Source organism: Apus apus, chromosome 23 (assembly GCF_020740795.1).
Source record: "Apus apus isolate bApuApu2 chromosome 23, bApuApu2.pri.cur, whole genome shotgun sequence".
Taxonomy (NCBI): Eukaryota; Metazoa; Chordata; class Aves; order Apodiformes; family Apodidae; genus Apus; species Apus apus.
The window spans coordinates 3422517-3547874 of record NC_067304.1 but is presented as its reverse complement, the minus strand read 5'-3'; the positions used below and the strand labels follow the sequence as shown (position 1 = coordinate 3547874).

The window sequence follows — 125358 nt, the reverse complement described above, 5'->3', positions numbered from 1 at the left end:
TTCCTGTTAATGGCTTTCAAATGTTGGCATCCCTGGTGGGTGCCTGGATATATATATATATGTGTGTGTGTGTGTGTTGGCTGCTGGCACTGTCTCTCACACACAGCCAACTCCCCAGCTCCCAGATATTTAAGCTAACTCCATCTCCTCTCTGGTTTCAGCTGCATTTTTAAAGAAAACAACTCCCACCAACTGCAGCAGGAAATCACTATTTGGGTTTATGAGGCACCTCTTCCTGACGAGCCACGTGGAAAAGGCTCTGCCTGCTCTGCAAGGCAGGTATCTCTGTGCTGCTGGGGCAGCTTGGAGCCTTGGCATCCTGTGCCAGCCCTCAGCATCTCATGGCCAAGAGGGACAAGGTGACACTTGAAGGCCACTCATGCAATGGACTGCAGCTTTTGCTAGCAGGAAAAAAGGGAGATGCTGGAGCTGGTAGAGTTTGTATCAGCCCCGTAGATGAAATACAGTGGCCATAAAGGTGTTAAAAGTGTAAGATATGTTATTAAAACAAAAATAAAGCTGCTCAATTTTATTAGCCACATTTCCTAGTTCAGGTCCCTGCTCTGCATGCACAGAACACCTAGAGTGGAACTCATAAGTAGGAGCCCAGTGGATGTAATTAGCCCAGCAGAAGTAATTAGACCTTCTACTGGTGGTGCATGAGAGCACAGAGCTGCTAGGCCAGGATCTGGCCCTTCCATGCCCAGCCAGGGCTGTCATGCTTGTCCTGCGTGTCCAGACCACACACCAAGTGCTTCATCAACCCCTCTGAAGAGGTTGTTTCTCCCTTGTGTTTTCCTGACCTCTTTAATGCTGGAAAAGTCATCTGCTCCCTGCAGGACCTGATCCATCCGCTCCTTCCAGCCACTGGCTCTGTCCTGAGCCCAGCATTGCCCAGGAGCTGAAGGCACCTTTGGCTGGAGCCCATGGTGATGCTGAGCTCTGGGATGAGCTTGGGAAAGGGAAAACACTCACCAGGGAAAGATGGGGTCCGTGTGTCTGCCCAGCTGGGCTTCACCCTTGGTTTTCTGCCTCTGAGCAGAAGGGTGAAGGGGTTGCATTAAATCAAGCCTGGTTGTATGTGCCTGTGTGTGTACACATGCATATGACCCCAGGGGCCACTCCAGATGTCCTGCACATCCTGGCTTTGTCCCTTGTTGTGTCTCTCGGGGGTCTTGGTGTTTATCTGGGGGCAAAGCCCCCACCTGCCCAGGTCTCTGGCAGTGCATGAGGGTGAGGAGCTCACCAGGCTCCTCAGCTCCTCCCCAGGGGAGGGTTAACACCAACATTTCTGCGTTTCCCTTCTCCAACTTGGTAGCAAGGCAGAACGTGGGGATATCTGGGCTCCGTTTGGGTCCCAGCCTCCGAGGCTGGCTGGAGGAGCCGGCGCTTTCAGGCAACTTGCCCTTTGGCAGCAAAACCCTCCAGCATTTGCCAGTTCTGCACTGCTTCAGCTATCGCTGAGCTCAGGCAGCTTCTGCAGCCCCTTCCCTGGAGACACCAGAACTTTATGGGTAATATCTGCTGGCAACAGCAGCACAGAACTGTCCCACCCTGCTCCCCCTGACCTGGCTGCTGTCAAGCTCCTGCTGCAAGGGAGTGCTGGGGGTGCCAGGATGGCAGCACCCATGGGTCTGGCCTTTCTGGTCATGCTCAGCTTCCTCCTGGAGCTGGGGAGCTGCTCTCCCCCACCCTGTGGCACATGGGCCCCCATAACCAGGGGACGGGCAACTCCGAGGGTCCCCCTGGATGGGTGCATCATGGGGACACCCCAAAGTGACAGCAAACGTGGGCTCTCTGGCAGCAGGTGTGGTTTCAGAAGCCAACAAACCCTTTCCTGCATCCTGCAGGCACGTGGGGAAGCTGTGCTGCCCTGGGCAGCAGCAGTTGGAAGCCTGGGGATATTTTTTCTTCCTTGACAATGCTGGCTCTTGTGCAGGAGGCTGAGAAGTGTGAGATGGCTTGAAGCCACCTTCCAGTGCCATTGTGACACCCCACCTCAGTCCCAGCCCTCAAGGACACAAGGGACCCAAAGCAGTTGCTTGTGCCAGCACAGGCACTGGGATTTTTCCATCATCAGCTGCTCACACTTCTGGCAGGTTCGGGATCAAAGACGAAATCAGCTCAGACCAGATCCCGTCCAAGGAGTGGGAAAAAGTGATGCTGCTGGGCCTGCAGCCTCAGGCGGGTTTTTTGGGGCAGGGTGAAAGTGAGGAGAGGAGCTGGTGGACCCACAATGTTAATTCCTTCCAGCTGTTGTCAGCCTGGCAGGTTCTCAAAGGAAGTTTAATAGACTGCAGCCGTCTCCCCCGGCCCGTCCCCCCATCCCCACGCTCTGCAGAGGCAGCCCAGCAAAACCTGGGATTACATGAGCTGCTGTGGCTTCCAAAGACCTACTTTTATTATTCCTTTGGCTCTGAAAGTGTTTTCGTGTGTGTGTGTGTGCAAGCACACGCCTGTGCCATGCCTTTCTCTCACCCTCCCCCAGCAAAACCTGCCCCTTGGATCACAGGGAGTTAGAAGGGTTTCATGAAGTAGGAATGGGAACAGGAGCTGGAGACAGCCAGGGACTGCATCAACAGTGAGGAGGAGGAGGAGAAGACAGCTTTGTGGGCCTCCTTGCTGGAGCACTCCCCAGTCTGCCGTGTGAACTGGGAGGAAACAGGATGAAGAAAGTATTTGGAGTGGAAAATAAAAACCTTCTCACTTGCCTTATTGATCGTGATTGTGGACAGAAATAGCTCAGGCTGCTGAAAGCAATTCCCTACCACAGGAGCAGAGGCACATCCAAGCTGCTTGGATATGGGGCTTGTTCTGTGCAGCATCTTCCTATAGCACAGGGAGAAAAAGGGTGCCCAGAAACCTCATGGTGATGGGGAGAGCCAGTCCCAAAGCAGATGAGTTCCTCACCTACCTGCCACAGCTCCTGCAGTTCCCAGCCTGGTGTTGCACACCTTGCCACACACTGGCTGAGACTCTGGACATGCTCAGCATGGCAGCACAGACAGAGCCCTGGAAACACACAGTCCTGGAAGGATGTTAGTGATTAGACAATAAGCTCCTGTCATTAATACACCCAATGTCCTGTTCATAATAACTCACCAGCAGAATGTATCAGAGGAGCAGCACCAGTAGCCAGCTGGGATCATGCACTGCTTCTCCTGGGGTGACAAAACAGATGCATGTCACTCCTGGGGGACTTTACCACTAAGCAGCTTTAAAACAGCAACAACAGAGCAATACTAGTTTTTTAAAAAACCTGGGCTTTTAAGTGAGTTTTAGCCCCTTCCACTGAGTTGTTTCATTTAGATAACGAGGAGGCAGCTGGGCTGGGGAAGGAGGGCAGGTGAGCCCAGGGTGCCCAGTAAAGCCCAGCCTGCAAGGCCAGCATGGTGTGGGCACTGTGCTGCAGCTCCTGGCTCTGAGAGAACCATAAAACCAAGTGCTGGCAGGAGAGTAATTAGTTAAAACAGAACACATCTGCTGTTAATTAATTCCCAGGCAGGAGGGTTTAACTCTTGCCTTCCCAGGTGGTTTGCAAGGTGGATGGGCAGCATCTGCTTGTATCCAGAGGAAGGCCTGAACTTTGCTTTTCAAGCCCTTTCCAGAGATTTCAGTTGCTCTGGTCCAGCATTCCCTGCTCTGGCCTATCATTCCCACAACCCGGAACCATCTCTGTGATTTTCAGGAGCACGTGGGACATGAACAGAGCAGCCAGCCCAGCTCAAGGCAGTGAATGTCCCTGAGGCCTGGGTTAAAAAAGTGTCTGGCTTTGGCAGTGCCAAAATCCTGCAGGGCTGAGCTGCACTTTTGGGTAGCCCTGCAATGGCAACTGCTATTTTATTTGCATTTTTTTTCAAGGCAGCTGTCAGGAAAGTACATCTGTAGGCGTGATCATCACATACCTCAGCAGCACAGCACGCTCAGCAAAGAGCCCAGCTCTGCTCCCTGCCTCCCCCCTCTGCTGTCCCCTTGAGTTTCAAGCTGAGATGAGTGAACAGAGCTGCTGCACCAGGACCTGGTCCCTTGGAAGCAGCATTAAAAGGGTGTTTGATGCCAGGGCAAAGGGAGGGCTGGGTGCTTAGGGTGCACGTCACCCCCTTCCCATGCTGGGACACAAACACACATGGCACAGGCAGCCCACGGGACCCTCCTGCTCTGGGGGAATCTGTTCCCCATTAAGCAGCTCAGGCAGTGCAGCCCTGCCAGCTCCAACCTCCCTAATTAGCACTACAAGTGAGGCCAGGCTGGGGAAGGCCAGAGCCTCCATCCCTCCTTGCCAAGGATGCAAAGGGTTTGGAGCAAAACCTCAGCCAGAGCCTGTGGAAAAGCTTCCACAGACCCTGCAAGTGCTGGATGGGGCCCCAGTCCCATCCATCCCGGGGTGGGCAGTGATGTGCATCCCCCCCCAGGCTCAGCTCTGGGGCTCAGCCTGGGTGACTGTGGCAGAGTGAGGGCTCAAAGCCCAGATCCAGCACCCCAAGCCCTCTTGCCATGCAGGGGATGGAAGAAGGCTGCCTGCATCATCCTCTTCCCCTCCATGCACTTGTGCCTCACTGGGCTCTGACCGCCTTTAGCTCACCACTAAAAATAGGTTTCACAGCTGAGCAGCAGCTCCGGAGGGCAGGCAGCCCAGATCCCAAACCAGCCTGTGTCGCTGTGACCAACTGACCCATTTGGCCTTGATTTTTAAGTATTTTTCCCTCTTCCTTCAACTTCAGCCCTGGCAGCAGCCTCACCGCCCCGGCCCAGACCCCGAGGGACTGTGAGACTCCAGAGGGGAGCTGTGGTCCTTTCCCTGCACGGCACGGCCTGGCACAGGATGCCATGGCATACTTGGTGGTCCCACAGCAGCAGGAGCACCCAGGCCACCCAAATTCAGGGGGGCTGCCAGCTTCCAGAGCCTCACACCAAACCTGGGCAGCCAGTGCCCACCCCCCAGCCCTGCAGCAGGGAATTAACATAATTTATTCTTCTCCGTTAGGGAAGTCATGTCCCTGGGGCAGATGAAGCAGCTCATGGGCCCTGGGAGGAGCAGGGACAGTGGTGCAAGGGGGCCAGGGTTTGTCCCATGGCTGGGGACCCCTGCCAGGCTGCAGGACACTGGGACATCGACCCATTCGAAGGACAGGGAGACTCTTGCATTTCCCCTCCTGGCACGAGAACCAAAGCAGGAACACGCTGGGGCTGTCACTGAGCTGTCCCATGTCCCCAGAGCCAAAGGAGCCCCCAGAGCTGGGAGCAGGACAGGGGGTGCAGATGCAGGGACGGGGACATGGTGCAGCTGCGAGCAGCAAATCCCCTGGGAGTACCCTGTGGAGCATGGGATGCAGCAGCTGCTGGTCAGAAATGAAGAAAGACCTTTATTTACAGTAAAAAATGAAAGGCACACAAAAAAATATTAATAAAATACCATATCACTTTCATCCCCTTCTCCCCAGCCCTTCAATGGGGCGTTTTCCACCCCTACCCAGCCACGAGCCCTGTCCCCAGGGTGATGGGACAGAGGCCAACAACTGCTGGGGGTCATTTGGCACCAACCAACCCATCACCCCCCCTGGGACCCGTGGAGGGTCAGTAACATCTCGGCACAGCTCCAGGCTCTCTCCAGCCAGGGTGGCTGCCCTGGCCCCTGCTTCCAACCCTGCTGGCAGGGACTGGTGAAGGAAAAGCTCCTTCCCAGCTGGTAAAGTAGGGAGGGGAGGGGGCTATGTGTATTGCACTTGGCTGCTGATCTCAGCACCAAGGAGGGGTAGGGGCTGGCAGGATATGTCCCATGGCACGGGATCACACAGCCTGGCTATAGGCTTCAGCATCTCCCAGTGGGCTCCCAGCAGGGAGCAAAGCTCTGTACTTGGAGATGTCTCTGGGCCAGGGGGAGGATGCTCCACGACACCCTTGTGTAAAGCAGAGCACTGTCCTGGGGCAGCCCTGGTGGTGGCACTGGCTGTCCCAAACATTGGTGGCACCTGAGGGCTCTGTGGCACACGGGACGGGCACTCCTGCTCTCGGCTCAGGTGGCAGAAGGCTCCCACCATCCTTGGCAAACCAGCGTGGTGTGGGGACGAGGTAGAGCATGACGGGATGGCAGCCGTCCCCGGAGTGGCCCTACGGATTCACCCTTCCCCAGGCAGGATCCACACCTGGCCCCCCAGCTCCAAGGATGAGCTTTGCAACGGGGGGGATATCGCCCTCCTCCACTACCAGGCTCCTCCTTTTGGTGTTTCACACCTGGGTGTCCCCTCCGCCGGCTTGGGCTGGACAGGAGGGGCTGGGGGGGACCCGCTGCTGGTGTCCCCCCCTGGGTACAGCCCCTCAGGAGGAGAAGCAGAGCCCGCAGCACTCCATGCAGATCTCCAGGCAGTCGGCCGACTCGCAGCAGGCGTCGATGATGCCGCAGTCCATGTCGCAGGGCAGGTCGCAGTCGGCGCACTCGCCCGAGTTGCAGCAGCAGCAGCAGATGCAGGAATCCTCGGAGGTGCAGGAGCCGCAGGTGGCACAGTCCAGCACGATGTTGCAGAGGGTCAGGAACTCGCAGAAGAGGCAGGAGAGGATGCAGTGGACGCAGCAGTCTGAGGAGGAACAGGCAGAGAGTGGGCAGGGAGGGGGACACCGGCACCCATGGGCAGGCTGGGGGAGGCTGTGCCTGACAGATGGATGCTCAGTCCCAAAAAGGGTGGAAATCCTCTCTTGGGAATGAATGGAAGGGATGGGAAGAGGAGCTGGGAGTCAGACACTGCTCCAGGGGCCTCCCTCAATGCCCAGGGACATGCCCAGACCCCAAGAAAGACCAGTTTTGGAAGACATGTGATGACCCCCATTCAGCACCCACTCTGCAGAAGGCTGCCAGTAGGAGAGCTTGGCTGGTACCCAGATCCGAGGGTCCCAAAGGGCTGGAAGAATGGTACAGGAGAGACCCCGAGGGATGTGGAGCTGGATGAGAATGGCAGGAAAGGAACCCCCCACCCTGAGGAGAGCTGGTACCTTCTTGTGCCTCAATAGGGATGTGGGACGAGGCTGACTTGGAGCTGCCCTTGCTCTTCTTGCTGCTCTGGCTGTTGATGGAGTGGTGTGACTGCAGCTTGCGGGGGGGCTTCGCAGCGCTGGGGAGGGGGCGGAAGACCCCGTTCCCGGCCTCCCTGTTGGCACCTCCTGGATCCAGCCCCCGCCCGGGCCCGTTCTGCAGCAGATGGGTGGAAGGGCTGGGAGACTGGGGGGATGCTCGTACCTGGGGCTGGCCTGGGGAAGAGAACAGCACATTATCCCCGAGCCCCCCTGCAGTGCTCTGTTGGGGGGAAATCTGTGACCCCTCCCCTTTCACGGCATGGGAAGCTGGTTCCCTGCTGGACACAGGGTGGCCTCATGGGTGGATGAAGTGATGGTAACAGATGCCTGGTCCAAGAGGGTGAAGATGGCAATGCAGGAGAAAAGATGACTGGAGGGAAGGGGAAAGGCTCCAGAGAGAGGAAGGGATGAAAACAGAGCAATAAATAAAGACTTGTTGTGAAGGATGCTCTGCAACTGCCAAAACTCAGCAGAGGACATGGAGGAGGAGGACCCCTGGGGTTCCAGCACTGCTGGCACAGGCAGGATGGATGAAGCCAGAAAGGTCAAGTGCAGTGGGTGCAGAGGCACAGTGAGGCATGCTTCCCTCAAGCTGGGTGAGAAGAGCCTGTGGCTGCTTCCAGCTGAGAGCCACCATCCCGTGAGCCACTGTCCTCCCACCAGCCCAGGACACGGCACTGCTGGATGGAGCTCCAGGCCATCCCCATCACCCTCCATAAAGCCAGAGAAGATGAAGTATCATCAGAGAGCCAAGCTACTCATCTCCCCAGGACTGCCTGAATTGGCCGCTTGATTAAAGGGCTCCCCAGCCTCTGGCTGAACTTTTCTGCAGGAGGAAGAAAATAAATAATATCTGCTCTGTCTGTGCCTCCCTCCAGCCCCCAGACGCTGCAGCCGTGAGAGGCCGGCGGCCCCGCATCCTGCCGGGATGCTGCGGGAAGCAGGGCACGGCTCAGCCCATCGCTCCTGCCCGGCACCGTGTCCCCACGCTGCCGTCCTGCGGTGGGGACAGCTCTGGGAACGCAGCAGTGGGGAGGGGGATCGAGCAGCCCTCCCCCCGGCAGCGATGCCAGCTGAATCCACAAATAAAATCCTGCCCGCCAAGTGTTGGTTTTCCTCTCCCGCAGCAGTAAACAAGGGATGATTCAGGCGAGAGGCTCGAGGGCAAAGGCACCTCCGGCTGCTGGGAACAGGAGCTGCTTTCTGCAGGGGGGGGCTGGGGGGCAGGGGACAACGCCAGGGCGGAGGGGGCACAGACGGTCTCTGTCCTGCTCCCTCCCTCTCCGGCAAAAAAAATAAAATAGGTGGAGGTTAAAAAACCCACAAGTGTCCAGCTGTGCCCGCCGGGGCTGTGCTCAGAGGGCGGGGGAAGCTGAAGCGGGTGCTTGGGTGAAATGCTGCATCCTTGACCTGCGCTGGGAGAGGGACTTAAAATAACTGGAGCTGAGCGGGAAGAGCGGGCTGGAAGCAGGAGGGGTGGGGGAAAGGCAGAGAGGAGAAATGGAAAACAAATCTTGGATAAAATGGGATGTGTTCCCCCCACCACTCCAAAAAAAAAACACAACCCAACCACCTCCTGGGGGGTGTTGGCTTCCCATGCACCCTTCTCCAATGCTCTTGGCTGCCCAAGTGGCACCATGCTGGAGGGTGACCACAGTGCCCTGAGGATGCCCAAAGCAGCCTGGCCTGGCAGTGTCCAAGGGCAGCAAAGTGCAGTGCTGAGCACTGGGTTTCTCAGGAGGTTTGCAGCTGCAACTCGCTCCCTTTGGCGTTCTCCATTCCGCTGCATTCCTCAGATTAAACTGTTTGTAAATCTAAATCATGCTCCAGCTCCAGTGAGTGGCAGGGAAAGGCAGCCAGTAATCCCCCCCTCCACAACCCCCTAAGCTAGGAAAAATAGCTTCCATTTCTCAGGAGAGCCTTCAACTCACAGCAGCCTGAAGCTCTTATAAAAGAGACATCTTCAACCTGGGGTTGAGGGGGAGCAATGCATAAAAATTCCTAACGTGGGTGTCAGGAGTGAGGGGGACCTGCCCACCCTATGGCCCCCAGGGCTTTGGGGAAATTATCAGCCTTCAGCTCTTCAATGACCAAACCCCTCCTGGATGTTCATTTTGTGTCCCACACCTGAGGTAATGCTCCCTACAGCCGTGGTGGCCCCACAGCCCCTTGTTGCCTGGTCCCTCCTGACCTTACAATGTGTCAGGCTGGCATGAAAACACCCCCAGCACCCCCTCCACCTCCAATGGAGGAGCCCAACTGTGCTCCCCAGGTACTCCCAAAGGGGGGAATTTGCCCTCCCACAAGCGATGGTGCAACATGGAGCAACCTAGTCTAGTGGGAGGGTCTGTGCCCATGCAGTGGATGGAAACCAGATGATCCTTTCCAACCCAAACCATTCCGTGATTCTGTGGTGACCCCCCCTCCCATTAACAGCAGCAGCTGGGAGCAGGCTGCAAGACATGCCAGAGGCAGGGAGCTGAACCTCATTTCCCGGGGAGGAGACGGGAATGAGGGGGGGAAATCCCTGCACCCAGCACCCAAACAAGCCTGGATGCCGGTGGGCACACTCCCCCTGGCCCCGGGGCCCACGGGAAGGCTGGCGGGGGGCGGGCTGGGGAGGGGGCTGCGCCATGCAGGGTGCAGCAGGCAGCAGCGTGACTCAGAGGTGCAGAATGTCTGTGGGCAGCCGGCCCAGCTCCCAGAGGCTTTGCAAGGGCTGGAAGCCCTGCTTGAGGAACCGTGCGCGCTCCTCGCTCCACGTAGGCTGTCAGGAGCGCCCGGATCCTGCCGTTCCCCACCATCCCCCCCTTCCCACCCTGCTCTTCAAAGTTTGCAACCTCGTTCCCACCCTCCCTCTCCCCGGTGGGAAGCATCCATCCGCTCCCGGCCCTTGGAAGGGAAAGCTGCCCCGCTCACATCCCACAGGAGGGGAAGGGCTGCGTGCGGCAGGGGCAGCCTGGGAGCAAAACCCTTGGATCCAGGCTGGGAGCCAGGAAAGGATGGACGGAGCGACGCCGGGAGGGCCGGGCCCTCGTCCCCCACATCTGCCAGCTCTGCTCTCCCACTCCTGCAATAGGAGATGGAGCAAGGACACCCCGGCCCCCACCTCTGCTCCTATCCCACCCCTGCTCCTATCCCACCCCGGTATTTCTAGGGGCGGGGGCACCGGCAGGTCTGCAGCAGCAGAAAGGGGGAGTTGCTGCTCGGCTTCACCACCGCCCCCAGCAAAACCAGCTCCTCAGCTAGAGAGCCCGTCCCAGCCCTTCCCTTCCCTTGCTCAGGCTCTTCATCAGCCTCCCCCTTGCCCTGGATATGCCAAGGCCAGAGCTGTCCCGACGGGAAGTGTCTCCCTTTGCTCCAGCAAACGGCTGTTGCAATCCCCTCCTGTGGCTGTGGCCAGGGTGCCCAAGAGCAGGGGGTCCCCTCTCTCCTGCTGTGGGTTTGAGGGATGCTCCATCCCAGCTCCTTCCCCCATGGACTGATCCCTCTTCCCATCACAGCATTCCAGCAGGACCCCAACACCACCAAGAGCTCCTCCAGCCTCCCAGTCACAGAATTGTTCTGGTTGGAAAAGACCTTTAAGATCATCGAGTCCAACCATGAACCCAGCTCTACCAAGTCCAGTGCTAAACCCTGTCCAGAAGCACAACATCTGCATCTCCTCCCCCTCCACCTCCAGCCAGTCCCAAGGACAAGGACAGTGAGTGGCATCATGGCACTGCTGGATGCCACCCAGCACTTTCCCCAGCACCCAATGACTCGAAATCAGTTAAAACCTTTTGCTTTGATGTGGAGAAGAGCAGAGCAAGGAGGAGATGGCTTCCCACCATAGCTGCCCTACTAACAAGCCCCATTACTGATTAGACAGGAGGAGCCCCAGGTGCAAGGGTGTCTGGAGCTGCGGGTACTGCCATGGAGGGAAACACTCACATGTCACAGCTTCGGGAGAGCCTTTGAGCTCCGGGCAGGGACCCTTCATCAGGACTTTTTGGGACTCCACATCTTCCAGAGGTTCCTCCTTCTTCAGCGCCGTGGGGCGGGTGGGTGGCCGGGGCTCTGCCTCTGGTGTCTGCCTCGGAGAAGGGTGTGAGCTCTCACCTGCCTCTGCAGGAGGAACAGGGTTGGAGCTGAGCCCCCCTGGGGTGCACTGAGCCCCTCAGGTACCCAACCCCACTGCGACCCACAGACCATCCCCAGCAACTGCCAACAGCACCAATTGGTGCTTTGGGATTTGGGGCACCAGCCAAATCCAGCCCCACTTGAGCACACAGTGTTGGGGGGAAGAGCTGGAGCACTGTGAGGGATCTGGGGCTGGTGGGGGTGGTGGGCATCAGGGCTGCATTGCTCTGCAGCCACTCACCAACACCAGCAGTTTGGCTGTACCCTTCCAAAAACCCTCCAGAGGTCCCACATTCCTTCTCTAAAAAGCCAGGGCATCTGGTTACACTCAGTGGTTCAAGCTGGATTTTTCATCTCCCCTTCCCATGAAAGGGCCACTGTCTTCCCGGCCGGAGCTGGCTGCCACCTCCCCTCCCATTCCCACTTGCTCTGGGACAGGAGCAACCCCCGTGGGACCCCCTTGATGGGGCCAGGAAAACCTGGAACAAGAGCCATGTCATTCCCCGTGGGGACGAACGCCAAAGCCACACACCCCCTTGCCAAAATCCAGCGAGGAGAAGCCATAACCACCTCCTGCAGAGCCAGCACTGCGGGCTGGGGGGCCAGGTGCCCCCACAGTGGGGTGTCCAGGGGGCTGTGGGGGGGCTGCATGGTGCTCAGTGCAATGGTATGCCCCCCTACCCCCCACAAGCCCCCTCCTCCTGCCCCGTCCCTCTCCCCAGCACCCAGAATAGCAACCACTTGCACAACAGGGGCTGGACCACACTTTATATAAACACTAAATTATAGCTTGGGTAAAGGAGGGAGCCCAACCACCCATAATTTCCCTGGCTATAACAAGAGGTCATACATGCAGGCAGGCAAGGGTGGGTGGGGGAAGAGTGACCTCGGACACTTCATTATACTCGATATAACACGAGGTCCCAGAAGCAGGAGCTGGGGAGGATGGCAGGCAGAGCTCACGTGTTGTGAGAGGGAGAGGAGGGTCCCATCCACACCCTGGGGGTGGCAGGAGCCTGGACAGGCTGCTGCAACCAGCCTGGAGCCATGCTTGCTCAGCTCTGCTACGCCCCATGTGCTCACCCACCTGCCTCAGTTTCCCCACAGGACCATCCTCTCTGCCCTCCCCAGGATGGTGATCCAGCCTGGGGCACTGGAGCTCCTGTGACAGGGGCTTTGCCAGGAAGGAAAGTTCATCCTAATGCAGAGCCCTGCTCACAGCTCCCTGGTCTCCTGCAGGACACTCCTGCAGGCAGGGCAATTTTGGGGCTCAAGCAAGGGAAATCCAGCAGCTCCAGCTGTATTTTGCACAGCAACTTTGGCTCCAAATTCCAAGTGGAGTGGGAACATGTGAGCCTCAAGAAGGAGAAAACTCATTCCCATGCCCCTGGACAGCCTGGAGCAAAACAGGAGAAGAAAGCAAACTGACCTCTAGCTATAGGTGTTTGCACACAGACGTGGGCTACAGGTGAATATCAACCACATGTTGCTGCCTCCACATCCTCTGCCATGTCCCAACCTGGACTGGCCTGAGTCAGACTCAGACCTGCAGCATTTAGTCAGTGCATCAGCTAAAAAGCCTGTTAAAGCCAGACATGAAAACCCTGATGGTTGAGGAGCTCTAGACAAAGCCCTGAGTCAGGTGCCTGGTGCAGAGCCCTGAGGGTGCAGCTCCCAAGGGATCCCTGGGAATAGATCCCAGTTATTGGGCATCAGCTTAGCTGTGAGATTCCTGAATGTGTTCAGGGCCTAAAAAGCAACAGCCAAGACTCTGGGGTTACCCAGAGCAGCCCCATCATCACCAGATTCCCCTGCTCTGCTCTCACCCCTGAGGTCAGTGAGTGATTTTCACTTGGAAAAGGAGCTGGGAAATCAGGTGGGAGAGGAGCTGGCGGCTGCTGGAGCTCCAGCTGATCCTGCCTCTGCCACAGCCACCCTGTGCTGCCTCCATCACACCCCTTGCCCCCCTCCGTGCTATCCCAAGGGGATGAGGACAGGGATGGTCTGTTTAGTCCCTGAGCTCTGTGGGATGTTTCCCTGGGCTGCACGGATGGTGAACGTGCTGCTTGTCGACCAGTGAGACAAGGCTCGGCTTTTTGCCGTGTCCACTTCACACATATAATTACCCTGCACAACAGGAGGTCTCACACACAACCACAGCGATGCAGGGAGGAAGATGGCAATTAAATTAACTCCCACTGGAACATGCTGGCCAGAAGAAAGACCAAAAATAGACAGGGAAGAAATTTGGGTAAGCTGGTCCTTCCCTGCCTTATACAGCCTCGCATCCCTGTTGCTGCACTATCCATTCCTGCTCCCCAAAGCACACACAGCTGAACAGAGAGAGTGAGCAGGGAAAGAGGAGCAGGGGGGAGCAGCTCCAAGCCCTCAGCAAGGTGAGGCCACCAGGGCCACCTCTCCCAGCTGCCAGCAGGGCAGGGACCAGCTTCCTCCCATCCCTTCCACCAGAACAAGACCAGGCTTGACCTCAGTTTGTGGGGTTTAAAACCAACAAATCCATGCAAAACGTAGATGAAGCTCTAAGGAGAACTAGCTCTTGGGATGGGACATCCATCCCTTTCCTTGCCTGCACCCCTGTGGCAGCTGCCTCTTCCTGGCCGGGGCAAATGCACATCACACAGCGGAGAAACAGCCTGGGACAAGAGCCCAGGTCTCTGCACTCCTGTTCTGCACCACCTTTTGTAAAACACAAGGGAGAAATAAAGGTACCGTGGCACAGAGAGAGCAACTAAACATGACTTCTTTGTGAGACCAGAGATAATAAGGCATTTAAAAAATACTAAGCCAGGCTTCAATAAATCCCAGTGCTGCCATAAGGTACAGAAGATTAGGAAATCCAATAGATGTAGAACTACTTTCTTTGCCTCCTGGTTGTGAAGCCCAGGAGATTCACATAAGTCAGGTTTTCTGACTGTTCTCTCCATTTACAAAGTCCAAATCCATCCATCAAAAGAGCCCCAAGACATCACTGAGCTCCAAAGTCCACCAAAGCACCCCAGGAGTTGAGAGGAGAGAGGAGAAAGGTGCAAAGCAGCTGTGAGGTTTCAGTGGCTTTAACCAAGTATCTTGTAGCAAAATCAAATGCACAAAATGTCCCTCTGGGAGCACCAACCCACTTTGTACAGCCCAGTGTCTGCAGGAGCTTCTGGAGCAACCACCAGTTCTGCTTAGAGGGAAAAGTGTTTGTGCTTTGGCTGGGACATGTGCTTAATTCCTGATGAGCTTGCAGGACTGAGCTGACCCATTCCCAAAAAACTGGACAAACCAAAGGGATCAGCAGCTGGTGTGAACACAAACAAGAACTGCAGCATCTTACAACTCAGGGGACCTGTGGATTTCCTTCTCTGCAGCTGGTTGTTGCGCCCAGATTCTCCAGCTGGGAGGCACAGAGGATGTGGGGAGATGGAAAGCTTTTGGGTCAGACCCACCCAGGTTGTCCCACAGCTCCTGCTCAGCTTTCTTCAGCATCTCATCACCCTCACAAGGAAGAATCTCTTCCCAATATCTAATCTAAATCCAATACTCTGGGCTGTGCCTTCTGCTGACGTGGAGATGTTCAGGAGTCTCCCATCCTTGTTTCTCTCTCCCTTTAATCCCTCAGGAAAGGCTGGTCAGGGACAAGCAAATGTTGTAAAGAGACACAAACAGAGACAGTCTAGTGAGGCACTTGCCACGAACAACACGCTACCTTACACCAATATTTAGTTTGGGAGCTTTTTAATCTGTTTTGTGCAGATAAAACCCTCCTGTAATCTCTCCTGGTTTTCCTGTACGTGCTCCTGGCCCAATCAGGTGTTTGTCTGACCTCATCAAGGGATGTTTTAGAGCCTGATTAAGCAGTTTCAAGTGCAGGAGAGATGGCACTGAAGCAAATCCCTCCAATCCCATGAGCCAGGCAGGAGGAGAGGAAAGCAAAATTCTGGTTTGGAAGTTTGCTCAAGTGGGAAAAATCCAAACAGCTTATTTACATTCAGTCTGAAATTAATGCACCAAAGCATTTCAGATGCTGTGATATTCAGGGAAAGGAGGGGAAGGAGGAGAAGTGTCCAGAACTCCTGAGCATGGGACACATCCAGCAGAGTTTTGCTTCCTTCTCAGAAAGCATTTGCTCCTGTGTCTCTCTGCTCACCTGGGCAATGCTTGGGATAAACAATTCTGGGACAATGAGGAATCCAGTCAAGAAAATATTGGTTTCTATGAAAAGTCACTTACTTCCTAAATGCAAAAAAGCAAAACAAAGCAAAGAAACCCACAAAACCCCAAATAGCTTGCCAGCCTGGGAGTTGTTATTATTTGTTATTTATAGCCATCGGGTGGGTAGGAAGAGGAATTTTGGGTCATCCAGACAGGCCAGGAACAGCATCCATCCAGTCTGCCCGTGTTCACAGTTTGACCTTGGCTAAAAGCTCCTTTGGCAACAAACCCCTGATTCCAGGTTTGGGATGCAGACCCCGTGTGAAGGTGTCCCAACAAATCCCATCACCTGAAGGGTCTTGTTGACCCAACCAGCTCCTGCAGAGGAAGAAGAGACCAGCCCTGATGGAGGAATTGCTCCTACCTGAGAGCAAGGACAGCAGGATGGTGGGGGATAAGCCTTGAGAAGGGGTTTCAGGCAAGATAAGAAATAAAATCACTGCAACCACGTGCACCTCTGTCCTTGCAGAATGACCAGGAACTATTCCTTATGTAATAAAAATATATATTATATATATGTGTGTGTGTATATATATATGTATATATAAAGACAACATTCAGGACTGCAGGTGGAAGGGAAGAAGTCTCTCTAAGCCTAAAAAGGAGCAACACAGAACATCCCAAACACACCGCAGGGCCAAGGAGTGGAGAAAAATGATGGGGAACATCAAAGGGTCAAAGACCCAACCAGAGGCTGAGTCACTTTCCATGGACTTGGAGGAGCATGGAGCTGGCCCAGTGCTCCCTGGGCCCCCACTCAGACCCTCCGTGCTGGCCAGAAGGACATAAAAGAATGGTGCAGGAGGAGGTCCTGCAACATCCAGGATAATAAACAATGATCCTTGAAGCCTGGGAAGTGGCTGACATGATGCCTATCAGATCCAAGGAGATTCTGGGAATTACAGAGCAAGGAGCCACCACACTGTGCTGGGGAAAATTATGGAGAGTCTAATTAAGGACCACGCCAGTACAGTAATTGCATAACCTTACGGGGTCAAACCAGCACAGGTTCTGCCAGGGAAAATTTGTGTCTCTCTAACCTGCCAAGAGTCCTTAAAAAAAGTTAATTGAAGAGCAGATAAATGCGAGCTGGTGGACATCATTATTAACAAGAATAATAATTTGCACTTATGAGGTACTTTCATCCTGAGCTCTACCCAGCCTATGGTTTTAAGCCAGTGCCCATCATACATTATCCCATCTCCATGCATTTTACATTAGAACAGCCACAGCTCTAAGTTGACATGAAACAGAAGCTTATCTCTGCTTGGCCCAACAGGGAAACTGAGGTACATCAAAGGGAATTGTCCAAAGCAACGTCCTGTGGTGATGAAGCTTAAAACTTTGCAGTCCTGGTGCTCAACTGTCCCTCAGGCTCGTGCACTTGATAGATTGGGGTTTCTTCTAAGCTCAGACCCCAAAGCAGCTTCAGAGGAGCCTGAATGTGGCCAGGTAAAGTGCCTCACATGGGGAGCACCCTGGGAGAGGATGGGGTTGAGGTGAAAGAACTTCCCAAAGCTACTGCCTGCTCCCTGATCCACCCCAGAATCACAGAATTGTTCCATTTTGGAAAGGACCTTTAAGGTCATCGAGTCCAACCATGAACCCAACTCTACCAAGTCCAGTGCTTAAACCATGTTCCCAAGCATCACATCTACACATCCCATTGCAGAGTTGGGGATGCACCAGTGGAAAAACATCAGGACAGCACCATGGGGAGGAGAAAAACCTTCATACCAAGCCCAGCAGGGCTGCCAAAGATCAGAGCTGGCTGAAAATGTCTGTGCATGCAACTGTCATGGCCAAAACCTAAAGATTGGGATTTGGAGCAATAAATATCCCAATTATCCCATTGCTGCTGCCACACACAAGCTCATTTCCACTGGAACAGTCTGAGCACAGCACCAAGGGGGACATGGAAAGGGGCTGGTGGCACCAGGAGGGTCCAACGTGGCCCCATCCTGCACAGGCTGCCGGTGCCCGTCCCGTGGGAGGCTGCTCAGGGCAGGGCCTGAGGAAGGAGGAGCTCTGGGGGAAAAAATAAATAAAAAAATCAGAAAAACTACAGAGAATGCCCAGAGGACAGCTTGGGTTTCTGCAACTAATAGACTCCAGCAGGAGCTTTCCAAGGAAATTCAATAAGAAGCTGGAGCAGGAGCGGGACGCCGGGGCGGCGGGCAGCACAGCCCCCAGGGCTGCCTTTGTTTTGCTCAAAACCAGAAACATTTGGGGGAAAAAAAAAGAAAAAAAGAAAAAAAAGAAGAAAAAAGGCAAAACTCTGCCTTTTTAATGGTTTGGTTCCTTTCAGGGTTTTGCTGTTGTTGTTCAGAGAGCACGAAAGATGGAAGCATGTTCATCAGTAAATCCAAAACTTGGAAAGCAAAGCAGAAATGAAGGTTGTGGTGCAAAAAGTCTTTATCTGGGGTAAAAAAAAATGAAATCATTTCCTTTAGGGGTCTTTTTTCCAATTCCAGGATGTCTGCTTGCAAATCTGCAAGTAGTTTCATTAGAATCAGTGGTAAGACAAGCAAAGACCTTTTATTTTGACCTTGGAAGGAATTGCCTTTGCTTCTGCCCCCATGCCAAGGCTGGGCTAGGTCCCATTAAGGGGTACCCAAGTGATGGTGGCACTGACTCCTGCCCAGCATGGCCCACTCAGGGCACCCCTGGGTGCTCAGGACCCCAAGCAAGGTGGCAGCATCCTCATCCAGGTTGCTGGATCCTGGTATTTTGGGCAAGCAGAGCAGAGCTGCTGGCAGCTCTGAAAATTTTGTTGTTGGGGCTGCAGCACAGAACAACTTCCCACCTCCCGTGACATCGTGGGGCAAAAGCTCCTTGGGACTGGGCACAAGGAACTAAAAGGGAAATAAAAATATGTGTGTGTGTGTGTCTTGTCCCTGCTCAACTCCAAGCAAATTGCCAGAGAGCTGCCAGTGCCTGCAGCTGAGCCAGGGTACAGGGGAGGGGACACAGAGGAGGGGACACAGAGGAGGGGACACAGAGGAGGGGACACACAGCAGATGTCCTGCTGGGAAGGGAAAGAAGGGAAGTGGGAGTGAGCAGAGTTGAGCCCAAGGGGAACCTTTTCCTTCTGGAGATGAATTTGCCTCCAGCATCTTCACATGGGTTTGCTTCCCATGAGGAAAGCCCCTCGCCCACTGCCCCTGTTCCCCCTCCTCTTCCTCTCCATCAAGGGAAGGAAGGACAAAAATAAACCCATCAGCCAAAGGGCTTTCTGTCTTCTCCTGCTTTCTGTTAATTCCTCAAAAAATTAATTATACCCCACATACTCCACACAGACAATCACCTCCTCTCTCTGAGGCTTCTCTGCAAACTACCTGTGGCTATTTCAAGGGTTTATAATTTGCAACGTGCCCATCCCTCCCTGGATGGGAGGAGGCTGTGATGGTTCCAGGCCCATCTCCAGAGATGCCAAGGAACAAACTCCAGGGTTTCATCTCAGGCTGGGAAACGGGACCGAGCACAACCAACCCAACCCTGCCCATGACACATTAATTTGGGCCAAACCCCTCCAGCACCTCAGTTTCCCCAGTCATTTCACAGGCATTACCAGATGAGCTGGTCTTGTTTGCAAAGCACTGGAGGGGGAATCAAGCAAAAATTCCCAGGCTCCACGGTGCGTGACAGAAACCCTGGATGCTGCCCAAGGGATAATGGCTCCTCAGCGAAACGTCACGAGCAGGAAAGACAAACCCAGGCCCTGTCCATTCATTGCTCACAAAAAACCCCACAGAACAACCCAACAAAACCACCATGGAAAGGAAAGGAAAGGAAAGGAAAGGAAAGGAAAGGAAAGGAAAGGAAAGGAAAGGAAAGGAAAGGAAAGGAAAGGAAAGGAAAGGAAAGGAAAGGAAAGGAAAGGAAAGGAAAGGAAAGGAAAGGAAAGGAAAGGAAAGGAAAGGAAAGGAAAGGAAAGGAAAGGAAAGGAAAGGAAAGGAAGCAAGAATTGAAAGCTCCAGTTGTGCAGCTGGAAAGCTGCTCGCTGAGACACGACAGGGATACTCTCTTGCTGTGGAATTTGGCTCCTGGAGCTTGGGGAAACTGAGGGTGTCCTGGAGACCACTCTGCTGCCCCCCAGCTTTGCATGCTGCTAAAGGGGGGTCCAAAGGAGGCAAATTTGGTTCAGTTCTGCTGGGGTTCACAGAATAACCTTTTTTTTTTCCTGACACATTTAACAGATTCCTAAACTACTTTTTAAAATCATCCACACTTGATCTCACAGTAGCTCCTCCTAACCCAGGCTGGGGACAAGTTCCCGTGCCCAAGCTTTTCTGCACCAGGTCCGTGCGTTAACTTTTCACCATCTCCCACCTGGAGAGGAAAGTGAATGGAAAGAAACCCAGAGAAACGAGCTCCCCCAGCCCCTGCCTCGGCCCCGGGACACGGCTGCAGCACAAAGTAAAACGGGAAGCGGAGCCTGCAGCATCCAGCTGGAAAAGCAGGGGGGAGAGAACAAGAGGATGTATTCTCCAAAACTTGGGCCCAGCCACGCTCTGGGCCAAAGTCACCACAGGGAGAGATCCAGCTGTGCCGAGCCTGGTTTGGGTGCATCCCTGTGCCCGGGGCGGCCGCAGCTCCTGCCCGCCCAGCCCCGCTCCCCGGCAGCCGCTCTCAGAGCTCGCAGGGAGCAGGTCCCGGGGTGGATTTGGCCCCTTTTGTGTCCGGTCCGACAGCACACACAGCCGGGGGTTTCACCCCTGGCCATCAGCTTCCTGCATATTTTTTTTTTTCTCTCTCTCTCTCCCATCAGGACTTTTAACGCAGTTTCCGCGCGTGAACCTCGGCGGGGACCCAGCACCCCAGGACACCGGCGCGGGTCCTCACGACCCCCGGCAGAGCCCCCCACACCGCCCAGACAACCGAGAGGGCTCAGCTTTTGCCCCGTGGAAAAAGTGAGGATCCCCAAAACTTTCCCACCCACTTCTCAACAGCCTGATCCCACATCCCGCCCGAGAACCCCAGGGAGCCGCTCTGGAGTAGGGAAGTTGCCCCAACACCCCCAACCCCCCCCCCCCCGGGGCTGCGGGACAGCACCCCAAGCCCTTTACCCCCGGCTCTCGGGGGGTGTTTTTAACTCCTTCAGCTTGTGCTGGTCCCTGCCCGTGCGTCTGGCCGAGTCACAGAAACTGCTGCAAAGTTTGGTCGGCGAATTCCCCCCGGGCTCGGGGCACCAGCTGTACCCCCCCGCGCCAGGCACACACACACACACACACTGTCAGGGGTGCAAACACACACTCAGCTGTACACAACCACGTACACACACACTTTTGCCTTCCCGGACACGCACACAGGCATCCCGCACCCCCCCAGCCGTGCACACACGAGCCACGCACACACTCAGCCGAGCACACGCGGAGTCAAGCACACACCGACCCCCCCCAAGCATCCACCCCCCCCCAGCCGTGCACACAACGACCACCCCAGCCGTGTTTACACGCACCCCCTGCTTACAGCCCCCACCCCACCCACGCACGCCCCTGCGGTTCACCCCCGGCCCCCCAGCCACGTACACACTCTCTCCTCCCGCACAGTCTCCAGCAACTCACCCCCCGCGGGACAATCCCCCGAGCCGTACACCCACATCCCCCCCCAGCCGCGTACCCCCCAACCCAGCCGTGTTCCCCCCCCCGAGCCGCACACACACACACACACATCCCCCAGCCGAGCACCCACACCTCCCCAGCCACGACCCCCCCCCCCCCGGCCAGGAGTTTCCCCCCCCCCCTCTCAGCCATGCACCCCCCGACCCGACGGTGCCCGCACCCCCGGCACCACGCAAACCCACGCCGACCCCCTCCCCAAATAGCAGCAGCCCCCCCCCCCCCGTACCTGGCGGCGGTGCCGGTTCGGCTCGGCGGGGCTCCGGGCGGCTCGGCCGGTGGTTGTTGCTGGTCTGGGACATCGGAGAGGGGACAGGGGGGCTGCGGCGGGGAGAAGGGCTGCCTGCGGGCTGCCTGCGGGCCCCGGCCCCGCCGCCCCGGCCCCCGCCTCACCTGGGGCCCCGCGCCTCGGCTCAGCCCCGCGCCCGCCCCCGCCGCGCATCCCCCGGCCCCGCCGCCCCCGGCCCCGCCGCTCCGGACACCTCTCCTGGGCCGGTCGGGGGCGCGGAGTTGGGCTGGGTTTGCTGTGGGTTGGGTTTGGTTTTTGTTTGTATTTTTTTTTTAATCCCTTCTTTTTTTTTTTTTTTCCTCTCTTTCCCCCCCAGTTCCTTCAAAAAAAACCCAAAAAACACCCCAAAACCAACCCTCAAACACAACACGCTGCGAGAACGAACGAACGAACAAACAAAACAAGCGGCTGCGGCTGCCGAGCGGGAGGAGAAGTTTTTTTCGGGGGTTGGAGCAAAGCGGGGAGGGGAGAGGAGCAAGAGGTTCCCTGGCTCCCCGGGCCAGCCTCGAAATTGGCGTTTCTCAGCTTTGCTTTGGGCTGCTTTGCTCTGTGTTGGGTTTCTGTCCCCTCACTCCAAAAACTGGGGGGAATAGTGGGGATTAGTGGGTCTGGGAAGCCCACCCCCTCACCTAGCTGTGCCCAGGACCCTCAGGTGGGTGCTCCAGCCTGTTCCCTCTGCACCTCGGTGGGTGCTTTTGTTCCTGACTCTGCTGGCACCTCCTCAGGAAAGCCTCTGCCTGCCTCAGTTTCCCCAAACTGGTAAATGAGGTTCAGCTGCTCAGGGCCATGCCTGGTGCTGCTGGGATTGGAGGTGACAGCATCACTGCTGTCATCAGATGTGAGAGCAATGGTGTGAAAATCAGATTTCCAGCACTATCAGCACTTCCCAGGTGAACCAACCTGGTGGTTTTCATGTTTGCTCCCACGCTGTGTGCAGAGCTCACACAGAACCCAGTGGGACATTTTCAAAGCTGTTTTGATTTACGTTTTGTTTTTAATAACACCTCTGTCTTTTCCTGCATTGCGAAGTGTACAAAAAGAGGCTGGACTGCTCTGGAGCCTGGAGCTGAACCAGCTGGTACCATGGGGTGCTGCCCCCACAGCATGGTGAGGAGTAAGGGGAAGGTGCTGAGATGTCACCTCCATGGCCACATGTAAAATAAGTGGGTTGGGAGGGGAAAATGAGGCAGCCTGGGGCACAAAGTGGGACCAAATGTTCTCAGGATCCTTTGAAAGTTCTCTCAAAGCCAAGGAGATGGAGAGGGTCACAAAAGATCTCAAGAATTGGTCTGTTCTAGAGCCACCTTGTTACCACAGCTTATGGCTTTTAAATTACCCATCCAGGAGGAGCATTCCTGCCCCTTAAAGTCCTGCTGCATCCTCCTGAGAGCCAATCAGCACCATCCAGCCCACCTGGCTGTGCCAGGTGCTGCACACCATGGAAAACAAGGACCCTGACATGGACTGAGCCCTGAGTGCTCCATGCATGGGCAGTGGTGGGTGCAGCACCATGCAAGGCCATGCACCCTTCTTCCCAGCCACAGCTCTCTTCCTGCCACAAAAAAGCCCTTTTCTGTGCACCCTTGTTATTGAGGGTGAAGCACTGATTGACACCATAATGCCCCATCCCGGGGGAGGTCACCCCAGCACAGGTTCCCCCCCCAGGAGCCAGCGGCTGGATCCTTTCCTTCACCTGCCACAGCTCCCAGGCTGCAGCCCCAGCAGGACCCGGCCAGCTTTGCACAAGGATTCATTAAAGCCAGGTCCAAGCCTGGAACTGGCCGTGCTGGTGATGGCAAATGGGGCCACAGGGTGTGCCGGCCCAGGCGGGCCGGGAGGCAGAGCCTGTGAGTCACGCCGGGATCCCAGCAGCTCCAGGAGCTGCTGCTGCACATTCCTCCCTGTTTACCTGCTCAGACACCCTGAGCCCAGCTCACCCGGGCAGACGCTCCTCCCAGGCAGCCCCAGAGGATGTGGCACCACTGGTGCTTGGTGCAAGAAGGACCCAGCAATCCTGGGATTGCCTGGGACCTAGGGAAGGAGGAGGGTGATGCTTTGCCACGGGGAGGATGAGCTGGGTACCTGGGTGCCCTGTGCTTGGCTGAGGCCACGAGGCTGCAGAGCTGGGTGGGGATTAGCAGCACGTTTCCTCTGTGCTGACAGCTGTGCCTGATAACCCACCAAAAAAAGAAAAAAATTAAAGAGGACTTGGGAAGCTGAGACACAGCTCTAGTGGTTCAGGATCAACCCCCTGTGCAGCCCTGGTTTGGAGGGGGAAAGGGGCTCACAGACCCTGGTGGGAGCTGTGCCAGGCAGGGAAGGGCTCTGAAGTTTTTGGGGTAGGAGAGCAGTGGGGCTTTACTCCCAGCAACACCAGGGCCTGGGTGTTGCCAGCCCCACGGGCCATCCCACTGAGCCTGCTGTGTCCTGAGCAGGAGCACACAGCACCACTGCCCCTCCAAATGGAAGGGATCACAGAATTGTGTGGGTTGGAAAAGACCTTTAAGGCCATCAAGTCCAACGGCTTCTACGCGTAGAGATCCAACCTCGCAAAACAAGTCTGTGCCCTCCTTTCTTCCACCACCCATGTCCCTTTGCTGCCAGGCAAAATGCTGCCCCCCTACCTGCTCCTGGTGCCCTGGGGTTCTGCCCTCTCCCTTCGAGCCTGGGCAGGATACATCCCATCTTGGCACAGCAGGATGATGGCTGTCAGGGTGCCTGCTGCCTTCACCCCAAGCTCAGCCCTCCTCTGCCACCTCCTTGCTGCCTCCTCCCACTGGGGATTCTCTCCCACGTTCATTCAGAGGCGAAATTTGGCAAGGACAAGCTGAGGGCAGCAGGGGCCCAGCCCTCCCCAGCCTTCCCCAGCCTCTCCTGCTTCGCAGGGACAGCTCAACACGTCACCGGCAGCATCTGGCGGAGCGAGTGGCTCTCCCACGAAGGACCCTGGAAACAAACAAACAAACATCCCTCTGCTTTGCATCCCTGTTGCCCAACAGTGATGAACCAGCCTTCAGTGCCCTCCCTCGCTGCAGGGCTGCTGGACCCTGGGCATGGTGATCCCATGGGACTCCAGCCCCATCTTTGTCCCGGAAAGCTCTGGGGATGGAGGTGATCAGGGGGTGTGAATGAGCCTCGTCTCTCGTGGGAGTTACAATTTGTTCAGCTGTGCCAAGTACCCAGTATGCTAAGAAGAGCGTTTCTTCCCCCAAAGAAAAAGTATTTGTGTTCCCCAAGGTGTTGTCCCCTCTAAAGAAAACTCCCCCCAAGAGGTTTCAGCAGGAGGCTGGGGCTGGCAGGAGAGGAGCTGGGCACATCCTGCGGTTAATCCTGCGGTGATTACACCCGGATTAATCCAGTGCTACACCCAGGACTGCTGCACCCTGTGGAACGCTGTGGGAGCCGGCTGTATTTTGGAAAACAAGGCCATTTCTGTAGGTGTGTGACTGAGCTGACCCACATTCACAAACCCTGGCAGCAGCCACCCCTCCGAGCTCCTTGGCCGCCAGACGAAATCCACCCCAGTCCTCCCAGCTGCCTCAGGCTCCTCGGGGGGAGCAGGGTCTGTGTCCCATCACCCCCGCAGCTGCTGCTTCCCCTTCACCCCAGAGCTCCCCATCGCCAGGGCTGGGGAAAAGGGAGGGAGCAGAGATTGAAACCAGCGAAAAAACCCACCTCCCTGACCCTCCCGTCTCCCCCGATTTAGCCCTGAGCCTCGACTTTGCAGTTCAAAGGAGGGGGTTTTGCAACATTCCCGGCATCTCTCCCTCGGCAAAAACCCTTTGCAGTTTCGAAAGAAAAATAAATAAAGAAGAGAAAATGCCTGCAATCCCAAACCAACACAACAGCAACAACAATTTAAAAGAAAAAGCACCGAGCCCAAGCACGGCGTGTGGTTAACCTGCCATGAATGGGGCTGTAGATTTCAGCCTCAGCACAGAGCTGGGCTGTGCAGCCTGGGCTGTGTTTGCTTAGGGTCCAAGCCATAACCCCCTGATCTGTCTAGCATCATTACCAGGCTCTGGGCTCACACAAAGTCTCTAAACAAAATAACCTTCTCAAACCCTTCCGTGGGGAGAGGGCGCGGGGGGAGGAGAGGCACTGGGTTTGCAGTGAATGACCCCACTGTTTGAGATTTTCTGCTAAAAGATTTTGATGAGTCACGAGCTATTTCTGTAAATAATAAAAAAAAGAAAAAAGGAAAAAAAAAGAAAAAAGGAAATGGACTTTAAAATAAATAAATAAATAAATAGGGGGCCCCATGAGCATTCATCTTTTGAAGATGGAAAAATTAAAGACTTCCCCCCTCCCTTCCAAGCCATGCTTTGTCCCTGGGGGGTTGTGAGCAGGCTGCTATTCTGGGGGGGGCAGAGGAATGCAAGGGTCTGGGGAGCATGTCTGAGTGGCCCCACCACTGCCACCCATTGTGGCTGCTCTTGGGGGGCTGCTGGGGACCTCAGCTTGGGGGGTCCCCTCCTGATGCCATGTCCCAGCTGAGCAGGAGATGTAGCATCATTTTTGTGGGGAAGGAAACTGAGGCACGAAGAAGGGCACTGCTGAGGAGGATACGGGTGCATCCAGGGATGGGGAGGTGACAGCAGCACCATCCCTGCACAGGGACAGTGTCTCTGGGGCTGATGCTCAGCATGTTTCTGGGCAGGTTCAGAAGAGCAGATTTGGTTTTGGGGTGGGGGTGACCACCTGCTTTGGCTGCCCTGGAAGGGGTTCCTCATCATGGCGGGGGTTCCCAGCCACCCCGGGGCACTGCAGGCAGTCAGATCTTGCTGCAGGCACCAATAAGGCCCCTTTGTCTTCCCTCCCCATCCTGTGGTGGGGGGACCTGCAGCCCTGATGGTCCAGGTTTCTGTACAGAGGCTTTCAGAGAGGCTGAGGTGGCAGCAGTGGGTGCTTACACCCAGCCAGCACCCACCCTTCCCATTCCTGGTCTTTTCCCTCCTGGCCAGTGAAGTCACAATTATTCTTCCCACTGCTTTTGGAGACACCCAGTGCAGGGGGCTCAGCCCCTGGCCACAGCTTGTGCCTTGCTCCAGACACAATGTGATGCTGGTATTATGGTCTCTCCGCAGGGAATAACATCCCTGTGTGAGGGGCAAGAGAAAAGTTAAATCAGCTGCACAAAGTATATTGGAGGGCTGTTCTTCCAGGAACTCCTCCAGCAGCCTCCAGGCAGGGCCCTCAGGTGCTGCAGGAGTCTCCAGCCCCACCGAGAAACTGGGGAAGCAAAACAGGTGCAGAAGGGAGGTAAAAGCAGGGTGAAAACCCACTGGGATGGGTGATCATTGCAGAGCAGAGGGCTCTGTGTGTGCCCTGGTCCTGGGGTAGGGGGGATTCAGACCCATGGACCACTGACCTCCCCTAAGACATCAGCAGCTCAGTGAGGAGAGCAAACCTCAGAGCCAGAAAGCTTTGGCCACAACCCTTCCTGGCCCTGGTTGTTGCAATTCCTTAACGCTCACTTTGGAAAAAAACCCAGCAAACCAAACCAAAACCAAACTGACCACAAACACTCCCTCCTTCTTTTGTTCTTCTGAAAAGCCGTGCCAGCTTGATGCCCCCAGCTGGGGGCTCTGCTCCCGGCAACAAACCCCAGGCTTAAGGGATATGTGAAACTCTGCTGGATTTGGGGCAAAGCATGGAGCTCACCAGGGCTGGGGTGGTGGTGGTGGTGGGATCCTTCAGGATATGGGCTCCAGAGCACCAGAGAGGGAAGGGGAGCAGAGGGGTGGCTGCCTCCTGCCACTGTTTTGTGGGTGCATGGAGCTGCTCTGCAGCCAGGAGCAGACGGGGAGAAGAGGGTGGTCCCAGTCTCTTCCCCCCACCCATGTACTGGTTTAGCAATCAAACCAAGGCAGCTTTCATGTCCTTATCAAGAGGAAAAAAAAAACCACACATCAAAAAAGAGAAAAGAAACAAGAAAAGAAATATTCTAGTTTAAAAGTTAAAAGCTCTTTCTCCAAGTGTTAAATCCATCAAAGCCACATGCTCCCCCAAGTGACTGACCCTCTGTGCTCTCCCTGTGGGAGCTGCTGGAGAATGGGGACATTGGCCTCTCTGCCTTTTGTGCACCCATGGGTGCTGGCTCAGGCCCCCCCTGGGCCCACCCCCCGGGGTGAGGGGCTGGTGGAGGCACATTCTGGGCACCCCAGGAAGCCACCGGCGAGCTGGCTGTGGTTCCAGGAGCTTTGGAAAAGGGCCACTGGAAAAAAGATTAAGCAAGTTTGGCTGAGATGGAGCAGCAGAGGGAAAGGGGATGTAACAGACTATTAATATTGGCAGGGTCTAGACACAGCTGGGAGGCAGCCAGCAAGCTGGGCTGCCAACTGGGGGGCTGCAGGGAGGCCAGGGCCCGCAGGGGTGGCTGGAATCTGCTCTCTGCCCTGTCCTGTCCTCATCCCTGTCCCCTGTGCTGCTGCAGCTCTGGCTGGGACTCAGAGCAAGGATATTAAAGAAAAAAATAATAAAAGAATGCAATAGCCAAAAGCTCCTGATGGTGAAGCCCTGATGCCCTGGGAAGTCAATACCCTGAGGGGGTGCCAAAACTTCACTTTTTTTTTTTGTTTTGAAGGGGCAGATATTGAGGCTGCAAACCTGGGCCTGCTTTTGGAGCCTCGATGAGCACCAAGGTCTTCTGAACAATCCTCCAGTCCCCTGGCTGTGGGTACTGAGCCACTGGGAAGCTGCCTCCTTGGTCGTTGTTGCCCCAGGGAGAACTGGGCTGTTGCTCCATCCCAGCTGCAGGAGCCAGGCTCTGCAGAGGGCTGGCAGGGCCCTGTCCTGCCACCAGCACTTCAGGGAAAATTCCAGCACTTTCCAGGTTTCCGGGATGCAGTGTCAGCACCTGGAGAGGTCGAAGGCACCGGGTGGGTGCTGCCAGGTCCCCTCTTTGTGCCTCTGTCCCCCTGGGGCTTGGAGGGGATTGTACTTGAAACCCACGCGCGTGTCCCAGCTCCCCGTCAGTCACCAACCAGAACAGAGGCAGCCAGCACAGCAGCAACGATAGGTAATTTATTTTATTGCATTTTATAATGCCATTGTCCATACAGATTACATGCAGCTAGACCTACTGTACAAGGGTTTACCGTCTGCCAAAGCAGACACACGGAAGTTCAGAGTACAAATACACAGCAAGGCTATTTCCTTTATACAGCACGAGGGAGGCGGCAGCAAAGGCGGGAGGAAAAGGGTCACTTTATACACGTCCTCCCTCCCCTCCACCCTCCAGCCCCCCTCAAACCTCGTCCCACCTCCCCAGCATCCCCTTCCCACCCAGTGCCAAAGAGGACTGGGAAAAAAAAGAAAGGGGGGGGGGGGGGTTGGAATTAGGAGAAGGTTGTGGGCACTTCCCAGGGGATGGGGATGCTCCCAGCCTGGGCATTTGTGTCCCCCCATCCCCCCCGGGGCCATCACAAGCAGCCTTGGGAGCAGAGGGTCCCCAAGCCTCTGGCTCTGGCCTGTCCCTACCTTCCCCAACTCTTCCAGGACAAAAACCTAGATCCAGGGAGATCCTCTTGGGCGGTGAGGCTGGCCAGGTGTGTAAACAAAGCAAAGAAACCCTTTGGTTTAATGCAGGTTTAGCTGCTGCTTTCCCTTCACCTCCCCAGCAGCACCCCAGTGCTACCAGCACCCTTCCCTTCAAGCACTGGTTTCTGACCCCCTTCTCCCCAGGCTCTACCCATTCAAACTATTCGGGGTGAAAAAAAAAAAAGCAAAATAAAGAAAAAATGTGGAAAACTGAGTCATTCCTTCAGTGAAAGATACCAGAGAAATGCCTTTACTTACAGAGAGGTGCTCAACCCTTCCCCTCACAGAACTACTTGGGGGTGAGGGGGAAAGAAATGGGAATAAAACAAAAAGAAAATCTAGAAAAAAAACCTCAACAACCCAAAAGAACAATTCCTGTTGGTAGGTTTAAACCCAGGATATATATATCTCAATATATACAGACATACAATTCTGCCACACATCATGTTTGGTCCTTTATCCTTCCTCCTCCCCCCTCCCTGCCTCTGGCCTGTGATTGAGGTAAGATGCACAGAATTTTGTTAAAATTCAAACCAGCAAAAAATAAACCAGAGGAGTGAGTGGGGGGTGAGTGCAGGCAAGGCCAGGAGGGAACACAGCACCTGGGTTCAGCGAGGACTCTGCAGAGGCAGCTGGGCTGGGCAGGGGGTAAGAGAATGAATTAAAATTTACCCGAGTATCAAACTGGGCACGTTTCCCATGAAATTCACCCACCACGATTCCCATTACAGCAATGGTCAGGGAAGATGCATCACCTGCAGCCACAGGATTTCCCAAACCTGTGCATGTGTTTAAAGAAAAGAACCTCCTTTTTATTTCTATATTTATTTTTATATATATATATATATATATATATATAAAATATATATATAATATATATAATATATATATAATGTTCTTCAGAGCCAGGATGGTGGCTAATGACCTATAGGAAGGTGGAGGGAAAGGTGCCAGGTTGTCCTCAGGGAGGCTGGGGGTGATGGAAGGATGGTATACAGGGATTTTGGCTGGGCCCAAGGGGCTCTGGAGGCATTTTGGGGTTGTCCCAGCTCTGGGAGGCATTTTGGGGATGTTCGTACCTCTGGAAAAGCTTTAAAAAAAAAATAAATCCCCCCCTGAGCTGGAACTGCTGTGGGTGCAGGAGGGCTCGCTGGGTGTGCTTCCTGCCTGGACCACTGGGATTTTGCTCACATGTAGAAAAACAACAGGGGGTTTGTAGAGCTGCTAAAAATGAAGAGCACGAGGAAGGGGAGGAGAAGGGGCCCAGGAAGAGCAAACACTACTGAACCAGTGATCCCAAACTGGTCCCAAGCACAGACCCGTGGATGTGAGGAAGGACCCTCCAGTGAAGCATCCCCAGCAGTGGGGGGAGCCGGGGCTGCAGCACCCACCACCCACCAGCACAGCAGCTCCTGCACCCATGGGAGCCCCTGCAGCACCAGCTGTGCCCTCCTGCATAAGGTTGCAAAACCTCCTGTTCCATGGAAAGCATGAAACACACCAGTACTCGTAGTGCACCACTATGAGGCCACATCATTCCCAGTCCAAGCCCAGGTGGTTCCTCCCCAGGGCCACCAGGATGTCCCAGACACAATGCAGCAGCACAAAGGGTGACAACCAGGTGCTGGCATTGCCATAGAGAGCCACAACCACCCCTTGGTGGGAGATGTGACCCAAAAACCCAAAAGCCTGGATGGAGGGGGGCGATTCCCTCCCCGAGGGTCACCAGCAGGCCTGGGGGGGCTGCACCCCAACATCCCTCCCTGCTCCTTCCTACAAGTCAAGCAGCAATGAGCAACACCAACCTCCCTCCAGCAACACCTGCCTGCAGCAGCTGTAAACTTGGTTAGAATAATAACTTAAAATGAAAAGACTGGAAAAGAAAAAATAAAAGAAGGAAGGAAGGAAAGAAGGAAGGAAGAAAGGAAGGAAGAAAGGAAGGAAGGAAGAAAGGAAGGAAGAAAGGAAGGAAGAAAGGAAGGAAGAAAGGAAGGAAGAAAGGAAGGAAGAAAGGAAGGAAGAAAGGAAGGAAGAAAGGAAGAAAGGAAGGAAGAAAGGAAGGAAGAAAGGAAGGAAGAAAGGAAGGAAGAAAGAAAGGAAGAAAGAAAGGAAGAAAGAAAGGAAGAAAGAAAGGAAGAAAGAAAGGAAGAAAGAAAGGAAGAAAGAAAGGAAGAAAGAAAGGAAGAAAGAAAGGAAGAAAGAAAGGAAGAAAGAAAGGAAGAAAGAAAGGAAGAAAGAAAGGAAGAAAGAAAGAAGCAAGCATTTGGGGAAAACACGTGGAGCCTCCGACTCCCACGGCTGCTTCGGAGGTGGGAGTTTGGTTCGTGCTCCCCAGCCCGGGCAGGGTCTCTGGTGTCCGGCAGAGCCTGGAGGGAGCCAGGAACGAGCCGGGAGAGGCGGGAGGGGCAGCGCGGGGGGTCGGCAAAGCTCCTCCCTGCGCTCATTCCGGCAGCAGCGATGGAGGGAGATCCAGCAAAGCCGGGGCGAGTGGAGACACCTAGTGAAGGCTGGGCCCAGCACCGCGGGGGGGAGCGGGTTCCACAGGATTTTCTGGGATTTTAGGGAAAGGGCCTCTCTGCAGGACCAGCTGGCAGGGGGGGATTGTTGGTGACTTCTGTTAGTAGCCCCCAGCAGGCTGTGCATCCCCCCTGGGGTGGCTCCTGCTCCCCAAGGGTCTCGATGGCTGCAGGGGTAACCAGGGTCACCCCACCTCCGCAGGCACCTGGGTACCAAGGATGCAACAGGCAGTGAAAGGGATGTGCTGGGGTGACCCGAGGCATGGGCTCGCCCTGGGGACACGTGCCACAGGGCTGAAAGCCCCCTGGGGACATCATAGAGGTGACACATGGGGACACACAAGCACAACCTGCCAGGACCCACAGCTGAATGTTGCATTTTCAACCCAAAACAAAGCTCCTGGTACCACGACCCTGGCATGGGGCTGGGGGCCATGTGCTGGGGCAGCCCCCACTGCCAGTGTTTCATCCCAGAGCACCAGGCACAGGGAGGGATGGAGCAGCACTCAGGATGGCTTCAGGAAAGCCTGGAGCTGGGCTCAAAAACAAGAGCAGCTCCACATCCATCTGAGCAAGTCCCCTGAGATCCCGCTGAGTGCCAGCACAGCCAGAGCACCAGCCCAGCCACGCCAGGAAAGGTGCTGGTCCCTGAGGCCAGCACAGGAGAGGCTGCTGCTGCCAGCTGGGAGGAGCCCAGCGCAGGGTACCCACATCACCACCACGGAAAGAAAGAGCAGGGAGCAGAGGGCTGTTTGGTTGTGTTGTTCTCATTATTATTAATTTTTTTTTTTTTTTTGGCATCAATACCATCTGTTCACCTGAACTACGGACCTTCTGCGTCTAAAAATCTTTTGGTATCTTCCCATCTGGATGCACACACACACACACAAAAGGATAACAAAAAGGAAAAGATGGAAGCAGGAGCCCTGGTGGCAGCAGGCTCAGCTCGCCGGCCACGGCCAGGATCAAGGCCGTGGGGTTTCACCGGGGTCGGCTTTGCTGCCTCCCTGTGCCATTGCCCGTCCTCAGAGAGCTTGTCCTGGCTTCAGAGGAGGAACTGGGAGTGCAGGGGACCAGGGGCCTTTCCCTGAAGTGGAAGTTAGGCCACCAGCCATCCACAAATGCACTGGGAGAGGTGTCGCCTGCTGCAGCTGATGTTGACAGGAAGCAGGGAGCTGTGTCCTCGCTGCCCAGAGCTGGCAGGTGGCTGGGGACAGTTGTCACTGCTGGGTGCCATCTGCCCCAACACCAGCAGGACTGGGGGGCTCAGGGAGGGCAGCCAACCCAGGGTGGGCTGCTCTGCTTGCCAGATGGTTTAGCAACCTGCTGGAGGTGACAAAGCAAAGGGGACAAAGTCCCACCAATGCGACAGTCCTCGTCCTTCCCCAGCCGCGAGAACGATGCAAGCCCAACATCCAGACCGTGGCAGAGGACTCGTCCCCATTTCTGCTGTTTCTTCCCCCAAAGCTGGGTGGAGGCAGCATGTGGGCAGGGTCCACGGTCCCTCCTAGTGCAAAACCCACTGGGGGATGGAGAGACCACGGCGGGTTCCTGCCGTTGCCTTCCCTCCCCAGGGCGGTCGCTGGCAGAGCCCGGAGCATCACCAGGTGGCAGAGCAGAAGAGGGGACAGAGGTGCCTTCCACGTGCCCGGGGAAGGAAGGAGGGACCATTTCAGACAGAAACAACCTACCATCCTCGTTCACCAGTCACTAACCAAGGGAGAAGGGGAGAAAAAGTCCAGCTCTTGGGTTTTTGCTTCTCGTGTCATCCCCCGCGGCAAGGGTGGGTCAGTCACTGGGGCGGCGGCGCGGGGCAGTGGGGAGCGTGAGGGACGCGCCGTCAGCAACAGGTTGTTGCACCAAGGAAACCCTTTTGCTCTGTGGAAGTGCCTTTAAAAAAGGGGTTAACGCCGAAGGTCACCTTGGGGAGGTGGGAGCTATCGCTTGGTCTCCGGCCGGGAGGGTGGGAAGGGTTTGCCCCTCGGTGGGGAGGAGGAAGGGGTCCTTAGGACAAGTCTTCCACCGGCAGCTCCTCCTCCAGGTCCCTGTCGTCGGGAATCGTCACATTCTGGTTGGTGGTGGCCATCAGGGAGACGGGTCTGCTGTCATCCTCTGCCTCAGCTGGTTCCTCCTTCACGTGCACTGGATGGCTGTGGGGAGGGAAGCCTTTAGCCTTGGGGAGATGGTCCCTTTGGTCACAACCCCACCAAGCTTTTGCTCCAAACCCCCTCCTTCCTCACGCTGCTCCTCACCCAGGGGAAAGGAGCCACAGGAGGCAACAAGCAACTCCTGATGTGCCACCATCCTTTAGCTCCAAACCCTCCAGCAGCCCAGTAATGCCCACCAGCCCCTTGCCCCCAGCCAGGCTGACCTGTACTGCTGCGGGGACAGGCGGGGGCTGTTGCTGCCATTGCTGTTGACCTGCTCCACGGTGCTGCTCACGTCGTCGTGGCCCACGTGCAGCATCCCGCTGGCCGAGCTGGTGTTGATCATGGTGGGGCTGTTCAGCAGTGGGAAGCTGCTCTCTGCCAGTGCAGCCTGCAACACAAAGAGGCATGGAGGATGTGAGACCATGACAGAAAATGGGATTGAGGACTGGTGAAGGTTTAAGTGCCCCTGCATCCCCACCAGGGATGGGATTAGGTCCTTACCTGGTAACTTGCATTAAGTGCTCCGTAACCGAGTCCTGAAATCATGTTTTTGACTAAAGTTGGACTCCTGCAGAAAAAGAGAAAGTGGAACAATGCTCAGCTGAGCCCTTCTGGACCAAGGACAAGGGGTCTGGGGGCAGAGGTGAGTGTCAGAGCAGCTCCCAGGCAGTCTCCCATAGGAGCAGAGGACCCACCCTGTCATCTTTGGTGGCCTTCGCTTTTGGTACTCGTGCTCGTCGACAGTCCAGACGGCTCCCTTGACGTTCTCCACGCGCACGAAGCACTTGTGCAGGCTCAGGTTGTGGCGAACAGCGTTCTGTGGGCAGAGAGGGCAGGAGAGCTCACTGGCACGTCCCTCGCCCCCTGCCCGGACCCCTCCTCTTCCTCCCTGTCCTCCTCCTCACCCAGCCCCTGCAGGTCCCTATGGTTCCAGGCTGTCCCGGCCATGCCCACCTTGTCTACAGCCAAACGCTCCGCAAAGCCACCCGGGGATGCTGCAAACACTCGCTCACCCCCTCAGCACTGAGAAGCTTCAGGAGTTGAGGCCCTGAGCTGCACATGGGACATGACCCCATTTTGTGGCCCTCGGCCAGACATTGAGGAAGATGGGGACAGCATGGGACAAGGGACAAGCCACACCATCAAGGACCCGGGAGCAGAGCCACCCTCTCCACCACAGCTCGCTCGGTGATGCTCAGCAAAGCCAGCTAATCTTTTCCTTTCTTTTTCTTTCCCCCACCCTCCCTTTTTGGCCCTTTCCCTCCCTTTCTTCTTTACATCGACCATCTTTACATTTCTAAATGTAAAATAAAGAGACACACACGTAGGCAGACAGCGCAGCCCCGAGAGATACCAGCTCCCTTTTCCCCTTCCAACTCCCTGCCATTTGCTACTGCCCCTATTTCATTACCAATTTTAATTTGCCTCTAATTAAATCCTGTGTATTTTTCCGACTCACTTGCTAATCCATGAGGGAGGCAGGAGGCTGGAGTGGAATCTCTCCGAGCTATAATTACAAAGGGCCTAATCACGCCGGGGCTCTGCCTTTGAATAAATTTCCTTGCATTAAGGTTCTCAGATTCTCTGCCTTGCAAATGAGAATGACCCCAATTTCAGGAAGTTGGCCTCGGAGGGTTTTTTTTTTAAATTTTTTTTTTTTTTTTTACTTCGAGTCCTGATTCGTGATGAGAGACTAATTCGTTACGCTAAAACATTAACAGCAATTTAAAAGGTCGAACAGGGGCTGTATAAACAAAGGAGCTGGCCAACACAACAAGGCAAAAGGAGACACAAGGACTGAGCCCCCTCTGTGCTGGGAAGTAAGAGTTCCCAGAAACTCATCACATCGCACTGAACCCCCTTTTGCTTTTCATTTAGGACAAAACTAAAGATGGGCTCCTTCCCTTGACCTCCATCCATCCATCCATCCATCCATCCATCCATCCATCCATCCATCCATCCATCCATCCATCCATCCTTTGTGCCCGCTCCAGTGTCCCCAGCTGTGCCACTGTCTCCCACGCTGCTGTGATGGCCCCAGTGAGAGCCAGGTCACACACTGGCCAGCAGTGGGGACAGGAGAGCCAGCCCAAAGAGGAAACTTTACAAGCTCCCCAGAGCTGGTTTGTGGGGTGAGAGATTCATGCACAGTTGGTGCTGTCTGATGGGAACTGGGAACCCCTGAGTCACACCAGAAACCTGCTGGTCAGCAGCTGACCTGGCTCCTCAGGTGATGCTGGGTGTGGGGCAGAGCTGGGTCTCCAGGGACCAGCCCATATGCTCTGGCTAGGACATGCCTTGTCCTGGGGACTGAGGCATCCCTTGTCCTCAGCCCCTGGGCTGGCATCACCCAGAGAGGAGGGTCTGGTCACACTCAGCACTGGGCAGACATCTCAGGGAGCTGGAAGCCAGTGGGAACCCCAGACACCCCTGTACTCTCAGGCCAGTGATGGAGCAGGATGAGCCCCCAAGCCCAGCTCTGTACTTGCACCATCTCTCTGCCCATTCCCGGGGGTCTAAGGTTCATCTGTGGCTGGGTTGTTCACTGCCCTTGAACCCCTGTCCTCTGGCCAGCAAACACAGAACTTCCTCCCCTGGCCTGGGCTGGATCCTGCCCTGCGCTCCCCTTCCTCCTTCCTGTGCACACTCGGGACTCCTCGTCCAAACAAAGCCCTGATTAAAGGCAGAAGTGTGGCAAAGCTGAAACCTTTCCTGCACACAGAGACACAGCCCTGGCCTGGCAGCCCCCATGTCCCCCCTCTCCCCCCAGTGACAACCCCTGCTTCCAGGCACCAGCAGGTACGTGTTTGCAAAGGCAAAAGAGGAGATAAAATAAATCCTAGCACTGGGAGGATGTGATTCTGCATCACCAGAGCTTGGGATGCCCCATCCCCAGGGCTGGGTGACAAGCAGGGTGCTGGCCCCAGGACACAGAGGAGGTGCTAGGCAAGATCCCGCCCAACATGGGACTCCTCCCCCCCATGCCAGGGGATGGGTCCTTGCCTCATCCTAACGTGGTTTTTGTATTTCGACAGAGTATTTGTTCAGTGCCAGACTTGGCTGCTCTGTTTGCTTCTCATCTTTGTCTTTTCTAATGATGTTTGCTTTACACCCCCAGCCCTGCTCCCTGTGCCGTGCTGGGGGGCTCCCCGTGGACCCCCACACTGCACTGCTGTGGGAATGGGGCACCCACCTTGGCCCCCTGCACCCCTGCTCCATCCCAGGGGGAAGCTACAGCAGGAGATCAGGGAGAAGCTGCAGCAGAAATGATGGTTTTCCAAAGAGTGGAATTACATTATTTTTTCCTGTGTATCCCCCTCCTTCCAAAGAAGCCTGGTCTTGGACACTGAAAGTTGTGAAGGGAGTCATGCACCCCCCCAGCTCTTTGTAACCCCCTACCACATTTTTTGGTGGTGGAACAAGCAAAAATAAAGAGGAAAAAAAAAGGGAACCAGAAGGGCTGGGGGAAGCCCCTCTGAGACATCAACTCTGCCCTTGGGTAACACAGGGTGTGGCGTAGTCACAAATGAAAAAAAACCTAAATATTTATTCCTTTCAGCTAGTAAAAAGGAAGGAAAAAGGCATTTTCACCTGCCTTTATTCCACAGAAAGGGAGACTGAGGTATGGAGCAGGAAGGAGGCTGCCCTGGATGGCTCCTGCTCTGCCCCGTGGCAAGACACTGTCCTGAGAGCATTGATGGCATCCCTGGGCTCTCTGCCCCAACACTCCCCATCATTTCCCACCATCTCCCCAACCCGGGGGATGTCCCAAAGGCCCTGGCTGGGGCAGTGGGGCCAGCAATGACCCCAGGGATGCTCCCAGGAATGATCCAGGGATGCTCCCGGGGATGCTCAGCTTGCAGTGCCTCCCGCGTGCCGTGAGGGGGACTCCAGACTGACGCTGGGCCACGGGCAGCACCAAAAATGGCCCAGGAACCTCCCCTCCCCAACTGCTCCTGCCCTGCTCCCTCCCACCACCATCCTCCCACTTGGCAGGCAGGGATGCTCGGGATGGCCCGTGCCAAAGCCAGGGCCCACCCACAGCACTTTGGAGCCAAAACGTCTGTTACTCACCCAAAGTTTGCTGCAGAGAAGCAAACCCCTGCTGCAGGCAGCTCCAATCTGCAGCAGCAACACACGGGGGCCCTGGGCTCCAGAGTAACAACAGATCCTTCCCTTAACCCTTTCAAAATGCTCCATCTCACTTGCAACTCACTTATTCTAAATTTTTTCTTACATGTTAGTCTCCCTCTGTCCCTTTGCTGCTTGTTACCCTGAGCAGGACAATGCTGTGTCTTAGTAAAATACGTGCAGCAGGAAACAATAAATAAATCCTTCCTGGCCAGGGCAATAACTGCTCCTTCTCCCAACCACTCCTTTCCTCTCAGATGGCTTTTCTCGCTTCTCTCAGATGTGGTGATTTCTAAACAACCAAGGCAGGAGCAGCCCCAGTGCCTGGGCACAGCCTCAAGACACAGCCCCAAAACACACACACATCAGCCCAGGCCAGTGACAAAGGCTCCTCGGTGCCAAAACCTTTCCCCAGTACCTACCTACACAGCACCAACCCCGGGTGGGGGAGCTGAGGGGCACAGGCACCTGCTTGTGGTCCCACAATAGAGCCACGGGTGGTCCCCAAAGCCATCACCACTCTGTCCCCACAGACCAGCACCCCTATCTGCAGCCACCACTGAGACCTGCAGCACCTTCTGTTTCCAGCATGCTGCCCACCTCCAGGTTATCATTCACCTTGTTTGCTATCTCAAATGTCTCACTCTTTTCTCTGCCCTTCTCCCTGCTCTGCTCTATCCCCAGCTCCCCAGAAAGCCCCGGGTTTCTAAAGCACAGCCCTTTGCTGCACCCTATTGCATGCATGATGTGTCCCTAGAGACCAGGGATGCATTTTAGAGGGCAAAAACGTGGGATTTATCCACACAATAATTTCCTGCACCATTTCAGAGCTGTGCAATGAACTGGTCCTTTACCACAGGTGCCCGGATAAGCTGGACCATCTCCTGCAGCCCTGGGTGGGATGAGGTGAACCCTGGGTGGGACGGGGTGAGCCCCACAGCACTGAGCAGGGCTGCTCTCACCTTCCAGGTGGCTGTGTTCCTCCGGAAGTAGGCAAACATCCGTGTGAACCAGTTATAGATTTCGTTCAACGTTAGCTGCCTGTCGGGGGTCTCCAGGATGGCCTGGGAAACCAGAGAGGGACAAGAGCATCAGTCGCTACACCCTGTTCGAGTTTGATACCAGGGACAAGGGGCAGAAATGGGGGCTCAGCAGGTGTGGGAGCTCCCTTAGGACTGAGGAGCTTTGCCCAAGGTGCCCTGCGGACAGGTCTTGGGGTGCAGAGCTGAATCCCGAGGTGTGGGGAGCCACTCACCTGCCGGATGAGCGAGGCGTACGTGAAGGGCGGTCGGACATCGGCGTTTTTGTAAAACTCGTGATTCTGTGCAAGTTCTGGAGAGGGGACAAGAAACAAGAGGGGCAGGGGGTGAAGGGACCCACTTTGGGAATCAGGAACCGTGCAACGGAGGGTGCTGAGCCCCACCCTGGAGCTCACCTGAAGATATTGGGGTGCAGAACTTCTCCGAGTTTCTCCTGCGAATGGGCCCCACGTTGTGTAAAGTGGAAGAGCTGATGACGGAGGGGCCCTGTCGCAGGGGGGTGATGGGCGCCGTGGCAGAGGTGGGGGGATGAGGTAAACCATCGGGGAACGTGTCGGAAGTGCTCTTGGAGAGGGTGGCACTGGAGACCAGGTTCAGCTGCATGGGAGGGCAGAAGGTTGGGCAAGGCCCCGGCACGCCGGCAGCTCGGCGGGGCTGAGCGAGCTCAAGCTGCAAAGGAGGAAGTGAAGGGCTTGCAGGGGGAAACTTGCTGGGTTGGGCAGGGATGGGATTCAACCATGGGATGGGGATGCAGCCACCAGAGAGGATGCGACTGTGGGATGGGATGCATCCATGGGAGAGGGTATAACTTCTGGGATGGGATACACCCATCACAAGTCCGAGCTGGCAGAGCAGCACAACATGCTGACACAGGCTATGTTTCACTCCTGATGCCCTACGCCAGCACAAAGGACCAGGCTACATGTGCTAGAGCATGGTCAGGGCATGTCTGTCCTGGAGAGCCCATGCAGGACTGTGGTGACCATGTGCAGGGCATGGAGGGGACAGCACCCAGCAGCGAGGGGAAAAGGGGGGGGAAAGGGTGGCTGCCAGGACATACGAAGGCAGGAGGGGACACACGCTTACAGGTTGGCTGAAAGGCTTTGGCTCTGAAGGTCTCATGTGAAGATGGGCCATCATTGCTTGGAGACGCTCGCTCTCCTTTGCCAGCTGTGGGAGGCAAGAAGCAGAAGGGAGCAGTCAGGCAGTGCTGGCAGTCACCGTGGAGGTGCCACCTCCTGCCTGATGCTGAGCCCTCCTGAGAGCCTCGGCAGGACTGTGACTCTGCAGGGGTGCTCACGGGGGGGGCACCAGGGCTGCCGCTGCTCCAGCTCCACCTGTTCAGCCAGTGCTCTGGGTCCTGGTCCCCGTTCCCTTCACCTTCCTCCAGCCTCTGCCATCTCCTGCTCACCAGCAGCTCCCTGTCCATCCACCCACCCCTCTGTCCATCCATCCACCCATCTACCTGGACGCGCAACATCGCTTTAATTGCGCACTCCCGCCTGTTTACTCCCCAGAGTGCAGAGAAGGGTGAAATATTCACTGTGGCACCAGGAGAGATTTTGAGCTGGGACCAAGGCGATGGGATCTGACACCTGCTCCCTTCCCGTCACCTTCCCTTTCCACCACCACCCCTCAAACTCGGGGCTCAGCCACATCCCCACATGCTGCCAACTCCCGCCCAGCCAAACCCCCTCCTCAGGCAGGCGCTGGAGCCAGGAGCTGAGTGAGGAAGGAGTTAAAGGCAGGAGCCTGAGCAGAGTTTGCTGCAAGTTTGGAGCAGCTCGGGTGCTTTCTTGCTGTCGTGGTGCTCATTAGAGCTGACAGGTCTCCCCTCGTGATGCAGACGCTCTCCACCAGCACAGCGGGGGCTCTGCGCTGAAAACTTTATAATTGGTAGCTCTGGTGGCAGGTTCTCCTCTCTGCACACACAGCTTTCTGCTCGCCCTTCAGCTTCTCTTTTTTTTTAATTTTTTTTTTCCCCCCCTTTTCCCTCCCCTCTTTAAGCCCCAGTAATTGCTTTCAACCTCTCGCTCTGGCGAGGGAAGGGGAGCAGGGATGCAATCATGCAGCTTCGCAGCCTCCCCTGCCGAGGTTTTGCTGTGTCCCCCCTCCCCTTTGCTCACACTCTGACTGCAGGCTCCCAAGGCCACCACACTTGGTGGCCTTCTGCCCCAGGGCTGCATCCCCTGCCACGGTGCCCATTTCTGAGCACAGCAAAGGGACAAAACCACCTTGAGCTCCTGCTCTTGGCCCAACAGCTGGGCACCCAGACCCTGCCATGGGGGTCTCAGTGAGCAGCCCCCTGACAGACATCCCTGACCCATCCTGCTTTCCTCCTTGACCACTTTGAAGTCCCAAGATAAAAACTCTCCATTTTCCTCCCATTTTCCCTCCTCCCTTCTCTATTAACCAAATTACACACAACACGAGGGAGTTGGAGACACTGGGAAAGGTACTATTTAAAGAACTGGCTTTCCAAAAATAGCATCCCTGAAGTTGGGCTCCAAAGACCATGCTCAGCCACCAAAATAAGTGACCTGGTTTCCAGAGAGCCCAGAAGCCCTGTGGCTCTGGCTGAGGCAGAACATCTGGGCACAAGGGCTGGGGCACAGCTCCCATCCCCCCAGGCAGCATGTGCCTTCCAGACCTGTGACATCTCCTTGTACCCAAAGGGACACTTTAGGCAGGAGGAATAGCTAGTCCCTCCAGCCTTATCCTAATTTTGCAGGGGTGCTGGTACGGGAGAGGGAAGCAGTTTGAGGGTCCCAGAGGTCTTGACCTCCAGGACGTGGCACATGGCCAGCACTCCTGGGAAGGATGATGAAAATGAGCTCCCTGGGGTGGCTAGTTATTTCACTATGGTCCCTGACCTTGTTAACCACCTCCTGCAGAGAGCAGCCAAGGCACAGCACATGGATTTGGAAAGGAGATTGGAAAGCTTTTTAAGCCCATGTCCTTGGAGGCTGGTGCAGTACCCACCTGTATTTCCAGCTGCTGTACCACTTGCATCTGGACTCGACACTGGGCCGTGCTTCGATCATCAAGTGCATGTTCTGTATTGAGGTGTCTGGGGAGGAGAACATGGAGGTTTATGTCTGGATGTGCCCAAAATGTGGCCCCTCTGCTGGGGCCACACCTGGGATCAGCCCCAACATGCAAACATGAGGCACTGCCCATGCCAGGGATGCTCTGGCACTGCTGCCCAAAGTGCAATGAGCAGAAAGGAAACTGAGGCACGAAGGTGGCCAAGGAGACTGGGCTATGTCTCCTGCCAGGGCTGGAGGACGGCCATACACAACCAGCCCTGTCTGTGGTAGTCCCAGGGCAGGCCCATGGTGTTTAGGAGTAGCCAGTGGTTGATGGGAAGTCCTGGAGAAGGCTGCTGGCAGGAGACACCCAGGAGAACCCGAGGAGCAGGTTTCCAGGACAAAGGTGGCATTAGGAAGGTTTACTTACACCCTCTGAGGAAACCCCCAAAGGCAGAAGGTGACATTTCCAGGGTGCTTCTCATCCTACTGCTTTTGTACCTTATGTTTATAAGGTACTTTATGTTTGTAAAGCACAAGGACCTTTGCTCCTCACTGCCCTCCCACTTTCTCAGGGAGGGGAAGGACACCTGGCAGAGGTGAGCAGCAGGTGACAGGGATGCCACTTGCTGCAGAGCCAGGGACATCCTGGCATTGCCTTGTGGGTGTCCTCACTCCTGGACCCAGCAAAGCCGCAGCCTGGGGACACATCCAGCCTTGAAGATGTCACACATCTGGGCCAGATCCTTGCTGAAGTGAGTGCAAACCTACGGGGTCCTCAGTGGGGGAGTGGGACAGGTTGGATAGGGACATTGGGTGGCAAAGCAAACTACCAGGGCCACCCCAGGAACACCCCTAAAGGTGGCACCCGACACTGGGAAACACACAGGAATCCCAGGGCCGTGGGCCAACATTCTCCAGCACCAAGACTGAGATATTTCTGCTGAGACATCCCAGGAGAAGGTGCCTCAGGATTATCTACCCTCAGTCCGGATGTGGAAGACGGCGGGAGTCTCACCCAGCTGTTTGTGAGAGACTTCCAGCCCCAACTTGCACAAACAAGTTGGGTAACTGGGACCAGCTGCCAAGCCTGTACGTGAGCAACCCCTGCCAGTGCCTCAGCTGGCTCTACAGGGCCACGGCTGGACCCAGCCCCAGCTTCTCCCTGCACAGCAGACCCAGAGGACAGCTCTTCCTCCAGGGAAAAGCTATCCAGAGCCTAGGCTGTGCTGAGCAGGGATGGAAATGTCACCCACCAACCCTCCCAGGCCTCCCATAAGCCACTGCTCAAAGGACAAGCTGCCACTTCCCACGCCAACGCTGAAGCTTTCCAAGCTGCTCCATGGAGGTGATGCTCAGAGGAGGCTCAAAGCTGGTGCCTGGACTCAAAGCAAGGTCCACACTGCAGCTGGGCCCAGCCTCTGTGAGCTGGAATGCTTCCGTCTGTCTGTCCCACGCCTCCATACGTGCTGATGTGGGCAAAGAGGGGACAGAAGGACAGGAAGCTCACTCCTGCGAGCACCTGGTGTGCTTAGGGGAGCAGGCAGGTGGGACAGGGGGACCCTACAGCCCTGGCCAGCACAGCAATGCACCCCCAGCACCACGACCCGGCCCTGGCCATCCCAGATCCAGCTTCCAAACTGGAGCTTGCTCATCTGCCCCATGCCATGTAAACACGCTCGGAGAAGCGGGAGGAGATGCTGTATCTGGGTTCACCCCGTGAGTCAGCGGCAGAGAAAGGAGGACGCAGGAGCCTGACTCATTCCCTCGCTCAATGGCCACTAAGCAACGCTCCCCCAGGCTGCTTCATCTACAAGGCTTTTCCCAGCTCCTTCCCAGGGAACGAGGAGGCCGGCGCAGTCCAAGGGATGCTCCCACTGGATCCAGCCCTGAGTGCAGGGCAGCGGATGGGACCGGTTTGTAAGAACCCAAAACCTGGCTGCCGGGGAGCGAAGCGCGCGCCGGCGCGTCTCGGCCGCTGAGCAGACAGCCAGAGAGACGGGGCTGGGGGGGGGGGGAGGAAGGAGCAAGCAAGCCCGTCAGTTCCTTCTGATGTCTTTGCTAAAAATCCCAGCTACAAAGAGATCTAATTGCAAATGAACTAATTAAGTAAACCTCTGACGAAGCGTGAAAACAATTTGTTTGACCCTGACGCTAGCAGAGGGCTCCTCGACAGCGGAGTTAATCAGTCAGCGCCGGAGCCCACAAGCAGTGTCAGCGGGGCTGCCGCGCCGCCATCTGCTTCCTCCCCTCCTCTCACCCCCCAGGAGGGGAGCTGCAAAATCCCCTCTCCTGCTGCCTGCCCGCTGCACTGGGTCTCTTCTCCTCTAGCAGCAACCTCTGGTGTTTTCTACTTCCGCATGTAGACCCCCAGCTCAGACAGACTTTGGGGTGTCTGGACCTATTTTCAGGGTCTCCCCACTCCCCACGTTGTCCCAGCTCCTCCTTCCTCCAGAAAAATCTTCCCCAAAAAGGGGAGCAACTTACTTGACAAACTGTCCCAAGTCCTCACAGAGGGTTTCGCAGCCAGGCCACTTGCACTCTCCGTGGCCGTAGAGTGGGTGGGAGCTGGGGGTCTCTTCATGGGAAGAGCTACAGAAGACAGAGAGGGACTGTCAGATGGGGCAGCCACAATGCTCCATTGTTCCCATGCCCAGCCCTCGGGGACCCACTGGAGAACCTTTAGCAATGGCTCCCTGTCTTCCATGCACACAGCAAAACAGTGACAGGACTTGTTTATGGGGTGGGCAGAAACCCCTCCAACCCTTCCAAGCCCTCCCAACACTGTTGCCAGCCCCATGGGTGACAGATCCCAGCCCCTTCCACCCCTCCAGGGGTAAAAACACAAAGCCCTGGGGCCCAACCCAGCTCTACCTGTCCCTTCTCGGCGTGTGCATGGTGCTCTGTCCATTGGGCAGAGGGTGATGGGAAATGGGAGGCGAGACCTTGGCGGCTGAAAACGAGGTAGAGTTGGAGGTGTTGGTGGTGAGGTCGAGACCTTCTTGCTTAATGCTGTCCTCGACGGGCTGGGCGGCCGTGACCTCCTTCCAGAGCTGCTGGAGGTCTGAGGGACACACAGCTACAGAGTGGGGAGAAAGTGCTCACTGTCAGTGGGGAGAAGGAGCAGCACCCACTGGCACCATGCACCAGGCTGGCTCAGGACCTCCGGGCTCCCTCCCTGCCCAGCCAGTGCAGCCAAAGCTCAGGCACCCCAGGACAAACTGTGCACTGGGAAAACATCACCCGAGGCTGGGTGCAGCCCTCTGTGCTGGCAGCTGGGGGAAAGGCTGCAAACCCCCATCACGGAGTCCAAAACAAGCTGCCTGCAGAGCTGCACCCAGAGGGAAGGAGACCCCAGCTCCCCACACCCCAGCACCCCCCTGGCAAGAGGCTGCTGGAGACCCAATTCTGCACACACCCCAGCTCATACTCTCCTGGGCTACTCCAGCCATTAGCACAATCAGGCCCCAAACTTTAGACGGGCTCATCAAGAAAAGCAACACCCCAGCTGCCTCCCCAGCCCTCCCTCACCTGGAGTAGGAGAAGCTGCAGCCACAGGGTCCCCCCAGTGCACCCACTGTCTCGGAACGGGGTCCTTACCTTGGGGCAGGGTCTGCAGGGGCACAGTGCCCTGCCCCGGTGGGAGGCTCACCAGCCCCTGGCGCTGCAGGTTTAACAGGTGCTGCTGCTGGAGCTGCTGCATCTGCAGGAGCTGCTGCTGGAAGGCCAGCTGCTTGTTCCCTAACGGCTGCCAGGAGACAAAAGGGAGAAATCAAAGCGGGTTATTTCCAGCCTCGCAGCAGAAGCCTGGCAGGGGAGGCAGGGGCCCGGCAGCGAGCGATGCCGGGGGCGGTGGTCCCGTGTGCGCCCCTGTCCTGCTGCTCCTGCTGCCCGGCCCCTGCGCCGGACGGAGGCTTTGATCTGTCGGAAGAGGAGGGGAAGAAAAGGAAAGGGGAAGGGAAAAATAAAGCAGTGGAAAAAGAGAGGGAGCGGGCAGAGCCAGGGGCTTGTTCAGAGCAGAGACCCGGCTCTGCTTGCGAGGTGGGTGAACCTGCAAAGCTGAGCTGTGGGGTCCCATCACCGAAGGATAAGGGGCTCCCAGCACCCAAAACACATCCTAAGACTGATCAGAAGCGTAACACCATCTTTTTAAGGACACAGTCCCTGTTTGCAAAAAAATGACCATTAGAAGCCCTTTCTTAGTGGGGGGCAAAACCAACCATCCGCAGGGGAGCGGGTCTCCAGAGTTCCTGGCCCAGCAGCACCAGCACCAGTGCCCCCATCCCAACCACAAGCATTCCCCAGGTAGGTGACTCTCCTACCCACCCCCAGAAGCTGGCCATGCTCTGACGGGCATAGCCAGCCCTAAACTAGTTAGGCAGGATGGGTCCCTGGGGAGGCACCAAAAAATCCATGAGAATTAACTGAAGGGGAGAGAATTCAATTAGGGATGGGGACAGGCAGCTGCTAATCCGAGCCAGCCAGGAGAAGGGAGCTGCCCTGGGCCTGCCTGGCCTCATTAGCAGGGCAGGCATCTCCATAACCCCTTGAACCCCTCTGTTTGCACAGACGTTGTTTGCAGGTTGCAAGGGGCCAGGCTGGCAGGCAGTGAGCAGGCTGTGCTGGCCCGACCATCCCAGCAGCAGCCTGGCCCCTCCCTGTCAGCTCCCTTATTCCCAGCAAGAAAAGTGCTGGGGTCCCTCTCAGCAGATCAAGCCCCTGCCTTGGCAGAACACATTAGCCAAGCTTGTGCTCACTGCACTCATGAGTGGGGGCACTCTGCTGCCCCACTGCTTGGCCCAAAAAGAAGTATTTTCATGTCCATGTTCTTACTGATGAGCTCAACTTTAATAGGAAATGTCCTTTTATCATCTTCTGGTTGGTTCTGAGCATCACGGGGACTCAGGCACCTGGGGATTCCAGGGACCTGGCACAGCCCCACCTTGTTGTTGATGGTCCCCAAGGCTGCATCTGGCTCTCAGCTCAACAGGGAAGAGCAGACAGACTCTCCATGGCAAACTCAGCTCACGGCTTAGTTTGGAATCAGCACGTGCTGCTGTAACTGAAGCAACACCCTGGGCACCGTGGGATGCAAATGGGCCCCTGCAGATGCTGCAGGGCGAGGACGACCTCCAGGCCCTGCCCTGCAAAATCCCTGCAGTCTGCAACATAAGCCATGACAGCGAGTCCTGTCTAGGGCACAGTGAGAATCTAAATCTGATTTCTCAGCCTCAGAAGGATGGGGCAGGATTGTCCCCTCAGAGTCAGGTCCAGACCCTCTCTGGCTCTGCCTCAGTCCTGCACCTCTGATGTTTGATGATTAAGGCACAAATTGAAGCAATTTCTGCTCAGTGAAGAGAAATCCCTGCACTTGTCCTTGCTCCCAAGGAAGGTGCTGAGCCAGGAGGGCTTCAGGCCGTGGGGCTGGAGGGCACCATGGACCGTGATGGAGGAAAACAGGCAGGATGGACACACATGTCCTTGTCTTGGTTAGAAACGGCAGCTCAGATAGGATGGGATGGGAGGAGGGGATGGGATGGGCTTCTCCTCCTCTTCCCGTCTCTGCCAACGCCCTCCCCGGGGGCCCCGGGGCAAGCCCGGGCTCCTGTGAACACAGCCTCATTCATGGCACTTCCAGGCTGTGGAGCAGGAGGAAATAGGGAGCGGATGAAGTCATGAGGATCCCTAGGGCACATGGCCTGTGCCTCACAGCCCAGCTGGGCTCTCCTGACCTGGCCTCACTGGAGCTGCGGCCGGTGGAGTCTGACCCTCCCAGCTCCTCCTGCCCCATGTGTGGTTCTGGCAGGGACGATGCTGACCAGGTTGAACCTGCACCTTCACGTGCTTCAAATCCACATGCGCATCCTTCCAGCTTCACCAGACCATGAACACAAAGACCAACCTCAGGAATATGAGTCCTGGTGTCCAGTAGATGCAAAAAGGCCCAGGCTAAGCCAAAACAAGGATCAAATTCTCTCCAGGGAAGCCAATTTACCAGTCCCGAAAGAGTACACACTGCACTGCAGAACCAACAAACTGCACAAGCTCAAAACCACTGAATGGGATGGGTGAAGAAGTGCAGCACCCACATGCAGACCCACCCAAGAGCACCCATGAGCCTGGGTGCTCTGAGACAAAAGCTTGCCCTGGAGAAGGCAGGGCAGTGAGAGCCTGAATTTCAGCCCCAGTTATATCAAAAACCTCTCATCCAGCCATCACCCCATGTGCTCAGCCCTTGGCAAACCCCAGCCTGGCAAACACCAGCTGAGTCCCTCTCAGGGAGGACCCCCCAGCACCCACCAGAGGAGCTTGCTCTGTGTCAGGGATCCTGCATTTGGCTCTCACATCTCCCCATCCCAGTCCCACCTCCCGTCCCAGCACGGGGGCTCGGGGTCCGGAGCTTCGCCTGCGCTTGGCGTACATTAGACGCAGATGACTGGGTGCAGCTACCAGGGTAAGAGCTGCCGTCACTTTGATTTATGAGCACATCAGGAGGAGTTTCGACGTGACACGGGGGACTGACAGGAGCAGTTCATTAAGCTGACACCGAGGTTAGGCAGCAGGCAGCCCCCCTCAGCATCACCCCCCCTCCCCTGCCCCGCCAGACTCAGGAAAGGGACAAACCCCCTGTCTCCACCAGCTTTGGGTGCACACAGAGATCCACAGGATCCCAGAGGATATTGGGGTCTCTGCACCCAGATGCCACTTGCAGCAGCTGTGCTTGGAACGGCAAAGCGGCCAGGGACAGAGCGGGATGGCAGGCACTGGCTTCTCACTGCCTCTTGCCACGAGAGCAGGGGGCTGGCTGCCCAGAGCTGTCCCAGCCCTGTGCCACAGCTCCTTGTCCCCCCCACACCTCCTGACTCCCCCTATGCCCAGGATGCTGCTGGGGGCTGGAGGTTTGCCCTTGAACCCTAGTGCAGGAAAATGCTCTGGGCTGTGCTGCAGCTTAGCCTCATCCCGGCAGGATGCATGGATCAGCTGCCTTGCTCAGCCCCTTCCTCGCACTCCCCTCCGCAGCGCAGCTCCCGGCAGACGGTGGCCACAAAGCCCCCCCCCACCCCCCCCCCCCCCGCATCCTCTGGTACAGGATGCTGCCACCAGGCGCTTCCGACGCATTTCCATCCTCCGACACATTTCCATCCTCCACGCTCCCTCTTTTCCTGCTCTCCCCTTCCCCATGCCTGCCGGGGGACCTCCAGCCACGCTGGTTCTCCTGGGGAGATCTGAGCTGCTCCTCCATGAGATGCTGCTGCCTGCTCCTGGCACGGCGGTGACAGCACAAAGCCGTTCCCACCTGCTGATCCCCCTCCGCGCTCGCAGCCGAAGCTGCTGACTTACAATTAGACCGAGGCGAGTCCTTGAAATCAAGCAGAGGGAAAGCTGTAGGCGCTGGGTTTACAAACCCTTGCAGCGGGGCCGTGATTAAACACCGCCGCGGATTTCCATGAAGGAGCCGAGCGCCAGCCAAGAGCGGCTCCGCGGCGGCATCCCAGACACGCCAGCTATTCCCTGCGCCGTCGGGGGAAACCAACGGCATCGCCGTTCCCGGCAGGCACACGCTGCTGCCCGACGCAGGATTTATTAATAGCAGCCGCCCAAACTCACGGGTTGAAGCCAACTCCACAAAGCCCAACCGGGTGTTTTTTGGGAGGGGAAACGCTACGGCATCCACTCGCAGGGACCCTCTCGCTGTTTTTCCTGGCTGTGGGATGGCGACACCACCAGGAGCTGGACTTGTACCCCCTCAGCAGCATCTAATGCCCCTTCCCCCTCTCCGCCAGCCACTCAAGACTTTCGCAGTGGATGAATTTCTCTTCTCCTCTGTACCATTTAATTAAAAGTTAACATGAGCTTTTAAAACCAGGAGCCCGCTAAGCAAGCCCTTTGTTAGAGCTTAATTATATCCCCGCTCGTTGCTGCAATATAACATCGTCACAGCCAAGAGGAAAGTCCTTGAGGAAGCTCAGATTTATGCCTCCCCCGTTCCTGGAGCACAAGCAGCTACTCCAGCTCCTGGAGATGGCTCTGATAAAGCCTGACCCCGCACACGCTGTGTAAATACACCAACCTCCCGCAGCGAGAGCCTGGGTCAGAGTCTGTGGAAGGCTGGAGTGGGTGCTGGCCTGACCCCGAGCTGCTCGGGCTGCCCCTACTCCCCCACGGCCAGCATGTGCTTTGCCCTCCAGCCCCCATTGCAGCCCCCGAACACACAGTCTGGGCTTCAATACTCCCTTCCTCAAAAAACACGAGATGAATTTTTAAGCGTTGAGAACTGGTGAATGTCAAGTCAGAGTGCTGGATCTAAGGGTGACTGCAACGACCCGTCCTGGCACCCTGTTCCCCTGCTTGCTACCGATGCTGGGCTGGGGACAGGACTGAGCAGCTCAGCTTCATGTCCCTCTGTGCCTGGAGCCCAAGGAAAGCTGCCTGATAGTGATGCCAGACACACAACAGCATGCACAATGCAAAATACCCCCAGGCAAGTACCACGTGCACCCATCTAGGAAGAGAGAGGGGAAAAATATCTAAAGAGAAGGAAGGGAGCAGTGCTGCCTGCCCACTACCAGTTGCGGACAACCCCCAGCCTCTGTGCCACCCGCACGTCCCCAAAACCAAGCACTGCTGATAGAGCCACAAAGCCCGGGAGCACGTGACTATAGGAAAGTACAGCAAAAGCTGTTGGTAAAGAGAGTTTTAAAAGATTGATGCAGTCACCCCAGCATAAAAACTCTGCCGCCGCGAAACTCCCTCCCCAGGAAAGGACCCACCAGTGCTGACCCGGCCACGAGGGGCTGACAGTGTCACCTGCCTGAGCATCCCCCGTCAGAAAAGCCCTTTGCTGGCACCTCTGCCACTGCACACAGTGCTCGGGTTTTGCAGGATGGCCTTTCCTGGCAGGAAAAGCCCTGGCTTGGGTTCCCTTCTGCTTGCCAGGTTTTTGCTGTGCCTGCTCAATTGGAACAGGACTGGGCTGCCCAACCCAAGCCAGGCAAGGGCGGAGCCAAGCCTCCTCTGCCCCCCACCATGAGAATTATTTGGGGAGCCCTTGCCCCCTGCCAGGGAGGGTCTGGTGGCTCTGCAGGAGCTGCCAGCCCACACCCGCTGACTTCTCCATCCCACAGTTTCCAGATGTGCTGACACGGCGCTGAGAACGATGCAGCTCAGTGCACGTCACAGATCACAGATAGGGAGAAGGAACTCCCAGCACCTGCACTGGCCACCCTGGCACCCCCCCAGGAGCAGGATGCCCCTGTGTTCTATCCCTGCTGGCTTCCAGCCAGCTGCCCTGGGAGCTGGGGCTCACACACACCCTGTTTTGTGCTGGTCCCCCTTATATTTGCTGCCAGATCTGATGACCCAGAACCCATCTGCGTGAGCTCACCTCTTTGGGTTGCTGCTTTCCGGCTTGCTGCTGTGTCAATAGCTGCAGGTGAAGCTGCTCCTGTTGCTTCTTGTAGTATTCCTGCAACTGGGAGGGAGAGAGCAGCCCAGATTAGCAGCAGAAACACCCTGTTCACATCTCCCTGCTTGGCACTGCCCTGTTGCCAGCAACAGGCTGTGCCACAGCCATGCCAGCTCCTGGCATCATGCCGTCAGGGCAGGCTCCTGGCTGCAAGTTAAAAAGCAAATCAGCCACTGAAGGAGTCATGGCTGCAGGAGAACCCCTGGTCAGACACTCTTGGGTCCCCAGAGCCACTAAAATCCCCAACAACCCCAACGCCAAACTTGCCAATGGTTTTCATGCCAAAGGGTGGCCCTGGGTTTCTGACACTGGCCAGTCCAGGAGCCTCCCCACCTTGCCGAGCCCCAGGGAGGAGGGTCAAAACCTCCAGCTCAGTAATTCCTCTGTATCCTGGGGATTTTCCAGCTGTGCTGGGGGAATTTTGTTGGGTATGAAACACCAGGAGATGGGTGAGACCTTTGAGAGACTCTGGCAGGTAACACAGTGTTTCAGCAGGGGAGAAACCCCCTTTTTGGCAAGGTGGGACTCCAAAACACCCCTGGCAAGTGTTGTAAGAGGTGAAGGGCTCAGACCTGCATCCCCCTTCAGGGGCATCACAGGAAAGTGCAGGCAAAACCCCTCCTCAATTCATCTCAGTCAAAACTGAGGGGTTTGCTGGGCCAGTAAAACAGAGAAAACACCGCTGGGCTTGTGATGAGCCACCACAGAGGGTCCCAGTCTGCAGCAGGCAGTGCTGGGACCTGCTGGTGTTGATGCCAGCTCTCACCCTGGCCCCTACATAAACTGTTGGTGATGGATTTGCTGCAGGAAGGGGGGAGCAGAGGCACAGGGAGGTCAGCAAGACCTGGCAGCCCCCTCCCACCCAGCCTGTACCCCCGCACTGGGGCGACGGCGGCGGCTCAGGAATGCCCCTTTGGATGCTGGGAAGCCTTTATCAGCTCAGGGCTGACAGCGCTGACAGCAGCAACTTTGCTTTTTCTGTCGGTGAACAGGTTTGGAAAGCCTGGGTGTTTACCCGAAAGCCAATCAAAGCCAGGTCTCTGCAACATGGTCGAGCGAGGCTGCGGGAACATTGGGTCAGGGGTGAGAGGTGTGATGTTTGGTTTTCTTCTGGTGGAGAATGCGAGCTATTCCGGCCTGGGTTGTTTAATTTGCAGTCAAACGTGTTTCTTTATCCGGCTCCAAAGAGGCTCTGAGAAGGACCCACCCAGGGTAGTGTTTACCCTTTGTTCTTTCCCTGGGGCCAACCTTGAATCCTTATCAGCCTGTTTGGAGTAAACAGGTACTGGAGGCAGGAGGAAGGGTGTGGAGGATGCTTGTGGGATTTCTCCTTCTCTCCCTCCTGCTGTCAGGAGGTGTTTACCCAGGCAGACCTGTTTTGTTTCGGAGTTGAGGTTTGTTTTTTCACTTCTTCTCCTTTTTCTTCCCTCCCCGTTCATTTTCCGTGTGACAGAGCACTCTGGAAAAAGCTGAGTGGGGCCCTGAGAAACAAACCCACACACTCAGGTCTGGACCCAGACCCAGGCACCTGCCCCAAAGCCCAGGTAGTGGTCACAGGGGCTCTGCTCGTGGTCTGTGGAGCCCACAGCATTCCTCCACACCCCAGCTCTTCCCAAGGGCTGGGCAGCCTCAAACCAGCCCTCGTGTGGGAACTTTCCAGGCTTTGAGACCCTGACTCTGGGCAGCAGCATCTGGCTTTGCAGCACCAATAGCAGCTGCAGCTCTTCTCTTCCCTTGGTGCTGGACATGCTGGGAATCCCCAAGGAAAAAATAGGATGCAGGAGCCCAAGGAGGAATGGACCCATCTGCCTGCCCCCAGCAAATTCCAGCATTCCTGGACACCAGTGAGGAGGAATCCCTTGGCACAGGCCCAGTGTTACCTGTTGCAGCATTATCGCCTGCTGCTGCTGCAGGAGGGCCTGGAGCTGGGGCGGTGAGAGGATCTGCTGCATCTGCTGTGGTGTGATCATCTGTGGGGACATCATGGCCACAGACACAGGGACCTGTGGGGAGGAACAACATGTCACCACTCCCTATTCCAACCCTGGAAAACCCTCCCCAAACATTAACAACCTGCAAGTGCCTCCAACCCCGCAGCTCTCCTGGGGCATCCTCCATGCCTCCCATCCCTGTGTCACCCTCAGGTGAATCCCTTGGCCATCACTCTGTTCTGCCACTCCGAGGCCACCACTGGGGACATGGTGATGGCAGGGAGATGCCCCATGGTGCAGCTGGCACCAGGGCAAAGCGTCCTAAACCATGAGCCCCCTCCACCCTGAGGGCAGGATGCTCTTTGCCCACAGGGTCACCTTTAAATGCCATTTAGGGAACAAGGCATCGAGAGGAGCCAGCAGCACATGGGCAGCCAGCTCCAAACCGCAGCTCCCTCCCCTCCTGCAAGCACGGGAGAGGTGCTGAGCACTGCTCCTTCCCTCAGGGTCCCAGAGGATACAGGGAGGAGGGAACTACCAAGGGAAAGGGGGAAGATACCGATCACTTAAATAACTGAGCAAAGCAGAGCACAGAGGAAGAGGTTACCAGGTTTCCATAGACACATCAAAGCTTTACCTCCAGTTGACACCAGTAACTCATGTAATTACCATGCCAAATGGAAGGAGGGCTAAGAAAACCTGCCAACCTTTGGTTATCATATCATTGGGTTCACACCCCCACAGCAAAGCACCAGAGAAGGTGTCAATGATGGATCCCAGACCCACCAGTCCTGCCCAGGTGGAGCAACACTGCGTTCCCAACCATGGGCACCAAGAGCTGCCTTGGCCCAGCCCTCTGCCAACCCCACCAGCCCAAAGCCCTTCTTCCCAAGGCCCTGGACAGGGTTATGGCTCTGCTGTAGTTCAATAACCTTCCCAGATGTTCCCTTTTCCTAGGAAAACAGATAATTGCTGCTGACTGGGAGCAGCAGAGGCACTGAGCCACCAGCAGCCTCGGGCTATCTGAGGTGACCCCCGGGTGGAAGCAACTCCCTGGCACACGGGATGCAGCAGAGCTCGAGCCAAGCTTCCCGTGCAAGCCCAGAACCCAGTTTTAATCTAAAGTAGATGACTTCTCATCCCCTCACTCCAGGGTCTCAGGGACCAGAAACAAAGCAACCAACTTCAAAGCACCCAGCAAAGCCCAAAGGAGAGACTGCAACGCCCTCATACCTAGGACCCCCAGCAATGCCAAGACTCCCCAGTGTGAATCTGCTGCCCATCCTGGGGGCTGTCTTCCACCTCCAGCCACCCCAGTGGGACCCAGAGCAGGGCTGGGACCCCCAGGGGGACCCCAGGCAGTCCATGGGGGGTGGCTGGTGGGCCTGGAGCACGCTGACCTTCAAGGGCAATTACAAAGGCTTATCTGTTTACTCAGGCATTTTGCTGGAGGGAGGTGTCACAAACGAGCTTCATCGCCAGCGATGTCCCCCCTGCCCCGGCTGCCTTCATGTCAGAGTTATTGATTAATTGCTGCATGTTCACACCCAAGGGCTGCTGCTGGGGCGCCTGTGGCTGCACCAGGGCTCAGGAGGGTGCAGGAGCATCCCCAGCAATGAGTTGTGAGGGCTCCAGCGAGCCAGGAGAGGCCCAAGCACCCCCCGTGGCACCAGCCCCTGGGAAGAGCTGCCATTCAGGTGCTCGCAGGCAGCTGTGCAAAACCCTGGGTGAACATCTGGGATGGAGAGAAGCTCGGGAGGACGGCGAGAGGAGAGGGAGTGGGGTGCGTGCCTGCTCACTGGGAGCTAAACATCCTGCTAATTTCCCATTGCCAATTCATCAGCTGGCAACGTGCTCGGAATGAGAGCCCCTAATTAATTGCTCATCCGCATCCCCCCCCATACCCAGGCAGCCTCCCCACCCCCACCCGCTGCCGTGGCCCCTCGTACACGTTTGCTGGCATTTTCAAATCGGAGGCATCCTAATTACCGGAGAGTTATAACACCTTCCATTTCTCGCCCAACGGACTGACACCCTGTCAAGAGCAAAGAGAATTGCCAGAGGTTTTGACAACACTAATTGCCCCTATAATCTAAAAACACAAAGGAGAGGCGATTAGTCGAGAGGGCCCCAGCTCTCGATCCGACACGAGGTTTTCACAATGTTACAAGAAAACAAAAGCGACGCTTTTTAGAGTTTGATGGCTGCTAACAAAAGCAGAATTATATTTTCATACAACCTTTGTCTGCATTAAATGGCTTCTTTTTTTTTTTTTCCCCCCCCTCCCCTTTCCGTGCTTGGATGTGGAGCTGACACGGGGAAATGGCGGCGGCTTTGCCACGGGGTGAGGTGTGAATGGGGTCAAGCAGTACTGGATCTCGTGAGGGGTGTCCAGACTTCACCACCTCCCAGAACCTTGGTGGATGAAAAAAATTTCCCCAAAGTGCAGAAAACACCTCACTTCTGGCTAAGGTTTCCAGAGAGGCCAGGAACTTTTAGCAAAAGGGGAAATTCCCATACACAGCAAGTTTTGCTCCAGCTGCAGCCATTCACCATGTGCAGCGCTGCCAGCTCGACCCCAGAGTGGCACAGCAAACCACCCCAGGCTCTGGTGACAACCCCAGCTGCCTGTTGGGGATGGTGACAGCTGCTGCCCTGGCAAAACAAGATGGGGATGGGAAGATCCACCTCCAGCTGGCCTGAGAGCCCCGTGGGGGCACCCGCTGGCAGCTGATGTGCTAACAGAGAGGGGATGGCATGGTGCAGCCTGGCAGGACACAGAGGAACACGGTGCAGCCCCTTCACCTGCAGCCACAGCCCTTAGCGACCACCACTGTGTGACTGACCCTACGGCAGGGGACAAGGCCAGCCTGGCACCCCCAGTTAACAGGGGGGCTTTGGGCAACGGTTGCCTCAAAAGCTCAGATCCAGGCAGTCAATGACACAAGCAAGAGCCAAAGGGCGCTGAGCAGAGCAACGCAGGGGGGGTACAAGGGGTTGGCCGTGCCCATCTGCCTCCTTCTCCATCCACCCCCCAGCAGCAAAGTCCCTCCCTGGGGACCACCCTCACATGGCACCCAGCGAATCCCTGGGGAAGCAGGTCCCAGCAGCCAGCCCCGCAGCAGCGGCTGGTCCCCAGCCGGCGCGTCACGAGCTGGCATCTGCCAGACAGCGACTCAGGAAGGGTTTGACTCACGCCTTGGCCGGCTGCCACTCCGCAGAACTGCTTACTAACAGCTCCGGCTGCCTCCCCGAACGCCCCGGCACTGCGGCTCCGGCCGGCGAGCGGGATCTCAAGGGGGTGATTTTCCAGGCAGTCCCGGTTGTAATAATCCCTCCGTGCCAGGGGCCTGGGCGGATGCGGATCATCAGGCAGCGGGTGGAAAAACCAGGCGGGTATTACAGGGGAAACTCGGCACTCGGCGTAAGCGTGGAGCAGCCCTGCCAGAGCTGCTGAGAGAAACAGGATTTGGCTGGGCTAGCGCAGCAGGAGAGGAGAACGATGCTCCTCTTTAAATCTGCCTTGGATTCTTTTTTTTCCTCTTTTTTTTTTTTTTTTTTTTATGGGAAGCAGATTGCAACTTCCAGCCATGAGGCAGAGCAGGGAAAGCCACAGCCCGACGGCTGATCTTGGCTCCCAGCACTGTTGAGGTGCCATCACCACCCTCGTGACTCCCGGGACAGCCGGCTTGGCACAGCGTGGGAGCTGGGACATCCCCCATCCGCCCAGGGGTGTGAGCAAGCCTGTGGATTGCTCAGCCTCAAAGCATCCCTGCACTGACCTTCACCCATGCCGGGAAGTTGCTGCGTCCCCGGGGAGCTGGGGCTGCAGGCCACCACCACTGTGGGAAGGAGCATCTCCAGGTCCACACCTAACACCTCACCTCCAAGCTCCAGCACCAGGGCAGGCACAGCCCAGATCTTGTTCCTCCTGTCCTCCCTAACCTGGAGCCACCGGGATGAGCAAACCTCTCCTTGCAGTGAGCCTGGGGTGTTCGGAGCCCAAGGCGCTGCACATCCTTGTCTCTGATCTTATCTCAGGTTTTAACTCCCAATTAGAAACAACAGCAAAAACATTTGTGCTGCCTTTTTTTTTTTTTAACACCCTTTTCAATTGCAAAACCAACAGAAACAAACCAAGGAGGTTGGCGAGGGAGGCTCAGAGCTGCAAATAGAAGCAGGGAAGCAATCGTCACCAAGAGCAGCCTCACGTCTGCTGTTTTTGGGGTCAGGGGAAGAGTAAATCCATCCTTGAGCACCCACATTCTGCTGCTGCAGCTGGGGTAGAGCAAACCTTTCACTTCAAGTCCACAGGCATATCCATGCATCCCGTCCTGCCTTCAGCATTCCCGGGCAAGCTCTGGGATTCAACTTACTCAGATCACCTGCAAGAGCTTCAACCCCCCAGGGCCTGGCAGCAACGCTTCTCACACCAGCATGACCCCAGCCACAGTTATACACCCTGATGGGTGGCACTGGGCCACCCATACCCTGCTCTACCCCCTCTGCTCCCACCATGCTCTGCCTGGACCTTACCATGATAAGACAGAGAAAACAGACTAAAATCTACCGAGGATCAGAGGAGAAACCAAACCCAGATCTGCAAAGGAGCTCCAGCTCAATATGCCAGGTTGGGTTTTGAGGCTGTGGGGTTATTTTAGGAATACTTGGAATAGCCTCAACACCAAAGGGTAATTGCCCCTTGGGGGTGGCAGGAGGCTGGCAGCATGGGGCTTGCAGGTGAGGGGGCACCAGCATACCTGTGTGGAGGACAACCAGCCCCTCATGTTGAGCTGCAAGCAAAGGAAAGGAGGAATCCATCCCCTCCGTGCTCAACCTGACGCGCATCCTCGTTAGCGCAGCACACCCTGGAGGGGAGGCACTAATTGCATGTACTTGGGCTGTGGGTTGCTAAAAAGTTGAACGGGAGCTGGCAGGGGGGTGCTCACAGCAGAGGTGCAGGCTGCTTGGCAGCACCTTGGGGTGAGCCCCTGCCCCCGAGTGCTCCCCGGGCAGGCCCCTCTGGGGGACATGTCCTCTCCATGGGCACAGGGCGCTGGCATGGAGTCCTGGTCACGCTGCTGGAACGCCCAGGGATCAGAGGGACACCTTTGCTGCCCTGTTAACCCAAACAGCCGCTGCTGCCGTGGGGACAGCGGAGCGGGATGGCAGCGGTGGCGGGAAGCACGGGAAGGAGGAGGGGGAGCAGGGACAGACGGTGCTGCGAGTTCAAATGGAAAAACCTAGCGCGGCGAGAGCCAAGACGGACGGGCTGCTGGCTGCTTTGTTGTTTTTTTTTTTTTTTTTCCTGGAGAGGGAATGCAGAAGGGCTGGTATTGATCTGTCTTCATTACCCATTTCACTCAAGTTTCAAATCAACAAAATACACTTTTCCGCTCCGCTGCCCTCCCTGCCACAGCAGACAAAAGAAAAGCAATTTCCCGCAGTTTGCTCCAAACTCCTCTCCCCTTCCCTCAGCTCCCTTCAGCCCCTCTCCCATTTCAGAGGCTTTTTAACCTCAGCAAGTTGCTCCTGTTGGAGGTTGGGAGACCCCCAGCTCCGGGGGCTGGGGGAGGGACCCTAGAAGAGGCACTCTGGGATTCAGTGGTGCCTTCAAGCTAGAAATGGCCCAACCCCAAAAATATGGGGCACAGACTCCCCATTGCCTTTCTGAGCATGCTCCAGCATCACTTGCCATGGGCTTTACCAGACTCCAGCAGCATCTCCCCATCCCAGAGGAATCCTGCTGCAGCAGAAGTCCCCAAATTCAACACTTTGTTGGCATCCACCAAGTTTCTAATAGTTTTAAAGTTGCAAAGCAATAAAAACAGTTTAAAATGTTTCAGAGTGGAGTTTTTCAGCTTTTTTTTTTTTAAAAAGCAGCTGTAATTGGAACATCAACTCCACGCTCTCCAGACACAGCTCCAGGCATCTGAGGGGAGACAGGCTTCACACTCCAAAAAAACCCCAGAAGATCCCCATTGAGCCCAGCAGCACCTTGTTTGTTTTTAAGTGGCTGTCATTAATATTCTTGCTGGCTTGGTGCCCTGTAAGTGTCCTGTCCCCATCAGCAAGGTGACAGGGAGCTGCTTGCTACAAAGGCAAACATGGGGAATTTGCAGCACCCCTGGGTGCTGGGACCCTCCTGTTCACTTTACGTGGGACTGGGGGCCAGAAGCCACTGAAACAGCTTCTCCCCAAAATACCAAATAATGTGGAAATCCAGCCCAGGTCCAGGCCAGCATCCCAAGTCCCAAACACTGCAATGAACCCCCTGGTCTGCCTGTGCTCCCCCTCCATCCCCAGCCAGGGGCGACCCAGCCTTCCTCCTCCTCCAGCTGTCCTGGCCAGTCTCATCCACACCGCTCCACGTTAGATAAACTTCCTTTCAAAGGAGTCTGCTTAATCCTCTATCTCCCCTCAGTCAGATCCCACTCCAGCTGCCAGCCGGGCTGGCGGGGCCGGGGCGGGGGGAGGAAGAGGCCGGTCGCTGCTGAGTTATGAGCTATTTCTGACTCACGTCTACAACTTTCACAAGTCCTTTTGCAACACAAAAAGGGAGGAGGGGAGAGGAAGGCAGATCCAGTTCACTCCAGCAAAGCCGCCGGCCAGATGGGCAGGGAGGGGAGGCGAGAGAAAGCAACAGAGAAGGGGGGAATGGGATGGGCAAGGGAGTGAAGAGAGAATGGATCGCAGCTGGGAAGCAGCAAGGGATGGGCAGGGGAAGAAGTGCAGGCAGGGGAAGAAGTGCAGGCAGGGGAAGAAGTGCAGGCAGGGGAAGAAGTGCAGGCAGGGGAAGAAGTGCAGGCAGGGGAAGAAGTGCAGGCAGGGACACACACCCACGGAGGGGAGCGAGGCGCCGGTTACCGGAATCTGACTTCACCCTCGCTGCCTTTGTCCTTCGCAGACATTTTCCATGCAGTGACTGCATTTCCTTCCTGCGAGCACCACTGGAAAAAGCTGCCTGTTTGTGCTGCAGGAGCCCTGACTAATTCCTGCTCCTCGTACCCGGCTGCTGCTTCCCAACCTGGTGGGATGGTCGGGGGGAATTTGGGCTCCCCCGAGCCCACCCTGGTACCAGCAGCACTGGGATGGCACTTGCTGAGGTTTGGCTGTGCCCTGGGCACGAGGAGAGGAACCAAAGATTGCCCATCCCAGCCCCGCTCAGCCTGACATAGGCAGGACCTCCAGCTCTGAGAGTGCTTGTGCTAATTACTTTCCTTTGTTAATTAAACCCACGTGGCTCTAATAAGGTAACCTGCTGTTCTCCGATAAATTTAATTAGCCTGAGGGGAAAGCCCCTCCACACAGCTATTTAAATTGTCACTTTCCATCGCTTGGGCTTTGCTTCTTTCTGCCTCCCCCTCTTCAAGATTCACATCCCTTTTCTGTCCCTTTTCTTCCCATTTTCTGCCCCTTTCCTGTGGAGAAGGAGGGCAGCAAAGAGGAGGTCCCTGCTCTCCAATGGGAACAGGATGCCACCCAAGGGTGCTGCATCTACCCAAAGCCCCGTTTTCCTGCCAGTGCCACAAAACCCCATCCCAGATGGGCCTTTATCCTGACCCATGCTGAAGGACCTGCCACGGCACTGGCCCCAGGGTACTGTCCCTTACCTAGCCCCTTGTGCCTCTCACAGCACCCAGCATCACTCCTGGAGTGCTCTGACCCTGGGAAATGCTGTCCCAAGGTCTGGTGGCACATGGTGACCCTCTCTGTGCTGTTCCTTACCCGATCTGGAGCCAGCCCTTGCTCCCATCACCCTTTCCCACCACGTCAGCACACAATGGGGATCACAACCGCTTCTCCACCCCCCAAAGACCCCCCAAGAATCTCTGCAGGTTTCCTGGGGATTTAACTCTTTGTGGGCTCCATCTGAAGATGGAGGGAGGTGTGTTTGCTCAGGCACCCTCCACTGCACCAGTTTGCAGCCCAGCCCTTCCCAAAAAGGGGGTGATGGGGGGGGACAGACACACATCCTTGGGGCTCACCTGCACTGCTGGCTGCTTGCCCTCATTGCTGCTGGGGGAGCTGAGCCCCGTGGCCTGCTGCAGCAGGAACTGGCGAGCCACCTGGAGAGCCTGCAAAAGAGACACAGCAGGGTGGGCAGGAGGAAGGCAGCCCCTCTTCTTCCTCCTCCCCCCCCAGCTCCCAGGCAAGGGCCACCTGGACTGGTCCTTCTTGAGTTTGATTCATGGTGTGCAAGCAATGTGAGGGGAGGGCAACACTCCCCAGTCCTTCCTCCTGCCACACCAGTATAACCAGTACATCCCATGACAGAGCACTACTCTTCCCTCCCTCCCAGAGCTGCGGAGAGACACAGGGACCTGGGGACAATCCTGTCCGTTTCCAAAAACTCCTGTCCCAGCTGCAGCAAGTCCCCAGGTCCAGCATCTTTGGTCTCTGGCAGGTTTCACAGGGGTCATCTCCAGCCTCCCCAGGCACCAGCCCTGGGAGACACATCCCCCAGCCAGGCACAACTAGCAGCAGGCAGAAGTGCTGGCTCTCAGTAGATTTATCCCACCTTGCACAGAGCCACCACTACATTCCTGCTGCAGCTGACACCCCTTGTGTCTGAAGCTACCATGTATATTTCATTTTGTGTGTGACTGTTACACTGGAGCACCAAAAAGTCCCAGTCACTGCCCAGATTTGGGTCAGGCCAAGTGCAGGATTACACCCTGGATTCAATGAAAATTCCATGAAAACACCCACATGGAGTTTAGGGTGATGCAGGAGAAGCTCAGAAACTCACACGGGTGGACCACAGTGCCTAGAAAGAGTTATGGGTTTCCTTAACTTGTTTGCAGGGATGAAGGTGTCTGGCTGACAAGTCACACAAAAGGCAAAAGAGGGGGAAACCAACGCAACTTGATAAAAACCATTTGTGGTAACGTGCAGGCACAAGCTACCAGGAATGAGCTGTGCAGAGCAGATGAAACTAGGAGAAATTAAGGAAAATCCTGGGAAAAGACAGGGAGGAGAGAGGAGAAAGCATGAGTGGGCAGAAGAGCCCAGGTGTGTGCAAGCCAAGAAGAGGAGTTTCATTCAGGAGCTGAGAAGCAGGAGAGGGAATAAAGGCCTAATAAAAACAACCCTGCTTCCTCGTATGCTCCTTAGTTTTGCTTTTAAGGGATTTAAAATTTTTTTTTGGTACATTTGGGAACAACCAAGCCATTGTAGGCTTGCCTGCAGGACAGGTTTGCATTAGGGGTCAGGGCCCAGCCCAGCAGTGCTGGGTTCCCCCAGCTGTCATCGCCCCGGCCGTAAATCCCTGCCCCGGCTTCCAGGAGGTGGCCACGTGCCCCCAGAAAGGGCTACTTGTTAATTCTCTGCATTTCCAGCTATAAAGAAGAAAGCCCCCAGCCCCCCTGCCCTGCCTCCTCCATCCCTCCCGGCCAAATCCACTTCCACACCAGAGCAGCATCACCCCCAGTGTGGATGCACCTTAACACGCTGCCCCAGGCCACTTCCTGAGCCTCTGCAAACCAAGGAGCACCCACAGCACCCTCACACAGGAGCATCCACAAAGACTCATTGCCTGCATTTTCACCAAAAAGTCCCATTTTGTGTCCCCCTCTGCAGGGGTTGCTCAGGAAGAGCAAATGCAACAGATCTAAAGCAAAGGATGTCAGAACTGTGCCATATTTTTGGGGGATAAATCCATCTGACCTGCTCCTTGCCCATGGACAAGCATTAGAAGTGCACTTGCAAAATGGTAATTTTAAAGTTGCTGCTGAATCTGTAGGCTGCAAGCTGAGAGTTCAGCTGACACAGCCTTACTTATTTTATTAAAGAAATAATAATTAAAATTTCCTAGCAAGGGACCCAAACCCAAAAGCTGTGCCCCAGGCCCAGAGCTGGCACCCTCTGCACTGTGTTTGTCACCACATGTATGAGCCAAACACAGCTCTGAGAAACTCAGAAGCCAGAAGTTAGAAAAGCAGACAGGATCCTGACATTCTGCTCCCGTGATAAATCACCAGGGCTGCACCCAGAATTTTTTCCACAGAATTCCCTTGGTTGGAAAAGACCTTCAAGCTCATAGAGTCCAACCATTAACCCAGCACTGACCAGTCCTTCAGTAAACCATATCCCTCAGCACTATGTCTCTTAAATCCCTTCACGGATGGTGACTCCACCACTGCCCTGAGCAGTCTGTTCCAATCCCTGACAACCCTTTCAGTGAAGAAATTCTTCCTAACATCCATTCTAAACCAGAGTGCACTCAGGAGCCAACACAGCCCACAGTGTCCAGCACAGGCACACCCAAAACTGCCCCATGCCCATCACCTCTCCCTGAGCATCCCTGGCCAGGTGGTGGGAATGCTCCAGAACTGCACAACCACTAAGATGCAATCTCACTTTATACAAATGATTTAAAAAATTAAATCCTTGAGGATGAACGTGGCAATGTGCTGGGAATCCCTGATGGTACAAACCCGTGGTCCAACTCCCAGAGCTGCCACATGCTTCTCAATGATCTCCAGAGGGCCCTTCCAACCCCAACCATTCCATGACTCTATGATTCTCTGCAGGCATGTTACTCCCTGTTATTAACAGGAATAGATGTGCATTGATAATGTGAACACAAAAACCATGTGACAGTTATGACAGCTCTAAGGTCTGATATTTTAATTACTTTTTGAAAGGAAAACAGTAATTCCAGTTAAAAGCCTGGGGTGGGGGAAAAGTCAATCAACAGCTGCTCAGCACCAGTGTGTGGCAGATCCAAGGCAACCACCCAAGGATGGGTGTTGGACTTAACATCCATCTGCTCAAGCTTTACCTATTTTCCCACGTGTTCATTTGACAGAAGTCTACATGGATTTGGGTTCTCCATGTGCACCACATGAAATTCCTCTGGTGTCTGCCCAGACCATCTCAGAGAGGTGACCTGGCAGTGCAGGTCCCTGCCACAGCCCTAACAAAAATCAGTGCAGCGGGAAGGAAAAATACAGCAAAGAGGGGAAAAACAGAAGAGAGGTGGTGCCAGCACCCAGGCAAAGTGTTAGGCAGAACTTCTCCCAGAATCTCTCTTTCTAAAGCCAAATTCTGGCTGCCCCACAGGTGTCACCAAGTCACCAGGCCCGGCTGGCTCAGCCCCACTGCCGGCCGCCCACCCTGCGCTGCCTCTCAGGGGGGAATTTAATTCACTCCCCGCTGGCTCTCTCACTTTGTTGTGCTCTGAAGCACGAAATTACAAGATTTACAGGGGAAAAAAAAAAAAAAAAAAAATGACATGGCCTTACAATTGCACACAGGGGCCTCCCTGCCAGCGCCCCAGAGATGCTCCCTCCCTCCCCACCACCCTGCACTGATTTCCACTAAAGCCCCAAGTTCAGCCCAGCCTGCAAACAAGGATGCTCTGGCTGGCACTGCCTGGCTGCAAACCTGTTGCACGACTGCACTAGGCAGGTGGAGCCCTGAGAATTGAATTTCAGGATGCAGAACCCAGGATTATCTGCATTTGTTACCCAAAAGGATGGGGGGAGCAGCCCAGGTGCTGGGGGGATAAAGGCTTTCCGCAGGGATAAGTAAGGAGGATGTCACCCACAACCCCTCCTTAGGGCTGAGAAGGTGTGAAAGCAGAAGGAAGAAAGTCTCCTGTGTAGGAGTGGATGGGCTTCACCCCCTGGCTCTGTGAACCAGAGAAAAAATGATTGTTTTATTTTAAATAACTGTATCCTGCTGCATGGTGTTATTCAAGAGTCATTAGCATGTTACTCGTAATTAGGAACGAATGGGTTGTGTCAAATTCATCTTGCTCCTGGATGGCTCCCTTTGATCAGCAAATTATCCCATTAAAAAGTTTGCAACGTCTCAGACACTGATGTCAAGAGCTGAAGCTGTTTGGCTTTGCCCTCCCCAAGAGCAGCAGCACTTTTCAGGGCTGAGGAAGAGGATGGTGACCTGGACTTTGCTGGGGGGGGGGGCACTTACGAGTACCCCAGGCTCCACAGAGACACATAAAACATCAATTCAGAGCTACACCCAAAGCCCCCTGCCCTGCTAGAGCCATGCCTGGGGTAGGAAAGCTTTTAACCTGGTGGGATTTTGTTAATTTCATTATTTTGACTGCTTCCTTTTGTTTTTATTTATTTAGTTTAAATCAAACTGTAAAATCTCAGCCAAGGTTTCACCAGCTCCTTGGGGCATTTTGTGCTATTTCCCCAACAAGGCAGCACTGCAGTTTGGTACAGGGTCCAGGGTAGAAATAAAACACAGCCTGTAGCTACTCTGTTTTTTTAACAACTATTTTAAAAAGCAACCAAAAAAACTGCTAAGTACTGAGATGAGTTCTTAGCACAGTGGAGGAAAAGCCTCCCCAGGCTCAGCTCCCCTCGCCAGCACCTCTGTGTGCTCCTCACTGGGCTCCTAGAAAGTTTTTCACAGTAATGCTGCAGAAAGCTGAGCACTGAGAGATGCTGGAAGGTGTGTGCTGGGGTGTGGAGAGGGTTGAGGAAAAAACACCATGCCTGGGACCAATCCCAGGAGCACCACACACGCTGCCAGGACCTGCTCCAAGATGCTCCCGTGGTTTTCCTGCCATGGAATGGGGGTGTTGGGGTACCCACCTACAGGGATGCTCCCCTCTGCCAAGAGACACCAAATCCTTCCAGTTTGCTGGAAAAACTGAGGCTGGATTCTCACCCTGACTTCAGGCAAAAGCCTCTCACCCTCCAGCAGGGAAGCAGCTTGTTATCCCAGCTTTCTCCCATCATTCCCAGGGATTATTGTTAATTCTTCCCCCAAAGGCTCATTCTCCAGCTGGTGGGACTCCACACCCCTGCAGGTGACGGAGGTGTCCCAGGACAGCACAAGGGCTGGCTTTTGGTTGCCCTTCCTGTGGCAAACCCCACAAACTTCCCTTTCTCCTCTGAGAAACACCAGGTCCCACCTGGCCAAGTGATGGAGGAGCCTGGGGAGAGGAGAGTGGCTCCCACTCCACGCAGGGTGACTGACTCACACTGCAGCCCCCACGTTAATCCCTCATCCCTGCCTGGCTCCCTCTTTCCCCACAAAACTGCCCAAGTGGAGCCTCTCCAAGGGCTCCCATTGCCTGGTCAAATCAGGAAGAAACAGGTCAAGAGGTTCAACAAAGTCCAGTGAGGATGGAGACAGCCACGAGTCTTCCCAAAATCCCAACAAGCCTCAGCCTCCCCAAAATCCCAACAGTGCAACGGAAAACCCTGCCCAGGGTATTTTTAAACTACCTCATTCTACCAGGTATTTCCTTTTATGAGGTTGTACTTTTTAATTACACCCATCAGTGCCCGGATGCTCCGTGTGCCAGAGCCAAAAGCAGCGTGAGGGAGGAGCAGGATCTCCCAGCCCATGGGAACCACTGCCCAAATATAGCTGAGGGATTTTCCACCTGGCTGGGATCAAAGCTTTGCATGGGGTATTAACCTCCAATGAGTTAAAAGCCACCCTAAAAATGATCCTAAACCAACAATCTTGCAAGGAGGGGGGGAATCTACAAAGAGAGTCTGTATCTTCCTATTTCCCTCCGTTCCTTTTGGAGGGCAGAAAGAGGTTGGGAAGGGATGAAAAAAAAAAAAATGTAAGAAAAAAAAAGAAAAAGATTTTTTTACCCATACCTCATAAAAATGACATCGTCACATTCCAAAATTAGAGCTATTAAAACAACACACAGAGGGGTATTTTTAGATGGATATTAACGGTAAATGATGCCATATTGAGAAGCACTTCCACCCAGCCCAGACCTGGTCTGGCTTAACCAGAACCAAATGGCTCAAAGAGATCAAAATTAACAAAAATGACACAATTCTTCAGCAAGGAGGCAAAAAAAAAAAAAAAGGCCCTTTTTACAATCAGGTCTGTGCCTCTCTCTCAGCCCCAGCTGTTCTCCTTTTTGCTGCACACTCCAATGCTTCTGGACTTTATTCCTCCACTCTTGACTCTTCAATCCTTGCAGGCGAGGGGTTAAACCCATTTCCACTAAAGAAGAACACAAGGAACAAGCTCCTGACAATCCCACCCCATGAGAAAAAAAAAAAAAAAAAGGGAAAAAAACAAAAGAGGGGAAAAAAAAGGAGGGGAAAACCCCCTCCTGCATTTGCACTCAGTGAAATATGAAATATAAATCAAGAGACCTAATAGAGAGATGAGTTTCACTTAAGTGCTCCAGTCTCATTTTTATCTTAAATGCCCTAATAATAGCAGATTACACAATATATTTGAGATGCGATCACATGTTTTATGGAACAGTATCTTTCCTATGGCAGAGAAGTGCTTCTCCTCCCCCCATCCACACCCTTCTTGAACTACCAAAAAAGTCCAATTTACTTCTGGCTATTTTTTTTTGGTAAGTCTTATTTTTGTTTAATAACGTAACATTTCTTTGACGTGTGTCTGCAATAAACTGCAGTATTTCTGGTAGATTTTGGGGTTTTTTTTTTTTGCATAGTAAAAAAACCCCACTATAGCAACTGGATTTTTGCAGATGGCTCCTTTTCCATGGGATTGCAAGTTGGGAAGAGCTACTGTGTGGCTGCTCAGGCTTGGGAATGGTTCCTCCAGAACATTCCTGCCCTGAACCCCACTGTGCTCTCCCCACACCACTCCTCTGCACCCCAAAACCACAATGACCCTTATGATCCAGCCTCTCTGCACCTCACGGATTTAAACCCCAGCTCTGGGATGAGACTTAGAGACCTGGGATGAGACTTGGAGACCCGGGATTTTTTTGTAGGAATTCAGGGAAACCCTGGAGAGACCCAAATCATCAAAGATGACTCCCTGTTTGGTGCAGCAACCCACCCAAGGGTCTCTCCTGCCGCTGTGGGGTGCACTCCTGCACCCCAACACCCAAGCCTGAGCATCCCCCATCCTTCTCCCATCACAGTGATCCAACACCTTGTCACCCCTGATTCCTGCCCAACATGAGGATTATGGGAATGGGGGGGTTGTTGTGGTTTTAGCCAATAACTGGGTGACAGATGCTCTCTGTCATCCCCCCCAAACTACATTCCCAGGGGAAGATAAAAAGGGGAATCAGGGAGAGAGACTTCAGGGTTGGAAAAAACCCCTAGAATACGTTAAATGAAATAATAAATAGTAATAATAAGAATGATGGTGGTGAATTCCATGCAGATACATAGAAATATATAAATATGGAACTCGTGCTCCTCAGCTGGTGGGGTCCCAGAAGGGTTCTGGTTATAGGGAATTCTTACCCTGGTTCTCTCAAACCAGGACTGGGGTAGGGGTAGTGGCATGGTGAGGGGCTGGTCCCCACATTACAAGCTCATTAATGCAGGGAGGCAGGGGGGGCCCTTTGGAGCTGGGCAGGGGGGCAGCAGCAGTGGAGGTCTCACCAGGTTCCCACGGCAACAGTGGCAGGAGCCCCCGGCCCGGGAGCCCTCCCATGCCCCCGGCCGACCTCTCCCCTCCGCCAACCCCGGCACAATTGCCGGCGCGCGCTATTCAAGCTTTTCAGCCCAATCCCACCATTGAAATCCAGGGATTTAATCTGAACACCATCCCCTGGGATGGGAGGGAGAGGGACAGAGAGGGAGGGAGAGGGAGGTGGATGCTCCAGACCTGTCAAGGGAGGGAAAGGCCCTTTTTCCACCCCATTCCACTCTCCCTCCAGGCTCTCTGGACCATGGGATGCTCTGAAGTTGCACGGATCAGGGCAGTCAGACCCACCTGGTGCAGCTGAGGATGGTGACAGAAAGCCCTGCTCTGCTTGGCACCGTGGTTGGCAACCCCTGTCCTGCAGAGCTGGGCTGGTGCAACTGGACACTGCATCCTCTTGCTCTGGGAACTCCCCAGCAGCCAAAAACCAGCCCCAGGAGGTCCCTGAGCACCCTGTGATACCCCCACCTCCCTTCAAGCTCCCATCCGGGGCACTCACCTCTGGGCACCATTCCAAAAGTGGAGCTTTAACATGAGAAGTCTCCACAGCCCAAACAAGCTCCAGGGTTGGCAGGGTTCTCCCCTTTCAAAACGGTGAAAGCCTCAAACTGGGGGTCCCAAAGAAGGTCAAAACCAGCTCGTTTCACCAAAAGGTGCAAAACCAGCCAAAAACGAGGGCAGAGCACGTGCCCCTAGGGAGCTGCATTGCCCAAGCAAACCCCTATGGACATGGAGCTTCAAGCCACTGGTGGCCCAACGTGGAGTGGCTGATGGGTTCCCACCCCTCCAGGCTTCCTAAAGTTTCTTGGGGACTTCATATAGTTAAGTAAGGACAAGGACTGAGCACTGGCATTTTGGGAGCTGAGGCAGAGCCAGGAGAGAGGAGCTGCCAGACGGGAACAGCCCAGTGGTCCAGGAACCTGCCTGTGACACCAGGCGAGGGCTGGATGCTCCTGGAGATGGTGTAAAACCACCATAAAGCACCTAATTGTGCTAAACTCTATATATGGGGACATTTATTCCTGACCCCAGCTGGTGCTCAGCCTGTTCCCTGAAGCATGAAGATTGATAGTCCTCGGGATGTTGGCTCTTTCCCCGCCCCCCCCTCAAGGTGCTGTCATTGCAGATGTCATTTGTTTTTGGAAGTTTACCAAACCCCCTGCCTTAAGAATTCCATGTGTCGGTGAGTTTCCCAAGGTAACTACACTGGGAATGCAAAAGAAGAAATGCAAAAGGATGGAATTAACCACGGGCTGTGCCTTGGGCAGGGCAGGATTTACTGGCTGAGCTCGGGGAGCAGAATCCACAGGGATGAGCCAACAGCAGCAACTGCAAAAACCCTTTTCCCCCTTATTTTATGCAGGAGATAAACCCATTCTCACAACCACGCTGCCCACCCTCCGATCTGCACCCTTTTGGCTGTGCAAGAAGAAGCCATCTCCTATTCCCCCTTGGATCCAGCTGCCTGGTGGTGAAACTGGGAGCTGTTCCCGGCACGGGGAGGGGAGGGAGCAGCAGCTCCTCGGGCAGGGGTGACTCGCAGCAGCATTACACGCATGATTACCCTTCAGATCAGGGGAACAGGGGCTTAACTGCGTGAGAAACGGCTGTTATTCAGGTAATGGATTTACAGCACTCACTACTAAAGTATCAGACACAGCAATTTTTTACAGCTTTCACGCTGGAATTTATGGCTCAGGGAGGCGATCTCCATACGAGGCAGGGATCATTGCCTTATTTAGTATCCGAGAAGGAAAATTTATGTTTTCTCCCAAGTTTGTTTTGAAGGGTAACCTGCAGGCAGGAACGCAGGTCCCCCCTTCCCACAGCCACCCCCGGGTGCAGAGGGCAAGGGGAGCTGTGTGCTGTGCTGCCCCTGTGCATGGGCTCCCCGAGGTGCACACACGTGTGCTCAAGGACAGATCTGCTGCAAACACATGTCACAGTCACACATGTTTTTGGCCACACATATGAGGTTAATTCCTCAGTTTAAGGCACAAGGAGCCCCAGAGACCATCTCTGGTCATCCATTGGGTGACTAAACACAGACTGGGAGAAAACCTGCTCCTTGTTTTACAGTCAACAGGTCTCTGCTTTCACAGCCCTCCTTCTCTTTCTGCACAGCTTTCCCCCACTAATGGAGGACAGAGCAGGCAGATCCCACCAGCACAGGCAGGATCTCCTTCAGAAAGCAGCCATCCCTGGGGCACCAGCCCACAAGCTGCATGGATGGATGGGCTCTGTCTCCCAGGGATATGCATCCCAAAGGATGCCACCTGCTTTCTGGGGCAGCACTTGCACCCCACCTTCAACAAGGACAACCAAGTCTGGCGCAACCCATCTCCTGCACCAGCCCTGGGGATGGCAGGCACGTAAAATTTCATGCTCACCACCCCCCTCCCCCTCCAAACCCAAATCTTCAAAGGACCCAATCCCGGGTTGCCTTGTGGAAGGCAGGTGAGAGAGAGAGAAGCAGGACATCCCTCCTACCTGCTGCTGCTGGAAGTGCAGGAGCTCCACGGGGCTCATCTCGCCGTTGGTCTCCCCGCCGGCGGCTCCTTCGCGCCCGCCGCCCCCTCCTCCGCCGCCCGCGCCGCCCCCGCCGCCATCGGGCTGGTTGCTGAGGCTGCTGACCCCGTTCTGGCCAGAGGGAGTGGAGCGTATCGTCTCCGAGGCGGATTCAACCATCATGACTTGCTAGCGGGACCTGAGGAAGACGAGATTGAGAAGAGGTTGAGAAGAGAAGCTAAAAACCCCGGCTGGCATCCCCACCTCCCACCCTCATCCTGCCTCGGCTCCGATCCCCTGAGGTCTGAAAGGAGACGCAGGGATGGGGATTTCAAATCCTGGGAAGTTTTAGCTGGGTTCAACTTACTCCAAAAAAAGAAACGTGCAGCAGGGTGAGCTGCCATGAACATGCTGCTGGGCCTGTACACACCAGGGCAAAGCAAGTGCAACCAGTCCCTTAGGAAAACACCACGTTTTCCGTTTTCTCCCAGCCCAATAGAAGAGATAAACCTCAGGAATCTGCGCATTTTTCACACAATCCCCAAATACTTCACTTTGACATGCTGGAGATGGCTAAGTCGGAAATTTTCACCAAGCATGTAGAGCCTGGGCCATGCAGTTCACCGTGAACCTCCACAAGGTTGACACGTTTCCACAAAGTGTTTCAGCTCCCAGCAAACCAGCACTTCCCAGCAGGAAAAGCCACCCGGCAGAAAGTTTGCCACCAGGTGAAGGAAACCCAAAGGTACAACAGAGCTGGGATGCAGCAAAACGAGAGCAGGGCAGCACTCCAGGAAACATCAGTCAGAAAACCCTCCCTTTCTCCCAGATGCCTCCATGCTCCTGCTCCTCCTGCTGCACCTCTCGGATGCCCTGGGAGGAGCAAGTCGGGTGCTCCTTGCATCCCAGCACACAGGCAGCTGCAGGAGAGCTGAGGGCTCAGCACTACCCCTCCTACATCCCTCACCCCCCTGATCTTAAATGCAGGTTAAATTAAGGCTGATGGGCCAGGGGAGGGACTCCTGAGGACCTACAGGGCTTGGTTTCAAAGAGACGAGATGAAGAATCTTTGCTCAGTCGGGTTTAATTTGCAGGCAGGTTGTCAGCTGCAAACCCAAAGGTCCCATTTTCTGGGAGAAACTCCCAGATCCGGGCTGACATCAGAGGAAAAGTAACCAACACTTCCAGCCCAAACCCAGCTGCTCCAGCCAGCAACTGCTGAGGCCCCTGGGGCCACATCCAGCCCTGACACCGAGTCAGGACAGGGGCATGGGAAGCCCCAGCTGAACCGAGGGGCTCTCCCTCCTTCCCAACACCCACTTTCCTCTGTGGAAAAGCAGTGCCGGAGCAGAATCCACATTCATCCACTACCACTCACAGCTAAGCCCATGAGTTTAAAACAGGAGGGGAATAAAGAAAGAGGGATGAGGAGAAGAAATAGTTTCTCCCTTTTTCTGCTCTTTTTTCCCCCCATACTCCCCTCCCGCCCCAAAAGAAAGAAAGACAAACCGCGAACAACATAATTGCTGAAATGTGGCGTGTAATAATAGCTATTCAGAAGCTGATCATTCATATTAAACAGGGTGAAGCAAGCTTCTCATTTGCATGTTTGAGATTATATGCATTTCAAAAGTCATTTCCGCAGGGTATATGACTGACATTAATTCCCATGTGGAGCTGCCGGCTCCCTCCCTCCCGCCGTCCTGGCACTACCAAACCCCTGCACAGGGTGACACGTTGGTGGCTGCAGGAGTTCAAGGTTAAGGGGATTATTGGGCTTTGGTTGTGTTTGAGGCACAGGAGCTGGGTGCTGGGCTGGGAGCACAGCGTGGGCAGAGCAGCTTCCCGAGACGGGATCGGGAAAGGACGGGATACTCTCCTACAGATGCTGCATTAAGAGTGAAAAAGCTAGAAAAAAGAAAACACCTTTGGCCCTCGAAAACTACATTTGCTCCTTCCCCTCTCGGATGTCAAAAAAAGACCCTGCAGAAATATGAAATTACTCCTTTTCTCATTTTCCATCCAAAACTCCGCCTTCTCCGCGTTTCGACCAGGCGGGGAACGCCGGGATCTGCCCGTGTCCGGCAGTCACAAGGCATCACCACGGCCAGAAACTCGGCAGGATTCAAAAAGGGATTTGACTTTTATACGGAGAACAAGAATATCCAGAGTTACAACAGGAAGTATTAAAAATGGCAAAAAAAAAAAAGAAAAGAAAAGAAAAAAGAAAAAAAAAGGTTTTGGAAAGGATATAAAACTTTCCTGGCTTCGGGGCATAAATTGAAGCTTAACTATTGGGAATTGGGAGGAAATCTCTTCTGGTGGAGGAGCCGTAAGTGTGGGCTTGCTCTGCCGGCCCCAGCCCCTGCCAGAGCAGGGATGATGGAGCAGATGAAGCAGTCGGGTGATTCCCCCAGCCTGGGACACCAGGCCAGTTGGGTTCCCTCTCCAAGTCTAGTAAAACTCGACTTCCCGTTCACAAACCCTACTGGGATGCTGGTGTGTCTGGGTTCCCAACACTGCACGGGAAGTCATAAAAGAAAGTAATAATAATAATGAAAATATTTCCATTCATATAAAAGTTTTACAAAACCTTAAAGAAAAAAAAAAAAAAGAAAAAAATGAAGCCAGTGTCTGCAATGTTATAAAGTTGATTTAAATTAGGAACAAGCACTTTTCCAGCCAGGACTGATCCAGGACAGCTGAAGTTGGGTTGGGTAGAGCAAAACCTGGCTGTGGAGTGCTGAAGCACACACGCATCCCTGTGCACAGACAGGAGCTCTGCACCATCCCAGCTCCAGCTTTTCATCTCCTGGTTCAAACACATCCACTCTTTTTGGGATCCTTCATACCCTGGTATCCAGAGGGTCTAATCAGGATCAGACCTTCCCCCAGGCACAAAGGCCCTGCCCAGACAGTCATCACAGAAGATAGCACCCAGATAAAGTGGAAAAGCATGGTTTTACTTAAAAGAGGAGGGGAGGAGACCCCTCTAATGGCAACGAGCACCAGAAGCTGCACAAATGGATCACTAATTACCATTTCAGATTCAAAATCACTTCACTGAATATGCACTCTGCCTTCCCCCCCCCACCCCTTTTACTTAAATGCACACCTTTTGCAGGACAAAGAAAAAGAAACAATTACAAATGGAGTAAAGAATCCCCCTGCCTTTAGATGTACCGTACAGCAATGAGAGTGTATTAATTACATTGCTTTTTAATTAACAATTGCTTCATCTGCACAGTAACATTTCCTTGACATCCCCTGACTTGCCGCTAACCTGGGAAGTGCGTGCGCCACGCCAAAGTCATCAATTCATTTTTATTGACACCCCCCCAAACAGGCATGATACCACGGCTTTCCAATTAACACCTCCACACTCTTTAATTAGCACAATTAACACTGATGGATGCCCAGAGCTTCCCTGCCAGGGAGGGTGTAGATCAGCTGGCCAGGCTGTCAGACACAGGTCCTGCCACGCGTGTGCCCGACATGTGTGCTGTGCTTCCCGGGATCTCACCAGAGCACCACGGGTGTCCCATGCCAGGAGCCCAGCACTGCCAGGGATCCCGGCACTGCCAGGGATCCCAGCATCTCCACGGCACTTTTCCAAGCCCTGGCAGAAAGGGGAGGATGAACGCAGAAGCGAGCAAGCTGACAGACGCGAAGCAAAGATTTGCACCAAAGGATGCAGGGTCTTTAGGAGCAGGAATAGGAGACAAAGCCTTTCCAGAGCAATTTCTGCCCAAAAGCTCCCAATGAATTTTGGGGCATCCAGCACCACCCAAAGGGATGCTGCTTCTCCTCCCAGTTGAGCTCCACAGACCTGAAAATTAAATGAAGCTTCTCAGCCCCCAGGACTCACAGAAGCAGGTACAGCCAGGACCACGAGCTCCTGAGCAGCAACTGCCTGAACACCTATTTTAGTAGCTTCTCCTATTTTTAAACACCCCCAACACCACGATCCTCAGGGGCTCCATAATTTTGGGCTGCCCTTCACGGGCTGCCAGCAGGTCCGGGGCCGTGGACAGACCCAGCATCACGGGTCCCTGTCTCCAAGCCCCCATCCTCACACTGAGGGCAGAGGGTGCCCCTTGGCCTCGGTTTCCCTAAGTGCAAAACCAAAAAGCATCCGCAGCACAAAACCACCACGGGGGAGGGAGAAGGATGAACAGCAGGAAACACCAGGGTGAAAACGCTCCCCCCACGTCTCCGTGAGCCGAGCAAGTCCCCGGCACCGAACCACGTTCTGCAAGGGATGGCACAGAAGAGGCAGGTGACACCGCGCGGTTGCGAGCAGCTTGCTACCACCATGCTCCAGAGGCTTTTTCCACCCTTCCCACCACATCCCAGCCCCCAAATGATTTTCCAGACCCTTTCTCCCAGCTCCAGCCTTGCCAGGAACCGAAGGGAAGCAGAGGGCTGCCCTGCAGCACGGCGAGAGCTTTCACTCCTGCAGCAGGAGCCAGGCTTGCTGGCAGCCTCTCCTGTGGGCACCAGCAGAAGATGCAGGAGTATAAACAAGGCAAATCCCCCCCAAATCTGCCAGAAGTCCTGCGGGATGCTCCTCTGCACAGCTGGGAGGAGATGAGGACTCAGGGAAGCTCAATCCCAGGCACCAGATCTGCTCTGAGCTATGGAAAGTTGAGCAACCTGCCTGTCCGGATCAGGCTTTAGGAAGTGGCTCGCTAATCTTAAAAGGCTTCGGCTTCAAGAGAAGCAGCAGCCAGGATTGCTCGGAGAGTAGCTTTTTACCCTTTAATTAACACATAAACACATGGAAATGTGGAAAGGGGATTAAAATAAAAGTCGGGGGGAGCTGAAACGAATCTGGAGCATTACTGTAAATTAGAAGAGATTTAAGGAACTGAGGACTGGCTAAGCCCAGGCACCAATTTAATGGGCTCTCACCTCTGGGCACTTTCATCTCTCACTTTCATCTCACTCCCAGCAACTTCTTTAGGAAGAACCAACCTCCAGGCCTCCTCACCTGCCCACTGTGATGCCATCGCTGCCCTGGTGACCATCGGGCAGTAGAGACCATTTGGTGCTTCACAGAAATTGAGCAAGAACAACCCCAAGGGGGTTCTTCTCCAAGAAAAGGTGGGTCACCTCACTGAAAGTGCCTGGAGATCACCTGGAAACATGAGCACCACCAATGGAGAAGCCCCCAGACTGTGCTGTGCCAGTCAGCTGGACATGGCACTAGTCCTGCTTGAATCACTTGCCTCTTCAAACTACACCTCTTGGAGTATCCTCGGAGAAGACATCCCAACTGTAGCCAACCCTGCGGGACATCCTCCACCACTGTGCCACCCCACGTGGGGCATCAGAGACACGATGCCTGGCTGGCATGTCAGCCATTCCCTGCCAAGCTTCGAGGAAAACAAAATCCCTTCCAGCACGGATGCGGGTCCGGCCGGGGTGGTGCCGGGCGGGTGCCAAGGCGGGTGCCCGGCACGTGGCGGGTGCCAGGGCTGCTGCTCCATCCTGAGCTTCCCTTGCTGTGCTCTTGAAAAGATTAAAAAAAAAAAAGAGCCCCACTCCATCTCATTAAGAAAGTAAACACAAGAGCCGTCTAAGTGTCTAATTAAGCTTCTAATTAGTCCCTGCTTGTTACTAATGCAAATTAGATTACGCCGCTTAACTACAGCATGTCCACAACACCCTTGTTAATTGCGGCCTTTTGAAATTAAATTACTCCCTAATTAGCATATCAAAGCCATTGATTCGGAGCCAGGAAAGATGAGGGCAGGAGGAAGCCGAACGCCAAGTTTTGTTAATCAGGGACGTCTAATTAAATAGTGACGTGGTGCACGGGGGCTCCTGGCTGGCTGCTCTGGAGCCGCACGGGTGGGCCCAGGGGGACCCAGAGCAGGTCTGCACCCAGCATGGTTCAGCATTGCTGTGACAGAGCATCCCAGTGGGTCGGGATGCAGGTCCAGCATCGGCATCCCAGCAGATGATGCACCAAAGCCAGAAGTCCAGGAAGCTCCTGTGGAGCTACACTTGCCACCATGGTGCCAGGATCCAGCCCTGGAAACAGGGAAGGAGGTTAAAGCAGATCCAAAATTCTAATCCCCCCAAAAAAACCTTTCTTTCACCCAGTAAGTTGCAAATGGAAATTCCAAGGGAAATAAAAATATTCGGCAACCCAGACAGGAATAAAAGAGGCACCAGGGTGAGGACAAGCAGGGCTGGAAACAGGCAGTGGCATCTCTCACCTGTAGGGCCCTGAATCCAGTTTGGCAAAAAACCCCTCACCACAGTGGGATAAGTCAGATGGAACAGCACCAGGCAAGGGGGGACACCATTGTACCAAATCCCCCTTGCCAAGGGCACTGGACGTTGGGGGAATTGTCCACATCAGCCATGAGGAGCCCATGGAGAAAATATCCATGTAATCCCTCATCCCTGCACCCCACAGGCACCAGTGAACGTCCAGTGCAGATTAATTCTTTGGAAAACACAAAAGCACCTTCCCGGCCCCAAGCAGGGAGACCCCAGCACTCACCAAACTCCTCCAAACCCTCCAGGCCCAAGTTCACGATGGGACATAAATAAGGAAGGCACCAGGGAAAAATCTGGATCTAAAACTAAGCAGGTAAATTCACTCCAAGGAGAGTACAAATGAAGCAAACGCCTTTAAGTTATTTCAATAACTTCCTGAATGACCCAGTTCTTCAAATATTATAACTTTTCCTCTCTCTCTCTCTCTCTTTTTTTGTTTAAAGAGGTGGGAAGGAAAAAAAAAATAAAGGAATGGAGATTGGAAAAGTTTAATAGAGGGAGAAAAAGTCTATTAAAAAAAAAAAACGCAGGCAGCCCGTCTCGGGGGAAGAGTTGAAATATTAAAGAAAGGAAAATCGCTTCTCCGGTTGCCGAGACAGAGGAGGAGAATAAAGCAGCTTTAAGAGAAGGAGTTGTGCACTTTTAATTGAAAAGAGGGAGATTCAAATGAAATATCCAATATCCCCTGTTAAAGAAAGGAAGAAAGACGGACCCCGGCCGCTTTGCTGCGCTGAGAAATTGCTAAAGCCCCAACTTGCTTTCTCTCCCCCTGCCTCGGAAGTTATAGGAAAGAGGGATGAGAGAAAGGAAGGGGAAAAAAAAGGGTATTTCATACAAGAGGAATGCAAGGGAATGGGGGAGGAGGGTGGGAAGAGAGAGCAAGTTTTATTCATTTATTTTATTTTATGAGATGAGTAAAAATAATATATATAAAAAAGGCAGAGTTTTATAATGCCACAGTGTTTGGAAGCAGCGGAAGGGAGAAGAGAGAGGGGAAAGCAACTAAGAACAGAAGGGCCAGCTCCAACCACCCGCCGTACAAGCCTCTCTCCCAACGAGATTCAATTAATTGATAACAAGAGGCATCAAATTAATTTTTCAAGGATGTTAGATTTTGATGAAGGAAAAAATCTCTCTGATTTTAATCGGGGCGGCGTTTAAAAGGCATAAATGAATATCCCTTTCTAATCATCTGAGGCGCCGAGGAAGCACCAAGCAGTTAACGTGAAAATTCAAATCGTTTAATTAGGGGGGGCCAAGGGGAGGTGGCCGTGGTGGGGGAAGGGGACCTGGGTTTTTCTTTTTAAAGAGCTTTATGAAGAAATTATTTTAAAAATTATTTCTTTCAAGCATCTTTGCTCTCCACAGCCCCCCCTCCCACCCACCAAGAGCCGAAATGCAGAGGCACTTGTAACAATGTATTTCAGAGGTTTTTCTTTTGAATAGAGACCAATGCCCATCACAATCTAATTAACAAAAATGATAATGAACAGGGTGGGGAAAAATTCGTAGGGAATAAAAAAAATACTCTGAACTTCCAGGAAAAAAAAAAAAAGCATCCAGGAGGAAGAACGTGTGATTTCCCAGACCTGCACAACTTGCTGTCAAGAGCTGCTCTGCACTTCCACAGGGGATGGAGTTTTAAGATGCAGGAGATTTTCAGCATGATCACCCCCCTCCCCCCCCAAAAAAAGATATATATATGTATCCTATAAAATAATTAAAAGCACATCCTATCACTGGGGTGGGATGTATTTGCAGCATCTCACCAGTGTCAGAGCCCACCCGGGGCACACACAACATCCCTTCCATCCCCGTGGTGTGCAGACAGCCTGAGCACAACCCTGTGCTCATGGGTGTCCCCACCAAGGCACCCACCTACCAGAACCTCAGATAGAACCAGGAAGGACACTGCCCCACACCAAGGAAGAGGAGGTTCACGAGGAAGTGTCCCAAATGCCTTGGAGAAGGGTGTCTGCTGTCCCATGACACCAGCACCCAGCACCCCTGGGAATGGTGAAGGCAGTGATGGGGTGGAGGAAGGCTCCCAGCAGAGGGGTGTGTATGAGGGAAGCTCTGAAATTAAAATAGAACCAAGCTGCAGGAGCTCCCTGTGCTTCACCCCTTTGGTAAGGCTGCAAAGGGCCATGGCAGAGCCTGGAGGAAGAAAATGACCTGGAGCAGGTGAGGGACAAAGCTGAACAGGATGAGGAGCAAGGGCCATCGGTGTGAAGGACCTAAGACTGGGACACCAGCTCTGATGTCACACCCCGAGGCAAATTTTCCAGCTGAGTTTGCACCAAGTCAGACTGGAGGTTGCTAAAAGTATCTTCTGGCCTTTAAATAATCCAGAGGGAAGGAAAAAACAGTCACAGTGCCTACCGAACAGGAGGGAGGAACTCAGGTGCCACAAGTTTTCCCAGACTCCGTCATGTTTGTGCAAAAATTCCCTCAGAAAATGCTCTATTTAACACATTCCCTGCTGCACATTGATGCTTTGCACTGCAAATCCCATTTCTATGCAGGAAGAGGCCTGGTTTCCATCAAAAAATTATGCTGCTCACAAGGAGGGAGAAGAAAAAAGGCAGTGGGGGGGAGAACTATCCTTGGGCATTTTCAAACTCCTGGTCTGAAGTCCATTTTCTTGCATCCCAATCAGAGACAAGCACGACCTGAGGCCGGCTCCGTCTTGAAGCCACCACCAGAGTCTTGGTGCTTTCAAAAAACCTTCCTGATTTTCTTTCTGCACACCTCAGCTCCATCTCACATCGACTCAACATCTCCTGCTCTGCCCAGGCACCCCCACGGAGCCAACCACAGCCCCAGAGACGAACACGGCTCCGACAGCCCTGACATCCCTGCTTTGAGCTGCCACCGGAATAGCACGAGCAATTTCCCTGGTGCTTTTAGGAAAGCTGGGAAGCAGCATGCTGAGCAGAGAGGCTGGGCTGTCCTCGGGTCTTGCTCTGGGAATGGTGATCATACTGCCTGTGCAGGGGATTGGGAAGGTGCATTTAACATTTTGGGTGCTCGGGAAGAGACCGAGGCTCAGCACGGAGCATCCCTCCAGCTGGGGGAAGGGTTTGCCCACTCAGAACTTGTGCTGAAGCCAAGAGATCGTCTGGGTCCCCCATGCCCCTTCTCTGGGTGCTTTGGATGAGCCACCTTCAGCTGCCACATCCTCTTCCCAGGTAGAGTATCCCTCTCCAGCACCCTTTGCTGGGGAGTCTGGGAGGGTGACACTTTGCCCAGTGTGCCTCCAGCTCTTCCTCCCCTCCATTCCCAGCAGGATGGCAGCAGACTCCATGGATCCAGTATCCCTGTAAACCACTGCCAGGCCACCAACATGGGAAGGCGACCTGGTCCTGCAGAGTCACTTCGGTGGCACCCATGGCATTCCCAGGTCAGGCCAATCCATCCAAGCTCTCAAGCCCTGTCCATCCCCAGAGCTCAGCCCTTACCAGACCACACATGGGGACCCTGCACTTTCCTGGATCTTGGCAGCACATCCTGGCTTTATGGGCTGGGACAAAGCTATGGAAGCATGGAGTGAATCAACAGAGGTTGAGCCGCAAACTTGTGGCAGAGGTGATCTGCAGCTCCTGAATCCCTGCTCATCCTAGGCAGCAGGTGATGCTTCCACCTGAGAATAGTGAGATCCCTGAACAAGCCCAGCTTCAGGGTGCAAAGCCACCCCAGAGCAGAACAGGGGGCTGCCCAGGCTCCCAGCCAGAGTGGCTGGAGGAGGCCACGGGCACCTTCCCAGTGCCATGGGACAGCTGGCACTGTGTGAACCCAGGGGATTGTTACTATTAACATGGTGCCAAAATACAGCCTCATTGCAAAACACACTTTAAAAATCGTGCTTCTTTCCCACTTCCATCCTTCTTAAAAATTCTTTCAAATATTAGTTATTATTCACTGATTTCAAACCCTAACACCCCACACCCCGCCCAGGCACACAGCTCTTGGCCGCCAAGTCCATGGCCCTCTGAGCATCCATGGGTGCCTGGGCAGAGGGGCTCAGGGTACCCATTGCCCTGATGTGCCCCCCTGGAGGACTCACTGATGGGAAGTGCAGCAAGGGACCCCAGCAGCAGCTCAGCATGGGGACACAGGTGACAGTGCCTACCATGGGATGGCAGCTGGCATGGGGAGCTCCAGCATGAGTCTCACCAGGGCTGCAGGCTCCCCACCGGCATCGCTTCTTCACAATCAGGTCACATCATCTTTCCACATCTCCTGCCGAGACAGGGTCACACGCAACCCTGTTCCCCCGTCCCCAAAGTGCATCCCCTGGGTGGAGAGCAAGCACACTGTGATCACCAGTTGCAAGACATGGTGCCACGGGGTCCATCACTCGCCATCCCAGGCAGGGCATCAACTGAGGGCAAGTCCCCCTTCCTCCCTGGACCAAAACTCAACACATCAGGTTGAGGGAGGGCAACACCACCAGGACACAGCATCAGGCAAGACATGAAGCTGACAAAGACCACGTCACCTACTCCCCTAGGGACAAATCCCATGCCCAGCTGGCCAGTCCCTAGTACCAGCCCATACTGGCAGCCCCAGCTCCGTGCCCCAGCCAGCCCCAATGCAGACAACAGCTCCTGCCAGGAATTTTAAAATTATTATTATTACTTTAAACCTCCAGCTAAAACCAGTGACTCCCAGCTTGTTCCCAGCCCCAGAGCGATTCCCAGAGCATTTGTATCTGTGAGGACCAGCAGAGATGTCTGCTGCAGTCAGAAAGGACCAACCCTACAATGAATGGAGATGTTAAACTCCTCCAAGGGCAGAGGTCTGTCCCTCTCCCACATGGATGGGCATGGCCACCACCTCACCCTGCAGCAGCCCCAATCTACAGCTGGAAAATTCAGCAGCACCAACACTCCCCAGCGCAGCATCCCCTGCCTGGGTACAGCGGGTGGCGCCGACCTTCTCCAAAGTCAGCATCAATCCCCAAACAAGCTCCCTGGCCCATTAAACTTCATCTCTTTGCATTTCTCGATGGACTGGCCTTTTCACCAGGGAGTATTTTAAAACCACCAGCTCTATAACCCAGAGGGAAATCACTCTGGCACTGAAGCTGCTCTGCTCAGGCCGTGCCAGTGTCAGCTCCGCCGCGGTACCCGCGCGGTGCGGGAACAAGGCAGCGTTTGATGCACGGACGAGGCTGCTCCGACAGTCCTGAAGTCTGACCCAGATTCGGAGCCGTGGCTCCACTTCCCAGGGAAAAGGACATTTGTTCAGGGCTCGAGCCTGCCAGCATCAAGGGAAAGACTTCAAGGGATTTTGAAACAAGCCCTAAAAGCAGGCTCTGCCTCGCTAGGTATCAATAAAAACCTGGTTGAAAAGGAGAAGTATTAATAACTCGAACAGAGCGGTGCTGACCCCAACATGCCCACGGCATCCACGGAGCCCTGAGCATCCTTCGGGGCAGGCAGAGCCTGGTCCCAGGGATCATCCTGTTAGGAGGAGCCAGGCTGGTCCCCACAGCACCAAACCCACTGCCAGGGTGGGTGGAAGAATCAAGGAAACTCAGACCCAAATTTCAGCACAAATCTTCTGCCTGTCACTACAGCAAAAAAGGGATGAAACTAACCTTGTGTCGCTCCATGGGAGAGGAGTTTGAGCAGAAATCCCTCACTGGGGGTTTCTCAAGCACATTCACACCCTCCTGTCGCCAGGATGGATTTTAGGACATCTTCCTTCACCTTTTTTCCTCAGGAACACATTGACTGGGCATCATCCCTCCCCCAAAATACACAATAAATTTCAAATTCGGGGAAATTTTCCCCAAGACCACACAGATGCCTCCACAGGCTGGACAAGCCCTGAGGGGCACTTGAGGGCTGGCACTTGCTCACCCACCCCGCACACAGCAGCGACACCCAAGCACTGCAGCCCTCATGTTCCTGTGCAGAAACCCTGCCTAGAGGGGCCAGAAAGCAAGGAAAACCACATCCAGGTCCACCTGCACCCAGCGCACACCAGGGACACTTTCGCTTCCCCCTTGCACATCCCTAGTCCTCCTCAGCAATCCCCAGGCTCCATCAGCCAGGAGAGACGCGCACAATCACCCGAACCCCCTGTTGATGCAGCACAGGATCTGCCAGAGAGCTACGGGCACTCGAGGAGCGAGCGCCTGATCCTGACCCCTTCCAGGAGGTGGCTGAGCTCCAAGGACAGAGGGAACCCTGCACCAGCAACGCCCTGTGCTGGTGGCTTCGGAGCCTTTCTCAGGGCATTTCGCTTTGCAAGTGCTTTCAATGCTTTTGACTCCATCCATCGGGATCTGCTGCAGAAACTGGGATAGCTCTGATTCCAGCCAGCTCTGCACGGGTGCCGAGAGGCTGAGACAAATTGGGAGTGATAGGACGCACAGCAGCACCCTCCTCCTCCTCCCCCCAGCCCCAGATTTACCCAAGCAGCAGGGGACAAACGCCCCTTTTGTTTTCCAAATGAGAAATCATGTCGATTTTGAGGTTTTAATTTATTAAGGGTGAACATCTGTGCCAGGCGGAGCAGTCGCAGCCTGGCCCCCCCCAAGCCTGCTCCCAGCAGAGCCCAAGCCAAGCACAGCAGCACCAGGAGGAGGTGGGGAGGGGGAGACCCTCCCCTGCCCATAAAACAAACCACATCCCGCTGGGCCCCTGCTGCAGAAATGCAGAATAAAAGTGGCCCCGATCTGCTCTGGAAACGACTTCACTGCGGTGAAAGAAGGTCGGGAAGTAAAAGGAGAAATACTTTGGAAATAACTCCAGAGCAGGGCAAAGCTGGAGATGGCACTTTATAAAAGCTGTGGCTTTGCCCTCACCCAAATCCATCTCAGTAAAATAAGAGCTTTTTGCACCTAGAGCTGGCACAGTATGTTTTCAAAATCCATGTGTCCTACCACAAAAGTTACAGGACATCTTCTCCCCCGCCCCACCTTTATTTTCTCTTCTTCTTCTGTCTTTTAATAGGCCAAATGATGCTGTATTTTTATTCCAGATCCAAGCTACCCTGTACTCCGGGAAATTTTCCTCCCGCTGCATCCAGGAGGGATCAGCCGGAGGAACTTTGGACTCCGGAGGAAGGGCCCGGCTCACTGGGTGACAGCAACTCACCGGGAAACCCCCCCAGGTTGGCACAAAGCATCTCCTGGCATCCTCCTGCCTCTCCCAGTCAGGAGCTGGGACAGGATGCTCGGCAGCACTGGCCCCTGGCTGGGTGCACAGAGCTTCCCTGGGAGAAGTGGGGAGATGTCCAAGCAAAAAAATATTCGGAGTTGTTTAAGGGTGTTTTGGTTTTATTGAAGGCTCCGGGGTCCCGCCCTGCTTCCCCACCACCGTGCTTCAGAGCAGCAAGTTTTGGGGTGCACTCCTCCAGCTCAAAAGCCAGCACAGCCCTTGCACATGGGCTCTGGGTGCTACACAGCTCTGTGACAAAGCAGCAACCAAGACACAGCCCCTCAAGTGGCACCCAGAGCGGACAGACAAAATGTGGGAAGCCTCAGGCCACGGCAGAAGGTTTTTCCTTCCCCAGTACAGGATCTCTACCCACCAGCCCTGGTCCAGTTCAGTCAAAAACTCCAGATGCTCAAAGAAAACTTCTCCGTCTCCACCAGGCACTCAGAGCCTCCTGCCAGTGCTGCAGGGGGCACCTTCCCCCTGCCCCAGGAGGCAGCAAGATGTCCCCTGCCATCCCAGCCAGACATCTCCATCCCCCCAGGAGCTGGAGATGAAACCATCAAGGAAGCCAGGACCTGAGGTGCCCCTGAAGCCCCATGTCCCTGCAGGGTCTGGTGCAGCCAGGAGCACCCAGGACCACATGGCTGAAGCAGGATGGCCCGTGCTGGAATCCCCATCTCATGGTGGCCAACCCAACCAACGTGCTGTGATCCCAGCAAGTGACATGTGGCACCCAACCAAGCCATGAGCCTGGCACAAGCTCCAGCACATGAGCAAACTGTGGCCCACACCAGAAAAATCACTGGACAAACACAGTCCCACCAACAGGCAACAGCAGTCAACTCACAGGCAGAGAACTAAAGCCAAGGTGTCACTGAGACGTACGTGTTCCTGGGCAGATGGGATCCCAGCACATCCTTTGCTCACAAGCACAAATCCTAGTCTCATATTTTGCATTAAGAAACCTACCTCGAGCCTTCCTCTACTGTTCTAAGGCTGAAGATATTTTTTAACAAGCCCACCACAGCTTCTCTTGGTGGTCTTCATCCAGATCTCACCACAGTCAAAAAAATTAAGGCCCATCCCCAGCTCACAGATTCACAATAAGCAGGCAAAAAGATGACACTCACCTCAAATCCATTTTATGGAGTAAACTGAGAGTCCGAAGAAGCAAGTGAACGGCCAGAGGGTTTGGGGTCAGGGCTTTGATGGCTTCTGGCCCCTGAGGTGGCTCCGCAGTACGATGCTCTGCTCTCCCTGCCCAAGTGCCCAGGAAGCACTCGCTGCCCCGACGGTACCGTTGGTGTTTTATGCCTTTATTATCCTCGGCGCAGTTAAATCCTGGTAGGTAAACCCGGCTCTGCTGGCGACCTGGCAAAGGTGTGTTGAAATAAGTTGTTTCAACACCATCTGCTCTGGGCGAGCGGCTCATTCCGGCTGATCCCAACCACAGCCCCTCTCCAGTCCTGGGTTAGTTTAAACGGGAACATCGGTGCCCAAGGAAAAACACCCTTGAGAACAGACAGCATCACCCTGAAGCCCCAGGAGCTTCCAAACAGCCCACACAAGACACAAAGCACATACCCACTGCACAGGGGTCTTCCTCCTCCTCCTCCCCAAGGGGCTAGAGTTCCCAGCTCCTCACCAGCCCCAGCACCATCCCAGTGCTCCCCAGCCTCATCCACTCTTTTCCTAGCAGCTCCCCAGTGAAGCCAAACAAGTGGAGGAGTTTGCCAATGAGGCAGAATAAACAGCTTTCAAATCACCTCCAAACGGGGGCCCCCTCCCCACAGGATTTTTTTTTCCTCCTGTTAAACCTTAAAATACAATTTATTTATCTTTTCACCTTCCCATGGATTTGAAAGTAATCTTCCTGAGAGAAAGTTTGATTATTATTGCATCTTTTGCTTCCAATAAACACACCCAGGAGCCCCCGGCAGAGCCGAGCAACGGCGACCACAAGGAATTCCCTCACACAGCCACCCTCCACTCCCTGTTTTCCTCAAAAATAACCACGTTTTTGCTGCTCATCTGGACCTGGACCTGCAGGAGGAGGTTTCCCAGGAACACGCCACAAGAGACTTATTTTGCCAACTTGCCAGGGCAGGAGAGCCGGGCGGCAAGTGTCACCTGGGGCTGGCAAACACCGGCACTGGCTCGCTTTGCTCGGCAGAGAAGATTGCAAACAGAGGCTTGTTTTTTTGGTTTTTTGCCCCCCTGAAAAACAAGGAAAGAGGATGCCGACTCCCTCTGCCAAGGCACACGCAGGGCTGGCTTGCCGGGGTATCCAGGTACCGTTACAGCCAGCCCCGTGCCCACGTCTGCGCTGCCGGCGCAAGGCATCGTAATCCCTTAATGACTTCCCTCCAGCTCCATCCCCAGATCTAATCTCTCCTCCAGCAGGATCTTTCTAAAATAAAACGTGGTGCAGGGAGGGTTTGTGTTTCCCTCTGCCGCATCGCACTGCCGACCTCGGAAGGGAGCAGCTCTCCTCCTTCACCGCTTCTGCCTCTTCATTCTTTCCTTGCCCTGATGCCGTTTCCTCTCACACACGCATTTTTGTCACAAGCAGTCCAACCACCAGCAACATGTTTTATCACAGAGACTTGCCCAGGCGATTGCCAAAAAGGGGTTTAAATTAGGAAAAGTTAAAATAAAACCCCTGGAGCAGCGTCTTTGCTGTGTTTTATACAACAAACAGTTGCAGCGGGGGGGGGGGAAGAAAAAAAATTAGGAAGTTTTTCAAGCTGTGCCCAACCCTTCTTGATCTCCAAGTTATATCTGACTTTAAAAGGTGCAGCACAGCGAGCAGGGGGAGGGGGAAGGTTCTGCAAGATGATAAAATGGGTGCGAGTCCTTCCTCACGCCGCTCTCCCGTCGGAGGCAGAGCCGGGAGCTTCCCCGGCCACTGACCCCGCAGCTGCCTCTCAGGGCCACAAGCTGGATGGCAACTCGCCGCCCCGGTTTTACTTGTAATAAAATTTCTCTCTCTCTCAGTTGCCCAGGGGTCTCCAGAAGTGGCACATGGAGGCCTTTTACATCTTCCGAGGCAAAAACAAGGGTTTCCAAGCTCCAAGCGCATTTGCGTTTTATTTTTGCCCGTTTTTCCCCCCCTCTCGTTCCCGCTAACACAGAGCTCATCCCTCCCCAGGGAAGATGTCCAGGGCAGGACTGAGCCCCCTCAACTGGGTTTGCAAGGTGCCCCCCCGGCCCCTCCACATGACCCCCGCTGGAGGAGCTGGAAATCTAAGAGAACGGGACAGGAAATTTCAAGTTTCCACTTCCAGAAGTGGCAGGTGATGCCGAGGTGGCAGCAGGGTCATTTCAGGAGCCCCGGAGCAGAGTGGAGGATGAAGCCAGGATGGCCCCAAGGAGGAGGTGGGACCCCTCCCTCCATGCACCCAGGGAAATGCAGGGGTGCATCCCCCTGAAACCTCCACAAGCCACCTGCCAGCCACAACCCAGGAGCTCTCCCGGGCTTCCAAACCAGCCCGGGGAAGCAGGACAAAGGGGGAAAACCGCCCCAGCTTTTCCCTTCCATAAATCAGAGAATTTCCCTAACTACTTCACGCTCCCACATCCCACCCGGCAGCGGGAAACGCAATAAATTTGTATTACTTTTAAATGAGCAAAGAAAAGCTGGAGACCACTGGGCTCTCCCGCCTTTCTCCAGTTGGAAGAATGAGCCCCATCCTGGCTGGGGGAAAGGCTTTGCCCCCCACCTTGCTGCTACAAAGGCAAAGCCAGCACCTCTCTCCTCCTCCAGCCTCGCTCCCCCCCTTCCACCCTCCCCTTCAGAACAACAAGAAAAGGGGAAAGGGGGGGAAGAAAAAAAAAATATATAAAAAAAAGTAAAAGGAGAGGAAAACCTGAAAGGCAGCGCCTCACCACCCCCCTTTCCTCCAGCCCCACAGCGAGACACAAACATCAGGAGACTCAAAGCATCCCCCTCTCCAGCGGCAGAAAAGAAAAGCTCCCGGGATCTCCGGGCAGCAACTTCACAACTGAGTGCACTCGCATTCCTGCCGGGTTATTAGGAGAGAAAGGGCGAGGGCCTGGAGTAGATATTTTAGTGTCACTTGATTTTATACATTGCACAGATTTTTTTTTTTTTTCTCAACGTGCCCTGCTCTGCCCTTGCCAAGGAGGATGTAAAACCCACGGTCGCTCATCTTTCCCAGAGGGCAGGGAGGTGACCAGGGCTGGACATGGCACGAAGAGATATTTTTTTATTCTATTTTTTTTTCCAGGTTTGAGAACCAGCCCCAGCAGCAACTTTAATCCCTTTTCTTTCATTTTGCTGTTTGCTCAGCCTTCTGCCCCCCCAGCACACAAAGTCCCAGCCCTCCCCTCGCCCAGCCGTTCTCCATCGCATCCTCCTTCCCTCATCCCTTCCTCACCGCTCCCCCCACCCCACACTGGGGTCTGGGACCCCACGGGGTGACACATCCGTTGGGTGCACAGGTTAAAGGGGAGATAGAAGTCAGATTTTCCACGTTGATCCCGTTCTCCCACACTTCTCCCCCGCACCGAGTCCAACTTCGCGCAGAGTTTTTGGGAGCGGTTTGGCTTTGATCACGGGAGCGATGCTGGGAGTGGGGGTCACCCCCATTCCCACGCCAAACACCCCAATTAAAGGAGCTTGGGGTGGGAATCCCCAAAAACCCCACACAACTAATAAATTAAAATAAAAATAGGGAGCATCACAAAACAAGAGCTCCAGACCATTATTTAAGCAGAGGGAGCGGGAGGGCTCGGGAAAGGCTCTTCCCCGCCTCACCCCCGGCACCACAAAGGGCAGAAGAAAGGCAGGAGCCATCCAGGGCTTCCCAACCTGGACAAAAGCTCCCTGACTCAGCACAGGAAATTTTGTCCCTTCTCACCCATAGATCTCCCCCTTCCCACTTTGATTTAAGCAACCTGGAAGGGGGCAAAGAAAAAAAAAAAAAAAAAAAGGAAAAAAAAAAATAAAAAAAGAAAGAGGGGAATGGGGTAAATTTTCCAAAGCTTATTTTCTCCATCCACCCACTGCCTGTTGGATTTTTTGACTGACTTTAAGGTGGGGTAGGAATTAAAAAAAAAAGAATAAAAATAAAGAGTTGGATTTCACAAGCGCCGGAGACTTTGCTGTATTTAATTGAGGAGACAGGGAGGCACGAAAGGGAACACGTCCCCACAAACACACGAGGACCAGGGTCACACACATGTTGGGCTGATTTAACATCAAATGCCTGTTCTCCAGCACAACACATTTCTCGTGTAAATTTTTTAACGCACAAGAAGAAATTTGTAAAAGTAAATCCTACTTCTGGTTTGGGTTAAAAACAACCCAACCTTTTAATACAGAAACTAATAACATTTTTATTGTATGCCCCACAGCTTTACAATGCTTGTGGAAAAGTGAGGTCTTAATTCGATGCTAAGTTGGTTCAGAGTGTGGTAAAAGGCAAATCTCTGGGCATTGTGGTCTCCCAGGAAGACCGATGGGATGAAGGAGCTGCCTGAAGCCGACGAGTGATCCTGGGGAGGAATTTGGACACAAATTCCTCTAGGACTATATTAAGAAGAGCAAAAAAAAAACCCAAACAAACAACAAAACAACAAACCAAACCAGCAACCCCATCGGTGCAAGTTTTCAAAGCGAGCACTTCCTGACCACTACTCCGAGCAAAGTGGAGTTTGCAGATGCCTGTGAATTATTCCTGCCTTTCCCTACTCACGTTTTTCGTACGTATTAAAAAGTGCACAGGAAGGGGGTGAGGGACACAGCCCTGCACTGATTTTTTTTTGTTTTTTAAAAAGGGGAAAGAAAAAGGAAAACAAAACAAAACAAGAATCACTCCCAAATGGAAAAAGAAAAACCAATTACACTCCACTTGTTCTCTCCTCTCCACACCTTCGAAACGCGCCTGCCAACTCGAAACAGATTTTCTACCACCAAAAGAAATATTCTGAGCAATCGGCTGCTAACGCAGCACTTTCCCAAGTGGCTTTCTTTTTTAGTGGGAGAGAGGGGGAGAGGGGAGAAGAGACAGAGGCGCGTTTGTTTATCACACAGACGAGGGAGATGGATCAGGGAAGAACAGAAATATCTGAACTTTGCCAGCGCCGGGGCTGGGAGAGCATCTCGCAACGAAGACAGACACTGAAGTGGGAATGGGATGAAAGAGGCTGATGTGGGGCTTCCAGTGACCTGCTGCCAGCTTCCCTAAACAATATTTGCCCGGGAATTTCTCAACTCCCAGAAGACAACAGCTCCATAACAAAAACTCTTCCCAAACACATTATTATCCCTGGTATTATTAGTAGTCACTGCCGGCAGGATCCCAGCCAGCCCACCGAGACCTCCCGCAGGCAGTGGGCACCGTGCTGAGGTTAGAAAGACCCCCCAAAAAAACCTTGGAAAAGCCACCCAACCTTGCTCCCCTTCCAAACAAAGACACACCAAAGCCTCTCCAACTTTGCAACCGGGTGAGACGCAGACACGGGCGAAACGCGGGGCAGGGGCTGCACGGCGCAGCCGGCTGCCCTAACCCCCCTCTCCGGAATCCAAACCTGCAGGAATTTGTTGGGAATATCCTCCAGCTCCATCCGAAGCCTTGCATTTGTCCTCCTCTCCCCTCACCTTGCAGTTCAGGTTATTATTTTAGACACGCTGGAGGATTTCCCGGGGCGCTGCCGGAGCGACGGCCGGTCTGGCTGCAGGTTGACGGGGACGGCGGCTGCTGCTTCTCCCAGCAATTTCAAAACTTGGGAATGACTTACTTATTTCTCTCAAAGGAAGGAATCGCGCCCGCTGGGCTACTCTTCAGCGCAGAGCGGCGGGGCTGGGGCCGAGTTAAAACGCAATGGGAGAGGGAGAAGGGGGGGGAAAAAAAAAAAAAACAAACAACACACAACAAACCCACCCGAGCCCCCCTCAGCAGCTGGAATTAAAATAAAACGGCTCGGGAGAAAAGAAAGAGGGGAGGGGAAATGGGAAGCACCAACAAAGGGAGCGCAGGGAGGGCTGGGGGGGCTGTGCCCCCCCCCCCTCGGTGCTAAGCCCCCCGGTCCCGGGATCGCAGAACCCCAACACGGCGTCGGGGCAGAGGCAGGTCTGGATCCGGCACCGGCAGCGCGGCTCTCCCGGCGGCAGCGCAAGTTCCCCGGTGCCCGCCCCCCCTCTTCTTCCGAAGGGGGCTGCTCCCACCTCCCCCCCCCTCCGCCGACCGGGAAAATGCCTCGGGGAGGGTGGGGTGGGGGGCGGGAAGCAGCGGAGACCCCCGCGCCCGCCCGGGCAGCACCGAGCCAGGGGAGCAGCGGGGACCCCGCACGCACTGGGGACCCCCCCCCGCCGTGCGCACACAACCCCGCTCCCCCCGCTCCCCGAGCCCCCGGCCCCGCTCCCTTTGTCCGGACGCCGCAACAAACTTCCGAGCGCGCCGCGGCCGAGCGTGGGGGGGACGGACCCGCCGCGCTCCCGGGGTGGGGGGGGAGACGGGACACAACCAGAGCCCCCCGCCCGCCCCACACCTGCCGGTGGGGACGGCGTGGGGGTCCCCAACTCCCACTCCGCCGGTAGCAGCTGCACCTCCGTGGCGGGGAGCGGGGACACGCACGGACCCTCCCGCCCGGCCCCGCTTCGTTCTCACCCACCTGGTGGCTCCGAGCGCCGGGGTCCTCGGCGGGCATGCGGGGTCCGGTCACCTCTCACAGCCCCCCCCCCCCCCTCCCTCCCCAACTTCCCCCTCCCACCACTTCCCCCCCCAAAAAAAAATAACCCACAAAAAACAACACCCCAAAACTTCGACGGGGCGGCCGCGGCGGGGGCTGCGAGGAGCTCAGGAGCGGCGCGGCATGGCGGGGGGCTGCCGGGCAGCGGGGGGGCCGCCGCCCCTGTGGCCCCGCGGAGCGGGCCGGGCCGGGCCGGGCAGGGCCGAGCGGAGCAGCCCGGGGCCGGGCCGGGGCCGTGCGCGCCGCGCTCAGGGTCCGGCTCGGCGGCGGCGGCGGCGGCGCGGGCGCGGCGGCGCGGGGCGGGCACCGGCCGCCCTACCATAGTTCCTCTAAAGCAGGTGCAGCCGCTTTCCCCGCCCGCCCGCACCCCCCCCTTCTCCTCCCCCTAACGCACCCGCCGGGAGGGGGGCACCCCCTTCATCCGCCCGCCCTGTGGTTTGTTGGTTTGGGTTTTTTTTTTTTGGGAGGGGGGAAAAGAAGGTGTCCCCACACACACCCCCCACCCACCCCGAGCAGTGCCATGTGCCCCGGTCTCTCTTCCCCTCCGCGTTTTGCTCATTAACGCCTGCGCTAATTGGTTTCTGCTGCGTTTGGTCCCCTGAGTAAAGCGATGCCTTGGGGCTGGGTGGGAGTTCGCGGGAGGGAAACTGAGGCACAGGGGAGGGGGTGGCCGTGGGGGGACACGTGCACCCACCCACCGCGTGCACCGAGCAGAGTCACTGACCCCATTTTACAGATGGGAATCTGAGCTGGTGGCCCCAGCAGCCTGTAGCTGTGAAACCTCGACGTCGTGTGCCCTGGCAGGGAGAGGGTTCCCAGAGCTTCTGGGTGAGCAGCAACCACATCAGGGTGCTGGACCCAAACATCCGGATGGACAGCCCAAACCTCCCGGTGGATATCGGACCCAAACGGACACCCAGGTGAAAGGCCCAAGTATCTTCTGGATGGAGGCTCCAACCCCCCCTGAGACTGCTGGACCTAAACCAGCTGCGAAGTGCAGGATCCAAAAGCACCACCTGGGTGCTCTGGCCACCTCTGAGCAGGTCGTGGAGCCACCGGTGGCTGTGGGAGGAGGGCTTGGCACTCCAGCCTTGCCACTGAGGCTGGCTCAGAGCAGCAGTTTGGGAGGTGACATTCTCACCTGCCACAGGCACCTGTGTAGGTTGGGGATGGATGGTCCAAATCTCACGTGGAAGTAGTGAAATAAAGGTTTTTTTGCTTCCTGCCCAAGCCAGTGTTTCAATAGCACCAAAGTGCCACATTCTCCTTTTTTTGTATTACTTCAAAAGCAGCTTTTCTGAAATTTCTGTTTTATGGACAGATCAAATAGTTTTAAAAGGTGAAAGTGGAATGCAAAGTATTTCAACCCACCTGGATTTTTTTTTTTCTATAATTTCATTTTTTACAGGAAAACTATTTAAAAAAATAAATCTTTCCTTGAATAAAAAGTCTGCATCTGGGAAGTCCTGTGTGATGGAAAAGCTCCTTCTCCTCGGGGACAAGCTCTGGTGGCTCTAGCAACGATCCCAGCAAACCCATTAGCTTTGCCTCCCAAAAACTTCTCCCTTGAGGAAACAAACAGGACAAGGGTGAGGATGGAGCAGGCTGCAAGCACTGGGAGAGCTGGGCTGCGAGCACTGGGAGTGCTGGGCTGGCTCCTACGCTAACCCAACCCTTTTGGAGGCCTGAGATTTTCCAAAGGGCTTGGTTTGTTTTCAGGCAGCTCTGGGGTTCCCATCAGATGAGCGTTTGCTGCACACCTACTTCTGCAGAATCAGGTCCTGGTGGCAGGCGTCTGACTTTCTTGGAAGAGGTTCCCCAGGACCTGTTTCTCAGAAGCACAGTGCACCATCTCCGGTGCTGTGGGCACAGGAGGGTTCTGCTTTGTGCCAGCACACTTTCCTTTGGGGAGACACAGCTTTCCCATCTCCCTTGCAATGAAAAAAACCCCAGAAGATAAACCCTCTAGCCATCCCTCTCCATGCTCCCTGGCTTAAGTGGTGTTTTCTCCATGGCAGGCAGGGGATTTCCTGCAAGGGTGGAACCCTGCTGCAGGCAGCCCCCAGGCTGGTGGGCAGCACCATGCTCCCCACCCAGCAAACACCAGCCTGGCATCCACAGCATGGGATAAGCCCTCCCTCCCATGCCAAATGTCCTCCAGCCTCTGCTGGCAGCCACAGTGATGTGCTGCAGGAAGGTGACCAGGTGACCCCTCAGATCCATGGCTGGGGTGGCTGAGCACTGTTCAGGTGAGCTCCCATGGGGACCAGCCAAATTGGCAGGTCTGCTGCCTCCCAGGACCCCGCAGCCACCATTGCAAAAGCATTTTTCCCTTTATTTTCCTATTTTAGTGGCCTTCCAGTACCTGAAGGGGGGCTAAAAGAAAGCTGGGGAGGGACTTTTTACAAAGAGTGACAGGACAAGGGGGAATGACTTTCAACTGGAAGAGGGGAGATTCAAGTTAAGTGTTAGAAAGAAATTCTTTCCCGTGAGGGTGGTGAGAGCCTGGCCCAGGTTGCCCAGGGAAGCTGTGGCTGCCCCATCCCTGGCAGTGTTGAAGGGCAGGTTGGATGGGGCTTGGAGCAACCTGGGCTGGTGGGAAGTGTCCCTGCCCATGTAGGGGGGTTGTAAATAGATGAACTTTAAGGTCCCATCCAACCCAAACCAGTCTGGGATTGTGTGATTCTATTATTTGCTCATAAGGAAATTTTCAAGAAAACATTTGAAAGAGTGAAAGTGTTGAGAGCCCCTTCTGTGCCCAGGGTGGGATACAGGACACCCCAACACAATTCAGTGCCAGGGACCACATGGGAAGTGCCTTCGATTCCCCCCAGCTCAGAGCAGCCCCCCCTGGCACACTGCAAACCTGGGAGATGCTGGCAGCTCTGAGCCCACTGCCATGAGTTTCCTCCCCACACGTGGAGGAGCAGCCCCACCGAGATTCCCTGCCCTTCTGTGTCCCACCATCATTCCCAGAGGAAGCCTTGACCCACCACAGCCGAACACAGGCACTGCAAGCCACTGCCTGCCCCTGGCTTGGCCGAGATGATTCTCTTCAGGCATTTTTGTGGGTTCAAGTTTTCTTTTCCTCCCAGGTACATAAAAGCTGTTTTCTCACTCATCTCCCCAAATTTGCAGTCTAATACAGACCTGGTGTTCTGACCTGACGCATTATTCACCCAAATACCAGCCTATGAAAACCAGAAGATATATTTTTTCTTCCCAAACTGGCACTTTTCTGAAGGAAAAACAGCTTTGAGTGACGAGCCTCGTCCAACCTGCGCTTGGCCTCTTTTCTGAACATAAGAATAGCCCCTTTGAAGACATCAAATAGCACCTGAACGGGAAGGATTTGCACAAAAAGACATGGGCAGCTTTCCACCAAGGGGAGTTTGTGAATTGAGCGTGGCCCAAAGATCCCTCTTTGTTCATCTGTGTCAGCCAGGAAAAAAAAAATAATAGTAAGAGTGAGCAGGAATCTGGGTGAGGAGACGTGGCCTGACTGGGCTTTGGTTGTGGTTTTGTGCAGCACCTTGCCTGGCTGGGTCTAGTCTCCCAGGGGTCACCTTGCTCCTGCCACAACTGGAAAGCTGATGGTTGTGGGGACATCAGGAATGCTGCAGGGGTGGCTGGAAGATTTCCAGGAAGGTGACAGCAAGAGAGACCATGGGTGCTTGTGCTACAGTGTTAAACTCCTGAGAGAGAGAAGGGAAAAAAGGAAGGGAAAAAATACCTTTTCTTCTGGAATGGGCAAAGCTTTGGGCATGTATCACCTCCAAAAGGGTGTAGCAAAGGCAGCAGGATTTATCGGTCTTGGATTAAGCATTTTGCATAATGTCTGGTGATAAAGTGCTGAGACATGCAGATGGAGGACCAGGAGTTAGTGTGGGGTAAGTGACAGGTCCCAAACATAGTGTCCTTTGTCTCTTCTAGGAGAATTACATTCCAGCTCTTCCAAGCTCATCCTCACTCTTACACCTCTGCAATTGATCCCTGAACTCTTATTTGTGGGAAATTCTTTTTTCTGGCAAAGTTGGTGTTTGTTTTTTTTTTCCTCCAGAACATTTGCTCTTCTAACCAGGATATTGAAAATCTTTAAAAACTGAACATTTTCAACCCAAGATTTTCAATCCTGTGCTTGCCTGCAATGGAAACATTCTCAGTTTGCTGTAAGGCTGACAGAAAGCTGAAATCTTCTGTGGAAAAGGTCAGTTTGGATTTGCCCTAAATCCCACTCAAGGCAAAGCAGTTCTAAACTGGGCAGCATCCTCGTCCTTCCAGGGAAGTCACCTCCAAGCCAGATCCAAAGCCCGTTTGCCCCAGGTTATGGATTGGCCATTTCTGGCAAACGGGTGGTGGAAAACATCTCATTTGTTTTCTGTTTGGTTTTGCATTTTTTTTCTATGAGAAGAGTAACTTCAGGAAGAAAACCTTTTCTAAAGGTGCTATTTTGAAAAATCTGTATTCGATGATGTGAACAAGCCCCCTGAACTTCTCTGCTTCCTGCCTCGCCTTGGATTCTCTTCCTCCTTCTTTCAAGGCAAATAAAAGAAAAAAAACATGGAAAAAAGAGAAAGAATAAAATTGGGAATGGGAAAATGGGGAGAAGAAGGGAAGAAAGTTACTTTTTCCCTTCCAGAGCAGTGTTTTGGGGAGGGAGCTGTGTGTTGACACAGCTAAACCCCAAATTCCCTTCCCATCTAAGGTGTAAATTTCAACAGAGGGGCAGAAAAGCTGTTTTCTCACCCAAAATACACCAGCCGTGAAGCTGCAGTGCCCGGCAGAGCCCGGAGCCCTCGGCATCCCTGCAGGATCCACCCACCAGCAGAGAAGGGTGCAGGATCAGTCCTCCCGGGATAAACCCCCAGCTCTGGGAACTGCATCCTGAGCCAGCACAGGGCTGGAAGGGCCGGGGGTCCCAAGGAGACCCCCAGAGCCCCCGGGGGGGAGGCTGCCGGCGCGTTCCCGCTCAGCCCACGCTCGCAGGCCGCCGGGAGCCCGGGGGAATCCAGCTTTGCCCGGACGTGCTGGCGGGGCCGTGGCCGACGCCGAGCTCTTGGACCCCACTCGCCTCTTGCGTAAGGCAAAGAAATGATGCACCGAGTTACTGTAAATGATGAGAAGCTCCTTGGCTGCCTTTTAAAGCGACAGGCTGCCTGCTGCCCGGGGTCCGGCTCTGCTCCCCCCCTGCTCCGGGCGGGGTGACCCCGCTGCCCGCGGCCAAAAAGCCCCGCAGGGTTTCCCTTGGAGAGCAGCCCCCCCAGGGAGGGGGGATCCTGACACCCGGGGCTGGGGCTCTGCTTTTGAGCTGCACGTAGAGGGGGGATATTAGGGAAATATTACAGCGGGGCTGCAGCATCCCCAGCGCAGCCCCAGAGCCCAGACAGGGGCTCTGCAGCTTCTCTGGCTTGTGCTTGGGCCGTGCCTCAGTTTCCCCTACTTGCACGGTCAGAAAAGGATCAGACAGCCGGGGCTTCACTGGGCTTTAGGGAGCTGAAGCTCACGGTTAAAGGAGCGACAGCAGAGAGGTGAAAACCCCGGCGCCTGAGTGTGCTGCTCCCACACAAGGAGGAAAAGATGTGGTGCGGGGGGGGGTCTCCAGGCAGCGACCAATTTTCCCCTGTGCCTGCAAAGCCTCAGAGCAGGAGAGGACGGAGCCTGTGAGCGGAGGGGCTGCAGATCACCCCGCTGCAGGGCCCCGTGGCACCCCGAGGACCCCTTCTCCACAGCCCACATACCGAGATACCGAGCCGTGCCCCCAGCTCACCGAGACACGGACACCTGGCTTCTCTCTCCCCACCCGGACGAGCCCCGTGGTTTGGGATCGTTTTCTTTCACCTCTTCTCCTTTTTTTTTTTTTTTTTTTTTTCTTCCTCCCCTCTGCTTCTCAAATAACGTTACTCATCCCGAGCAGGACGTCGGCATTCACCACTCGCCGTGTTTGTCTGCATTGTTTCCTTCGGGGAGATGCTCACCCGCACGCGGTGACTGACTTGTCTGAGTCGTCACGGTGCCGAGCGGCGGGGATTACTCACGGTGTAAGGTTTGAGAAAGGAGGGGCGAGGCCAGATTCGGTGCTTTGTCTGCAGTTGTTCATTTCTCACCCTTTGATATATATTTTTTTATTATTATTATTAATTTTTTTCCCTCCTCTCTTTCTTCTTCTGCCAATATTCTCCGTCCTGGCTCTTTGAGCTCCCTCCTCCTTGCTCATACACTGGGGCCAGAGCATCTGACCAAATCCCTGCTGGACGTAAAACAACCTTTGCTGCACTGCAAAAGGGTCCCCATCCCCTTGCACCCACCTGGCAGAACCCTTTGGGACCTCCCTTTTCCCATGCTGCCCAGTGCTGCCGGCTCTGCCCGCTCCACAGTAGCCCATTTTCACTCACTCTTGGCCCAACTTTCCCCCCATCTTGGCCATGATGTCCCCACGTGGCCACTGCAGCACAAACCACTCAGCCTAAGCTGGGACAAGAGCTGATCCCAGTGTCTCCCCATCACTTCCTCCAAAGAAGCCCCTGACCTGGTGTGTAAAACCTCAGCCATCGTTAGCCATAATAGTGTGATAAAGAGTTGGGGGGAATACCAGGAAAGCCCGAGATCCTTGTTCCAGCCCAGGGGCTTGGCTGGGCTCCCTGGAGGGTGCCAGTCAAGGGCTGAGGTGGGAATTGCTGTGTTTGCAATGCTGGGGCACAACCAGTGGTTTAAGTGCGTGCTTGGGAAGACTCCACAGGAAAACATGTGGGACACGGTCCTTCCCTTTCTCCATGAAAACCTGCGGCAGATCAATGAATATTTTAACAAAGAAATATTTCATTAAAAGAGTTGATTGCTTAATGAACTGTCCCCACGAGCCATCAAAATGCAATAGTGTGGTGTTTTTTTTTTTTCCCCTCCCTTTAACGAAGCTGAAGATTCATATCACGAAGAACTGGCTTATCAAATTACCGTAATAGCCTGTGTAGACCAAGCCCGTGGAGCCACACGGGGAGGCTGGGGCTGCCTCACACCAGGGACACGACTCCAGGTACTCCACGAGTGTGTTTGGATGATATAGAACAAGATGGGACCAGTGCAGGACCCTGGGCACTACTGCAGTATGATCTGAAAACAACAGTGGTTGGGATAGTGTGAGGCAGGTCTGCTTTCCTCTAGGCTGCCAAGATTTGAAGGGAAAGAAAATGATCCATCTTTTTTTTTTCTTCTTCCCCATCTCAAGAACATCGTGATAAAGGGGCAGTGTGTGGTTCATTAAAAGACAGCTCTGATGTCTGAGTCCTCAAATTCAGCAAAGCTCTGCTGGATTTGGACTAGATGACCTTTATAGGTCCCTTCCAATCCAATACATTCTGTGGTTCTATGATTCTATGATTTGCACTAGGGCTCCAGCCTCACTTACCTGGCTTTCACCTCGGGTGATGAAAACAGCAAGGAATCTAAAAATGTTATCAGCTCTCTCTTGTCTTGTTTGCTTGTTTGTTCCCTGATGAAAGCAGCTGGGTGCTTCCCATTGCTCCTGCTGCTTCCCCTGGTGCTGCTGGGCAGGACATGGGCTCATCTTCCTCTCTCCTTCCTGAAGTTTCCAACACATTGCCTTTTGAAAGTTTATCCATGAAGATATTCCTCTTCATTACAAGTTTGTAATGGGTCCATTTAGAGTGAGAGCTGCTGGGGCTGCTCTGCAGGGCAACTGTGATGCTGCCCGGGCTGCCGGGCCCGGCACGGCTGGCAGGAGCGGGCTCATTAGCAGTGGGGAAATGAACAATAACCTGACAAGAAACGACCAATTTTCCATCAATTAGAGCGAAGCCTCTTTTTGTCTTTTTGTAAAATTAAGTTTTGCTACCCGGTGATTACTCTGGTCTGATGACAATTCATTAAAATTTACACAGGGAGGAGGCTAATGGCATGGCTGGGAGGAGGAGAGGGCAAGGTGGCGAAGCTGCCGGTGCTGAGGTTGTGATGGGCTTGGATGGAAACGTGGGTCTGGAGGAAGGCTCTGGACATCAGGATTTGGCCTGTTTAATACACCAGCAGTGGGACAGGACACAGAAGAAGAAGGAAGCAGCCCCCAGAAGCCGGCAGCAGGAAGACATTCCCGCTCGCTCTCCGGTGGGAGCACAAAAGCGCTTTGTTTGGGGCTGGGGTTTGGCTTCTTGTGCTGCTTCCCCCCCAAGGGCTCCTCTGCTGCAGCATCACTGGGTCTGACCAGCCCAGGATCCTGCCCACAGAGCAGCTCCCGGGAACTCGGGGACAACAGGGACTTGTGTCACGAGCTCTGGTGCAGCCCATGCCTGTTCTTGCTGTGCCCTTGGGCTGGCTCCCAGGCTGCTGCAGAGGTGCTGTGGATGGGGTGGAATGGCCACAGGGCTTTGAACTCCACATGTGCAGGACCAGGGATGGGCAGCAGCAGAAGGGAGCTGGTCCTGCAAGACCAGGTGAGGAAGTTGCCACCAGCACCTTGAGCCACCACCCAAACCAGATGCAATTGAGAGCAAACTTCCATCAAAGAGGGGAAAATAGCCCTAAGTTTTGCATTTTCAGATGGGTATAAATGTGTGTGTACTCACACAGGCCCAGGAGCCTTTAAAAATCAAGTCAAACAGTGGATCAGGGTCACATCTGTCACAGGATCAGGCCTCCTTGTTCCTCATCTCATTCCAAAACCCCAAACCAGAAGTTTCTCAGGCTGCTGCTCCATTTGCATTCACCTTATTGGTGCTTGAGCAGGCATTGAGAGGGCCCTAATCCCACAGGAGACCTCCTCAACTATCCTTTGCACTACAGAAAACCTTCCTGGGTGAGCATAACCCCAAGCTTTCACTTGTACTTAGTCATTTGGAAATGTTTCCCTGTGACTCCAAATCTGGTGTTCATCAGCACCAGTTTTCTGCAGAATGGAGCTGCCTCTGCAATCCCTTCCCAGGGAAATGGGCAGGGATTAGATCATCAGATGATGATTGTGAAAGCTGAGTGAATATTTACTGTAAGAGGGCTTTGATTCAGCAAGGAGGGTGTTTAAGTGCTAAGTCAAGGGGTTGGGAGTTTGTCCTTCTGCACTGGGTGGAATCAGAGGCACATCCAAGCCTTCCCTGTCCTCAGCCCTGAGCTCTCTCAGGACATATACCCAAATCCTCACCCTGCAGGAAGGCAGTAATGGCCAGATTTGAGGGATGCAAAGATTTAGTAGGGAAAAAAGTCAAGATCTCACCAATTGCTTTTTTTTTTTTCTTTTTCTTCCCCGAACTCTCTACAAGTTGGGAGGGAGTGAAATCTGCAGTTGGTTCAAGCTGGGTTTTTAACAGTACCCAACTGGGCATATTGGGTATAAACCAGGGATGACTGGCTCCATGCACTTTTTTGTCACTCAAAAATTTTATTTGGGAGGGGATTTCCACTAAAAAGCCATAAAATCTGGGGTTTCCCATTGAGAAGCTTTTCGTGTTCTTTCATGACCTTTGTTCAACAATGACCTAATTTCACTCTGGCACAGACTATTCCTGAGGTGGGAGGAGAAGTGGCATCCAAAATTGGGTCAGTTTTCATTAAAAAGGCTTCAATTTACTAATAGTTTTTCATTTGTTGGAAGGACTTGGATCCATTCGAAACATCACTTGGCACAAAGGGGGTGGCTGCCCTTCTTGACTTGAGAAATGGGTTAATCTTCATGGGAAATCACTCATCACTGCTCTTGATGCTCAAGGACTTTCTGGCTCTTGGCTAAAACTGTTCTCCCAAGGAAGGCTCAGATGGATGCGGTGCCTCAGTGCCTGCACCTTCCTGAGGGTGCTGTGCTGGGTGCAAGGACCAGGAGGAGATGGGCTGCTTGAAGCTGGGCTGTGGTGGTTGTGCCCACATTGTGTATAACTGGCTTGTTCATCTGTCCAAGCTTCGTGTGGGCCAAGGCAGCTTGAGCTCAGTTGTGCCCCAGGAAAGATGTGGAAGGGAAACACAAAAGCAACTGGGAAGCTGAAACATCCCATCCTCTGACCTAATTCAGAACCTAATCCAAAGCCTGCCCTAATCAGAGGGATCTGAATCTTAAAGTCTGATCCCTGTGCTCCCAGTGAAGCAAATGGGAAAACAGAGTGGGACTGGGGAGATGGGGACCAGCTGCTGAGCATCCACAGAGACCCCTCACTGGGGCTTTTGGGGACCAAACAGGGCTCAGGGCGCAGGAAGGGGCTGTGGCCTCGGGTCTGATCCCTGGGGAGGTGAGAGCTGCAAAACTTCACTTTTTGAAGCCCTTCAAGATGGAATAAGAAGGAAGATGCATTCAGAGAGTGGCAGAGTCCTTGGACCCTGTGATTAAACCCCGCAGGAGCCACGGGATGGGCGAAAACTGGCAATAAAACCAGCTAAAAACCGAGTGAGGTGGAGAAGGAAGCAAAGCACCCGGCTCACACACGCCTTCCTGCCACCGCTCCTCGAATGTGCAAATTATGCAGCCATTTCACGGGACACTTAGGAGTCAATTTGCAACGCGGCTCAGGGGGGAAATTGGGCACATAATTCCCCTGAACAATAACCGGGAGCAGCCCGCTTCATTTCTCCCCCAGCCTGCAGCTAGTTAGCGCTCGCCGAGGGGAGGATGCTGCCGGGGGAGGGAGCCCGGGGCTGGTGGCAGTGGCAGCAGGGCCAGCCGGGGGGCTGGGGTCCTGCGCGGGGCAGCGGCTGGTGTGTCACACACTCACACGCCGAGTCCCGCACGCACCGTCGGGCCGCGGCAGCCCGGAGCACAGTGGCAGCAGCAGGCTGTTCTCATTACAGCCCAATGAGGCTGTTTACTCACCCAGCTGGAGACAGTTAGAAAGTGATAAATAATGAAAGAGAAAACATGATTTTCCCCTCTGTGGTTTCTATTTGTGTAACCATATGTCACAGCTCAATACGGCAGCATTTTTTTCTTCTTTATTCAGGAAAGAGTTGATTTTTTTTTCCATAGAGTAGCTCTTCTTTCCCCCTTTAACTTTCCTTTCCCCTTTTTTTCTGGTGCAGCGACAAAAGTATTTCTGTTTGTCTTCCTGTGAAACTCACTCATACTCAGTCTCCTTAAAGTCTGGCTTGTCCCAATAACTGCAGAGGTTTGATAGGACTATTCTCAGCTTCTTTTCAAATACCTGTCACGGGGCTGCAGGGAGAAGAAACAGCTGAAAACAGAGGAGGAAGAAAACCACCCTGAGCAAGGTCTGTGAGAAGAGCTGAGCCAGTGTCTCTCTTGGGCTGCAGCAACTTTATACCAGAAGGTAAAACATACTGGAGTTTTCCCTGGCAAGGGAAAGGAGGTTTAGATAACCGGGACATTTTTGAAAGCAAGGTTCTCTGAGGGCTTTAGGGGTAATAGGGCATTGCTCCTGTGGGTTTGCAGGTAGAGAAACTGAGGCACAGTGTGCTGCTGAGGTGAACCTGTAGTGGCAGAGCTGAGCACCCCATGCACCCCCAACCACTGGCATTGATCTGACCCAGAGTGGCAGAAGAAGTGTTTTAAATGGGGGGAGAAGGAGCGTGTGGGGGAAGGAGGCAGCCTGGCAGGCGTAGGAGATCTCAGCCGAGCATTGCTCTTTCCCCAAGGAAAAGCTCTTGGAGCTCACTTTACAGCCCAGATCAGTGTTGGGGGGAGCTCAGTGAGCATACCCTGCTCTGCCCGCCCGCCGTGTGTGCCCTGGGGAGGGCAGGTCCCTGCAAGGCCCCTCTCCCTTCCCGCCAGGTACCTCCTGCATCTTCCTCCTGCAATTATCCCCCTGGCTTCCCCCAGCGCCGCATCTCGGCTGCTGGTGTCTCTTCTCCTGCCATGCCCCTGGAGCTGCACTCTATTGTTTGGAGCTCTTGGCACGCTCTGCTGATGAGTTTCCCCTCAGAGCGCTCTCGGCCAGGGGCGTGCAATGTATTTTTTTGCCCTAGCAAGTTCTCCGGCTTCATAACATCCTCTTCCCGCAAGATACATCGTTTTGGGAGAGCAATTATCCGAGTGACCTCATCCATGTCTGCTGCATGAGGTCACCAACGTTCGGGGAGGTGCACACCTAGCCCTCTCCAAACGGGTGTGCCGGGGAGCTCGGCTCATCCCCAGCTGGCATTTGGGCTCGCTCCAGAGCCCGACCCCATCACTGAGGAAACTGGCAATTAATTGTGGCACAATTCCCAGAGGCCAAATCAGGTGCCCGAGTGGAGATGTGGCAGTGGTTGGATGGGTGTAAGAGCCTGAGTGGCACCAATTACCATTATCCCTGCCTATCCTGAGAGAACCTGGTCCAGTGAGAGGTGTCCTTGCTCATGCGGGGGGTTTGGAACTAGATGATCTTTAAGGTCACTTCCAATCCAAACCATTTGATGATCCCTGCCCGAGGCACTGTCATGGGCTTGAGGAGAGCTGTGCCGGGGCTGAATGTGCCCCTTTGTCCTAAAATCACGCTGTCATATCTCCCATATCTCCCTCATACAGACCTCCTGAAACAAGACCCACTGACCCAATCGCTCTGCCTGCCTCCAGTGGGGTCCAGGTCCCCTTCCCCAGTGTGTAATCATGGTGTGTACACGATGTTATAGCCACGATACCTAATCTCTGCTACCAGAATCCCAAAGCCTGCGCTCTGTTTGAATTGCTTCAATTAAATTTAGCAAACACACCTCCTCATTTGGCTGAGCATTCTTTGAAACCTATGAAAACCATTTCTCCAGAGGTTTTGTGGGTAATAATCCCAGTGTGCCTGAAAGGGAGAAGATCATCCTCTGCTCCCCCAGCCCTGCACACACACACACATACACACACACACACACGTGTGCACATGATGCCTCACACACACATTTGCACAGCACTTTGCTTCACCGGTTTCTACATCTCCAGTGTGACTGGTCTGGCATTTCACCTGCTGCACCAGCATCCTTCAAATCTTAGACGTGAAGTCCCACCAGCAAGATTGTTGATAAAAATGTGCTCAAATTTACCCAAAAGGTGCAAAGCCAGTTGTTACCCAGACTGGAGTCACCATGGCCCAGCAAAACCAGCCCAGCTCCAAGTCTGAACCATACAATGAGTGTCTAGACACCTTGGTGTTGATGTAGATGTCCTTTGTAAAAGCAATTTAACCAAGTAAAATTAGTATCTTCATGCTTGAGGTTACAGAGAGCTCTCATTGCAGGGCTTGAGCTGGAGACTGGGGGAAAACGGACCTTGTTGGTTCCCCTGACCCTTCTCCTGTGCAAGTAATTTTTACAGCCTTCCACAGAGCCCAAACCCACTTCTCAGGCCTCCAGGTCCTGTTTCTCTACCTGCAAGCATAAAAAAAAAAATAAGGGCTGGGAATTTGTTGCGGGTTAATTGGGGTTATTTCATATTAAAGCCCCTTTGCCTCCGTAAACCAAACCTTTGCTGCAGAACATCGGTGGTTTTAATGTGTCTTATTACACCTTTCTTGGCACAGAGAGGGTTTGTGCTCTGCAAAGGAGATGTGGATGCTTCCCCCATCAGCTCCGGCAGTCCCAAGTGACTCTCCTGGCCAATGTGGGATGGACCACCTCTTAACCTGTGTCCCCTCCTCTGTGACTCACAGCAGGCAGGAGGTGACAAAACCCAAATCCTCTTGCCCCATGTTGAACACAGGTGCAGATGCCATCCTGGAGACCACTTAGATGGCACCTGGAGGGAGTCTCAAGCCTTTGGAGATGATGTCCATCAGCTGGGAACCACAGCAAATGCAGCTGCATGGGAATATCAAACCAGCTCCTTCTGGGTAACATTTCTACCCACAGATCTTGTGTCTCCAGGCTTCCAGCCCCCACCTCTGCAGCCACACTGGATGGTGGCCGTGCTAGGAAGCATCAAGACTCTCCTTGACTTTTTCCACTCCTGGCTCTGCAAACACCCAACCCCTGCTCCCACTGGCTGTGTTCACCTCCACATCCCCCTCTGCCTCCCCACTGCCCATGCTCCTGCTGCCCAGCCCAGCACTGCCTGGGTTAATGGGAGGCACTTGGATGGAAAAGGCCTTTTTTTTTCTTTTTTTATTGTAACAGCAGATACGGAGAAGAAAAAGTGCTAGAATCATTTATCTGGCTCACAGTTTTGCTAATGCCCTCGGCTCTAGGCCAACATGAGATATTATGAGGTAAATCGGCCAAGTCATGCTACACAAACATTTCAAAAAAGAAAGAAAGATATTTTCAGGCTCTTGCAGGAATCCAGCCCTCCCCCCTGCCCCGCGTCGGGTTACTGCAGGATTGAGCGGGGTTTGCAGCCCCCTTTATGTTCATCTGTGGGTAGTCAAAAAAACCAGGAGAACTTAAGCCAAAAGACAGCACTCAGACTTTTGCAACCACCTTGGCACCGGCCGGACACCTCACAGAGCACCCTCTGGACCTCCCGGGGTGCTCTGCCCTCACCCACCTTCCTGCCCGTGGGGAGAAGGGAAGAGCCGAGGGCAAGGCTGGAACGGGGCAGCAAGGGGAATTTCCCAGGGGAGAAAATGCCTTTATGGTCCCAGACAGACAGTTCTTTCCTCTAGACATCCCAGGATTCTCCATATGGCTCAGAGATGAACCTCTCCAGCCACACCATGCTGCTGGGCTGCTCCAAGGGGTGTGGGGGCAAAAGCAGCCCCCCCAACACCTCTGTTTAGCTTTGAGGGACAGACCCTGGCACTGGTTCATCCTGGCCCACGTGTGCAGAAGATCTCAGAGCATCCTGCATCACCAACCCCAAAGCCAAAAATATTAATAGCAGGCACAGTTAACTTTTCAGGTTAATAATGGATATAACTCCACAGGTACTATGTATGTTCAACAATAAATATATATACTTTATTGCTCACAACATTTAAATGGATGGGCCCTTTGTTATTTATTAAGGGGCCATTGAAAATGTCTTTCCATTTCTTGTTTCTATGTCTTGAGCAGTTCATTAAATTGCCCACCTTTCCTATCATAAAACCCATGTACGCAGGCTCATAAAATCCAAACATGTACTATTAAAGTCCCCACATACAGAATAAAAAAAAGGCACCTGCGGCCTGTGTTCCAAGTGCCCACATAAAATCCAGTAAAAGCTTTATGCTGCTGCACAGACACCCCCTCAGATGTGGGCAGCAACAGTGATTAAAGAATGGAAAGAGGGTGCCAGTGCCTGAGGGTCTCCCAAGTGGCTTTAGCAGGGGGACAGACCCCCTCCACGGTGCCCAGTGGTGGGGCAGACCCTACCCGTGACCTGATAGTAGAGCTCTGTCTTTTTTCCAGCTTGAAGGTCTATAAGACACTTGAAGACTCCTTTCCCTACAGCAAAGCACAACAGGTTCATGGTTGGGGTATCATGGGGACTTACAACATCTGGGATCCCAGGGGCTGCCAGTCTCAGTCCTACTCCACTGCTTCCCCAACAGGAGCTGATGGGGAGTGTGGAAGGGGCCACAGAGCCCAAGGGTGGGTTTGAGAAACGATTATCTCTTCGAAAGGCAAGTGCAATACCTGCTGGGAACTTGCAGTTCAGCTTGGGTGGCTTTTATAGAGGAAACCTGCCTGAACGGGGAGCCTGTGACTTGCAGTCATGCAACAGTCTTAGTTTTCCACCCACCCAGAGGCAGATGTATTTGGATCCAGGAGCCAGTGCCACCCAACCTCTGGAGGCAAAAACCCCCAAACTCTGCAGTGATCCAGACCCTGTGCTGTTGCTGCAACTGGAAGTGGCCAAGCAAGATTTCAGCCTACAGATTATTTTTTTTCCCTTTCCTTCCTCATCTCAGATGTTAAAGCGAGATGGGCTTAGCCCAAGTCTCGGCACCGTTGCTGGGAGTAGTTGCTCCCAGGGTCACACAAACAGGGGTGGGGCTGGGGGCACCTGCCCCTCTCTGAACACAGGGGCCAGAAGACCCACCCTAGAGAAACCCCTGCGCTCTCCTGCAGTTTATCCCAGCCCAGCCAGACCGTGGGCTTGCTGACGCCAAGGCTGGCTGTGTGGGTGGGCAAGGGGAGAGGCAGGCAGGCTGCTCCAGAGCTGCTCCTCCACAGCAGCCCCTGGCCCACTGATGTGTTTATCACTGAGCCTTTCCAGCCTCCGATCGATGGCGGGTTGGGCAAAATACTCCAGCGCATCGTTATTGTAATGACCTGACAGCAAAATTGGTGGATGCTGTCCAGGGGTGATGGCTTCATCTCCACCACTGGACACCAGCACAAGGCAGCAGCACCCTTTCCCTGCCCACCCTTTGCTCTTGATTTTGGCTGACCCTCAGGAGATGGCACAGTGCACGGGTCCCAAGCCCCAGCTGTGGCTCTGGAGCATCTACCAGCACAGCATCCAATCCCCAGCACAGCACCACATCCCCCAGCACAGCACCACATCCCCCTGTCCCCCCTCTGCCTGCATCCTTCCCCAGGGAGCTCTGGCGCTTTGCTGGAGGGCACAGAGTGAATCAGCCAGTAACACAGAAATCTCAGAGTCCTCTTTAGATGTCCCAGGAGGAGGCAGATCTGAAGGAAGGCAGCGGAGATGATGCCTGCAGCAATGTCAGTGCTAGAACAGCCGAGCTGACAGGATTCAGAGTGGGGATTAAGGTTGGGATCAGGGATGCAGGGAAAATGAAAAAAGACTCTGGCTTTCAGATGCTCCTCACCGTGTTTGGCTTCTTGTTTGCCGGGGAGGACAGGCCCCTGGCTTTAAAAGGCCCCAGATCACACTCCTGAAGGGGCTGGGGCTCACCTTGATGCTGCATCTGGAGATGTCTGTGAGGGGACCAAGGACGCAGTGGGCATGTTCTGCTTTCCCTGGTGCAGCTGAACCAGGAGCAGCAGGGAGAGGGTGGGTGGACCAAATGCTGTCCCAGGGGGGATGCATTAAGCAGCACTGAGCAGCCATGGGTGCCTGGCAAATATCCACTTTTGCAGTGCTTCACTTCCTGACCAAACTGCTCCCACTTCCATTCTCCACGGTGCTTCTTGACCATGACATCTCTGCCTTCCTCCCAGCCAGAGGCAGCAGGCACATCAGGGTGATGACAACTTCCTAAGCAGCTGCAAATCCCTTTGCTCTAAGGTAGCATTTCACTGTGCATGGGTCTTCTCTGCATGCTCCAGCCCCTGCCAAAAGCAGGACTGTGGGTCACAGGAACCTCAAGAAGAACAAGAAAGAAGGAGAAAAATCCAAGCCAATTCTGCAGCTCATTTAGGTGCAGGAAACTGGAACCCACTGCAGGTAGGGAAATCCCACTCGCCACAGCTGCTGCCTGTCCCCTGCTCACTTTCCACCATGTCACATAGAAGAGACCCAACCTCTTGTCACCAGTGTCACAGCTTTGCTCTGCTTCCCCCCATCTCTTCCCCAGAAAGGGGCTGCCACCCACTTGCACACTGGCAAGATGAGCACAGGTCCACCTTCTCAATGGCTGCTCTGGGGTCCTCCTGCCCCTGTTGCAGCCCTGCCAAAGGGCATGGAGCAGCTCCAAAAGGCAGGAGCTGTTGCATTTCCCCTGGGGAAGGGAGGAGATGGAGAAAGTTTGATGCTACTTAAAACTGCATTTCCAAGAGGAAAGTCCCACCCGCTTCTGACCCAGATGGAGGAGGCTGAGGGTCCCTGGCTCCATTTCTTCCAGCCTTCCCCATAGCTGAGTGATCCCAGGCGCCAGAACAGGCACCCCCACGTGCCCCCAGCCCACTCTTCCCACTCTTATCTCTGGGGGAGGGAAGGGGCTGCAGGTTCCCCCCACGCCGCTCAGCCGGAGGAGGCGACAGGTCCCAAACACTCTCCAGAGCCCCGGCAGGGCTGCTTTCATCCACAAGCTCTGCAGCCACCCACTGCCCCAGCAACATGTCCAGTCAAAGCAAATGTGGACTCTCTTCCCTTCAGTTTATTTCTCTCCCTCCTTCCTGCCTTTTTTCTTTTTTCCTTCTCTCTTATCTCCACATAGACCATTAACTGCCCCCCCATTGCTGCCCACCCTTCCTCTCTCCCTTCCTCAGGGCTCTTTTACATGCTTTTCTCATTGTTTACACCAACAGCCCCACGTGCACCCCTTGCACAGTGACCGAAGGACACAGAATCCCCCAGAGCTGCTCACAAGACACCCCTATGGTTTATCTACTCAAACATCCTTCTCTACTTTGTCACTCTGACTCTCTAATTTTGAGGCTCCCTCTTTCTCCCCATCGAGACACAAAAAGCACCAAGTTTTTCCTTCACAATCCTCTTTCCCCTTCTTCCTTTCCCTTGATTCGCAGTGTCCAACCCTCTGTTTTTCAGGTGTTTGTTTTTTTCCCCCTTCTTTCCTACCCCTCTCCTCTCTTTTTTTTAAATTTTATTTAAGTTTTTCTTTTAACTTTCAAGGTCAACACGGACAGACAATGCCACCAGTGCCTGTTTGATATGTGAGCGCTATTGGCGTCCATTGCCACGGTTTCCGTGGTAACACAGTAACCATTAATTTTCAATTAAAGTAGACAAAAAGCCCGATGACAGCTCCAGGTCTGCTGAAGATGTCAAGAATCCGTATTAATATACAGCAAGAGAGCATAATTGTGTGTCCATCTTCCCGAGCAACGAAAATGGAGGGATAATTACCAGCTAGAAAGCCACTCTGTAATTTTGTTCTTACTGTCACCACAACCCTACATATTAGCATAAATTAAAAGCAGGGTTTATTGTTACCAAAGTGCATTGATATTTCCAGCCTATTTTCTTCCTTTAACTGTTTGTTGTTGATGAGTGACTCCTGGACACATGGTGAGTGAGCTCACAGGAGCAATCGAGATGCCAGAAAGTAATGGATGAAGCCTTGCGATGCCACCCAGGTGGAAGGAAGGGAAGAGCAGGGAGTCGGTGCACAGAGGTGGGCAGAGAAACCCCAGATGGGTCTGCAGCCCTCTTCCAATCTCTGGATCCATGATGAGCTCCTGTCCCCAGCACAGTCCATCCCAGCTAAAGTTCTCCACTGGGGGCTCCGCAACATGTCCCCATTGCCAACCTCCTCAGGTTGTGCCTTGGCTCTGGAAGGGGTCTAAGTCCCCAAGTGCTGCAGGCTTGGTGACAGCAGCTGAATTAATGAATTTAAGTGAATGGAAAAAAGCAGGTTCCTTGTATCATATCCAGAGAAAGCTGTCCTTCCAAAGGAAATTTGGTGTAATTACCCTTAAGGGAGCGATCCACACTCAGTCAGTCACAACACTGACCTGCTGCTAGGATCTGACAGGGAAATTACAGGCTGTGTACTCAACAAAAGGGGCTTCCTTCCTTCTTAGAGGAAAGATGAAACGCTGATATTTGAAAAGAAAAGTATTGGCTTCTGGGTTTTAAATCAGTATCTCACATAGGGCTTTCCTTTGCACAGAAATTAGAAGGGGGTGGAGGAGAACCCAGCCGGGGAGGGGAAGGGGTGTTTTATGGGCTGGATAAAGAACTGAGAAGCTCCAAATTCCCACCAAGTGAGGAAAGTGGTTTCTCAGGATTTGATTTCATGATACATAGTAAGGTGATGGGCATGGCAAAGAGCAGAAGGAAGATGTCCTTCCAGAGAGGTCAGCTGTGAGGCTGGCACGTCTGCCCTGCAGGAGCAGTGTCACTGTACAGTCAAGCCCTGTGCCACCCCAGCTGCCACTGCCCCCGTATCTGACCCAGGGGTCACAAACTCCTCCTCAGATGCTGTCACCATTCCAAGTGGGGCATGCCCAAGTGGGAATGGGCTTGGGGAAATCTCTGCGGTTTCCTCTCATATGTAAGGAGGGACTAAAGCCCTCTCTGATCCATTGGTTTGCATCTACAGAAACTCAGAGGGTGAATCCCCAGAGGACTGGAAAACAATCACAACATCTATGATTAAAGGAGGGGGGGGATTAGTCAGAATAAATTGATACTCAAAAAATACACAAATAGATTATTAAGCAATCAATTTGTAAGGAGCTAAAAGATAATGGTGAGGAGCTGGGCTTGTCTACAAACCTGCATCAAGGCCATTTTTTTCTTTTTTTGGCACCCAGGCAGTTGGCCTGGCTGAGTGGGGAGAGCAGCACACACAGCACAGACTGCCTGAGGGAAGGCTTTGGTGCAGCCTCCCTGATATTCTCCTAAGCAAATAAAGGTAACATAGTCTCAAGATGAAATCATCATGCTGCGGAGGCACAGCCAGGTAGGAAACTACATTAGGAGTTATCATCAGCTTGCTATTGAACTGGAAGGACTTTTTCAAGGCTGGGGCAGGAGGGACTGTCCCTTGACCAGGCCCAGTTAATATTTTGGATGCTCAGTTAGGCTGCAAGCAGAGAATACATGGGCAAGATCTGTGAGAGCACCCTGGAGAGGTGCTGCCATTTGGGGAGCCTGGGCTGGTGTTCCAAACCATCTTGGTAAAGGAATGAATCACCTCATGAGTTGCAGTTAGGCCAAAGGGACAGGCAATGAGGAGCAAAAAGTTGGAGTTCAACTTTGTGCAAGTCTGGCAAGGCGGCAGTGCCATGGAGAGAGAGAGGTGGATAGTTGATCCCAAGCTTGGTATGAACCAACAGATTGCCCTGTGCAGATGGAGCAAGGGAGCCTGGTGCAGGGGATGCTGTGGGGCTCTGCTCACAGGGCTGGGTACCCAGCCCACCTTGCCTGCTGCAGGTCAGAAGGGACACGGGTGAACTGGAGGGAGTTCAAAGACTCGCACAGAGACAATGATAAGAGGTTTGGAAAACACGACCCGTGAGGAGAGACTGGAGGAGCTGGGTCTGTTTAGTCTAGCCCACAGAAGGCTAAGGAGGGCAGCTGATAACAGCCTTCCAGTATAAAAGGGTGCTGTGAGGAAGGACAGGGATCAACTGCTCTCCAGATTCCCAGCACAGGAAGAACAGGAAGGGGCCTCGCTTGCCGTTCTGAGACAGGGAAAACTTTGTACAGATGTTCTGCAATATCTGACCGAGGGAGGTCACAATCCTTTTCATAACAAAACTTAACAGAGATGAGAGGGACGTGTCAATGCCACCTGCAAGAAAGACCTAACCCTCTGAGCATCCTCTCCCAGGCAGCACTGCACTGCATTCAAGCAACCTGGACTAGTGGGACATGTCCTCTGCCCATGCAGGGGCGTTGGGTCTAGATGATCTTGAAGGTCCCTTCTAACCCAAACCATTCCATAATTCTGTGACAATCTGGGGAAGCTCAGGCTCCAGACTCCAGCAGAGAAGCATTGGGTGCTCACCCCAAACTTGTCTTGGAAGTTAATGTTTGTGGTAGGACTAAAACCAGGATTTCCATAACAAATTTCAAGGTGCTTCAGTAGCCAGGTGACTTCAACAGGCAGTTCAGTGAGTAACAAGGGGAAATACAACAAAAAGGGCTGGTTTTGGCTGAATCAAAACACTTCTAAAGGAGGTCAGCTTTAGCAATCTTTCAGAGTAGGAACAAGGAAACAGAAGCAGGCTGAGCATCTCTTTTGTGCAGGTCAAAAATGGGGGGGGGGGGGGGGGGGGGGGGGGCAGTTGCGAACAGATTTGTTTGGAGAACATTTAGTGCCTCTAACATGTAAAAATATGACAACAGTTTTAAAAGCTCAAAACAGGATCATCTGATTTTCTGTAAACAAAACCCTCAGTCAGTTGAAGGGTTGGTTTTTTTTTCCCTTCTAAACTCCAGTTCATGCTAATTAGAAAAAAAAGTTACAATTCTACTTGTGAATAGATTTTATTTTTAAATTGTGGCATTGGCACTGACTGTGAATCTATATGATGCATCTAAGAGCTGGGGGCCCCAACAGCTTGAAGACTCCAAACACAACAGGTTGGAAGAGCAGCCTGTGTACTTTTCTGGCTCTAAAACACCACACACAATCAGACTTGTTACCTAAGTCAAGACTCACCTTCCAGATCAGATGCTCCTGTGATACACACATAGACCTCATCCATCATACAAGCAATTATGAAACACAGTGCCAACAAACTGCCCCAGAGGGTGGAAATACCACTGCAGGGAGGGAGGCTCCATTTTTCCAGGGAAGCACAAGCTCAGGACTGAGCCCCTTTTATCCAGGTGCCCCTGGGCTGCCTGGGGTGGGAGCTGCGAGCATTGGCTGCATTTCAAAACACTCTGGGCCAAATCAGGCAGTGTAAATCGGTGCTACTCTAGCAGCACCAGTGTTAAGATGCTGATTTAAACCAGCTGAGCTCTGAGCTCTCGGCCTTTAATCCCCACCTGGCAGAGTCAGCTGTTTGCAGCATTTTCCCTTCATTTCCCATGTCCAGCAGATGTGCAGGATGCTCTGATCCTGACCCTAGGATCTGTCCTAGAGGTGGCAGAAGGTGCATTGGGCACACCTGGAAGATTTGTATGTCCAACTGGGATCCCTTGGGATTAGGGAAGATGCTATAAAGTGTTACTCACGTGCCCAGCTCTGCTGATCAGTATCGCATATACTCCCAGTCCAGGAAACAGGCCAATTTCTGCTCCTTGTTACACAAGGGTAAATCTAGAGCAAGTCTCTTCTGACTGCACCTCCTACCCAAGGACAGGCTGCTAAGCATCCACGTTTTGTTTAGTTTAGGGGGGAAAAAACCATGCAGATGATTTATAGGAGCAAGGCTGAAAGGGAAGGTGACAGAACTGTCTTGTCACCAGGAAAGTCTCTGCTCCCCTTTTTGCTGGGGTGCTCTCCTGGATGGGCAGGTAAGGGTAGACTGGCCCCCTGTCCCTTGCAGGGGTGCAGGAGGGGTCTCCACAGGTGCTGAGCTATGGCATTGGGATGTGTATGTGCCTAGAATGGGCAGCAGCAAAGCTGCTCTCGGTCCTCCCTGAGACCAGCCAGAGTGAGGAGGCACATTCCCAGCCTGGGCTGCTGCTCCTCTGGGCTGGTGTCAGAGCCCTCTGGCCCCTCAGCTCTCCCAGGATGGTCCCATCTCTGGGATCACCGTGGTGGGGACATGCCAGTGTGCTGCTAAGCTCCTACAGCCAATGTCACTTGAAACACAACACACCTTTACTCCACTGGCCTTCTGCTGAGCTGTGAAGGGCCATTTCCAGCTGCAGCTGAAGGCATTGCATGGGGCTCAGGCACTGGCTTTGAGCTCCCAGGTCAGTCCGGGGCTGCCGCACGGCCAAGGGCAATCTGAGCTTCTCTTCATCTGTCTGCTTCCCGGGGTTGTGCATCCTTCCTTCCTCCCCTTCCCTCTGTGGGGTTTATTTAGCTTGCAAGCTGTCCAAGGCGGGGAATCCCTCACCAGACATTTATCTACCCAGTGCCTGGCACGGCCATCCCAGCTGGGACCCCGCAGGCCCCTGCGCAGCAGGGAAATGCTGATGCTCGCCCAAAGCCCTCGCACACCCTCACACACCCGCCTGCCTTTGTCCCCAGCTGCAGCCCCAGGTCCTGCACAACACCCAGTCTGCACCCAGCCCAGCCCCTCTGGCTCTCCAAACACCCCAGTTCACACAGCCAGAGCTAGCAAAGGGTCAAAAAGATCCTCGCTCTCCTTTCCCCCCCGTGATATAAATACCAGCCTACCAGTCGACACAGAGTACATACATCTTAAACAAACACTTGGCTGGGCTGTTTATCTCCACAGCCTTTAAACAAACTCTTTCAAAGGTTTCTGCTGATATGAGAGATTTACTGAAAACCATTCGCCCTTCTTAAAAGCCTCTCAGTTTATGCTGCTATGGGTGAAACGAATAGTGTTTTAGCCTGGGGTTTTCTGTCTTCTGACCGCATGTTTATCCTAGGGGCCACTGCTGGCTTTGATACGAGAGCAGCACGGACACAAATCTTTACGAGGGAAAATATAAAATAAACCCTGAAAGCCTGTATGTGCCTGCGTGTGCGTGTGTGTGTGTGATGGGTGCAGGGGACCAGGCAGGGAGGAGTGAATGAAAAGTTTTTTCCTTGTTCAGTATCTCCGGTCTGTGGCTCCAGCATCCCGTGTTGTTATCCCGTGGTGCATATTATTCCTATGAAATTTTTCATGCCAGCAGTTGGTTTGGGGTTCCCTGAGATGATAGATTTCTAGCAGCTCTCAGCCACACCCATGACAGACAGCTCAGCACCTCCATGGGACAGGCTGCCCTCACGCTGATGGGTTTGTGGAGCAGCTTTCATTAAACCAACAGCAAAAAACGAAAGACATCCAAGTTCCTGGCAGAGCAGTGAAGGTGTCTGTGCAGCCTGAGGAACTTTGTATCATCTTGGTGCATTTTCAGCTCCATTTCACAGGTGGGGAACCTGAGGCAGAGGGAAATGCTGTGCTCAAGGACATTTGGGAAGTGAACGGGAGGAGCTGGACCTGAGTTTAAATACTAGATGGTCCTGCTTCGAGTAAGGCTGATCTGCTACTTCTGACTCCAACAGAAGAAGAAGAAATGGGAGAAGACAGACTGAGAGTGCTTTTGGAGGAGCCGAACCATTCAGTGGGAAGAGCATTTGCCCACAGTGCTTAGAAATCACACCTTGATTTTAACTATAGCCTTTTGTGTCTCGCCCATGGCTTTGCAGTGACTGCTCCAAGTTTCAACCAAATCCAAAAGTCCTCAAACAATTTAGGAGGGTTTGTCCAGCTGGTCTGCAATGGGCAGAGCTTTTCTCACCTGTACCTGTGTATACCCAGGCTAGAAGCTTCACTAGGGCTTTTTCTACAGACTTTGATGGGCTTTCTGTTGAAGCCCAGGCTAATCTCCCTGAAGCTGTGGCTTTGCCCGGCACCCACAGCAGTGTAATGAGATTCTTTCTCCTTTTTATCCAAGCAGGTTACATTTTCTCCAATGTTTTCCAAGGAGATGACCGAGCCTTCGATTTACTTCTGCTGCAATGTGCCACGCAGTGGAGGAATCTGTTCCCGTGTCTCCAGCAGCCCCAGGCTCTGCAGCATTACGTGTCATTTCTTATTTACCGTCCTCCCTCGCTTATGACACACTCAGGTAGAGACCTGCTTGTTGTCAGTATGACACCCACATTGGTAAACAAGGTGCGTTTACCCAGCCATCACTCAGGGAGTTATCAATACCAGGCACTGCTTTCCAATGGCAAGAACAACCTCACGGTGGGTGAGAGCTCAGAGCCAGCACAGGCTGTCACCCAATACCCTTGGGGTCTTGCCTGCAGAGGACAAGCGTGTCCACTTGCACAGCCAAAAATCAGCAACCTACGATGCAGGCCCTGCAGGGCTGCAATCAGGTCTAGGCTCCTAAAGGTTTTATTTACTTTTCTTGCTATATGAATGTTTTTTTTTCTTCTCTGTGGCTCACTAGCTGCCTGGATCTCCCGGTGTTTCAGCAAGCCAGAGCGAACAAAGCCACATGACAGGTTTCAGAGTAAACATGAGACTCCTGATAAAATTGCCAAAGCCACCCAGCCACACTTGGAGACACAACCTCTCTACCCTGGCAGGCCTGGAAAGCAGAACACAAATAAAAAGCACCCCAATACATTTAACTGGGGACAGCCTTTGCAGCATGGTGGCATGGGCTTTCAGGTGGTTTTGGAATAAGCTGGAGGTCTTACATAGGATTTGTGAATGCAGGCATTGATGGTACTGCTTTTCCATCCCTCCTCCAGCTCCTCAGCTCAAGACAGGAGAAGCTCTGATGCTTCTGGGTCTCCCATGAGCCCAATGTCTGAGGCTGCCAGGAGGGAGGAAGAAGACAATTCTCTCTGCACCACACAGAGACATGGAGATAGGGTGATCTGGGCTTCTCTGGGGATAAAAGCCAGTTTTGTATGCTCTGCATTTAGGAGAAACCCGGCAAAAGAGCAAAGGTCAGGAGAGAAATGCTGGTATTTATTTATACAGGAGAGCTGTGTGAACAACATGTATTTGGGAACCTTTCGAAACAACAGAACTCGCCCTACAGAGCTGCTAAACCAGTTTGGTAGCGACACTCCTGCACAGGGCAGGGGCACGGGCAGCACCAGGGACACCCAGGAGGGCACGCAGCAGGGCAGCTGGAAAGGCAGCCATCCACCAGAGTCCAGTAACTCACCCCAGATCCTGGGGGGGCTCATGGCAGCTGGCTGCTGCCTAGGATCTCCCCATCTTGTTTCTAGTGCAGGGGGGAACCCTGTTTCTGGGTGCTGGTTAAGCTGGGCTGAGCAAAGGCCAAACAACGTGGCCTGATGCTAGGGTGAGGGGCAGGATCAGCTTAGCTCTAGGTGGAAACCAAGGGAAATACAGAGAGCCGCGCAGTCCTGACCTTCCTGTGCTTGGGAAAACCTCAGAGCTTTGCCCCTGGGCTTTTTAGACCGTGGTTTTATGGCATTTGCTTTAATGGGGTGGGTAGGTGTTTCTCCATGGGAATCTGTAAGCCTGGGGTGCTTGGGATCTCTGCACCAAACCCTGCCTGCGCTCAGCCCCCAGATCAGTAGCCGCTTCTGAAAACTTGTGGACGTAATGTATAGCAGCCTTTGAGCAGTCAGCACGGGGTTGAGAGCAGAGCCCAGTCAGGGTCCAGGTGGCAGCAGGGGCCCCCAGCCCATAACAGCCACCTCCCTTCAAATGGAAACTTTTCCTTATTTTATCACCGTTTTCCTGCCTCGGCACCGCGCGCGGCCGGACACTGCGCAGCCGGGCACAGGGAGGGATGGAAGCAGGAGCCAGGTGGGACCCTGCTAGCTCAGTTGTGCTGATGTTTCTTGGAGGGAAGTAATTAATTATAAAAAGGGCTTTCTCTGAACCCTCTCCCTGCTGTATTGGTCCTGCAGGAGGATGGGATGTGCACCCATCCCAATGGGTTCACCCAGCAGCATTTTGGCCAGCTGTAGGGGCTGGACCATGTGGCACAGCAGCTGCCTTGGTGCCATCTGGGCATCAGCTCCTGGGAAAACCATACTGCTGGGGCCTTGGGGTGTTTCTGGGCTCTGTGTGAAGAAAGGCAAAGCTGTGAGGGTGGTGAGACACAGGCACAGGTTGCCTAGAGAAGCTGTGGCTGTCCCATTCCTGGAAGTGTTCAAGGCCAGGTTGGATGAGGGTTGGATGGGGCAACCTGGCCTAGTGGGAGGTGTCCCTGCCCATGGCAGAGGTTTAGAACTGGATGATCTTTTAGGTCCCTTCTGACCCAAACCAGTCTGGGACTTCAGGACTCTAAAATGGCAGCAAGGTCAGTGGCCTTTCCTTAGCTGTGTCTATAAAAGCCCTCTCCATCCCTTTTTTGGGGGGGATCCTGCCTGCCAAATGAATGACCAACACCCTCACATCTCAGCCACAGCCAGGACTTTGGAGGCAAAAAACAAATGCAGGAAAAAGCTTTGACCAAAGCACGGCGAGGCCGGCTTGGAAGCGATCTCGCCGTGCTGCTTGGGATCGGTAGCTGATTTTTGTGCACATCCCTGCCCTCCCCGTCGGGCTGCACGCCCTGATGGGCAGCTCAACCCCAAACACATCTCAGCCCCTCTGCCAGCACTATCTCCTGGCCATGAGGAAGACCCCACAGTGGTCCCCGTGTGGGACAGTCGTGGTGTGAGCACAATCCAGCCCCGCTGCCGGCGAAACGTGGGTAGCACAGACGGGCCCTTGAGTACAAACCGAAGAGAAGACTTTTTGTTCACATGTGTTGGCTCAGCTCAAATAACTCATCGGGGACCCGAGCTGCAGGCTGGAAAGGGAAGAAACTCTCTCCAGATGAAAGGATGTCAGAAAATTGTATTTAGTCAACTGCGTGTGTGTGTTAGAAAGGGGCGGAGGGAGGAAGGGGCCGCGGAGGCTGTTACTGTGACTGACTTTCTGACTTCTTAACTTGTCAGCATATCCTAAAGTTAAAAATGCACATGCACACAGGACTGCAGCCAAAGAGGCTGTCTAGCCGCAAATCCAGATGTGGGGGCCACTGCACAGCCAGCCAGCCCCGCTCTCCCTGAAACGACTTTCAGACTAAACAATTGTGACTTGGCTGTGAGAGGCAGCGCAATTCCAGATGCTGCTTTCCTTTCACGTTGTTTTAATTGGGCTGGCAGGCGCAAGGGCTCTTTCAGTGAGAGGAAAGCTTCCCCACGGGACCACAATGTTTTGGCAAAGCTCCCACGCTGCTACCTTAAGAGAGAGAGAGAGAGAGGGAAGGAGAATGAGAGGAGGGGACGCAGGGAGGTGGTGGTGGGGAGAAAAATTGAGAGCGACTTTCCAAGGTGTTTACTGCTGTGAGTGGCTGCTGCTTTGTGTTTTTATCTGCTGAAATTCTCACCTTTTATTTTTCTGGGGGAGAAGTGGTTCAGTTTGTTTAACACCACCCTGGAAAAAATAAAACAACCAGGACACGGGGCTGTGCTGAGGAATGAGGACTTTTCCCACTGCAGCCCAGGGTGCACCCGGTGGCATGGCCAATCAGTGCCAGCAGGAGGGCCAGGACAGCCCAGCCATCCCAGAAAGGGAGTACCTGGGCTCTCTGCCTTGACCAGGGCAGCATCCAAGAGCCCTGGGTGGGTTTCCATGCTGGCCATTCTCATGGCACTACCCTGGGGATGCTTCCTCACCGCTTCACAGAGGTTTACAAGCACAACAGCCCTGGCACCCAGCTGGATGGGGCCAGCGGGTTTGCCCTTTGCACTGGCAGAGTGGGAAGCAATAAGGGCTGTTAAAGTCACTGCAAATCTAGTCCTAAGTCATGTAGTGCTGAGTTCCAGGCCCTGCTCCAAGGGGGAAAACCCCATGTCTGGGCACTGAACACACGTGTTTTGTCCTGCCCATGCTGGCTGCGATAAATGGGTTAAACCAACCCATTTTGGTGCCCCTCGTTACCATTCATGCTGCTCCCCCATTTCTCCCTCTTCATCCACAGCACAGCCAAGGAGAAGGCTGCACCCCAGCGCCCAGGGCTCTGTCCTCACAGGGTTAAGCCAGTGGGGTCCTGTGGTCCTTCCTCCGTGGGCCGAGACCCCAAATGCTCTTTTAACTGCCTTGAAGTGGTGTGCCGGCCGCCCAGCCCATGCCAGCGGGTGAGTCAACAGCACAATTTTAGCCTGGGCTGGGCTCCTCTCCCAAAGCCAGGCTGAGCCAAGGGAGGCACAGCCATCACTGAGATGGGATTTTAAGGTGGACTCTGGAAAAAAAAAGACTGGGATCCTCTCAGGGAGCACAGGAGGCAAGAGAGGAATGCAGAGCCCAGGTGCCACCCTCAGCAGACAAGCTGGCGTGGTCAGGTAAAGCAGCTCCCGACAGCACCTGGCCACTTGGAAAACACCCAGCATGGAGGAGATGCAAAAATACGGCTTTGCTATTTTTTGGGGGGAGATGCTAAAATCCCAGGGAATGCTGGCTGGCCATGGAGAAAGGGTTGGCAACCTCACCTCCTTCAGCAGTGCCACCAGGACAGCTGCCCTGTGGCCGCTCAGCTCCGCGGGCTCTGCCCTCGCCACCTTCCCAGCTTTGTTTGGTTTAAATTTGGGAGGTCAGAATTCCTGCTGGATGCTGTTGTTTGAGATTGAGGAAAGGCCAGTCACTGGCCTCCACCTCCCAGCGCTTCCAGGAGCAACAGGTACTTCCAATTCATGAAATGCAAGACAAAAAAATAAAAGGTCCTTTTGGGGTTGGGGGGCTCTGTCAATGCAAACAGAGCAAGGAACTGAAATTGCTGTCCCAAACCCAGCCTGGCTTCTGGGCCAAGTGTGCTGGGAATGTTAAAAAATAATCAGGAAGGTTTTCTAGACAGAAAAAAAAAAAAAAGTCCCAAACACATCCTCAGCCTGCGCCCTTAAAAGTCCCTTAACTCTTTTTTTCTCCCCTAAATTGGGAGGGAAATAGTGTGTTTTTTTGCTTGGGTTTGTTTGGGGGGGTTGTTTGTTTGGTTTGTTTTAAAACTTTGGCCTCATTAATTTCCAAAAAAAATTTCCCCCCAATAAAAGGAAAACATGGAAAGAAAAACAAACTATTAGAAAAGAGAGGAGGGAGGAAATGTTATTTAAAAGGTTACCAGACCACATCATTTTCCAATGATATTATATACTCCCTGCAGTATCCAAAATATATATGGGCCTTAGGCCAAGAATGTAAAAAAAAAAAAAAAAGAAGAAGAAGAAGAAGGAAAAAAAGAAAAAAAACACCCAGCGTAGACACAACATCTGGACAGAGGCTGAACAAAACCTCCATTTATCACACTTAATCCTGCAATGAAGCAGTCAACAGTTTACTTCTGTTTTGCTAATTTAGCTGCTTTCATGCTTCCAAGGTGGAAAAGCCAAAGTAAAAGCTTCGAATTAAGTGTCACTTATTGAAGCTACTTCTCCTTTTTCTCTCTCTCTCTCTCTCTTTTTTTTTTTTTAAAAACTTTCTTCTCCATTCTTTTTTTAAATCCTGTTCTTTTATTAATTCCACCTTCCCTGCCCTCTCCTGTTGTTTTTTTTTTTCTTCTTTTCTTTCATTTTTGGTGAGGATCAGCTAGAAAATCCAGTGGCTCAGCCCATATGGACAAAACCAAAGAATTCTGTCCCATTTTCCTCCCAGACACGTACCAACCCCACAAGGGTTGGTGCCAACCTGCCCAGAACAGGTCCAGCACTGATGGGATTTGTGACACTTCAGTTCCTCCAAAAGTCAGGGCCCAAATTCAGAGCTGGGCCCCCAGGTTGGAAAAGTTTGAGCCCTGCAGTTCAGTTCCTGTGGCCCAAGGGTGGGTGTGTTTAAACCTCCTCTCAGCTAGAAACCACCTCCAAGGGGGGGTTTCAATGGAAAATGGGTTTTCTTCCACGCCAGTACGGGTGGTAAGGGCTTCTGTGTCTGAAATGTGCTCTTTTCCCCAGGAATCATGTGACTTTTCCTTGAAAACCAAACCATTCCGGGGCCAGGGCCCCCTTTCTCTTCCAGAAACTCAGTGGTCACCCTAAGAAATCCAGGAGTCCAGGCGCATCCCCCCTGCTCTCCTCCCACTGCCACGTTTCACTGCAGCTCTGAGCCTGATTTGTCTTCTCCCCTGAAAAAAAGCCCACGTTTTCAGTCGAGAAAAACCCCATTTCCTGACCTACTGCCGTGCAAATACGAGTACATACACATGTCTGCCTGCTATCTCCCACACCCACAGCTCCTACCATTAATTACAGAGACAGATTTCACTGTCCTTGGAGAAGAGACTCTTCCTTCTTACCAGCTATAAAGTACCCAACACCCTGTCTGGGGGTTGGTGATGATAACAACAACCACAGCACTAACCACAGCACTTCTCATGCCCCCAGGAGTTTGGGACTTCAGAGGACTCCTGTTCAACTGCTTCAATATGGATTTGTGAGCCCAAATTCAGGCTCCTGAGTTGGAAAAATTTTGGCCACTGAAGTTGTGTTGCTCAAAGGATGAGAAGTTTGGGGCTCCCGGGAAGGAGGCTGTTTTTTCTCATCCCAATGTTTAATTAAAGGTATGGAGAAAAGCCCAGTTTTTCTTGGAAATGTGTCTGTTTCCATCACCAGGACAGCACCACACTGGGCACAGCCTGTGCAGGAGAAGAGGGTAAAACATCCCAGGACATCCAGCTGGGCTGGGATATTTGCACATATTTAGTAAACACAGTTATTTGTCTGCTCTTGTAGCTTCTTCAGATTATTTTTGTTGTGTCAAGAGCAAAAGATACAACAAATAGCCATCCTCAGAGGCTTAATTAATATTTGTTAAGACCAAACTAGCTTACATCTCATGAACTGCAGGGTGTCCTGCCTGTTTTGAGCTGAACATTATCAGGCAGCGCTTAACACACCGTGGGGAATTGGGTTTATTTTTGGGGCTGTCTGGTTCTCTGCTATTGTTGTACGTGTGGTGTTGCCGTTTCCCCTCACTTGATGTGGTTTCATGTGTGTGTCAAAGGCTGGCTTGTCTCTATAGACACCACTTATTGCTGTTTTATAAACTGGAAGAATAATGAACTGACTAACTAACTGAGTGCTTGAAGATCTGCAAAGAAAAAGCCTTGTGCGGTGCAAAATGCAAAAATATTAATAGCTTATCCAGAGCAGCTTGCTGGGCCTGAATGCTGGTATTCAGAATGACACATGCTGCATACCTTGTCTAACAGACACATCAATACAAGATTAGATAAGGAACAGCACATTCAGGCTGTCTAGAGAGGGGAAAAAAAAAAAGTACCTAGCTTTGAAAAACAGGAGTGGAAAATTGCTGGCATGCATGATATTGTCATGGCCTCCATTCCTGCTTTAGAGGACTGATTTGATGAAAAGACCCACCGGTCTGAAACTAAACAACAAGTCACCCTTCCATGTCTGACTTAGTAAGAGCCCCAAGACCACTTGGGGCAAAAACGCAGAGGCAGTGTCCACAGGTATCTAGTCCTTCATGCATAATCGTGTGGGCCCATAATATAAATATGATGAATTTTCTATGTCTGTAGGAGGGCAAAGTCATATAATAGAGTTAGAAGAGGGAGTTACAGGTGACAACAGTCAGGCCTTTTCTCTTTGGAGGTGCCAATCTCCAAGTTGTGGGCTTCCTCCCGCATAGGGACCTTAATCCTCACTTCTTGTTCTGGAGCCAAACAGGAGGTAAATCAGGCTGTACTGGTCAGTGTGCTTTGGCTTCTCTTGGTGCACACTGTGGTCATGCCACTAACATGTCACCCCCTGCATTCAACCCCCAAGGCTCCTGCATCCTCCAGAGCAGGACTACATCTATCTGCTTTGGGTGCAAAGGGTAAAAAGCTGCTCAGAGGTCTTTGGCCTCCTGGAAAAGCCCTCTTAAAAACCCACAAAATATTAAAGTGTAACAGAATGAGCCCTGTTTGTTGCTTTCTGGACCTGCCTGTTGGCTTGAAGAACAGACATTTCCCATTTTGCTCCATCCTAGCAAACTTTTGCAAGGCTTTGAGCTATTTCCCTGCAGGGAGTTTCCCCATCTCTTTCCAGGAGCTTGTCTTGGATGGAAGCAAGAAAGCCAGACTGCCATGCAAAGGTTATTCCCTGATGGATCCTCCCCAGTTTTTCCAGCTGTAGATGCTGAGGGATGAGTTATATTTTGATATAGTTTAGCTGATGCATCTTAGCATCCTGCCACGCAGCTGTTGTCAGTTCAATCCATCCTACCCAGCCGATGATAATAAATAAGCACGTTGTCTTTTCCTCCTTGCCAAAACAAGATCTGGCAACTTGCCTGCGTTTGCCACCCAGGGCATGGCCAGACCAGAGACCCCTCAACCCCAGCTCGCAGAGGCTGCGGCTGCACCCGCTGTCCCCAAGGCCACGTTGTCTCCCCGGCCTGACGTAACGGCCCCTGCATTCCCACGGCTCTCCAGTGCACAGACAGACTGTTTC

The 125358-nt window shown here is 53.9% G+C and overlaps 2 protein-coding genes across 4 annotated transcripts; both read right to left on the bottom strand.

The window, feature by feature from the left end:
• Window positions 1-5343: 5343 nt before the first annotated feature.
• Window positions 5344-21325, bottom strand: MDFI (MyoD family inhibitor). Its single transcript, XM_051639325.1, has 4 exons — window positions 21253-21325; window positions 10999-11172; window positions 6985-7239; window positions 5344-6572 (listed from the first exon to the last, which is right to left on the bottom strand). Exons 1-4 carry the CDS (start codon window positions 21323-21325, stop codon window positions 6316-6318), a joined length of 759 nt encoding a protein of 252 aa, XP_051495285.1. The 3' UTR covers window positions 5344-6315.
• A 10793-nt stretch (window positions 21326-32118) lies between these two features.
• Window positions 32119-92180, bottom strand: FOXP4 (forkhead box P4). 3 transcript variants are annotated; one of them, XM_051638935.1, is made up of 18 exons: window positions 92117-92168; window positions 85609-85849; window positions 70992-71208; window positions 61106-61195; window positions 53067-53189; window positions 51106-51192; window positions 45321-45468; window positions 44595-44799; window positions 44208-44312; window positions 41674-41761; window positions 39778-39861; window positions 39087-39288; window positions 38907-38983; window positions 38614-38715; window positions 34216-34337; window positions 34022-34088; window positions 33742-33908; window positions 32119-33520 (listed from the first exon to the last, which is right to left on the bottom strand). In XM_051638935.1, exons 3-18 carry the CDS (start codon window positions 71190-71192, stop codon window positions 33376-33378), a joined length of 2013 nt encoding a protein of 670 aa, XP_051494895.1. In that variant the 5' UTR covers window positions 71193-71208; window positions 85609-85849; window positions 92117-92168; the 3' UTR covers window positions 32119-33375. The 3 variants fall into 3 exon arrangements, with proteins under 3 accessions (XP_051494895.1, XP_051494896.1, XP_051494897.1); XM_051638936.1 differs by lacking the exon at window positions 85609-85849 and having other exon boundaries at window positions 92117-92180; XM_051638937.1 differs by lacking the exon at window positions 61106-61195.
• Window positions 92181-125358: the final 33178 nt, after the last annotated feature.

Coding starts and splice junctions, on each gene's coding strand:
- MDFI (XM_051639325.1), bottom strand. CDS start 21,325: ATGTCCCAGACCAGCAACAACCACCGGCCGAGCCGCCCGGAGCCCCGC. Junction 11,173..21,252: donor CGAACCGGCACCGCCGCCAG/GTACGGGGGGGG, acceptor TTCCTCCTGCAG/AGGCAGGTGAGAGCTCACAC. Junction 7,240..10,998: donor CTCTCCCGAAGCTGTGACAT/GTGAGTGTTTCC, acceptor TCTCTTCCCCAG/GCCAGCCCCAGGTACGAGCA.
- FOXP4 (XM_051638936.1), bottom strand. CDS start 71,192: ATGATGGTTGAATCCGCCTCGGAGACGATACGCTCCACTCCCTCTGGC. Junction 44,313..44,594: donor CACACGCCGAGAAGGGACAG/GTAGAGCTGGGT, acceptor TGTCTTCTGTAG/CTCTTCCCATGAAGAGACCC. Junction 41,762..44,207: donor GACTTGGGACAGTTTGTCAA/GTAAGTTGCTCC, acceptor TCTCCTCCCCAG/ACACCTCAATACAGAACATG.